Source organism: Bidens hawaiensis, unplaced genomic scaffold, assembly GCF_021521415.1.
Source record: "Bidens hawaiensis isolate Kalapana, Puna unplaced genomic scaffold, B.hawaiensis_p1.1 tig00010985_1, whole genome shotgun sequence".
Classification (NCBI taxonomy): domain Eukaryota; kingdom Viridiplantae; phylum Streptophyta; class Magnoliopsida; order Asterales; family Asteraceae; genus Bidens; species Bidens hawaiensis.
Genome location: NW_027491850.1, coordinates 211,250 through 349,058, shown reverse-complemented (window position 1 = coordinate 349,058; position 137,809 = coordinate 211,250). Strand labels below are relative to the sequence as shown.

Sequence of the window (137,809 nt, the reverse complement as noted above, 5' to 3'; positions counted from 1 at the left end):
AAATGCGAGACTAGAAATGCATGAACCACCATGACTATTCTAACACTATGAATTTATCATTTAAAACGTTCAAGATTCTCAAAAAAATCAAAGTAGGGAGTTGAAATTTTTACGATGAAGGTTCAATCAAAAGTCAATTTAATAATAAAAGTTAAATTAATTAATGGAAAATTTTTAATTTAAAAATAGAAATTAAATTTAGAGAATACATAATTTAGCTTAATAATAATAAACTTTTACAATAATCGAATTTTGATAATAAAGATTTATAAAGTGGAAAATAAGTTGTGAAAATCATCATGATATTGAGGAAAACAAAAGATAATAAAATATTTAGAGTTTAAAGTTGAGAATAAGGATTCAAATGTACTTAGAATTTTATAGTTTGAGGATATGGATACAAATAAGAAAACATAATTTAAACAATATTTTAACAGATATGACTTAGTATAAGATTTTTTGTTTGGCGTATTTTAGTTTTGTCGAGTTTGGCGGTCATTTGGTTAAACGGAATACAGCAGCAAAGTCTTCGTCGATTCTAGTAGTCGAACAGCAATCACGAGAAGCAGGTGAACGGCGTTGATTACGATGATTTTCTAGGGAAGACATTCTATGAGGACCAAGGATGAAATTTTAATGGAATGATGGGTAAGTTGTGGGAATGAGTTGATATGAAATAATGGGGATGCGTATGTATATGTATTAGTATCAGTGAAGACTCTAGGACGAGTCAAGAAGTAAAATAATATGTATGAGTTGGAAGCGTTCAAGTAAATAATGTTTTATAAGATTTTCCAAAATAAAATAACCAAGCATACCAAACGAGTTGACCTCCCATGAGCTTTCCATGGCAATTTGAATGGCCCAACTAAATAAACAACATAAAGTTTGTGAATTGGCCTCCCATGAGCATTCCATGGCATTTTGTTGGCCCAATTCAAATAACGAGAAATAAACAATTGAGTTGTTCAGTCCATGAGCGTGTACATAGCATTTAACTGACCCCAACTAATTAACGAATTATCGAATCAATGGAGTTGTTCGGACCATGAGCGTTACATGGCATTTAACCGACTCAACTAAATATCGAATCAACGAATCAAATATAAGTAGTTGGTGTATCTCGGGAACCACCCCGGACGATATGTTCCAACCCAAAAATCAAATCGAAAATTATTTAAGAAATGAATAGTTGGAGTGCCCATGAATTTCCATGGATTTTTCACACCAACTAAGCATTTTAAATAATTTAAAACAAAAATTATTTAAGAAATGAATAGTTGGAGTGCCCATGAATTTCCATGGATTTTTCACCCAACTAAGCATTTTAAATAATTTAAAACAAAAATTTGGAAGTATAACCGTTTAGCCGATTACGGGTACCACTTGAAGTTATGTGGTTGTACGAGATTTGTCATACTCCCACGCTTCAAGGTGAAAGAGCAAAACACGGGAATTCTTAAGGAATTTCCCACAATACAAGATAATCTACCAAAAATTAAGAGGATTTAAAAATATTTTGAAAGTTGAGGCATAACCTCGGAATTTGTGTGTGTGTGTGCAATAAATAAATAAGATACAATACGATGAAATAATTAATCTAAGTAAGCTATAAACAATTTATTAAATAGCACATAAGGCAGTTCAGATGAGCACGTATACGGTTCCTAACATATGTCTAGGACAATTTCTAACGACCTATCTTATAACCTTCGGCTCTGATACCAATCTGTCACACCCCAACCTAATGCGGAAATGCCGGGGCGTGATCCGATTGTTCACAGCTCAAAGATACTATCATAAACATAAATGACAATATCTAATTAATTATTTTGTTCAAATAACACACACAATAATCAAATACAACGAAACAATTCAAATAAATAAATACAATCATTTAAAATCAAGTTTGTCTTCAATATAACCCTAAGGTCTTTCTAAGTATCCATCCTTCAACTCAGGCAACCTGCATATACGTAGAAAATGGAGTTTTGTCAACAAATATGTTGAGTGAGTTTATCACCAATCTTTGACACAAAAAATAATGTTAATATAATAAATAAGCAAAACGTAATAAATGCAGTTATGAAATCAAACCATAAGCAAGTAAGTTGTCGACTAAACTATTGCCAAGCGAATCGAGCGCCGGTAAATCAACTATGAGCAAATAAATAGAGTAAGACCGTTGCTAAGCGAATCGGACAGTGGTCAATAGAATGAGAACCCTCTCCAAGGGGATATGTCAAACGATTGCATACAAAGACAAATAAGCACATAAGTAGATTTGATTAATCACACACAATTATACGTTTGCTATTTTTGATATATGTATATAGGGTTGATGGCTGGAAATCAGTAGTTATTAGGGTTTATATATGTGTTTTGATTAGATATAATAGGTTATAGCTTGTTTATGAAGTAGTTCGCTCGATTAGGAAACAAAATAAGCTATTTAATGAGAAAATCTAGTACAATAACTAACAAAATTTGGCTTGGACACCAAGAAAATGAAATTGGACCAGCTATAACATTTCTTGGAGTTTAAGTTTCGTTAATTTAATCGAAAATAGGAAAGAATTGGCAAATTTAGTCCCTGTAGTTTCCGAAAATGCGATTTTTAGCCGTTTATAAGCGATTTTAAAGGTTTCTAAGGGCTATTTGGCATAATTGAAATTTATGAAATTATAAATAAGTTAAACCAAGTTAAATACCAATAAATACAAGTTTTAAATAGTTCGAAAGATCCGAATTACATTCAAGAATCGATTTAAACATATACGAAAAACCGAAATGTTACATGTCGGTCCAGTAAACTCAGACATTGGTAAACCGAGCGTTGTCGGTCCTGGATGTTGGACGTTGAGTCTATGCGAATTGGGTCGGTTTTCATCACGCCCGTTATATTATCAACATTAAAATAAACAAAAGAAAAAACAAAATTGTCATTCGGCCAGCTTTCCTTATGTTCGTTCCAGTATCAAAACGAAAAAAAATAAAACAAAATTGTATGGACAAGTAAGGTGCTACCAAATGGCCCAATGGCGGCTTAGCTGGCACCAAAATTTAATTTATATATAACTAGAAAGATTCCCGGCGCGTTGCGCCGAGTTGATGTATTGACAGTCATACCCGTACAACTTATCAAATCGTGTAGTGCATCTACGAGTCGAGGTGAATTCAATCGGTGTCGGGTTACGAAGCTAGTAATAAACCCCACCCCCCCCCCCCTCCACCCGAAAAAAAATAAAAAATTTAACTTTGTTAACGCAAAAATCCAACAAATTAAAATAACAAAACAAAACATGCGTTGCGGTTAGGAACCGATAACACTTTGGTTGGTATCTAGTTACGAAGCCAAAAATAAAGCAAACCATAAATACGTCCACATCCAAATACAACAATTAACATATTTAAAATATATTAAAAATGTGGCAAACAAAAAAACACGAGCGTTGTAGTTACGAACTAATACGAATTCGTTAATTCTGGAATCGAGGGACAAAAAAAGTGATAAAAAAAACCTACACGTTGCATTTGCGAACTAACGCGAATTCAGTCGGAATCAAAGTTGTCAGCACTAAATCGTACACAGAGAACCATGTGTTGTGGTGGTGAACACACGAGTTCGGTTGGTATCGTGTTACAACACTAAAATTAAAGCAATAAGTTAATTCATCAACACCCAAAATACAACAAATTAAAATATTTACATAAAAAAGATCATGACAAAAACCAAAAATATATGCGCGTTGTGGCCGTGACCTGACGTGAATTCGTCTAGAATTGATGGACAAAAAAAACCCGCGGGAAAAAAAACCTTAGGTTGCGATCGCGAGCTGATGCAAATTTGGCAGGTACAATTTGACGTTATCAACGGTAAAAAAATCTCGTATTTTACGGCAGCGAACCGACACGAATTTAAAATCAAAAATCAAATAAAAAGACTAACAAACAACGTGAGACAACGTTTATGTCGCCAAACTTCTTAATTATTATATATAATAATAGATAATAGATAATGTTTTATTTTTTAAATAATCAAATACCTTTTTTTTCTTATAAAAACAAAAAAAAGGGTGAATTTGGCCTGATCCTATTTCAAATATTTTATAAATACACATTTTGTGTATATAAACTTTATTTCTACATCAAGTGAAAAGTGGAGAGCTTTCCATGTATGGGATCTAGTTGTTGATCGATCATATATAGGCCTTTAAACTCAAATTAAGGACCACTAGTGCCGTTTGGCTACTTCCCCTAATCATGCCATCTTCAATAAATTTTTCCCAAAAAAGCTACAACATCTTCTTTAACAATTAAATATTTTCATTTTGTTCAAATTTAGTGGTTTGTTTCAAACTTCCAACTATTGCTTATTATACCTTTTACATAAACAAGTATAAAGAAGTGCATTAAACCTTATAATAAGTACTACAAATAACAAAGTCATGATGATGACTGGTACAAAAACTTATACATATTCATAAAATTGCAAACTTTATTTGCTTTATAACTTAATAAATGTGTTTATTTTTTCTGTCAATAAATTATTAATAAAAAGTTTTTATATAATAGGCAAATATATATATATATATATATATATATATATATATATGTATAGAATAAAGTTAGATTGATTAACTCTAAGATGGCATGGTTAGTGAATTTTGTTCTCCCTTTTTTCCGGTATCATGCTACTTTTCATATAACCTAAACTATTTTTGCGGGAGTTAAATTGTGTTAGTTTATTGTGCTCTTTTACCATTTATAATTGTGTTTGACACCTTTATAATGGTAAAACAGTACAATTTTTGCTATAATTATAAAGCAACTTAGTTATATGGTAAAACATAATAATTATAAATGGTAAAAAGACGCAGTTTTCACTATAATATAAACACAACAATTACACGAAAACAACATAATAATGGGGAAAAAAACATACAAATATAAAAATTTAAAAAGTGTTTGATTTTATGATGTAATTTTTTTTAAATAATGTCATTCGAAAAAGTTATCTGCAATCCTTCTCGGCCAATCTAACTATTGAGGTTTTTCCCAAAAATATCTTTCATTCCATTGATTTGAAGGTTTCGTCCTTCTTAGCCAATCTATACCTTTTATTTGAACATCCCTTTTTCCCTTAGTAAAGTTGGGAGTTGTTAAAAATAATAAAGAAGTAAAATTAGGAGTCAAAATCAGTGCATGCTTATTATTACCCATATACATAAGACTCCCAACCTTATCGTAATATCTTGAGTCATTATAGATTCTTGTTAGAATAATCTGAATCCATGACGTACTCCATGATACAACGTTTCCATGTATCCTCCAAGCATCACGATTTCTAGGTTTATATTCGGTTCTTTTATGTTTGTTTCATTTTCTGGCCTAATTTTCATATTGCAGGCACGAGCCAGGCTCCATTTATTCTATTTCATTAGTTCATTACAACCAAACTTAACCGTCTAAATAAAAAAAAATTCTATACAATGGGTGTTAAAAGTTCGTGCTTAAGACGTACCCTTGCTTTAGGCGCCCATTGTGTCATTCATAAGTTTGTGAAACGATGATAGAACTAGGAACAATAACAGCCTCGCATCACAGTATGAAGAGAAGTAGCATGACAATATATGAACTTAGTTACCTTGTCACGACGTGCACACAACACACCATCTCCTCACTTAGTTACCGTCATATAATATTTTTAATTTGATATAATCTCAACTACTGATATCGCCTCACTTGAGGGAACGACACATACCGATCTAGTCCTGTTAATTTTAATCAAAACCAGAACCATAGGCCCATAGCCCGTCAAAGAACTTTAATTATCAATTTTGACAAAAATTGTAAAATTACCGAAACAAACTAAAAGTCCAAGTACATTAATAATAAGGGAAATTCTTAAAATGCCTCATTAATGAAGACAGATTCTATTTTTGTCCCCATAAATAAAAGTTTTTAGAAATGTTCTCTACAAACATGTTTTTGACGACGTGTTAGGCCTTAACGCGTCTTTCACGACATGTTAGCCTCTGATGTGCGTTCTTCACTGCCTGTTAGCCTCTAACACGTCTTTCATGACATGTTAGCCATATTGATTATTTTTTTAATATTACATTATTATAATTAATTTAATACATATTTGTCATTTCTTTTATAACTTGTAATATATAAATTTATATATAATTTTAAATATAACGTTGAGACGTGTTTATTTTTCTACATATTGTCATAAATTTATTCAAAACCAAGTGTCAAATTGATATCGAAATGTTCAATAAATGTTTAATAAAATTTGGCCGGTCTTGTTTTAAGTACAATTTATGAAAACACGTAGATAAAAACAATTAAGTCTCAACGGTATATTTGAAACTTTATAAAACTTTATGAATTACAAGTTATTAAAAAACCAAATATGAGTAAAGTTAATTATATTATAATAATGTAATATTAAAAAAAACAATTAATAGGGCTATCATGTCATGAAAGACGCATTAGAGGCTAACAGATTGTAAAAGGCGCGTTAAGGCCTAACACGTCATCAAAGACATATTTGTAGGAGATATTTCTGGAAATATTATTTAAGGGGACAAAAGTGGAGTCTCTCTCCATTAATGGAACATTTTGGGAATTTTCCCTTAATAAAAAGGAAAAATTCCCAAAATATCCCACTGACGGGGAGATACTCCATCTTTGTCTCCATAAATAAAAATTTCCAAAAATATCTCATACATACATGTTTTTGACGACGTGTTAGGCCTCAACGTGTCTTTCACGACATGTTAGCCTCCAATTCACGTCTTTCACGACATGTTAGCCTCTAGCGCGACTTTCTCAACAAGATTGCCCTATTAATTATTTTTTTAATATTACACTATTATATTAATTTTACAACATGTTAGCCTCTAACGCATCTTTCTCATGAAAGACGCGCGTTGGAGGCTAACGGGTTGTGAAAGACGTCGTTTGGTGGCCAAACAAGTCGTGTGTAACATCTTAGATTTTTCGTATTTGTATTCGTTTAAGTTTAAACCGATTCGGGAATGTAATTCGGATCTTTCGAACTATTTAAAACTTGTATTTATTGGTATTTAACTTGTTTTAACTTATTTTATAATTTCATAACTTTCAATTATGCCAAATAGCACTTAGAAACCTTTAAAATCACTTAAACGGCTAAAAATCGCATTTTCAAAAACTACCGGGACTAGTTTTGCCAATTCTTTCCTATTTTCGATTAAATTAACGAAACTTAAGCTCAAAGATATGTCAACTAATGTTATAAAACATTTCAATTTTGTTTTATTGTTGTCCAAACCGAAATCTTTAGGTTATTATACCCAATTTTGTCATTAATTGATTATTTTGTTTCCTAATTCATTTTTGGTATCTAAATCGTTTATTTTAGGCATAAATCGAGTAAATTAAGGTTCAAGAAAAGAAATATAACTAAAATACATGTCCATATACATAACTCCTTTATCAAGAATGAAATTTACTGATTATATTATTGATTTGGTCATTAAATGCTTATTCGGTTTCCTAAACGAGTAAATAACCATAATTAGTTTGTTTTAATGTTTCCTATATAAACAACCTTTATTTCTCCTGCCATAAACTTTACTCTAACCCTAAAGGAGACCCTCCAGCCTTCACCTACCTCAAACCTTCATTATCATCTTCGGTTTTACTTATTTGATTGAAGATACAAGTTGTTCGTTTGACTTTGCTTATAATTGGACCTTTGACTCATCATATCTCTTGATCCTTTCACTTTCCAGGTAAGTTGTAAACTGTAAAATAGTTCATACATATTCCCTAGTAAATAACCTTCAATCAATTCCGGAGATTGAAGGGTGTTGACTGGTCAATTGCTTTAAAACTCGTTAAAGGCAAAACAGCCAACAAGTTTGACTTTACGTTTTCTCATACTTCTGTTCGGATTCAATGTTCGGTCCAAAATACTTTTATTCTCATAACAAAATTTTAAGGCTACTAACCAAAACCCGACTTCCAACTCGCTTTTCGGATTCTGGTCAGTACCAACTCGCTTAAATCTTTAATTTAACATAATCGGAGTTCTAAACGTCCGTTTGGATTGATTCCAGCGGTAACGAGTTCGTTTTTACTCATATTACCATATCTCAAAGTTTCAGGTTCTGATTGTTTATCTCATTTGACGCATAGTGGATGACTCGCTTAACTTTAACTCGTTCATTTGTAATTGTTTCACTTGCCTTTATTCTAAGGTGAGTTTTATCATTCCCCTATTTTATTAAGTTTTCTAAACGTTTTGGGGACATATGCGTATCTCATATTATATATATATATATATATATATATATATATATATATATACGTATCAAAAATTAGTAAACGTGTAATTGTGTGTGATTGATCAAATATACTTGTTATGTGCTTACTTGCTTATGTGCGTATTCGTATTCGGAGAGGTCCAACATGTTCCCCTGTATAGGGTTCTCATTACTATTTACCTGCGCCCGATTCACATGGCAACGGTCTGATTATTACTTGCTCATGGTTGATTACCAACGCCTGACTCGCTTGGCAATGGTTAATTGACACTTTATTTGCTCACGGTTTGATTTACTTACCACATTTATTACGTTTTGCTTATTTCTTTTTTTATTATATTAACATTATTTTATTGCAAAAATTGGTGATAAACTCACTCAACATGTGTTGTTGACAAACTCTTTCATTTTCTACGCATATGCAGGTTGCCATTGAATTGAAGTTGAAGTATGGACACTTAAAAAGACCTTAGGGTTTTAATGAATACAATTATTATTTAAATCTTGATTTGATTATCTGTATTACATTATTTATTTATGTTTAGAATATTTGTGCAATGTATTTGAAAATAATTAACTTAATAGATATTGTCACATTTTATTTATGATAGTATCTTCGAGCTGTGAGCAATCGGATCACGCCCCGGCATTTCCGTCTTAGGTTGGGGTGTGACATCGTGAAAGATGAGTTGAGGCCTAACATGTCGTCAAAGACGTGTTTGTAGGGGACATTTGGAAACTTTTATTTATGAGGACAAAATTGAAATCTCTTTCCACTAATAAAACAATTTGGAAATTTCTCTAATAATAATAATCATCATACAAAGTAAAATATAACAATTGTACTTAAATATTAGTGGTTCCAATGTTTTCATTTATTAACATATCTAACTAATATATTAAAGCAACAAAATTTTGTCCATATGTCCTTCACCTAGGTTGTTTATATAGACTTACATGTCATCAACCTTCCATAAATCTAATTTCCAAATATTCACAATAAAATTTTAATCAATGATATTGACTTTTATATTTTTGTAACTTATTAATGTAATTATGATATTAATTATTCTAATTATTGTTAGAATTAAAAAACTTATTAAATATACTAGGTTTAAATTGTTCATCGTTTCTTCTTTAAAAGACACATGCTTCGTTCAAAAATCATAACGCTCCACATCGTTTGTAACCAGATTCTTCGCCTCATCTATAACCGGTTCTTCATGATTTGTCGGTTTCATAATCCAAACAACATCAAATATGCTCATCGTTTCCAATTATCAGGTATGATTTATATTTTAGTGTTTAATCGATTTTTATGAAGAACAACATCAAATTGATTCAATGTTATTGGATTTAGGGTTTAACTGCATGATTTTTTATACTAACGGTTAATAGATTTGATATTTAATCTATTCCTATTAATCGATTAATGTTTTAATCTATTTAGGGTTTAAAGGTATGATTTTTTTTAAAATTATCAGTTAATCGATATGATATTTAATATGTTTGTTACTTAAAATTATGTTTATATGTTATGATTTTTTGTTCCTAATACGCCTTTTTTCAAGTTTCACTAATATTAATTTATTTTTATGACCTATCAATTTAAAATTTGAAAATCTTATTATATATGGATAGGAACCTAATTATTATATCAATTAAAATATTAGTTTATTATATTTAACGCATTCCTTTATTTGGTATAATATTAGTCAAACAATAGTAATTGATTTAACAAGCATTTATCAATCAATATACACAAAAAAAATAAATCATAATTCATTTTAAAAATTTTTAATCTTTCATTTTATAGTAGCTGACTTTATTGAAATATGTTAAGTTTAAAAGTTTAAACACCTAATCAATTAACTTTATAAATTTAAAAACAAATGTTTATATCTTATATATTGTTTAAATGCTCTTTTAAAACTCTTAAATATTTGAAATAAATGTCTATTTTATGGTTTGACTAACTCATTAAGTTTTAAACGGTTTCACCATAAAATAAATATTTCTCAAAATAGAATGAAAACTTTTATTACTATTCATTCAAAATTATTTATAGAAATTATTAAAATCAAAATCTTTTGAAACAACTTATATATGCAATCTAACTAACAAAATATTTAATTTGTAACTAATTCAAATACAGGTTTCATTATTATTAATTTTGCAGTAATTTAGAATATAAATTGTTTGAATTTGTAACTAATTTGAGGTGTTGTATTAATAGGTTCATTTTACTGGTTTCAAATTGATTTGGATAACATAAATACCATTAAGGTATGCTTTCTTCAAGTATGTTTATGTAAAGTTTTTCTTTTTATTAATTAATTTTCTTATCACTAATTGTTTATTTTTTTTCTAATGTATCTGTGTTGAAATTTACACAATGTTTATTTTTGTTATATTTCAGTTATTGTGTATTAGGCATGACATTTTTTATATTGATTTAATTAGACGATTAACTTTCAATTAATATGTGTTTTTTATTCTCATGTTATAACTTATAAATATTTTTTAACTTTTTATTTATCTTTGTTAGCATTTGTATGGTTTTGTATTTGAATTAAAGTAACAATTTAATATCTCATAATTTATGTAAAGGTGTCCTTTTTTATATAAATATGACATTTGCATTTTACTAAATTTATAATATATACATATATATTACGTTTTAAATATGTTCTACCCGTGTGTAACACAGACACTATCCTAGTATATTATCAAAACTAAAATGATATGCGTTACTAGCTTTTCTTTTTTCTCTTTTTTTAGAATGACGACTTTATTTTTTATATTTAGACCATCGTATTTTCTAATTTAGAAAGTCATATTGTCTCACTCTGGTTATACTATGTTGTCTTAGCCGGGCTCACGCTGGCTTCAGAGTTGGGCTTGGGCGTTCCATTGGGAAACCATACTGTCGGCTGTCATTTGACAGTCGTTATGCCGTCACAAGAGCATAACTCTATGGCGTAACATACGGTGGGATGAAAACCCGAATGAGCTCGGGGTCCGAACTAACAACCTCGCAATGCCTAGCTCAAATCCTTCACTGTCAATATCCTCCCAAAGTGACACAAATATGGATCGAACTTGACTCTCCACTAGAGAACTCAAGCGTTTGTATCACTAGGCCACAAGCAGGGGATATATACGTTACTAGCTAGGCCAATAATATATATATATATATATATATGTATATATATATATACATATATATAGAGAGAGAGAGTGGATAGATATTTTGAGAACCTTTTTTAGTTTTAAGAACTTAACAATTTCATCCTTGACCACACATTTAATTAAATAGATTAGATTATGTGGTTGAGATAAAATGTGATTAAAAAATTAAAGTATGAGAGAGAATAAAGATCCATAGTGATTACACTAATTTAAACGATTGTTACACCTATGTAATAAGTCAACTTGGTGCGTAAAAAATCTGTAATTTTTTTGCGTACATGTATCTGCATATATTACGTATATATAAAAAAAATTCAAAAAAGAAGCTGTTACGTTGAGTTCTTAAAACTCAAGGTGGTTATCAAAAGAAATCTTCCATACATACATACATACATACATATATATATATATATAGGGGCGGTTAACGTACGCTAATACACTATCGCACATTACGTACGCGAGTATCCAGAACGTACAATTATACGCGATTAAATTTTTAAATACAATTATACATCACGATACGCCATTTATCAAAAGGGTATTTACGTTCAGAACGTCCAACTATACTCCCCAAATCTATTCTTCAATTCCCCCAAATCCTTGTTCTTCAAAATTCATCAATTGATTCATCGAGCGTCCATCCATATCTAATATAATTCAACCGTCGATCGGTATTAAACTAATTTGCAGGTCGATATCAAACTAATTGAGTTATATAACCCTAAAAATGTTCGTTACCTGCAAATAAAACCTCAAACCCTAATACGTTCTGCTAATACGTTCTTATTTACCTGCAAATCTATTAACGTTCTGCTAATACATTCTTATTTACCTACAATACGTTCTTATTTCTGCTAATACGTTCTTATTTGTGCATCTTTTTATGTATAGACATATTACATGGTTGATAGCAATGGCCAATTGTTGAACTTCTCAGGCTGTGGTAATTTCATCATCCACATTATTCTTGAGTGTTTAACAAAATATATCTATTGTGTTAGTTTCAAACTTTTATCTTATCCCCGTTTATTTTTATAACAATGAGTAGGTAACATGATGAATTGTAACCACCCTGTTGTCATGGATCTCATACTTGACAGCTTAAGGCATTGGTAAAAGTTTCTGTTTTCTTTTTTACTATTTGCTGCTTCTTGTTTATTAACTAATGAAGGGTATTAAACCTCAAACCCTAATACGTTCTGCTAATATGTTCTGCTAATATATTCTACTAATACGTTCAAATCTTAAACGTTCAATATCAAAAACCCATCATCCAGAACTCAAAAATTGATCGATTGAAGCTTCAAATTGATGATTAATTGAATCAATTTCAAAGATTAATCGATCAATTGGCTTCAATTTCAATTTGTTGATGTCGTCGGCGAGCGGAATGGCGCCGGCGTCAGCGATTAAAGGGCGGCTTTCGGGGTCGTTTTTGGAGATGAGGCAGAGCTTGTATAAGGATTGGGTGCTGGTTTGTTCGGAAACGGAGCTGAGTTTGCCGACAAGAGGATTAGTGTAATTGTGATTTTGGGTTTCTGAAAATCAACGGTTAGAGCTGTCGCATACGTAATGTACGATAAAGGATTATTGTATTTTATCCTTTATATATATATATATATGGGACATTTCAAATGAGTACCACTTTGAGTTTTAAGAACTCAGTGTAACGATTTTTTTTTTCAGATTTTTTTTACATGTGCATAATATATGTATGTTACATATACATAAAAAATTACAGAATTTTTTACGCACCGAGTCGACTTTTTACACATGTGTAACGGACGTAAAAGTTAGTGTAACCACTTACATCTTTATTCTCTCTCCCACTTTGATTTTTTTGTCAGATTTAATCTCAACCATATATTCCAATCCATTTAATTAAATGTGTGATCTGGAATGGAGTTCTTAAGTTCTTAAAACTCACCATGGTTCTCAAAAGATCCCTCCTCTATATATATTATATATATATATATATATTATTTAACTGCGAAAATCTTATGTTAAGTATGTGTATCACATGCTTGGAACTTATTGAAACTTGCAAATATAAATAAATGTTTATATATTTAAACATTGTTTAAATGTTAACGTAGTATGAACAGATGTTTTACATAAATCTTATATTTTGGTAATGAAATTGGAGCGATAACACGAAAGTCATAAGAATTATAAAATAGTGTTAAACCAATCAACGTACCTTTTGGTAGTATATTAATTTGTAGGTGTATAAGATTAGTATATGAAATAGTCGTTTAAAATAAGTCATCATAACTCTAAAACACATCAATTATCAATGGATCAATTATTAATGGGTCGAATCGGATTGAATCACAACTGACACACGCATTAGTAAAAGTCATTTGAAAAGCTGGAGTAGTTTGATAAGAGGTAAATGTGATAATTTCGTATTCTTGCAAAGAGCGATACGATTAAAATACAAAATTTAAGTTTTGAAATTCAAATATCTTTATATTTTCGCTATATAAAATGATTTGATTAAAAGTATCTATTTGTATTTTGATAGAACAATATCACTAATTAAAAGCAGACCGAAACAACTGGCCTAGACGGTTCAGCCGAGAACAACTAGAGTCATCGGTCCGATTACAGACAATTAAATCGGAGGGCAAAAAACGGGCTGGTGATTTATACATCAAAAGAACCGATCTTGAACAAGGGAAAATAAATAGCCCGACTGAAAACATTTTAAAAAATAAAAAGTTTTTTTAGTATTGAGTGGAGTGCCTATAATATCTGCTGACTCTACTTGATGAGATGAGAATAGGGGTGAGCTCGGTACCGTACCGGTACCGAAAATACCGATCCCGATAATCATAAATTCTTAGTAACGGTACCGAAATATTCAGTTCGATACCGGTACCGAGACGGTACCGGTATTGAAGGTAAAAATTCGGAAAATACCAGTACCGTACCGATTCCAAAACTCAAAACTTTGGTACCGATTCGATACCGACGGTACCGGTACCGAATTTGCTCATCCCTAGATGAAAAGTATTTAATTATAAAAAAATGTTTATTAGGTGGATTGATTATATAGCTATTGATCATTGTATATTTGTGGCATCTTATGTAGATATACTAGTATGATACTATATATTAAAGGAGAAACACTGCTACAGTGTTTCCTTTAATATATAGTGTAGTTTTGCACCTTAGTACTTGAATTTTAGATTGTTTTAATTTAGTCCTCTCAAGTTTTAAATTGTTTTAGTTTTGATCAATGGCATTTGTTTTTGCTAAACTTTGTTTACTTTTCACTTTAGTATCCCAAAGTTTTCATGGTTTTAGTATGTACCTTAACATGTGTTTTCCTTTCCATATAGTTTTTTGTTATTACTTATACATTTAAGTTATTGATTCTTTGGTAATCTTTAGCATACGATATTTTAAAAACTTTAGTATGCCGTTACGACATGCTCATATTTTTATATGTCATGCCGTTAAAACGAAGTTGTATTCGTAACAAGTTATGTAAGTTCCGATTAAAACGAAGTTTTTTTCGCAATAGAATATTTTTTTTGTATTGTAACCACATACCGAGTGTCGGTACCACATCAATGTCGTAATGAGCCGAACCGATACCAACCAAGTCCTTTTGATAGTTAGATAAACATTTATTTTGTTGTGCGGAAGTGATATTCGTTACGATGTGTTTGTGTATTCGCGTTTTAATATGCGAGTCTGTTGTCGAGTTTCCCGCGCAAAGCGCGTCAGGAACACTCTAGTTACATGTATTCACATAGGTTTAATAGGATACATAGGTAAAGGTAAAATATATATGCACTTAAGCTTCAAGTTCATGTTGGAACACGTCACGTTGTATTTAAATATAGTTAAGTCTCAACTTCAAACTTTTCAACAATTGTTACTTTTCTATTTTCGAACAAGGTTACATTATAAGATTCTTTCGATGCATGCAGATATTTTATAGAACGAAAATAAACCATAGCCATGGAAATGTAATGTATATATTCTTTGATTTTAAATTTTTCACAGATATATTTCAATTCTTAGACATTCTACACATGTTATGATTTATTGTCATGGAAGATCTACGGATCATGTCCAATGTGAGAAAGGCTATCATTGGTCAAAAACGTGATTTTGTTATTTATTAACACTGCACACAATACACAGTTTTTTGGTTATTTTAGTTAAACTTCAATCATTTGTATATATATGAAATAATGAGACCTAAACATTGTTTTTAGGCTCTCGGTTGTGGAGATACAAATAGCGTCATCCCTCTTGGTGGATGGGGTCCATTTCAAACCCACCAATCATATTCAAACACATTCACATTTATTTACTTTTTATTTTTCTTCTATTTATTTTAAATATTAATTAAACCAAGTTAACCCTCAACACGCTTGTTAAATTATAACTCTTCTTTCTACATGGAAGTGATATGACACGATAACTAGTTCTTACTAGTTATCCCACAAAACACGGCCTTTAAAGAAGAAGGAAAAAGGTATTTAAGCCGTGATTATTTTTTTGTGACACTTGTATTATTAATTTATTATAAAAATAAGACCTTGATCCTAGAAGATTTACGCAACAAATACCACCACGTGTTTGCATATGATCCGTCAGTTCACAATGCAAAAGATGCAACCCTTTGTTATATATGTACACGAACCTCTTTCCACTTCTCTTTCTAATTGCATCTCTCTCTCTCTCTCTTTCTCTCTCTCTGGAAAGAAATTAAGAACTGAAAGTATAGAATCAAGAAGCACTGAAATTTGGAAACAAAACAATGATGCACCTCAAGGAAACTGAGTTATGCCTTGGCTTGCCTGGCGGCGGTGAGGCGGATACTTTAAAGGTCACCGGGAAACGTGGGTACTCGGAGACTGTTGATCTTATGCTCAATCTTCAAACAAATGACCAGTCATCCTCTTCAACTGATCTCAAGGATAAGAAGTTGCAAACAGCTAAGAACAACAAAGATTTGATCAAACCACCAGCCAAGTAAGCTACTAGCTAGAAAAGTGGAATATATTATCCTCAAGAAAATTTCCAACCAATATTAATACGTGTGTATGGATATAAAACATCCATATTTACATATGTTTATACAGTCATTTGGTGAAAAGTGAAAACCCTTATGTTAATTTTTAGAATATTATATAGGTTGTTAGTTTTCTGAATTGAATTACTGGATACATACATACATAAACAAACGTATAAGGTCTCACTCATAACATAACAACGTCTAAAAAAGGTGAGCTAAAAGGTTAGGGAAGAATGAGATAAGCGCAAACATTTCCCGATCTTTAAACGATATAAATATACGTACATGTGAGTGAGTCAGTGAGTGAGCATCTATGCAAACCGGCTGAGATCAAATGAGCATGAATTATCTTTTAACATCATAACATGTATAATAAAATGATTGCCATAAACTCTAATTAGCTTATTAATTTTTTCCTTTTGATTTGGTGAATTAATATATAGGGCACAGGTGGTAGGATGGCCACCAGTGCGAAACTACCGCAAGAACGTGATGGCTCAAAAGAGCAACACTGAGGAAGTAACTGAGAAGGTGGTGGCAGCCACAGGTGGTAGCGGCAACGCGGCTGCTTTTGTGAAGGTTTCCATGGATGGAGCACCCTATCTTCGCAAGGTGGACCTCAAATTGTATAAGAGTTATCAACAATTGTCGGATGCTTTGGCCAAGATGTTTAGTTCTTTCACCATGGGTAAGTTTTAATTAGTTTGTTCATTATTACTTAATAATTAAATTTTATGATTAAATAATTGAAAACACTAATAAAAAAAGACAAAATTTTAATTGTTAAATATAATACATATATATATATAGGGGAGGGATATTTTGAAAACCATAGTGAGTTTTAAGAACTTAAGAACTTCAATTCTATGCCACACATTTAATTAAATAGATTGGAATATGTGGTTGAGATAAAATCTGGCAAAAAAGTCAAAGTAGAAGAGAGAATAAATATGTAAGTGGTTACACTAACTTTTACGTCCGTTACACATGTGTAAAAAGTCGACTCGGTGCGTAAAAAATTGTGTAATTTTTTACGTGTATGTAACTTACATATATTATGCATGTGTAAAAAAAATTCGAAAAAAAAATCGTTATACTGAGTTCTTAAAACTCAAAGGGGTTCTTAATTGAAATCTCCCCTACATATATATATATATATATAGGGTTAGGTTCAAATAAAAAGTTTGATTTTCCTAAGAAGGCTAGGAAATAAGGTATTTTAGTCTTAACACTTTAATATCAAAACCCACTTACTTTAATCTCAAAACCCACTTAAATTAATTTCAAAAACCCACTTATATAAAACCCACTTACATCTTTATTCATCTCCTACAACCACCACCACTCCACCACCCACCACCACCACAACTGTCACCCACCGCCACTACCTCGCCGGAAAAGTCTATGGAAATTTTGCCGGAAAATTTCACCGGAAAAGTCGTCGGAAAGTCACCTAAAAACAATCCCCGAGAAATTTCGCCGGAAAATCGCCGAAAAATTCAACGAAAAGTTTTCGGAAAAAAGTTATTGGAAAACGGGCGCCGAAAAAAACACAATGGAAAACACTATAAAAAACACAATTTAAAAAACACAATATAAAAAACACAATGGAAAAAAAACACTATGAAAAAAAACACAATAATAAAAATACAATTGTATGGCACAATGGAAAAAACACTATGAGAAAAAAAAAACACAATGATAAATACAATTGTATAACACAATTTTGTAAAACACAATACGTAAAAATCCCACTAATTTTTTTTATTTTTTATAAGACAATATGGTGCTCATATAAAAGATAAAAAGACACTCGTTATTATGTTGAATTTATTTTTCAATAAAAATGTCGTAAAAAAAAGTTATGGACGTTCTAAAATGATGGAGGAATTTGGCATATGCTTTGCATGTGAAAAGAGAAAGTCAACAAACGTGTTATTCCTTTTATGCCATTTCCCTTATTTTCACACATGATTTCCACCTAAACTAATCTCAACCTTTAATGTTTAAATCAATGGACAAGATTCCTTCCTACAAAAACTATACTTCCTATTATAACCTAACCCTATATATATATATAATTATCATTACATATACCACAACTTTACTTAGGTTAATATACAACAACCATTAAACGCATGTTAACATCATAGTACTATTATTGTTATTATTAGTACTATTATTATTATTGGGGAATGTTCATGTGCATTTTAATCTTAACATGAGAACGTAGGAAATAATACCAATTTATAGAAAAAATAAAAACGTAAGAAACAATACCAATCTACATAAACAATGATTTATAATAACAAAGAAAAAAACCTAAAAATTACAACAAAAGAATCAAAATCAAGAATTAAATAATAACAGCATATACCAACAAATACTTAAAACAACAAAAGAAAAAATCTAATAATAAAAATAAAATATAAATCAACGAATACTTATAACGTCTCATAATCGAAAATTAGCAAATACGAACAAAAAATAATATCAAACACCTATAAAAATAAACCTAATAATATCAGCAAATTGGTTCTCACTATTCTCATGTTAAGAATAAAATGTATTTGATCATGTTTCTATTATTATTATTATTTTAAAGGGCACATCATAGTACTAATTTAGGTTTTTTCTTGTTAAGAAATAATTATTTATATTTTAACTCTTTAATTCTTGCAATGTTCTATAAAAGGTCATAAAACATATATTACGTATTATAAGAAATAATTAATTACATTTTTACTCTTTAATTCTTAAAATTTTCTTCTTAAAATTTTCTATAAAAACGTCGTAAAACATATATTACGTATTATTCATAAATTATATGTATCTACAAAAGAATAACGAGAGTAACTATAAAGAAAAAACATAATCTAATATCTCCTAATTATAATAAAGATATAACTATAATTCATATTAAGAAAGAAAAAAATCACTAAAAAATACATTTTATCTAATCATAACTAACAAATACTATATCATGTTATGTTTCTAAAAAATTCTTGTTATTAACCTTGCAGGAGATTATGGATCTCAAGGGATGATAGATTTCATGAATGAGAGCAAACTGATGGATCTTTTGAACAGTTCTGAGTATATTCCAAGCTATGAAGATAAAGATGGTGACTGGATGCTTGTCGGGGACGTCCCATGGCAGTAAGTTCTTAAACCTAATAAAAAATTAGAGATCCAATTGACAAAACATTTTGATTCTCATCAATATTGACTTGTTTTTTTATCCAGAATGTTTGTTGATTCTTGCAAGCGACTTCGAATCATGAAGGGCTCGGATGCAATTGGACTAGGTAAGCAACTCCTACAAAATCATTTCTATCGTCTATTAATCTTATAATCAATGACCTCGTTGTATATCCATAGTCCCATACCTTGACTCGGCTAATTTCTGTTGGGATTATTAATATACATTGAATAGTTCTCTTTTCACTAATTAACTTGTGTGATCGAGTGAAAAATCATCCAACTAGTGTATACGATTTTTTGGAAAGCACACAATCACATAAGTTAATTAGTGAAAAGAAAACTATTCGGTGTATATCCATTCATTGCTATACTTGTCAAAACCTGAAAATTAAACGAAGTTAAATCCTAAAAAATTAGGGAGCATTAGATAGACGCCTAAACTTTCAACTTAATTATCTTTTTAATTGTGTAGTTAAGCTTACCCATGTTTACACAACTTGCGGGTGTAAACCCTAATATAGGAAAGATGTTAAATATTAACTGATGTAAAACTTACTCTTGGAAAATTTATTACAGCACCGAGAGCGATGGAAAAATGCAAGAACAGGTGCTAAACTCATATCGAAAGCAAACCCTAATGTTAAATCGTGTTCATGTCAACTTCAGTATATCAAAAACATGGATGGATGATCAAGCTGTTAATGTTTGAATGTGTTTGGATTTGTTTTTGGTTTTTGTTTATTTTAAGTAAAAAAAACTCAAGTTTTATAGTATGTAGAATTTGTGAAAAGGTGATTTGGGACATTTGTAATTGACAAAAACAATGAATCTCGTACTTGGTTGCCTCACAAAACATATCTGGAGTGTTTAAGTTGTTCATGTTTTCATAAATTGTTGTTCGTGTGGTCATAAATTGTGTTCTATGTTTTCTTAAATAATCGTTCATGTTGTCATAAATTGTAGTTTATTTTTCATATCAACCCCATTCTAGCATGTTGCATTTCTCTTTAATATTGGCAGATCTAATTTCATTTATGTATTTATTAATTTCTTCATTAAAAATGTAATTGAATAAAATTAATATTTAATTAATTGTATTTATTAATGAGGCATGGCTTAATAATTATAAGTAGCCATCCCCCAAGTGGTAGGGAGGGAACAATGGCATGTGCATGTTTATGGGGCAACTCATTTATGGCCAATTACCTTTTGTTTTTCTGTTTTTCATAAAAAAATGTACAATATACGGTTTGGCTTCTCTATATAAGTATTTCCTTTCAATCTAAAATATGTGTTTAAAATAGAACTTAAGAGAATTTGTTTTTTTAGAGAACATGTCACTGACATTTTATCTCCAAATTTAATGTATGTTCATACTTTTCACAAATGTGCTGGTGTACAAGCAAATCCATTTACATAGATTAAATCTTTTACGTAAAAATACAAAATGTAATACGTTATATCTAATACATTATATGTTGTTATTTTCTGTAAAATGGTTGCATATAAGATTATGCAAGCACTAGTACTTCACACGATAGAAATATCAATAGCAACGTCGTACCACCATTGCTCTCGCCTTCTACCTCAGCCTATGTTATTCTTGTGGCATCCCATACTGAACCCACACCCTGCAACCTAAGTGTTTAATCAATTAACTTAATGATTGATTAAATCCTTTATAACACTAATAATTATAGTGTTTAACATAAATTGTATAAATAACATATATATATATATATATAATTTCATCTAAAATAAAATTTGTAATTTACGTTGTCATACGTCAAAGGTGAACTCCACGTCCCTACAAAACATTGTAAAACGAAAGGTTTTGTAAATTTATATTTTGCATGTTGGTTTTAAATTTGAAATCTGATTTTAAGAAATATTTATTTGAATCTTGTAGGTAGTTTCAAATGCTGTAAAAAAAATTGAGAAATAATATATTTTGAGATTGGAAATCGTAAGTTCTGACTTTGTTGGAGGGAGGGAAATTGATTAGTATGTGATGGTGGTTAGAAGCACATGCATAGCCCAATATGTGTTGGCTTGGGGTTTCTTTAATAAACTAATTAATTTATGGGATCACTAACAACTAATCACTTTTATTTAAAAAGATTCACATGCCTAACCCAAATATATAAAAGAACCTTCGTGGTAATCTTCTCCCCCAATCACACACTCGAAATCATATTGATTCTTTCATCATTCAAAATTGATTTCAATCCTTCGTGCTCATCTTCTTCTTCGGGAAACCATACTGCCAACTGTCACTTGACAGCCGTTGTGCCATCACAAGAGCAAAACTTTCTGGCGTAACACACAATGGGACGAAAACCCGGGTGAGCTAAGGATTCGAACTGACAACTTTTGCACAAGGCCTAGCTCAAATCCATCATTGCCAATATCCACCCAAATAAGACAAAAGTGGAATTCAAACTTGAGTCTCCACTGAAAAACCCAAGTCTCTTACCACTATGCTACAAAACCCCTCAATATATAATAACAAAATTCTTATTTATTATGTATTATTATCTCTATCTCTTCTCTTACTATATACAAAGCACTAGTTAAGGATATATATAAAGCACTAAGGACCTCTTAAATTATAAAAGGTACCTCAATCATGCAAAAGATACATTATGAGATTCTAGGGGTAATTCTGTCTTTAGCCATATCAATTTACGTTAACTTCAACTTTGTTAAAAATAAGTTACAATTTTAGTCCTTCAATTTCAATTCATTTTTGTTAATTTATATAATAGTTACACTATTAACCCTTATTCTAAGCAAACTACCCCCACGACTTTTAAACAGCCATAACTTTTTCACACGTTAATATTTTTTTTTTTTTAAATTACACCATAAAAACAAGCATTTTATTCTGTTTAATTTAAGTATGGTATTGCTATAGTTTATTAATTTAAATAAAAACTAACACGTTACGTGATTACCAATTAGTATCAGCAAAAGGTCGGACAGACTCATGGGTCATAACGGATTAAGGTCAGAACAGGTCGACAAAAAAATGGTTAATTTGGTTCTCGGCTTCAAGTCAAAAGGCGCCGGGTCAAAACGAGCTTTGGGTTAAAATGATGTTGGGTCGAATGGGCTTTTGTGTCGGAACGGGATGGGTGAAAAAATGGTTTACTTGAAATTACTGTACATTTCTTTTTTGCTTCTTGATTTTCATCATCGATTACGCTCGTTCACGCATTAGTTATGCGGATAACATTGTTTGTGCGTACCAAATTGCTTGCGTGTAAGCGTTGTTTGACGCGCTTACCGACACCAGTTACGCGCCCGATGCCACGTTAAGCACATACTATCATCGGGATATGCACATACTGCTGCGATGAACGTACCGACACCGATAAGGTTCGTGCGTATCTCGCTGCATCGCGCGGGCACATGACTAGTATATAATAATTGAGAAGTTTGGCGACGTAATTAGTCCAAGTGACCTTACGTGGTTTGTCGGCGTTTTCATTTTTTTATCTATTTATTGTTTCTAATACGGAAAGCGCGGGTTTTTTATACCGAATTCACATCCGCTTACGCTTGCTACACATGGTTTTTTTTTTGCCGCAACTTTTTTTGTTTGTTGATTTCAGACGAATCTGCGTCAGTTTGCGACACAACATACATATATTTTTGGTTTTCGTCACGGTATTTTTTTATTTAAATACGTTAATTTAACACATGGTTTTCTTTGTACGATTTAGTGCCGACAACGTCAATTCCGACCGAATTCGCATTAGTTCGCAAGCGCAACACGTGAGCTATTCATCACGTTTTTTGTTCAGCAATTCTAGAATCAATGAACTCGTATCAATTCGCAACTGGAACGCGTGTGGTTGTTTTTTTTTGTTCACCAGATATTTTTATATTTTAGATATGTTAAATTTTTGTATTTATGTGTGGGAGAATTTATGTTTTGCCTTACTTTCGGCACCATAACCAGATACCAACCAAACTTTCGTAGGCTTTCAACCGCAATGCGCATTTATGTTATGCTAATTTGTTGTATTTGGGCGTTAACGACGTTTTTTTGGGGTTTGTTTCTGGTTTCGTAACCTGGGACTAATCGAATTCACCTCGACTCGCAGTCGCATCGCACGAGAAAGATTGTATTAGTATGGCTGTCAATAACATCAACCCGGCGCAACGCGTCGGGAATCTATCTAGTTATTAATAAGATATATTTAAAAGTACGATAAAGATGAAGGATATAGTCTTGGTTTCACATATGAACGAGGGTTAATATGAGCAATCGAGAAGTGTATGGGTGAACTGAATAAAGAGTTTAAAGACAAAAGAAAATAAATATCAAAGAATAAATTGAGTAGTTAATTTATTGACAAAATGACAACATACGTCCTTTATGTTTGGCCTGATTTTCATTAGCGTCCTTTAATGAAAGAAATAGCAACAGGCATACATCATGTTTCAAATTCCTTTTACATTACGTCCTTTGTCACTAACCCAGTTAATTTTTTTCGTTAAATATAGTCATGTGCAAGGCACACGAAGATAAATTTGTCTTTCTACCCTTTAAGAGACTATTTGTGTGGATTCCTTAAAGTTTGAGCTATATTGAAAATACTTATAAAAAATAAAAATTAATAAATATTTAAAATATATATACATATTTATCTCATATACTCTCTCTCTCACACTCTTTCCTCCCTCTCTCTCACACTCTCCTCAGGTTTCAATTCATCACCACCATCCACCACCACCATTAATCAACCGCCACGACCTAGCAACCACCGAAACCGCAACTACCACAGCCACCACCGAACTACAACCACAGACCTTATGCCGCTCCGGATACCACCATCAACCACCATAGACTCTCCACTATTCTCTCCCATTACCGGCCACCCAACACCGTCATCACAAACAAAATCGGAAAATCGAACAAGGCACAACAAAATCAGGGATCTGAAGATGCAAATATTGGGGATCTGAAGTAGATTGAGTACACCATTCTTCTTCTTCTTCACTCCCAACATCCCCTCGGTATCCGCACCATGTTCACCACACCCAACTCCGGCGACCAACAACCAGCTCCGATCGTTAACCCGTCGGAGCCTGAAGACCTGCCTGCAACACCCGACCCACTTCTCGGATTCGGGTCTTTTATCGACCCGAACACTGAAACAACAGCCGATACGGAGGAACTAGAGGAGGCGACCAAAACAGACTTAGACCCAGATCCTCTTTTGAAGACGTATGGTCGGCCGGCCGGCCGGCGTTAGGGAGGAGAGTGTGTGTGTGTGTGTGAGAGAGAGAGAGAGAGAGAGTGTGTGTATATGAGAGATAAATATATGTATACATATATAGAGGATGGTTCATGCAAGAAGTCATATTATAGCGAGAAGTTAATTACAACCTTAGATTTCTTTGATCAAAGGCTTACATTTAAGATGGCAATATTGTAATATTAAGATGTCTAGTTTTAATGTCTTCAAATGTAAATGGGTAAACTCGTCCTAAATGTGTAGCCTAAAAGAAGAAACAGACTTGTATTATTGAATTCCCCTTTTTAAACCATAAGCAACTCAACGTCATAATAAATTGAAGATTCAAGAACTTGCCTCAACATAAAAATCTGCATTACTTTATTGAAGTTTTAGTAGCACACTTACATAAACAAGATTGAAAGAAATCAATTTACGTGATTTCACAGTTCTACAACCTAAATTACATAATCAATTCTTTTTATTTTTTTATTTGGGTTTACTATTATGGATTTTTTTTATTCTAATCAATTCCTACAACCTTTGTTTACATTTTTATTACTTTAGTTTATTAGTTCCTCGGATAAGATTTAAATTTGTTTATGTATTGACTCCTACACTATTTATTATATATGCTTTTTGTAGGTTCACATTACTCCTACACTATTTATTATATATGCTTGGTGAGACCTTTCGAGACCTTTATCCATGAATTTGGGTCAAATGCGTGAGAAGCCTTCACTTACAAATAAAGTAATCTGATAGCTTGAGATAATGGTTGTTTTACATTTTTCGTTTTTTACTATTTATTTTTCGGATTTTAATTTTCTTTGTTGTAAGAAAGTTAATAATATACTTAGGGTTTGATGATGAAAGGGTTTCATAAATAAATGATATGTTATAACCCGTTTAAAAGCTATCTGGATTTGGTGGCCCATGACCCGCTTATGTTTTTTACTATAAAATATAAATAATATCTTTTTCTTTTTAATTTGGATATTAAATTTAGTATATTCCTATTTTATAGGATTTTCGTATCAAATAATTGGTAAGATTAATTTTTAATTTAATGAGATGTTATAACCCGTTTAAGAGCTATCTGGTTTTAGTAAGGCCCATACCCATGAATTTGGGTTAAATCAATGAGAGACCTCCATTTAAAAATCAAGAAATCCGGTGGCTTCCATAAAAAGGGGCAGCGACCACATCGCGACACGAATGATTTTTGGGTTTTCGTTTATATATATTATAGATATTAAATTTAATATTCATACAAATTAATATAGATTGCATGATACTTTAAACGAATTGTATTAATAATCATAATAAAAAAATTATGTTAAGCTACAAAATCATTGGTCTCAAAATAGTAAATATAATTCGTCTTAGCTAATTGTCTCAAGTTTAATAAAAATAACCCATTTTAGCTCGTTGACATTTGAGACCTTTAAAATTTGAATATGATCCAACTAAGAGTAAGACTGAACAAAAACCTAGCTCAAAGTATTTAAAAGTGTAGAAAATATTTATGTAATAATATGTATATTTTAGACTACATCAATTTCACTAGAAATTATAGGGACTAGATTTCAAAATATTTCAAAAAATAAAAAAAAAAATACCAAATTTTCTTCCTCCTTTCCACCGGCTGACACACACCCACCTAAACCCTTTTCTTGATATGCAATAAACGGAAATATTCAATGTTTGACCTTGTCAAATCGTTTACTAACCACAAACCGACACCCACCGACGGTTTGATTATGGAATTGATGTAATTTTGACAGCTATATCGACAAATTTATATCGCGGCTAAACGGACCTCAAAGCACTATAAATACACCACCAAAATGCAATTAATCTTTCTCACACACTATATACACCTTCACAATCCTAAACCCTAACCTAATTGCAATTTACAAAGCTGTCAAGATCAAGTTTGATATCAACCGAAAGCCCTAAATAGCTGTTAACCTTCAATTCGTAAACGTTTACGATAATTTTTTTGTGATTTTAATTCATTTTTAATCATCAAACGAAAACTCCAAATCAATTTAACCAAACATGGATCAAATTAAGCTAATTGAAAATCTAGGGTTTATGGGTTAAGGGTTGAACAACTATGTATGTATGTATGTATGTATGTATGTATGTATGTATGTGTGTGTGTATTTAATTTGTTGATATACTAACGAGTTAGACACCTGCCGTGATGGCAGGTGCATGGTTGGGTAAAACTTTGAACCAATTTTCCGCAATGGGCGAAAGCCTGACGTCGTCAAGTGTATCCATTCCAAATTTGATTCGGCCTGGGCGCCGGTTCGAACCCTTAGGCCCGGTTTCGTTTACTTTTTTGTTTTAATCATTTTATTTTACAATATAATATTATAAGAACCTTATTTTAACGAAACCGAACCCCAAACTCACATTTTTTATTGTCATGAACCTTCAATTTCTTGATTTATCTTTATATACATACATATATTTATATATAAACTCACTATATATTTTACATATAATAAATATGATACATATTTTCACACGTTTAATAAGCTGAACTAGCTTAGAGGTTCAAATAATTTTCCCGTTAATATATATACATATGTATAACATTTTTATCAATAATTAACATTTATGTCTTTCATCAAACACATGTATTGATAGATATTATATATAATTTTAGGATTAATTAATATTGGTTATTTATTATCAATATTATTTTACTTATAAATATGAATATAGATAAATATCATATAAGGGATTTCTCATTTTGTTTATCCAACATAAATACCAAAATAACAATATTAATACTAATAATAATAAATACATACTAGTATTAAATAAATAAATAATAAATATAATGATTTAAACCCTAAAAGACTCCAAATTTTTCAAACCAATCATAAACCACAATAATGGTGATCAAACTAATAATATCCCGTCAAATCTCAAATCCTTATATGTCTTGTTAATTTTTCGTTTATTAATTTATACTATCGTTAACAATTAGGGTGTTTTTGTTGACGTATCTCGATGAGCGCAATCATTGTCATCTTAACTTTTATCATTATCTCATCACTCATCCCACCCCTTAAGATAAGTAATTCGCACCCCCCTTTTTACTGTTTTACATTTTGGGGGAGTTATGCCTTCGCAAGTTAGATAAAATATCATTTTCACTACAATTTCTCTATTTGCGTAGATATGAAATTGCTCGATTAGTTTATACGCGTGAATTGTGACTATGTATTTATTCTGAGTTATGGTTGTTGGCATTTCATCCCCGTCCTTATCCTTATTTGTATGATCATACGCCACTGAAGTAACTCGACCCGTTGGGACGAGGGAAATGGCCTTTATATTAATGTTATGCTAGTTGTATTAGTTCATGTTTATCAAAAGGAATTGTCATTTTCAATTAGACATATGCAAAATTGTGATTACTTACTCAACTTTATGTTGACAAATCTATCTATTTTCACGCATGACACAGGTAGCTTTATGGGATGAAGAAAGTGTTGAAAGCTTAGATGATACCTTAGGTTGTATGACGATAAAGATGGATTTTGCTTTATTTTAAATATTTAATTATGATGTATTTCCATTAAGACAATATTTTGTTTTTGTGTACTTGAATGCTTTATGAAATAAATAATTTAGATATTGATGCGTGTAATTTACTTTACTGTCTTCTGAGCTATGATATAATTATGTTGCGCCCCGATATGTTCCGCCGTAGGTTGGGGTGTGACTCGCACCCCGTAATAGACGTTGCAATCAATCTATGAAGGTACATGTATAATACAATTTAATATAAAAAATAAAATAATATGATATGATATGATATGAGTACCACACAGGCTTGAAGTTCGTGATAGAGTGCTTCTCATTTTAAACCATTTTCGGGTCAGTTCGGATTATGTTTTGTCTAAAAAGGATCTATTCATATTGTGTTTTATTTTTAACGGGCCAATCCGGATTGTGATTTTTTGCAAATGGGTCAATTAAGATTGAGTTATATCTGAAACGGGTCAAATTTGTATTATGTTTTATCTCAAATGGGTCAATTTAGATTGTGATTCATCTCAAACGGGACAATTTTACTCTAAAGGATAGATAAACTTTATACTGTGAGTTGTGCGATTACTATTCAAAAGTATTATTAATTATTAATTACAAAAGGTTTTAATTTTCTGACTCGATCTATTTTGCCTTTTGTTCATCTTTGTACATGAAAAGTAATATTAACTATTAAAATGATTTCGTAGTTTCATTTTCATAGTTATCCCATGCCACATGTCCTCTCTTTACTCATCTTATCATCATGTTGACCCGTCATAGCTCAGTTTAAACTACATGTTATATAATCTAACAATATTATACTTTTATTATCAAATGCAGCATGTGTATTCTTTCGTGTTCGTTTATTTTAAATTTAAAATGAACAGCTCGTGAGCATAAACAAACGTAACGAGTATAATTAAACATAGATGAACGAAAACGAACAAATATAAAACATTAAGTAAATGATTAGTTTAATATTTCATTCAAATATGAACATAAACAAACATAAATAGATCAAAATAGGTTAAAGTATAACGTAAATAAACCCGGGTGACACGCATGCTAAAAGATAGTACACAAATAAATTTGTTGTCACTTAAACATTTGTAGTGGAACCACAACAAGAAGCAAAAAGACCGGACGAAAGTTATTATCAGATTGGACTAAATGACAAAGGTTAAATGAAGATTATTTGTGATTAAGTTTATTCATTTCAAATCGAATTCAGAGCCTTGTTCCTGGGTGATGACTCTGACACACAGTTTTATAGATAAGGTAATGTCAATAAATGTTTTGCACAAGATTGGACCTTAATCTTACTTCTTTCATTAACGGGCTAGTATGTGGATGAACTCATGAGCTACACACGGTAGGCCTATGAAAGACTACTAGATCGGAAATTCGGAACGACATCAAATAGCACGAGGGAGACAATCATTGATGAGAAACAGATTTAGGCTAAACATATAATCTTTCTTCGGTACCACCTCCACGATGACAATAATAAGGAACCATTGACAATGGAGGAACCTCAAAAACAGGCTTAACCACCAGAGGTTGTTTCTCCTCCCAAAAGCTCGCAATTCATTTCTGATCCGCGATTGCAAGAATCCAAGTCTAATAGCTAGTACAACTTTGTTTATTCCGTATTACCTCCTACATAAAACTATGGGAGAAAACATCACTCATACTGACATGTTAGAAGTGATGTTTTTCACATTCCATGTTTATAACATACTCCTGACATAGTAGAAAACATCAGTCGATTTCTAACAGATTATGAACACCACTAACTGTATCTTCTGACCACAAGTGAGTTAGCATGGACTAATATATTGAACGCAAATTGCTAAAAGAAAAAATAAAAGTTAACTTACAAAAAATTTTATTTATGTAAATAAAAAAAAGAAGCGGCTTAAAATAGATTATTACATACATGCTAAGTTTTCAATTTAGTCAATCATCAATGCTCTTGAATCAAACACAAGCACAGGCACTCGTCAGAAACAAAATGCGACCATATTTGATAAGTCTTTAACTTCGGGAATACGTGTTAATATGTTGACTTTTCGATTTTTTCTATCACAGCTTTCAAATCACGTTGACTTTCGATTCTACCCGGCTTCAAGACATGTTCTTTCCACATAGAGTCACTATGGATTAGCATTTTGTGGTCTGCGTAAAGCTCGTATATGGAATCAGCTTCATCACTGATTTCGCTTAATGCGTCCAAGCATTTGATTTGATCTGGATCAACTAGTAGATTGCTATTGCCGTCTTTAAACCCGATTAACTTCATTTCAAGCAAAAGATAAACAAAAGTAACAAATTAAATGATGAATACAACAAAAAGAAATTAGTGGTTATGCTTATTCACATAGTTTAAGAAAATAAATCACATATTTACACTATTATAATCATATCAACTGCATAGTTTTCGTTATGTTAAACAAAATTATCTAAAAAAATAATTTACATAACATATTTACTTTGTATATGATAATATCTAAAAGAATGCATATGGTGTATAAAATTGTATATATATAGAACTAATATGCTCGATTATTAATCTCAAGAGTTAGATTAAGCTCGGTATATAAAAATCAGATTCGGGCTTAGACTCGTTTAGTAAATGAGATCCAGTTGAAGCTTAAGCTCAAGACTGAACTTGTTTACCTTCTATGGTAGCATTTATAAGCGACTTTGAAGGGCTTATGCACGCCTCGACTCGTTTAAACACTTAATCTCGTGAGCATATATAAATAAACTAGTAAAATATGAACTTACCGTTGGAGGGGCTCTAATACCATTCGTGCAATAGAGCTTTGCATTGTCAACCAGACAACAATACTTTCTAAATGCATTTGCAAATCTCTTGTGTGATTTCAACTGTGAATTGACCCTCACTGCTCTTTTCACTGCTATAGCCCTCCTGCAAGGTTGTAAATAAAAAAATATTTAACTTAAATTTATTTTAAATACATTATGAAAATATGATCAATAACATTATACCTAATTCCTCTAGTAACTGCAAGAAAAGGGTCACAAACAACACCAACCAACTCAATTCTGTAAGGTTTCTTTGGTTTAACATCACCCTCCACCTTTTCCCAGTAATCTTCGGTGACGGTTCCATCTTCGGAGACCTTGTAGCCAACGCCCATTCGATACTGATGTTTATGAATAGTCCTCGCCATGGCAATTGTTTGTTCCACAAATGGTTCCCATGATAGTGTTCCATCCATGATCACGTCTCTCCCGTCATTTAACGCTGTTACTAATACAGAAGAAGCGGCGTCCGTAGATGTTTGATGCACCTATGGTCCATTCTTATAGTCAACGTTTTTTATATAACAACACAAGTTACTAAACTAGTCGTCTTACCAGTCCACTGATTGGACTGGTTATTGGCCCCTTGAGTTTATAGGCACGAAGAGAGAGATTGTACCAATTCAGCGGTTTGAAGCATATCATTGTGACGACCCCTTGAGTTGAGGGCTTGGTAAATCACATCTGTCTCCTTAAAAGCGTCGGCTTCCACCACCACCGCGTTTTCTGCAGCCCCCGACCAAAAAACGCTGCCATAATTTTGGTCGAAAATTAAATATGGGCTAAGAAAGCAATTATAATGGCTAAATACTTAACAGCATATAAACCAAACAAATATTTTACTCTTTAAGAATTTCTTTGAGTACAGTGCTCTTTCCAGCTCCCATTCCGCCACCCATGAAGAGAAGCACCGGGCTTCTGTCGCAAAGAGCGATGGGCCCCAGCACTTTTGTGAAGGCGTCACTGCTATTGCTCTTTTTAGGATTGGTAATTCCCATCACCTTCATTTCCTCCACCATTGTAGAGATTGCCCTGGTCACTTTTAAGTCCTTTGTAACTCTATCAAATCTTTGCTTTCTACATAAATTATGTAACAATCCAATTAATATAAACCATTTTGAACTACAAAAATTTTAGAAATTATTAGTAACGATTTATCTACAAGTATTTAAGTGAATATATGTGTTAACAAGTGAATGTGTTATAATAGTAATGATTCAATATAAAAGAGTACATACGACTTTCTTGTCGTGTTCATGCATTTAATAGATAAAAGAGCGTTCATTAACTATCAAAGTACATGTAATATTCATTTTCTTATATAACTGCAGTATGTGTATATATGCATTACTAAAGTTATTATTAGCATTCTTGGAACATAATAAATGAACTTCTATGTAACTCATGAATCGTTCGATCCACTTTCAGTTCGTTAGAACCCTATGAATCACCGCCTCTCTTCCTTTTTTTCACTATATATTTAAACACTAGGTGCAAATTCTTATACTCTTCTCGCGAATATTTACTAGCTAATAAAGTTACTTCTCACAAATTATTTGTTACATACTAATTATAAACAAACTAATTAATTAAAGAAATTTAAATGATGTGACAATGTGTTTGTTAAAAAGTGAAGTATCATTTACTCATTTTGATGTTAATTTTACAAAGAGCGATTGACACAAATCATCTTTTGTTATTAAATTTATATCACAACGTAGATAAAAGTAAACAAATCGAAACATCATATTCAATTAAAAAAATATTTAAAAATTATAAAAGAAAAACAAGTGTATATGTATATTAATAAAAATTGAAGAAAAAACTTTTAGAAAATATATTTACTCTTATTTGAAAGGTTGTGACAAACTGCCACCAATGATGTGGTGATTCATTGGCAACGCCTTTAAAGTTTAAACACCTCGGATTGGGATAGAAGTTTTGGGTTCAAGTACACCGACAAGGATTAAAGGAGAATTCACACATTAAAAAAATTAAAGGTTTATGCTAAAAGTACATGTCTTTCTTTTTATTTGTTGTTTCTACTTCAACTTGTCATATTTGTAATATATATTCTTCTTTTCATATTGAAAGACAAAAATATCTTTTTTAACTTCGTGTTTTCAAAGAAATGGTGCGATGAAAATTTAAAATAGGGGTATGCCTTACAATTAATAGTTTGTTTTAATGGCAAATGTGTATCGCTTACAATTAGATGGTTGTGAGTTTTAATCTCAATATAGTTATAAAGGTTGGGACTTACAATCAAATAGCTGTGCCTTTCGCGATTCAGTCACAAATCGGAGTCATGCTTACAAGTTACAACGGACTGAAATCAAACACACACGAGTGGTCGCGGCCAACCCTATTGAATACTGTTTTATATGGTCACATGGGTGGTCCTATAGAAAATCCTTTTTCTTGGTGTCTAAAATGTTTTTGATTAAAATTGATTTTTTTTCCTGTGTATACACTTGCATCAAGTAATTTAAATGGAGTACCTAACTATATATAACGAGAGCTGATTAATACTGATAATATTAACTGTGTAATTATAATCATAATCCATATCCCGTGAGTTTACCGGCACATTTTATAATTTTTAAATATATTAGGCTGTAAGGTATGGAAGCCATCATGCCGGTGAAAATGTTGATGTGGCAGGTGGCGCCGGCGGTAAACACCACCCCGCTCAAGTTGGCTCCGATGGCGGTGAAGTTCTGGATCTGATTTTACCGCTCAAACTGCTGCTGGCTTCTTTGCAAAGTAGGAAACGAATAATAATTGTTTATTCCATATAACCCTGCATGGGACCAATTCCAAAAGGGATAACCTCGTACCTCGAAATTCCGGCGACATTTTTATCATCTCCGACGAAATTCCGGCGACAAATATGACCTTCCAGATCTGCCCCGATGTATGAATAAGGGAACAAATACGAACTAAATAGATGTAAGAGCTTCAAAACATGGGTGTATTATTGAGGTCGCCGGTCGTTAGTCACGACGCCGGTGGAGGTCGCCGACGCCGGCGGTTGTGATAGGGAAAGTGGCTGACCAGGAAGAAAATGGGGTGTGGGAGTGGGAATGCTATATAAATGCATATATTTCTTTTTTTTTAAATCAAGTAATTTTTAAACCAAATAATTTTTCTTGTTATTTCTTATTTTTAGTTGTATAAAATTAATTTTAGTTATATTAAATTATTGTAACATAAATATTATTATTTTATTTTAAAAGTAAGGGAAATGGTGAATTGGTAACCATTTCCATAGTATTGTGAAAAATAGTAAAGTGGAGTGTGGTATGATGTGGCGCTGACGTGACATATAAAGTGAGAAGCAAAATGACATCCACACCTAGTAATCTTTATTAATAATTTTGCGTCCAAAATGAGTACTCCTAACTTTTTAAATGGATTTTGTCAAGGTCGTCCATTTTTAGTGATTCTATGCCAGCTTGTTGGGTGATTTATTCATAAAAAAGTACATGCTCATCTAACCTGAAACCACCGTGACATATACATAAAGGTTACGTCAAATTTCAACATAATATGAGAAGCCAATTAGCTTTAATCACTACATATGCTTAGTTAGCTTTAGGGCTTATACATAATATTTTGGATTGTAAACGAGTTAAATCAAGCTTGAATTTGGCAAAACTCGAACTTAATTGTTTCATTTAACTTAATATAGTTAGAGCAAATTAATTTGTGAGTAATGTAAGATAAGAGAAAAATAAAAGGATCACCTTGAACCGCTCAGGAACACGTTTTTAAGCCGATTCTCATCGGATCCATCACTTAGCACCTTTCAATAAAAAAAATTAAAATATAAGGAGTTTAAAATGAACATAGGTATGAATCAGTTTCCGTTAAGTTTAAGTGATTAAGTCACATATATTTTGTATTCTAATTCTAAATATAACATGTGAATGAGCAACAGGTCTTTGCTACAGATTTTATTTACTTATCTATAAATCATAGCAAAACATGTGAATGATCTTTTTCCTAGCAAATACCCGATTGAAGATGACATTATGTCATCAAAACTGACATCAAACAACAATTTAAACTGTACCTGATTGATCATAAGAGAAGCCTTGCTCCAATGAAATGCAAAATAGCCAAGAATGCAACTTTCAAGCTCTTCACCAAGCTTTTTACACAATTCTTCCACTTCTTTTTCATTCAAGAAATACACTTTAATCTCATCTTCAAAGTCAGCTTTCGAGCCTCTCGCATATTCCGTTACCAGTTTGCTGAATTCCGGACACTCATTGTCATCCTTAAATTCAAGTTGCCTTGCTGAAAATTCACAAATAATCAAATTATAGATATAATTATTATATATGACTATGGTTATATATTTATTTGTGATCTTCTTGTATTTAAAAGCTTACCAACATAATTAGAAAACGTTTCAGGCTTTCCAACGCTGTATCCGGTCGAATCTAGTCGTGGAACAACACTTTCGGGTTTCGCGGCTGCAAGGATGTCCCGATCTGCATAAAACTCATATGATGTGTAGGTCAAAGAGAGAAAACTAGAGAGAGAGAGAGAGAGAGAGAGGACCTATCTGCATAACTGGTTTGTTAAAAATGGACGGAAAATGGTGTTAAGAGAGGAGCTAGGAAGGAAGTAAGTTAATATATGAAGTGGCAAGACATCTTGTGTGGGTCTATTGTTTATAGAGTTAATTAAATGCATGTTGCTTGTGTGATAATATATCATATTGGGATTTTGGTTGCTAAGTTTCACCACCTACACTTCTAGTCTCCTCATAAAATGATGTTTGTAAAATCGTGTGAAAAGTCTATTTTACCCTTTAGTTTATAAAATCAGGAAAAAAGAAAGACCCAATTCTAAATCTAGTTTAAAAACAAATAGCACAACTGACTTTTACATTAACATCACAACCAAAAATTCCAGGTAATCTACCACTCAAATTCTAGCCAATCATGTTACGATTTGTGAAGGCTTTGAACTAGTTTTGGGTTTTGGGCTCAAATTGGTGACAAGAAGAACAATGACTTGGCCCGTTATTGTTTCTTGTTAATTAAGCCTTTAACCCTAGTTCATATCTTATAAATAACTCTGCTATGTAATTGTAATATTTGCACCTCAATCAATGATATAACCTAGTTGCAGCCCGTGGATGTAGGTCCCCACTGGGACCGAATCACGTAAAATTCTTGTGTCGTGTTTATCGTTTATATTTTCTAGTTTCTGCGTGTATAATCGTGTGTGTTGATTCGTGTGTTGTTCCGCTGCGCCGCTTTGTTCCTAACAAGTGGTATCAAAGCTTTGGCTCGTTGTTAACACACAGGAGTGCACGAACGATTAAGGTTAGATATCGTAGAGTTGATTTCTGGTTCATGTTCATCAGTGATCGACGGTTCAAGATTGGCGGCTGAGTTAGGGTTTTTGTTTTGGATCTGGTTAGTTATTCGGTTTTCGTATTCCCTTTTGGTTAATCGCCGCCGAGATATCATGATTTGTTTAATTGTTCGATCGTGGGTCTATGTTCAAGATTGAATATTTGGGCAAAAAATTAGGTTTCGGTTTGGTTGAAGTTGGCTATGGCTTTGATTTCTGAAGACAACCGTGAATAGCCTTTTTTTTCTTTCTTTCTTCGCTGGGGTTCAAATCTGGAAGCCATGTTCTTCTCTTGGAAATCGTTGATGCTTTTTGTTGTGATCGAAGTCAGTTAGCTATCTATCCGGTTTCTTGCGTTGGCTATCGATTGGAACTCTTGGAGATCAATTTGGGGTCTTGCTCTGTTACGGCTTGGGATTGGCCGGATTGGCTGAATATCGTAACAAGGTTGGCAAGTGCGCCCGTGTTTTGACTTTAACGGTATGGTGATCGGAAAAGTGTTGTTAAGAAGAAGAGTATGTTCTTAGGTTCGTGATTAACCACAAACTACGACAACACTAATTTGTTCCTTTCTTCATATTGGCTAGTAGCAAACCTAGAAAAACAAGATGAGAGTGATCACAAAGCATGAATATTGACAGATGAAACTGTCATCGCTATTACCCAATTTGATCATTTATGATCGATTTGTTGATCGCAATCCAACCCCCTTTCGACTTTTATCTCTTAATAATTAACTTCACCAAATATTCCCAGGTCCCAAATTGATTTCACATACTAGAAACTACTATCGCTTTTATTATAGGAGTTGCAAGCCATCCAATGAGCATTTTCATACTAGAAAAACGATTGTTGGCCATTAAAAAAATCCAATCATCACATAAGATATTCTCATTGAAAACACTCATTCGCTTTCTAAGGACGGGGACCAGTAACTCGATAGCCATACATTGATGACTCATCTAGAAAATATATTATTATTATTTTGTGCTCGATGGCAACGTTAGATTTAAATTCAAGTGCCGATTAAGACTCATAACGTGATATTATTTCCCATTATATAAGGGAAAATGAATTATACCATGCTTTGAAAAAAAAATCATAAAAAAGCAATATATTTTTTTAGTTTTCTAATAAAAGTCCCTTAATCCAACAACTGTTTATTAATGTCCCTTAACTTGTATAAATTGAATAATTGTGACTTAAAAAGAAGACCTGGAACCGTTAAGTAGGTCATCACGATTAAGACTCATCTATATAATTTTTTTTTTGGTTGTATATAAACATAATTATGATAAAATGATCCAATCACAACAGAGGCAGGTAAGCGAGCAACGAGCTACGCCGCTATCTAAATCTAGTTGCAAATGCTACTTCACTCATATAGGATATTCAACACCCATTCTTATAAAAAGTTTCTTTGAACTTATGATTTCGAACTCTCTGATTGAGAAAACCACGAAAGAATGCGGGTTTTATGATACTTTCCTTTAAAGAAATTGTAGTAGCTTGAAGGATTAAATATAAAAACACAATTAGTGTATTTTCATCAAAAATCATGAGTATATTTCAATAAAAATTGATTATTATGTAAGTTAAATATTGCTATTTGTTTATTAATTTAAGGAAAAAATGTTTTCCAGAATAGTACCAAAATGAATTAAAAATTATAAAGAGGTGACTTGGGTGATCTTAATAATTAAAAGAGGTGATTTGGGTGATCATAACAATTAAAATATTGTGGCTGTCTGGTAACGTGCATAGCCGTGGGCACGCTTGGGAAAAGTCAATAGTGATTTCTAACTAACAACAAACTAAGGTATATATAAAAATTAAAAAAAAATAAAAAAAACACCACCACGAACAAATATAATAAAAATAATAATAATAAGAATCAATGTTTTGCGGTCAAGAACTGACAGGAATTCAACAAGTATCGATGGTATAATAAAAATAATAACTATAAAAACAAAAAAGAAATTACTTAAAACAAAAAAATAAAAAAAAGGTGCATCAATCAGGTACAGGACCAATAGGCCTCCTGCAACACCAAATCACCAATTTTAAACTATAGTAATAATATTGTGTAAATTAACAAAGACTAACTTAGAAAAATTTGGTGAATACGGATAAAGTGGGATACTTCTTTTGGCTCACAAAGCCCCACCTTGATCATCTTGAATAATTTTTCTCCCTCAATAATGTCATCCATATTGATGAGTCCATTCAAAAGTGTACACAACAAATAAAGAATTGACGCTATCGTTTAAAAAAAAAAGTATACAAAACATCATCACATCACATACAACAACATGCTTAATGCAACTACCTAAGACAACGACTGTTTTTGATAGTGTGATGCACTTGACAACACCACTTGGTAACAACACTTGGTCTCAGCAACAAAAACACCTTGGGCAAAGATTTGCTTAAAAATATTAAAGAGTAATTTCTCATTTTGGTAACATCACACTATATAAAAAAGGGAGATTATCGACGACCATATTTGTCAAATTCATCAGTAATGGTGGTTACTAACAGAAAAGGTCGTTGGTCATTTGTTAGTGGGTTATCTCATTTGCGACGGATTAGCAACAACTTACAACTCATGTCTATGTTATACTCTTTTTTCTAGCAATGTCACCAATAAAACCTTGAAGCATACGCCATGTCTTGTGCGAGCTATTTCATTAAACAGTTTCAAAGCATCATCAACCTAACAACCTTAGTTATTTTTTCAAATCTTGACCAAGAAAGATTCGACTAGGTTTTATAATTCACAAATTTTGTGGAGAATGGAGCTACAAGTGTTTTATTAAACAATATAAAAGGTAAACTGTGCACAATGCTCTATTATGCGCGGGGATTGGGATCTCGGGCTAACTTGGACATGATGAACACAACCTTGCCATGTTTTTCATAAAAAGTTGTTTTCATTACTCGAACCCATAATCCCCAAGCTATATGACAGCAACCTTAATGTTGCTCCAAGACTTGCCCCTTGAACACCACGTCATTGGTTTGAACAATACCCAAAAGCTAATTTTAAACACGTGAAAGTATTTTTTGTTTTTTCTAAAAATGGTTCATAGTGAAAGTAGTTAGAAACTAGAATAAAATATTAACATCTAACACCTTTATTATTCATCATAAACATTGTTAACTCCGTCTCCAAGACAAACGGGGAGCTAAACATACATACATAACTCCATCTCTAACACAAAAGTGAACAAAACGTATAAATTTAACGTACACATTAGAGATCTCAACTCTGTTATGTGTTACAAATTTATATAGCTGGCAATTTTATTTTACATATTTAGATGTTTAAATTATATTATTTTTGTACATAGTCACAAATAAAATTATTTTTATATTTTATCAAATAACTGAATTTAAATAATCACAGCTATAAATAATTGGTCGATTGTAATTCGTACTTGTAATGTCATCAATTAAACTTCCAACTTTCACTCTTAGACCATGCGTAGTCAAACCTGAGCTTCCTTGGGTATTTTGCGCCAGTCAGCATTTCAACATTTTGTAAAAAGGGTGTGTAGTCAAAACTCTCCAGCAATCATTACACATTTATTACTTTGTAAATTCTATATAAATAAAAATATAAATTAAAAGGGAAAAAATATGATTGGTTGAAAGATTATAAAGGAGCACAACTTCCACCCTCAAAATGCCACCTAAAATACCGAGGGGCAATGTTCTCTAACATTTTAGACCTAAAACGCCACCCACAATTGGCCACTAAGTGTGGTCTTATTGTCATGGACGATATTGCTCTAATGGAAATTACCCAAAGAGGTATCTAAAATCTAAATGACGCCCCTCCCTCTAGATTTAATAAATATTTTACTATTAAAAAGCAGACAGATATATAATGTTATCTCAAATTTATTGTGATGTGATGTGATGTATTATGGGTTGAAATGTGAATAGGCCATACGATAACGGATAAGCTATATTATTTTTTTTGATGTTTGGTTATGATTTACCTCAATTTTTGTAATTTAAAATTGTTTTGATGCATAAAGTAAAGACGAGGAACAAAAACACGCTTTAGTCTTCTTCGGTTAGACTATGAGGTGTGGATCTCGTTTTGCTGCTCAATTGACGGCGACGAACACCGTCCCGGTGTTGTTGGTTGTAGTGGGAAATTCACTGATGAAATTGCCGCTCTCATCATGTCTCTCCTTTAAAGCTTCTTTTCTTTCAGATATATTTTGTAGCCTAAAGGGATTCATCTTGAATTGAAGGAGAGATGAACAGATAAGATGGGAAGTTTGGGGTTGAGGATGGTGGGTTTTTGTCTTTTTGGTAATATTATATATTTAATATATGTTTTATAATTTTATCTTTTTGAATTTTAATTATATTGATATTATTTAAGAAATAAAATATATTTACATGATATTTTGGTGACGTATACGTCAATTTTTATTTTTTTCATTTTATGTTATAAATAAAATATATTTACATGATTTTATTAGTTATAAATCAATGTTTTGTATTAGTTAGTTGGTAATGTTTTTACAAATTTTAGTTATATATATATTATTATTTAATTTGAAAAGAGAGGGAAGTGATAAATTGGTCAATTGGTAACCATTTCCATGATATTGTAAAACATAGCGAAATGTGATAGGATATGATGTGACGTTGACATGACACTAGAAAGTAGGAAGCAAAATGACATCTACACCTCATAGTCTTATTATCTGTATTAAAGAATACTAATCTATTAAGGTTTGAAACTACATGGAGCATCTTCTCTTTGAAACATGCAATATCAATTATCTTTTATTTGTATTATTGTTAAAAATTTGCATTAGTGTTATCACTCATAAATATATCTGTTCTAGTAATAGCTAGTCATTAGTCGCTTGGTGAGGTGAATATTAGGGATTCGGTTATTGCAAAACAGATACAAACACAAATAATATTGTAAGAGAAATAATAAACGAAGATGAACATGCGAGATTTACGTGGTTCGGTCGGCTGACCTACGTCCACGGGTTATGACGCTAGACTGGCGTGATCTAGTATAAGCAATAATCAGGTGTCCCAATCACTTAAAACTAGTTAGGGTAAGTAGGGTGTCAAACCACGAGGAGTATATGTGGTCAGTGCAACGTGTAATTAATTCCTAACATTATGAAGTAAGCAAATATGATTGTTGATCACTCTAGCAATGATTTGGTTTTAATATTAAGCAAGCAATTAATCAAAGTTTAAACAATTAACAAAAGCAAATCACACCCGAGGTTCAAGCATGTAACAAACATCAATCTCATGCTGTTTAACATATTAATAATCAATAACCGAATCAAGTTGATTAACTAGTTAAACCTTAGGCATCAACAATCGCTAACACACGACACTGGTTATCAAACGGTCCCTGCCAGTGTGACTCAACTAAGGGCAATTGTATGCTTCATCATATTTAACCTTGTAAGACCCTTAACGATTATATATATATATATATATATAGGGGATGGATCTTGCGAGAAGTGTTGTTATAACGAGAAGTGCGAGAAGTGAATCTCAGCTCTTAATTACAAAGATCTAGGGTCTAGGTTAGAAAATGGCAGTTTGGTAAATGATAGTAACTTGTAACCAGATATTATTTAGTTAAAAGGGCAAAGTAGTAATCTGTGTGTAGCTAGTTAGGGGGAACGGCTTATGGATCAATTATTGTTCCCGTGTATCACTCTTCCTGCTATAATGATTTCACGTATTACGATGAACAAATATATTATTGGAAATCCAGATGATACACTCAATCAATCCATTATTTCACCTACACACTCATCGAAGCGCGAAATCCTCTCAGCATATGAAACCGATGGACACAAAAATCCGGTGAATTCAACGCTGTTGATCACATTTGGTGTTCTATAAAACACAAATTGTCATGGCGTCTAGTGTACCGCGTTTGGTTTACAATCGATTTGGAGGTTTGGTGAATGCTAGTTGAATTGAACGACTCACGTGGTTTGGAAGGTATGTACAGCCGTTTTAGATGTAGATGTTGTGTTGGTTGTTTATTGTGTTTTTGATAAACGAACCCTAGAAAATGTCATATTAAAGTTTATTGTAGTAGCGAGATTGTGATTGTTTTCATCTGTTTTGCATTGTAATATGTGTAGCTTTGGGTGTGTCTATGTAGGATAGTGGGTTGGTATTGACGGTTTTGGAGTCTGTTTTCATATTATTATGGACAGGTTGTTGGACAGGATTGTATCAAAATAAAAGTAAGATGTAGTTTATATTAATATATAAAATGTGACATGTGTAGTTGCTGTGTTTGTTGGTTATTGTTTTTTAAGGTGGTTAACTGTGCGTTTTCAAGTTAGTAATGGAAGGGTGTTTAATTAGTTTAGATTTCGGTTTGTGTAGTTTATTTCATCAGCAACTGGTGCTGATAGTATTGTGTTTCGTGTTGGTCTTGTGATGCTATATGAACAATAAGTTTCTGACACGAGGTGGTTGGTATAAGGTTACACGGGTTGCGTAGTGTTGTTGATGTTAGTGTATGTGCATAGATGATGTTATTGTGTTAACGCCATGTGTCGATGTAGCTGGTTGTGTAGGTCTGATAGTAGTTAGTGATGGTGCATAGGATGTGCTGATGGTTGTATGGTGTTGTTATGTTTGTCGTCTTGTGATGTTGTACATATCGTTGTGTTGTGTATGTAAGGTTTAGTCATTGTCATACACCGGGTGCATTGAGTGGTAGATTGTGTAGGTGATAATAAAGGAGGTAGATGTTTAGTTGTTAGTGGTATGTTGTCTGGTGTAATATAGATGTGTTTATGTTGTGTATGCTGTGTATATAATTAGTTGGTGTATGCTGTGTATCTGATTAATTGGTGTATGTTGTGTACTCAAGTTGCTGGTAAAATCAGGTCTGCTGGTGTTGCAGATGTGTAGGTGTTTTTACGTGTAGTTCGGATTGTGGTAGATACTGACACTTGTTTATGTGGTGCAGGTCATAGCCGGATGGAACGTACTTTAGCGATGTCGACTAGTAAGTTATTGTTATTGTTGAATAAGTTTATCTGGTTGTTTATTTGTACATTGTAAACGACTTTTCAGTTTTGGGGTTTGGTTTAATAAAGTTTCGTTTATGTATTGTGTAGAGAGAAAAAGTGAAAGGATTGCCAAGAGAATTGGCTTTTATAGGTTTGTAAACGATAGTGCGAACCCGGTGGATGTTGACGCACAAGAAGGGAACAAGCATAAGAAAAAAGGTATGTGCTTGTGTTTAAACAATTTTTGTGGGGCAGTAACAAAAACAGGCATGAAGGTCGATAGTAAAGTATGTTGTGTTTTCTAATGCGTGTTTTGTGTGTGTAGCGTACCTCGAGAGCCCACATGAAACAGAGAAGGTACAGAAAGCACAGTAGTCACCGACTAAGAAGAAACATAGAGGTATGTATGATGTGTATGATAATCGTGTAGCAGAATTTTGGTAAAAGCATTTATTTATAGAGATAGGGATTAACGGTTGACAGCGGTTAATATAAATATAGGGGATGTAGCATACGGTGAGCAAGAGGGGAATAAGCTTAAGAAAAAAGGTATGTATTTGTTTTTAACACTTTTTTGGGGGGCTGAACAAAAAAAAGGCTGTTGTTACGTTCGTATCTATCAATGTTGAGATAGTCGATAGTATAGTATGTTACGTCTTCTAATCCGTGTTTGTGCATGTAGCGGACCTCGATAGCCTGGATGAAACTGAGAAGGTACATAAAGAATAGCAGTCAACGGTTGAGAAGAAATAAAGAGGTAAGTATGATTTGTATGATAATCATGAAGCATAATGTTGGTAGAAGCAGTTATTTATATAGGTTTTGATTTACGGTTGACAATGGTTGATATAAATGTCGGGGATGTAGCATACGGTGAACAAGGGGGAGTAAGCTTAAGAAAAAAAGTATGTGCTAGTTTTTAAACAGTTTTTGGGGGGCTGTAAAAGAAACGCTGTTAGTTTGGTAGCTATTGATGTTGTAGTATGTTACATTTTCTAATCTGTGTTTGTGCGTGTAGAGTACCTTGAGAGCATACATTCAACTAAGAAGGTGTAGAAAGGACAGATGTCACCGGCTAAGAAGAAACATAGAGGTAATTTTGTTTTGTATGATAATCTGTAAGCATTTTTATTGGTAGAGGTATCTAATTTTAGATATGTGGATTTACGGTTGACAACGGTGTTCATAAATGTAGGGAATGTATCATACGGTGAAGGTGGATATAGTGTCGTGGTCGGGTCATCGAGAGAACTAATGGATATTGATGATGACTTTGTGAAAGAGCAACCATATTGGTCGTCCATAATGCTGAGAGAGTCGTACCAAAACAAGAGAAGTTGAAACGGAAGACAAAGTATGATAAGTATGATGTTCCAAGCATAAGGACCAGATCGTCTCCACACTCGCTGTGTAGTGCAATGAAAAAACTTTCGAATGCACATTGGAAGTGTGTAAAGGATATGGGTTTTGGTAAGTTCATGTCGATGACTGTTGATGGTTTACCGTGTACAATATAAACTAAACAAAAATAGAAACACGATAATAAGTAAATTTAAACATATGGGCTGCATATTTCTCCTCTTCGGTTTTTGAAAGTTTGAAATCGAGTCATTACATCCTCGTCTTTTACTTTATCAAGCGTTTGACCACACAAGTTAAAACATTGTTCAAATACTCATCATAAATTCGATTGCACAAATTCATCTTGATAAGCTTCATTTTAGAAGAAAAAAAACAACTTTCAACGGTTGCATTTGTAACCGGTAAACCAACGCCACCTTCAATTTATATACGATAACAAAAAAAAGTTGCGTGTTTTCCGGTTCCACCATTACACAAGCAAGGTCACATATTCCACCTAATTTTGCACATTTATTATTTTCCTTAATTGTCATAAAAGGTCGTAAGATCACCAAAAATACACCTCTTTCTTCATTAGTAACGTCATTCGGATACATATAAGAAAATGTCACTATCTTAGATATGTCAAACTTAGAAAACAAATCACAAGGATTTAAGCCAGACTTTCCATCAAACTAGTTGAGACCTCCCTAAATCTATTGTCAAGCTCTTGAATTTGCATATCCTAAACCTTATTAAAAACTTCAACCTAAAATGATGTCGATTATTAATGATATTCTTACGATTTCTTTTTTTACCATAACTTTCGTCATATCTAACATCTTAATCTCATGTTTTTTTTTAAAAAAAAAGATGTCACTCTAGCCAACATCTTGTCAAGCCTGTTTTGTCTTTAGATTATTCAATGCTCGATTTGTCCTGCTTATCAAGTTAGACGCTTCTAACAAATCTTGTCTCTTTTTTTGAAGATGTTTTGATAGAACATTTGTGAGGCCTAAAGTATCGTCCAACAAGTGTATATAAAACACAAAATCAAGACTTTTAAAATATGATAGAATTCGTTGTTGCACACTCTCCATCTTCTTTAATGAAATCAAGTACCTCAACAACTTCCAGGAATAATTTTAACAAACTTATTATTGTTTTATGATGAGAGCCCCATTGTGTGTCTCCGGCTCATGCAAGGAAATCCTCTTGGTTTAATCTTTTTTCTATCTTAATTTCACCAAGGAGAATTTCTTTTTCCACTCTCTTCTTTTTGCCTCCAACATCATATCTTTTCTTTTGCAAGAAGCACCAATCGTATTAATAACTATGTCAAGTAATTCATAAAATTCTTTAACATCGGTGTGTTTTCTTGCAACAGCCACAGTTACTAACTGAAGTTCATGGCAAAGCAATGTATATAATTTGCTGATGGATTATCTCTCAACATCAAATCTTTTAATCCATTAAACTCTCCTCGCATGTTGCTTGCACCATCATAACCTTGACCCCTGACCTGTTTAAACAAAAATAAACTATAGGATACAATATAATCTTTATTAAGTTTATGTAATGAAAGTATGAAACGTATTACTTACTTGATCTATGCTCAACTGGTTATCTACTAATAAAGAAACGATGACTTCTTTAAGAGTTGAAGAGTATGTATTCTTCACATGAATCCAATTAACTCTCTTTAACAACTCCTACTTTATCAACATATCTCACAACTACTAGCTACTGCCATTTGTTCCTTTCAAGACATGTCACTAGACCAATGGCGGACATATAGTATGAGGAGGGGTAGCCTCCGCTACCCCTCAACGTCTTATTGGTAGTGTAAAAAAAAATTTTTTTGTCGGTTTTTCGTGTTTCATTACCCTCTGAACAAAAAATAACGTTACCCTTTAACAAAAATAAGCCCAATCAATTTAATAATTAAACAACAAATTGACAAAAGCCCAAGCCCAAAACAAAAAACCCAAATAATACAATAATTAAATAAAAAAAATAATAAAAGAAACAGACGCAGCCTGTAGGTTTTGTAGGAGCCAAACCAAAGCAGTTCAATCGCCAGTTCACCACTGTAGCGCCCGACCAGCCGACCCAGACGCCCAGACCAGGCGACCGCCGACCAGCCACCACCGCCACCAGTCCGCCGTTTGGCCCGTTCGCCACTCTGCCACCTCTCCATCTTTGATTCTTCTCGATAAGAACTATGATAATTAATAACTAAGATTTTTTATTGTAATTTGTAAACATTATATATATAGGGTTTATGTTTGGTCCGTTTGGAATTAATATTTGGAATTAATTATATATATTTATTGTATTTAGCTTTTAGTTTTATGTTTAAATTGGAATTGATATTAGGTTTTTGGTTCAAATTTTGTTTAGGGAACTTTGAGGAATTGAAGATGAGTAAACAATCTCTTATTAGCAACATTTTGAAACGTCAAAGAAAAGAAAACGATGACATCGGTTCCCCACCAAGTTTAAATATTCCAACTTCAAGTTCAAATACGGTTAATAATTTGCAAGAAAATGAAGATATCGGTCCAAGTTCAAATATTCCTTCAGCTTCAAGTCCTTCAATACGTTCGAAAATCAATTTGGATGATCTTCCTTCGAATCCCGGTGATAGACCACCTAAGCTAATAATCATCCTAATCAAATAGATGACATAAGAAGAGCATATCTTGTTAAAAAGGCTTTTCAATCACGAGGTCATGACTTTAAATGGACAAAATATTCTAGTGGCCGGAGACGTTTTAATGTCAAATGGTTTGATACATATGATTGGTTGGAGTATAGCACTAAACAAGAAAAAACATATTGCTTATGTTGTTACTTATTTAATGGACGTGTTGGTAATTAAGGTGGGAGAGAGGCTTTTGTTAGTGGAGGCTTTTGTAATTGGACTAAATCGGGTGCTTTAAAGGAACATGTTGGGGAAGTTAATAGTGCTCATAATAAAGCGATGCAAAAATGTGGTAATCTTTTGAACCAAAAGCGATCCTATGAGGCGAATGTCACTAAGCATAAATGAAGAAAAGATTGCAAATTGGTATCGATTATTGGGTTCTGTTCGTAGTTCTAGATTCTTGTTAGAAAATAGTTTATCATTTCGTGGTCATAATAAATCTGGAGACTCTTTTTCTAAAGGTCTTTTTCTTGCGGTTTTAAAGTTGATTTGTGAGAACAACCCGGATATTGGTAAGTATTGTTTAGGGAATGCCAAAAAGAATAATAAGTTAACAGCTCCATCAATACAGAAAGAGATTATCGATTGCTTTGCGAAAGAAGTAACCAAAAAGCTTTGTGAAGAAATTAAAGATGACGTGTTTGGGTTGTTAACCGATGAGTCTAGTGACGTGTCTCAAAAAGAATAAATGACCGTAGTTTTGAGATATGTTGATAAACGCGGGGTTGTTAAAGAGAGTTTAATTGGTGTTGCTCACGTAAATAATACATCTTTTGCAACTCTTAAAGAAGCCATCGTTTCTTTATTATCAAATAACCAGTTGAGCATTGATCAAGTAAGTAATTCGTTTAATACTTTTGTTACATAAACTTTAAATTGTGTATCCTATAGTTTATAATTGTTTACACAGGCCAGGGGTCAAGGTTATAATGATGCAAGCAACATGAGAGGAAAGTTTAATGGATTAAAAGCTTTGATTTTAAGAGATAATCCATCAGCACATTACATACATTGCTTTGCTCATCAACTTCAGTTAGTGATTGTGGCTGTTGCAAAATAACATACCGATGTTAAAGAATTTTATGAATCTCTTGGCATGGTTGTTAATACGGTTGTGCTTCTTGCAAAAGAAAAGATATGATGATGGAGTTAAAAAAAGAGAGAGTGGAAAATGAAATTCTTCTTGATGGGTCAAGGTTATAATGATGCAAGCAACATGAGAGGAAAGTTTAATGGATTAAAAGCTTTGATTTTAAGAGATAATCCATCAGCACATTACATACATTGCTTTGCTCATCAACTTCAGTTAGTGATTGTGGCTGTTGCAAAATAACATACCGGTGTTAAAGAATTTTATGAATCTCTTGGCATGGTTGTTAATACGGTTGTGCTTCTTGCAAAAGAAAAGATATGATGATGGAGTTAAAAAAAGAGAGAGTGGAAAATGAAATTCTTCTTGGTGAGATTAAAACAGGAAAAGGATTAAACCAAGAGGTTTCCCTTGTACGAGCCGGAGACACACGATGGGGTTCTCATCATAGAACAATCACAAGTTTGTTAAAATTATTCCCGGAAGTTGTTGAGGTACTTAAATTTATTAAAGTAGATGGAGAGAGCATGCAACAACGATCCAATGCGAAAGGTATTCTATCCTATTTTAAGAAACTTGAATTTGTGTTTTATATACACTTGTTGGATGAAATTTTAGGCCTCACAAATGCTCTAGCAAAACATCTTCAAAAAAAGAGTCAAGATTTGTTAGAAGCGGCTAAGTTGATAAGCGGGACAAATCGAGCATTGAATAATCTAAGACAAAACGGATTTGACAAGATGTTGGCAAAAGTGACATCTTTTTGTGGAAAAAACAAGATTAAGATGTTAGATATGGCGGAAAGTTATGGTAGTCAAAGAAACTAAAAGAATGCCCTTACTAATCGACATCATTTTGAGGTTGAAGTTTTTAATACGGTTTTGGATATGCAAATTCAAGAACTTGGAAATAGATTTAGTGAGGTCTCGACTAGTTTGTTAGAAAATATGTCGGGTTTAAATTCTTGTGATTCGTTTTCTAAGTTTGACATATTTAAGATAGTGGCTTTTTCAGAGATGTATCCGAACGATTTTACTAACGAAGAAAGAAGTTGTATTTCGAGTGATCTTACCACCTTTTATTACACTTTAAAGGAAGATGAGAAATTTGCAAATCTGGGTGGAATGGGTGATCTTGTTTGTGTAATGGTGAAAACCGGAAAACACACAACTTTTCCTTTGGTTTATCGAATATTGAAGCTAGCGTTGGTTTTACCGGTCGCAACTGCAACCGTTGAAAGATGTTTTTCTAAAATGAAGCTTATAAAGACGGATTTGCGCAATTGAATGGGTGATGAGTATTTGAACAATGCTTTAATTTGTGCGGTCGAAAGAGAGACGTTTGATAAAGTAAATGAAGAAGATGTAATGGCTCGATTTCAAGCGATTAAAAACCGAAGAGGAGAAATTTACAGCCCGTGTATTTAAATTTATTTGTTGTCGTTTTTTTTATATTTGTTTCGTTAGCATTGTATGAACTATGGGGAAAAAAAAATTTTGAGCGCTACCCCTAAGTTTCAAGTCTAGATCCGCCACTGCACTAGACTCATATGCTAACAACCCAAACACAGCATCTTTAATTTCTTCACAAAGCATTTCGGTTACTTCTTTTGCAAAGCACTCAATAATCTCTTTTTATATTGATGGAGCTGTCAACTTATTATTCTTTTTTGTATTCCCAAAACAGTACTTAGCAACATCCATGTTGTTCTCACAAATCAACTCGTTTTCTTCTTTATAAAAAGTTAAAAATTCTTTTAATTATATTACATGAGTAAAACTATTACGCATCATACTAGGAAAAACTCCTATTTGAATGGAAGCTCCTTTTAGATGAGTGAAACTTCCATCCAAATTATTCCACCAAATTATGCTACCACATTTATTTTTCTTATTGTGAGAATATATGTTTCACAAAAGAAAAAAAAGGCGAGTTAGTTTGGTTTGCATTTTCCTAGTACCGGCTTAGGTGCACGAACGAGACTAGGTTCGAGCCAACCCTAGTCCAAAGGCTCTATCCTCATGCCAAAGACCACGTGACCTTGGCAAAACAAGAACCATAATCCGACCTAAATTAAACCGAACCATGTACATAGACTTCATGTCAACATACGAAAGTATAAACATTTTACCATAAACACATATTCAAGAACCAAACTCCTACTTTCTTTTCTGACCATGAGACGTGCCCTTTGAAGTGCTGGTAATATGCATAGAAGTGTCTTCTTCATCTTCAGTATCACCATCATACGTCTCAGTTTTCTGACTCGATTCATCATCGTCATCATGTGATTTTGCATGATCTGATGACACCCGGTCTCTGAGCTCTCTCAGTTTTGCTTTCTTTGAGTTCAACACGCCAAGAAACTACAATATTTAAATATGGTTACAATTGCACAAGATAAGATCACAAGATCATAATGTTGATTTACTAATTACTAGCAGTTGTTAACATATAATTTCATTAACTTTGGAGCATATAAGAAATACCTTAGTATAAATTTTAGTTTCAAACTCTGCCTTCTCATTCTGGAACCTCTCACTTTGTTCTAGACACTCCTCAGCTTCTGCTTTTAGTTTATCATTGGACTTTGTTTTCATCACAACTTCCTCCTGTTTTGTTAACGAACATTAACAAGTAACAATAAAAGAAAAATAGCAAACTGTGTGTTATCTTACACTTAGGCGTATGTTAGCATCCATCAGGAAATCCAAGATTCCTGCGGTTACCTTCATACTATTTTCAGCTGGTTTAAATTTCCATCTCCACTCTAGCTTTGTACCTTCTTTTTCAAAAGTCCATGATAACTGCAAGGGATTTAGCATCACAAAAGTGAACTTAAAACAATGATTTTTTAAGTCCTTTCGAGGACAACGAGATCAAACTGATACAAGTATGGTATTAGCAGCGCTCAAAGTCTATGATTCTCCAAACCTATCAAATAATAAATAGAATTAGGGCTAGGGGCGCAAATGAGCTAAGCTGCTCGAGATCGAATTGATAAAAACCTCGAAACGTGCCGAGCTTTTCTGAGCTTGATCCGAGCCGCAGCGTCAAATAAAGCTTGTTTAGTTATCAAGCCCGAGCTCGAGCCTTGTATGGGAAGCTCATTAGGGTCGTCAAGCCTTAACAAGCCTTGTGTAATTTTAAGTTTTACCTTTAGACCTCCATGTATTAGTTTTCACACTACACAGCCGAGCTTTGACTCGTTTAAGGTTCTTCTCAATATACATAAAAACAATTAAAAACATATATAAATTGATTAAAACATAACAAACCAGCCGGGCTCGAGCCAAGCCCAAGCTTGAAGAAACAGCCACGAGCGGAGCTTGAGCTCAAGCTCTCGTAAGTCGAAACGAGCAGAGATCAAGCTCGGGATATGCTTGGCTCGTTTACACCTATTCTGAAGGTTTGTTTTGCAGTAATTATTTGTAAACAATCAATTAACTAGTTGATCAGAGCTTATATATTTCCAATTTATCTTAAAATTAAAGCATAATAATCAGTAAACATAAGAGTACCTACTCGTTTAAATCCGGATCCAGCATCAGCGAACCCGTAAACCGAACCGGGTTGTTGAAACCCTAGATACCGCTCCGACATATGGATGTAGTCGGATACGGGTTGATCCCAATTAGACGCTCTCTCTTTGACCTCCTCTTCTGACGCTGCAAACGAAAAAGACGGCGTTAGGGTTTAAAGGAACAATAAGTGATAATTGGATTGAAATGGTTGGTGAGTGAAACCGTTGCAGGTCCAAGCATTGAGACCATCGGTGACGGAGAGATGGAAGTGAGAAGGAAACCAGGTGCCTTTGATGAAGATTGGCTGGGGGGTTTGGAGTTTTAAGCAGGTGTGTTTGGTTGAATCCATGGCGGTTTGGTTTGTGCGTGTCTGGGAAGAGTCGTCAGGGTTTATTATTTATTTATATCCCGCCTAAACTCAAAAGAGGGTCAACTTTTTTGTGTTTAAATAATTCAAATTTGTCGATTGACGCCTGTTGGCGTTAAACACACCAGAGGGGCGGCAAGCAACGTTAATGGTGTTGACGGTATTAGTACAACAAACAAAGCGGCGTTAAAGGGGTGGTGGTATGGGAACGTGGCGGTGGCTTCGGCACGGATGCTGATTAACGTTGGTGGACCGGAAACCACATTATGTATTGTTGGTTTTAATTGTGATGCATCATACAATTCTAACTCACATAATATATCATATAGGTCAAGCATTTATGTGCACATGTATTATTCAATTCACGATACATATGCTTCCATTATCCGCATGGGCGAAGGATTACTTGTGGCCCCGGGGGTTCCCTCACCGGTCTTTTTGCACGCAGTGCAAGTGTACAAGAAAAATTTTATACGTACCGAGTCTCCATCCCCACATTGATTGTCCAGTTCTGTTGATTCCCTATGTAAAATTAGTTTTGTATTGAAGACGCCCATGTGTGTTGTTATTTTTACCTTATCGGCCTGCTATCCAACCTCTTTTTATTTATTAAACCGAGTGGTCACAGGTGTACCGATAAACATGGTTTATGATATCTTTTTAATTATTAAACTGAGATGTTTAGATTTGCTATAAAAAACGGAAGTTCATCTTTTATTTACAAAAATGAGTTATTACATGCAAGTGCCTTTATTTATCTCTCAAAGATCAAGGCTTGATCCTCCGCAGATTTCCTCATATACAATCCAGATTCATCAAACCTTACAAACCACTCAAAAGAATATGTTGTGATTTAATTATTATGTGTGTGCATGATTGAAATATGTGAAAACTACAGTCATGTCAGAAGAAATCAACTGGAACTAAAATCTCATATTATCATACAACATTACTAAAATCTTGTCTCTATTCGCTCCTGCTGATCAGCATTCCCTTCAGCTACCGCTGCTGGATGCGGATTTCTTAATCTCAGTTTTAATCTGCAAGGGAGAATGAAACTAATTACAATAATTTTTAGCATCAAACTGAAACCAAAAAAAAACAAACAAAAACCGACCTTGGTCTCATCCACTGCCTTCTTGACTTCAGTCTTACCATCAACTATTACATCCTGTGATGATAAAGAGAGTCAGACACAAATCACAAATCATATAAATCATCATCTTTATTCACAACCAACCTGTGATTTACAAGCAGTGACATCATGGGGTGTTCCACCAGCCTTCTTGACTCCAGTCTATGAGATATTAACATATTTGCACTTAGAAAAAAGTCAAAGAGTCAACTTAGTGATACCATGGAAAATAAGAAAGCAAGACTGACCTTATGTTGAGCATTCTTTTTCTTCACTATGTTTTCCTTAGCTTTTGAGTTATCATATTGCTCATTCAGTGTCAACACAACTTCAATCTAAAATCAATATCAAGCGCGTAAGATAACGTGGTTAGATATTTAAACAAAATTGAATGAAACCTGCAAACCTTGGCCTTCTGAATGTATTTGCCAGTTCTTTCATCCTTGTTTTTAATAGTTGAAATGGAGATCACTGTTTCAAAATACCAAAGCAAGTGATTCAGATTCAATGTTTGATGTAATTTGATAAACAAAGAAGTTATTATTCTTACAGTTCTGAGTTGCCATTCCATCTGACTTCAGAATCTCAGAGATTACAACAACAGTTGGTATGGCTGCATGTATTACATCAACAGAAGTCAGTTAAATCATGTTTATGAGTGTGCATTATGTTCTTGATGATTACTGTAAAAAGCTGCAGAAATATGTTGTTGAATCTAACCCCTTCCCAAGGCTCCAAGCTCCACATTGTTGTAACGGTTGACGTATCTCTGTCACCAATCAAATCAATTCAAGAACAATAACATTAAACAAATATCTAGAATCAATCTACCCTAAAGAATGTTGCGAAAGTGAAAACACACGCTATGACTTTAAGAACTAGTTAATATAAATCACACATAATTAGGTTATATTCATCCACATCATCAAGTTATTCATCCACAAGACTGAAATTCAATCTTCAGTCACACAGATCAATAGACAATAAAATTGCACATAAATTACAGCACAAATTACGGCACATAAATGATAAAAAAAAACAACATTACAGCATATAAATGATTAGAAACAATAAAGTTACATTATACGAATAATCAGAAACACAATTGCTGCATATAATTGATCAGAAACAACAAAATTATTTAAACAAGCAATCAGCATCCAGAAACACTCAGATTCAATGTTGAACATTTAATCGAAATCACACATCATTAAGAAATTTATCCATCAGACTGTAATTTCAATCGACAAGTACGAAAAGTTCACACGAATACACAAAATTTTAGTCTCACTTACGGTACTAAATCACTTACGGTTGCATCTCAACTCACAGTTTCACCTCTCTTCTTCTAAACGATTTCCGGCGAATACTCTAACTTTTCTGTCGAGCATTCTCCTGAAATCGTTCTTGTTTACATTCAAAACATGTCTTCTCATGATCTTGAAGTTACTGCTGAAGAGTCGGACGTGTATTCTGAGAACCCGACGTCCACTTCTGATAGGGACGATAAGAGTACTGCTAGCGAGTGCCAGTGTGCTCTTCCCGTCGACCAATATCAGTACATCGTCAGGAAGTTCATGCTCGAGCCTTTCGAGCCTGAGTTTCCTGAGCCACACCAGACGGTGTACGATGCCCCCAAGGGCAAAATAGGGGTGTATGCTGCATTCTTCATCTATGGGAATCTCAGGTTCCCATTGACGAAGTTTGTATACCGTGTTCTGGAGAGACACGGTGTGCACCTGACGGAGGTACACCCAATGGCAATCGCAAAGATCCGCCATTTTGAATGGGTGTGCCTCATTCTGGGCGTGGAGCCCCATGTCGACCGCCTGATGACCTTCTATTCCTGGAGGTGCATCCAGGGGTGGTATACCTTGGTCACTCGGATCAAGGGTTTGAAGATCTGCGCTACCGAGCGCAGTCTTCGGTCTTGGAAGCGGGAGTTCTTCTATATCTCCGCTCGCGTCGTCCCCATAGCGATGACGTTCAAGAACGGGAGAGCTCTCCCGAACCTTCACGCCTTCAACTACGAGGAGGCGGAATGGTTCTCCAAGATTTCCCGGGTCCAGTCTCCGGTTTACCGCTTTGCGGAGTCCGGGATGGTGATGCTCGGGATGAGCCGGGTGTGGAAAGATGCTGGGGCGGAGGCGCCACAGATCCCCATCGTCCTCGAATACGGTTTGAACTCTATCCCTTACGGTATGCTCCGTCTTCTTTGCTGACTTAAAGTTTTCTTCTAACTGTTTCTCTTTTATTTTCAGAGGGAAACGACCTACAGTCGCTCCTGCATCCGCGGGAAGCTGGTGGTCCCGCTCGGATGGGTACCCGTGCTCTTGATGAGAACGAGTTGCCCATCTTGGAGCAAACGGCGGATCGGTTTGTGGAGGTCTACCCGCCGGGCCACCCGATCATGAGCGCCACGCGGCCAGGTAAGGAGTTATTTAACCCTCGCCCTGTGAATGCTCAAACCTCTGCTGGAATTCCTCTAATTTTGTCATCTTCTGATGAGGAATCCGCAGATGGTCCTTTCTTCACGCGGAAGAAGAAGGCTGCTGGCGGGAATGGTAAGGCGAAGGTTGCCTCCACTGCCGATCATGGGAATCGGTCAGAGTCAGAGACCGAGAGTGAAGAGGTGGCGGGGAACCCTAGTGGTGATGAGACCACTGTTCCGGAGGTTGAGACAGCTGTCACCTCCGGGCAACCTAGTACAACGACGGTGACCGGCGTGAAGAGGCCGGCTCCATCGGGTTCGTCCCCGCCTATTCGCACCTTCAAGCTCAAGAGGACTCGTAAGTGTAAACTTTAACTTCATATCTTTCCGCCATTATATTTAACTATCTTGTCTTCACGCAGGCGTGGATGCAACTGCATTCCAAAGTGGTGCAGGGAGGAGTACCTCTGGACCCACGACGGTAGGTTTGGTCAACCTACCCGAGGCGATGACCCAGGCGGCTGCGCCTGTTTCAAGTGTTGGTTCAGTTGCTCATCCCGTTGAGGCAACTGTTCCAACTGTAACATCATCCCCGCCGGCTGTCAGCGCGATCTTCACGGAATCCTTCACTGAGCCGGTGGTGATATTTTCTGCGGGTTCTTCCGCAGCGGCGGCCACGGTTATGAGTTCACCTCCGATGGTCTCTACCGCAGTGGCTTCGACCGTGCCTCCGGCGCCGGCGACTACCTCGTCCCTGGCCGGTTCAGCAGGTATGTTCGGGGCTTCTAGCCAATCTTTGCCTTCTTCCCATCTGCCTGACCTCTTGGATGGATATCCGTTAGGTTCGGGTGATGGGTTTGGCGGCTACCGGCCTACTGTCGACCCTACAGGTGCGTAGGGTTATTTTGGCCTTTTTATATATATTTTTGTTTTTTATCATCTTTTCCTAACTGCTTTTTGTTTTTGCAGTGTCGGATTCGAATGAGGTGTTTGTTCCGCGGTGGAACATCCGCCGGGGAACCACCCTTCGGACGGCTGTGGATTGCGTCGAGTGGGCGCGCCACGCCGCCCCCAGTGGTGCACTGGGAGAAGCTATGTCGAGCTACCAAGAGGGTAGGCTGACAAACGAGCTTCGAATTCTCCTTGCCCGGATGCAGCCGCGCGTCGAGCTGCTTTGTCGTGAAAACGACAAGTTAAAGGCGGCTCGTATCCAAGAAGTAGCTCAGGCGCGGGCTATCCGGGAGGAGAACAGGAGACTCTCCGCCGTTGCTGCGGAGAAGGAGAAGGCCTTCAAGGCCCTCGAGGTTGAAGTTCAGGCCCGTCTCGAGGCCCGTTCCAAGGCTACCCAAGCTGTTAATGAACAGCTTCGGTTGGCTAAGGAAACTGCACGGAACGCAACTGAGAGGGCCACCAAGGCTGAAGCTGTTGCTGAGCCTCTACGCACTGAGAATGAGGAGCTCAAAGCCAAATTAGAGAGGCTCCAGCAGGCTCATGATGCCTTGGCCATGGAAGATGCCAAGAAGCTCCAAGAGATCTTGGACCAGAGGGGGGTGCTTGACCACACTGAGCGTAAGCTAAGGGGCGTCGAAGAGGCTGCAGCCAAAGATGTGTTGCTTGCCAACCTTACAAAGAACGAAGCCGAACGCGCCCGTAATGAAGCTCAAGCTGCCCTCCAGGAGGCTCTGGTTACCAAGGAATGGCTTCTACGAGAAGCGTTGTCGCAGGTATGCATAGCTTCATAATATCTTTACGCTTTTCTTTGTACTTAGAAAAGGTTTTGATACTTGTATTTTTGTTTTGTAGGTTGTGCATCGGGTCTTTACGGACACATCATATGACGATGCCATGAGCGCAGCCCTGAACGCTTCTCATGAGGATGGGGAAAAGGCTGGCTTCCTGCTCGGTCTAGGGTTCGTTGAGAAGGGCATCCCGCCTTCCAACTTCCCTTTATATGATGTGGATACTGAAGCTGTATATGACCAAGCAGTGAACCCGTATGCCGCCTTCCCGCACCCGGTGGTGGAGAAGGTGAACGAAGTTGCTGCTGCTGATGATGGGCTAACCATTCTCAAGACCTTCCTTGAACTGCCACAGCCAACTGATGGTGCGGGTACAAGTGGGTTTGGAGGGAGTGGTCCTGAAGCTTGAACCTTTAGATCCTTCCCACTGTTAGGATAGGTTTATATCTTTGTATAGATTTATATTCTTGTAGGCGGGTAGATACCCGGCCATTCTTGTAACAGTTGAATTTTTATGGAATATAAATCTTTTGTGCGGGTAGGACCGTCACTCTTGCTTTATAAACGTTATACGACTTGCTCATGCATATTATAGTTTAATTTGGCACTTGTTTTGCCGCATAAACAATATATGATTCGCTTGTGCATATTTTAGTTTAACTTAGTAATTTCTTAAGTACTTTGGATAAGTTAACCTATCAACGTGGCAGATAATAGGTTAAAGTTTTGCTTCCTCTTTCGTGATTGTGCGGGTAAGACCGTCACTTTCACTTAGTAGGATGACTAAACTTTACCTATATCTGACCTGCGTGGAGGTTTTCCTCATTCTTTCCTTAAGAGATTTTCTAAGTGTTCTGAATAAGTTAACCTTTCGACTCGCGGTTGTCAATAGGTTAATGTTCAGTTTCCTCTATCATGATTGTGCGGGTAAGACCGTCACTTGCATTTAGTAGGATGACCAAACTTTACCTATACCTGTCCTGCGTGAAGGTTTTCCTCATCTTTTCCTTAGAAATTCTTGCCGTTTTTTGTGTTTATGCGGGTTTTGCCGCCTTCCACACGCAACGACTTCTTTTCACACTTATTTATGCGGTGAATACCGGCATATCAGTGTTTTGGATAAGTTAACCGTTCGACGCGCGGTTGTCAATAGGTTAGTTCGGTTTCCTCTATCATGATTTGTGCGGGTAGGACCGGCACTTTCATTTAGTGGGATGACCCAACTTTACCTATAACTGACCTGCGTGAAGGTTGGCCGTTTTTTGTCTTTATGCGGGTTTTGCCGCCTTCCACACGCAACGACTTACTTCCCCACTTATGTATGCGGTGAAGACCGGCATATCAGTGTGGAAAGTTCGTAAGTATAAATGTAAGATTATCAGCGTCAATGTGATAAGGAGAATCATTTCCATTAGAAGTGGCTCTGGGCCCTTTCTTTACAAGTTTGGAATTGATCTACATGCAGACTGTGTAATTGAGCTCCCTTCCATGTTCTTGGGAGTGTCATCGAGCCTTTCGAGCCGATATGCACTTGGTTCGGAATCTCGTTGTTTCGCAGTATGTAGTCTCCGACATTGAAGCTGCAGTTTTATTCGTGTTTTCCCCAACTGGGGTTCTACACGCATTAGCCTGCTCAACGTTCATTACGCCACGAGGTGCGTGAGCGTCCCATCTCTGACAAATGCTTCGACGATGTCCTTCAAGTCTACGCATTCCTCGGTGTTGTGGCCTCTTGTCCTGTGGAAGTCACAGAATTTGCTCTGATCAGCGTTGTGACGCTCTCGGATTATTGGAGCCTTTGGCCATGGGAGTCTCTCGGTGTCGAATATCTCGGTGACGCTTTTGGTGAGTGGCGTCCATCTGGAGTTCCGGTTCGACGACTGCATGTTATCCTTTCCGCCTAACCGAGGGTGCGAGCCGGATGAGGTGTCAAAGTTTACCCTTGACTGCCAAATGCCTAGCTTCCTCTTTTTGTTTAGTCGGGCGGTAAGGACATTGTTTTCTCTTGTTTTCTGGGTGTAGAGGTTTGTGCTCTGGGGAAGATCTCTACCCAGTTGCCTTTCCGTTTCCACGAAGCGTTTAGCTGCTGTCATGATGGCATCCCATGTGGATGGCATGCCATCTTTACCTGTTAAGGTGCGGATGAGCTCTGGGTCCTTCGCGCCCTGGATGAAAGCAGCGCGAACAAGATCTTCGCTAATACTGCCCAGACTTAGCTTCTTTGAATTGAAGCGCGTGATGAAGTCTAGTAAAGACTCATCTTCCTCTCGGATGCAGTTGAGGATTGTCCATTGTTCTTCAGTGTACTTCCTTTGTTGACTGAAGTGTTGGCTGAACTTCTGTTGGAAGTCTGTCCAATCGTAGATGTGGTGGACCGGTAAACGGTCGAACCACGCTCTGGCTGCTCCAACCAGCGTCATCTGGAACATATAACACCACGTGGGTTCTGTCCAGTTGCTGACGGTTGCCCCCGCTATGAATCTGTTCAAATGATCGTCTGGGTCGGATATACCATCATAAGTGCCGATGTTGGGCATCTGCTTGGCACTCTTCGGGGCGATTGCTTCCGCAATGTCCCTTGCAAACTTGGACGTTCCCGCATTTGCAACAGTTGGTCTAAAAGCTTTGGAGAAGTCACGTGGGTTTCTACCCGCGTTTTTTGGTTTGAAAGTTTCTCCAAAATTCCTTCTCGGTTGGAAGTCCGTTTCCTTACGCTTCCCTTTCGCCCTATGGCGAGGGTTTGCGTCGGTGTCGGATTCCTCCGAATCATCGTCCAAGTACTCGCACTCATTGCTCATGTTGAGCTGTTGAGTGCTTCCGAATTCGTCAGCCTGTTGGAGTGAACGTAAGCGTTCATCCAACTCAGCTTGGAATTCCTTTTGACGTGCTTCCGCCCACGCTTTAACTTGATCAAGTGTTTGGTGGGGGAACCTCGTCTGTCGTCTTTCCGCCTGGGTATCAATGAATCCCAGGGGATGATTGTTTACTGCACTTGCCCCGGCTCGAGTGACCGGGGTAGTGTTCGTAAAATTTACTGCACTTGCCCCGGCTTGGGTAACCGGGGTAGTGTTCGTAAAACGTGTGTATTCGCCGGTGTTCCCCCCAGTAGCTGGGGTTATGGTTACCGGGGTTTCTTGGTTACTTCCTGGCCTGGGGACTGGAGTAACGTTAACCATCTTTCCAGAAGTTTTGAAAAAACTGAAAAAGAATAAGTTCTTGCTTTATGCACGGATGGCGCCAATGAAGAAACACTAATTGACCCCGGGCAGATTACGGATAATCTTGGGGTTAAATAGATGTTTCCCATGAGAGGTTATGTCCGGCAAAGATGGTTCTTCTGGTGACCTGCAAAACAGACACCGTGAGCTCGTCACTGAGAAGGGGGGGGGGGGTACCTCCTTGTGACCACCCTCCGGCGTGAGAATCAGACTAGATTGCTCTTAAATATAAGTGTATATTAAGAGATTGCTAGAGAAGATAAGATGTGATAAGGTAATGTAATGTGTCCATACCATTCCAAGGTGTTGGAGTATTTATAGCCGAATGTAGGTTTCCAAGAAGGTACAGCCGGCTGAATAGTGTTCCTGTTCTGCCAACTGTGGGCTACGCACATGCCATGCTGGTAGTTGGTGGGTAGACAGCGGCTGATAGTGACCAGGCCGGCTGTATACTATTCTTTTCCACCAACTGCAGGCTATGCACGTGCTACGACAGGTTGGTGAGTAGGCTGCGGCTAATAGTGACAGGGGTTGGTGAGTAGGCAGCGGCTGATAGTGACCAGGCCGGCTGTGTACTATTCCTTTGTCACAGTGAGCTGTCGCTGCTTTGGTCAGACCTTTTGTCCATACATCGTCAGGTACAGTACAAAAGGTCCTCCAGTAGCGTACGGACTGGCTCATTTGGGCGGGAGTATTCCCGGCTTGCTCACTCCTTCTTCAGGTGACATTACTGAATTATTTAAGAGTTAAGTGCCTTGTGCGTGTAGCCTTGCTGCGCAGGTAGCCTACCCTGATGGCTTGTATCCGCAGATGCGGGAACAGGCGGGGTACTTCACCATTGGGAGGCTTTTCCTGCGGGAACAGCTTGCGTACTGCGCGTAAGGACGTCACGTCTCTGAGCATGGTGGGTCCTGCGGATCCAGTTGGTTTCTGCGCAGACGTCCCTCTTCAAGGTGAGTCTTGCGAGTTTAGCCTTTGAGCAGACGTCCCTGTTGAAGGTGAGTCTTGCGGGTTCAACTGCGCAGACGTCCCTCTTTGAGGTGAGTCTTGCGGGTCCAACTGGGCTCTGTTGGGACCTACCTCTTCAGTTATAAACATTTTTCTAGCGTGAGAACATAGCAAACATTAAAGTAATATATTATGTTAACGCTAAAGTAACTATTAATACACTATATTTTGAACTAGAGTAATAGTGATAACTGATTAACTACGCTAGTTCATTTTTTTTTTTTGGTAGCTATTAGTTATTACACTATGACAAAATGAACTAGATAATTATTATTATTTTGATTCAAAATTATAGTATAACAATAATTATTCTAGTGTTGGCATAGTTAGTTTAATACTTCTGTACGGTTTACGTTAAAAGTTTTTGTATTGGATGATTGCACGAGTCCACAACTTTGGTCTAAGCTAAATTGGTGTCATTAATTCATTATGCCTTGATTGGTGTTCTTATATTTGAATCTTGATTTTGATTTTGATTTTCTTTATATTTTGTATCCCTATTTATGTTACGTTGCTTGATTTTATTTTACTTAGAATGATATTTTTTAATGACATCAGCTGTCCCTGAAGTTGTTATCATAATTAATACTATTATATATTATTTTATTGATAATAAAATAAGTATAAAATACAAAATTGTAAGAACGTGTGTGTGTGGTCATTTGTCGATTTCCTTTTATGGATTCTCTATTTGTGATAAGCGGATAAGTGAAGAAGTGACGGCGGGCCCTACTTGATTAATTGAGAAAGGGTCCACGAATTCAATAAAGGAAATAAATTTAAACGTTACGTTCCCACATAATTATTAGTTTAAATGGTTTTCTAAAGTAGACCCGATTGACAAGTAGGGGTGTTCTTCGGGTTTCGAGTTTTTCGGGTTTCAAAGTTTTAAACCTTAACCCGAAACCCAACCCAAATCTTTCACGGGTTTTTCAGGTTCGGGTTTTTTCGGGTTGGGTTAATCAGGCTTCGAGTATTCTAGAAAATGAAACAAAAACAAAAAAAATTAGTAAACTTCAATACTAAAATTTAAACAGCATATCCTTTTTTGCTCGTAACACAAATAATCAAATAATAACCCAACATAACTTAATAAAGTCATAAAATAATTCAAAAGAATAGTAAAACTAAGTAACTAACTCGAATCATAATCGTCTTCAATCAGACGCGAGGTTGTTCGATTATGGCTACTATTAGTAACAAACGGAAAACATAAATTAACAATAAACAATCGATAATAGTTGGAATGACAACAGTCGATTAGGCTCAGATTCTGATAACTTTAGTGACTAAGACTAAGCCTATTATACCTGAAAATATATTTAATCTAAAAACTAAAAGTTTATTCTGGTATTTCGGGTTGACCCGAAACTCATAAATCAAACCCGAGAACCAACCCGAAATACTTCGGTTCGGGTTCGGGTTAGTCTTTTCTCGGGTCAGGTTAGTTCGGGCTCGGGTACGGGTTTTTTCGGGTTGGGTTTCGGGTAAAAGTGACAGCCCTAATGACAAGTCCAATCGGGACCAGCCTCTTCACAACTCCGTCCGGATACATGTATTAGCCTCTTTATGGTTCAATGAATGATCGGTTCATTTTCATAGATTCATCAGACAACTAGATCAAGAATCGTCTATATAATCTTCCTAGTCAATATTATCTGAACTGGCCTGGTATAAGTTGCTACTTAACTAACGAATATAATCGATGATTAGGCAAGATTTTCGATATTTTTTTACCTTTTCTTTTCTATAGTGTTATATACTTATTAATTTATCACTTAGGAGTTAGGATGCAATTTTTGTTTATTCAAGTCTTAAATCCATAACAGAAGATAAATATATTTGATTAATGAGTGAAACATTGTTGATCAAAGAAGTTGTCTTCCATACACAGGTTTAGTTCGCATTCTCATATTAATCTAAAACTGAGTTCACTTACATATTTCAGGATTTCTTGTTCGATGTGTGAATGATACGCGAAGCAGATTTGGAGTTTGCTGTTAGTATTACTAACCAGTTGACTTGCATTAATACAGGTAGGGGTCACAATTTCCGACATGACACAAAAATAATAAGTTTTTAAGCTGTCATGTCTAACCATTTTAATATATGGGTGGGTGATGGTGTTGACCTGTTCAACCCGTCAACCCCCTCTATATGCAAGTGCAGGTGCAGGTGCAAATGCAAGTTCAAAGACAAATATGATGCAATTTGCGAGACCTGATGCATTAGCAGAGCTAGTTTGGTCTCCAAAAACAGGTTTAAGCATCAAATTTGCTGAAGAAAAACCCTGTTTTATGTGGGAAGTTGGTCCAACTGATATGAAGTCTGAAAACACTCAAAGTGAACAACACATTACATCACTAGCAACATGTTATGCCACCTGCGAAGGTACATATTCAATGTTAAAACACTTGAAAGTTAATGCAAAAAAAGTGATTTTGGATTAGAGATGGCAAAATGGGCCGGACCGTTTCACACATTTCATGTAAGGGTGTAAATGAGCCAAGTTGTTTGTGAACTGCTCGAGCTTAGCTTGATATAATCTTCAAATCGAGCCGAGCTTAAGAGAGATCGAGCCCAAGTTTGAGCCTAATAATAAGCTTGTTTAATAAATGAGCCCAAGTCCAAGCTTCACTCGAGCTTTAAATGGCTAGTGAGTCCACGAGCCTATTGTTTATATACATTTTTATTTAATATGTTAAATATATATTTTTATAAAAATTATAATTATATAAAAAATTGTGATAAAAATAACTAAAAATACATATTATGTCATATATAAAATATGATAAGTAAATATACGCAAAAAAAGTAACAAATGAGACGAGCCAAGCCCGAGCGCAGCTTGAGCTTGAAAAACCACTCACGAGCCAAGTTCAAGCTTAATAGTTAGGCCTCGAACCGAGCCGAGCTCGAGTTCGAGCTCTCATAAGTCATATGATCTGATCTCGGCTCGTTTTGTGCCCTAAATTTCATGTGTACATAAATGATAAACCAAATCGACCCGTTTTTAACATATTGGTTCATGCAGGTTCACCAAACCAAGGGGCAACAAATCAATTCTATGAACATTTACTACAGAATGAAATAATGGGCAGTGGTGACGGGTCAGGTTCCGAATGTAGGCAGCCTTTGAAAATTGAACCCATGATGCAATGCAGGCCCCATAACTATGTCAAACGGGCCAATGTCGAAACGGCTATTGTTAAAACGGAACACCAAGTCGAAAGCCATGGAAGCATGGAAAGTTGCAGAAGTGCTAATTTGTTGACTGGAAGGAAGAGGAAATGCGAGTTTGACCAACAACTGATTCTTGGAAGTAAACGAATCAAGAATCAAGTCGATGGTAGCTCGTTCATGAACTGGATTTCAAACACGGTTAAAGGATTTAAACACAAGCGTAATGTTTATGACCCATGGGCCGGTGTTTGTGATGGAACTAGTGGTTTTCATAATGTTTTTCAGTCTCTTTTCTCACCAGAAACTATTAAACAGTTTGAGAATAAGTCCATTGGAAGCTCAAGCTCAAAAGAAACAGTTTCAACCGAAAAATGCAGCCGTGAATCACTCGGTTATGTTAAGCATATAAGCCTTTATGAACAGGTAACGAAAGAAGCACCAAAAGATGTGTTTGACATCATACGGAAGCTTCAGTTATCACGTACTGATATTATCAAGTAAGAAAATCTTATATTTTCACATCATGATATCTTTTATGTTTATTATTAATTAATGTTGTGTTATGTTTTGCTAGATGGATGAATTCCCGATCGTCAGTTGAACATAACTTAGACGGGTTTTTTCTACGTGTACGGGTTGCAAACTGGGAAGAGGGAGCAGGGGGATCAAGATATTTTGTGGCTTGCATTACAGGATCACAAAACAAAACCGATTTGAAGCAATCTATTTGGGTCAAAGTTGGAGATGTTGAATGTCTTGTTCAATGCCAACATGTCTCAAACTGTGATTTTCTGGAGGTAAACTATCTTTTCCTGCAAATTCAATTTTTCAATTATCAAAAACATTAATTTTGACGCGAGTTTCATTTTGACAGGATGAACTCAGAGTATGGTGGGAAAAAACGTTAACAAATGGAAGGATTCCAGTTATGAAAGATTTGAAATTGAAGCTAGCAGAGAAAAGAACATTGGACATGTAGTTCATGATCTAAAACTTTATTTTCTTTAATCATAATATGCAAGAAATGTGTGTAATAATTTGTTTTCCAGAAGTTATGAATTTTCAATTGTTTAATCAACACTTCTAGTAATGATTTATGTTAAATAACTTAACTGAAATAGAAATATATGATCAAAACCAAAGTAATTATTCTTTTCATATATGTACACTTATCACTAATGAACATTTCTGTCAAAATATATGAATCAAAAAGCTACCAACATACAAAATAAACCTTATCAATTTTATCTTATTCTAATAAATATGTTCTGAATGTCTGATCCTTGACTTTATTTTCTCTTCTTGTGTCAATATCGATTTAATCATATTATTCATTTTCTGCATCTTTTTAATTCTTGGACAAAATTCTTACCTCAAGATCCTCACTTTCTGAGTTTCTGAGAAACCACATGCTATGAACAATATTTTCCCTGTTCTCTTAATCAATCCAGAAGCCTATTTCACTGGCTGCAATTTTGATTTCAATATCTCCTGAGGCACAAGTTTTATTAACAAATCACTAAAGTTAGAATCTTGTTCCTTTTCCGGAAGAGAATGAAGCAACAAGTAAAACGAAGATGCATCAACCGAAAAACCCCGTGCATCCATTTCTTTCAAATGTAACAACACATCTTCAAACTCTTTACACTTCACAATCCCTTGAAGAATAATATTATAAGTTACACTATTTGGAAAAACACCACTCTTCTCCATTTTCACAACAACGTCCTTCACTTCATCAATCAAACCCTCGTTACACAACCCGTTAATCATCGCATTGTATGTTACAACATTTGGCTGCAAACCTCGTGAACAAAGTTCACTAAAAAGATCCAAAGCAACACCAAGCTCCCCGTTTTTGCAGCAACCATCGATTAAATCATTGTATAATGCAACATTAGGATGCACACCATTGTTTATTATTATTCGAAACAAAGATAACGCCTCGTTAACCCTATGATTTTTACATAGTCCATCCAATAAAACGGAATAAGTTATGAAATTCGGAGTTATATTTACCGACTGCATATGTTCAAACAGTTTTAAAGCATCTATAGATCTCCCAACCTTAAACAATCCATACAACATCGTACTATAAGTTGAAACCGTTGGTTCCAACTTCCTGTTAGTTATCTCCTTCAACACTTTCATTGCCTCGTTAATATTTGATTTTTTGCAATGCCCGTTTATCAGACTGTTAAAAGTGATAACATTTGGCTCGATTTTCTTACTAATCATGGTATTGAAAACTTTCGTAGCTTCATTCATTTGACCTCGCAAACAATACCCATCTATCAGCGCACTATACATCACAACATCCGGTTTCTCACCTCGTTCAATCATCACCCTAACCACACTTTTCGCATCATCCACCAATCCATCTTTACAAAACGCATCCACAACAATATTAAACGTATGCACATCCGGACAAATCTTGCTTCTATCCATCTCCACAATCATTCCCTTAACATCCTCCCATCTACCCAACCCACACAACCCACAAATCAACGAATTATATGTAACAACACTCGGAAACACCCGTTTCTCAACCATTTCCGCCAGCAACTTCAACGCCTCGTCAACTCTCCGATCCTTAAACAAACTATCGATAATCACACTGTACACTTCCTTACTAGGCTTACACCCTCTCTCCTTCATAAACCTAAGCAACCGAATCGACATATCCGTATTCCCGCCCTTACAGAGCCCGTTCATCACCGTACCGTACGTAACCTCATTCGGTTCGCATATCCTAAGCATAATCAACTTCTTAAACAAAACCTCAGCCTCAACAACTCTATCTTCTAACACTAATCCTTTCAATAAGGTATTGTAAGTGGACACCAACGGTTCATGGCCTTGTTTGACTATGCAGCCGAAGACGGCGAAACCTAAGTCGATTCGGCGTAAATGCGAGGATTGCAATGTTCATCATACAGGCATCAGTTGAGATATTTAGTAAGTATAGTTTGCTGCTTACGGAGCATGCGGTGGAACTGAAACACGGCGTCTTCGAGCTTATTGGTGTGATTAATGGATGTTGTAGGAGTAGATTGGGGTCCATTGAATTATCAAACCCTAGAACAAAATTGAAGCCGGAGGAATTGGGTTAATCAATTTCAATGGGTTTACCCGGACAATGCATACGGTTATGATCCGGTTTGGGTTGGTTATCGGGTAACTCCGGTTTAACCCGAAGTTCACTCATCTCTACATGTGCATGAACCAGTTCCAGATCTTAAACTGATTTGGGTTAGAACTGGTGTGGTTCAGTTAACAAAGTCAAACTGGTTTGTGATCGGTTTTAGTTCTGGTTGAAACCGGTTTCTTGACTGATTTTTGATCGGTTCTTGACAGGTTTTTGGTTTTGTTAACCAGTTTTGGTAGGGAGAATCCCAAACAAGTTTTGAACCGACAGTTCCAAACCGGTTTCTATGATACAGTTCGGTTTTAGTTCAATTAACAAGTTTTCTTTAATCTCTATTCACCCCTACTGGGAATGAATAAGTGATACATGTGACTCCATAATTTTCCTTGGCACCAGTTTAAAATTTAACTAATTCACATGAGAAACATTTCAGATTATTAAAATTTTAAAAATACAAAACTTTTAAATTGTACTTAAGTAATTTTGAGACGTTTTTAGTTGAGTTTGAGATCATAAAAGAGGATACTCGGTATCATCGGGCACACATATGAACTTGAGAGCTAGACATAGGATGCAATTTTTCAATTAAATATGAGATAGGAAATGCCAAAATTTATTACAAATTCAACCCATTGTTGTGCCTGGTAGCTTAATTTTGTCAGGGCTTGATCCTTAATTTAAATGATCATTATAAAATGTCGTAATTTTTTCGAAGCCGAAAAGGATTGTTCTTGAAGTACTGTGAATGACGCTGACAATGCATGTCGTGTTGTGCTAAATGGTTTTAAACGACCTGACACATGTCACTAAACGTGCCATTTCTTTTTAAAGTACTAACACTAACATAATTAGATTACATGACATGTCACATTTTCTAATTGGTATAATTGAAAAGTTTGGTGTCATAAAAAAATTTTTCTAGGCTTTTGTAGATAAGATATATTTGTGGAAGAAAGTCATGAACTAACTATTTGGTAGCATGACATATCAGGATTTGGTTAAGTCAATTTGTAGTGGGAATGCTTGGTAGGGTTCGAATCCTCTTCTAGACATTCTATTGTTATGTTTTTTTACTTGGTAGGGTTTGAATCCTATGCTAAGACTAGGCATAATGATGAACTAATATGACGCTAGAATGATCACGTGTCTGCTAAATCATCGCCAAAACCACTACACAATATTGTAAATTGGTTGCTAAAGCAATTGACCGGCGTTAATTAGTGGCTTAAAATTAAACTTTTAAGTTGCAATATGGTGTGTTCAACATATAAAGAAAAGAGAGATTCGAATGCCACAACCTTTTATTAGTCTTTTTTATTATTATTAAATGTTCTAGTATCTTTTATTATTATTATTTTTTTAATTTCACATATCCTTTGTTTTCTTTTATAATTTCGAGTATCGTTATTTATTCATACATGCTCATAAATTTTATTTTACTAAAATGCTCTAGTATGTATTATGTGTGGTTTTATTATTTAAATTAGTATTTTTGTTGAATAAGAAAAAAATAAAGTAAATAAAGAAAGTTACTGAGTAATTATTGCAATTAGTTAAAACCACTACACTTGATTTAAAATAAACTTTAGTAAATATATTTTTGACTACATGTCATCAAGATGTCATTTTAACTAAATATTTAATTAAAACCACTACACATAGTCTAAGCATTCTATTTTTTTATTATTTTTTTACTTGGTAGGGTTTGAATCCTTTTCTTGACATTCTATTGCTGTTTTTTTTACTTGGTAGGGTTCGAATCCTCTTCTAGACATTCTATTGCTTTTTTTAATATTCTTCTAAAAATTCTAATGTTTTTTTAGTTATATTGCTAGGGTTGGTTGGAATCCTCCATTAAACAATCTAATATTTTTTATTATAAAATAAAGTGATAGAATTTAATGAAAGTTGAATGCGCACGACTCATGTATCGATTTGTTGTCAATAGTTAAAGTAAAATTTGTTGCACCTGTGTAAGCTAAATTCACAATATTTCAGAAGAATTGACAAATTCAGCCTTGCATAACGCGCCGGTGAAAAAACTGGTTTAGCACAATTAAAGGTAACTAATTCAACAACACGAATGGCATGACACAACACACTTAACATGATTAGATATAAGCAATTCAATTACGTAAATGACACGATATATTTAACACAACTATTGACACCATTCATCAAACTTTAGCTAAAATAAATAAAGTGTATTGGTTTTTATTAACTCCGACTATTATCTTTTCGTCGCTGTTGATCCGAAATAACGAATTGGCTGATAACGATCCCACCTTTTTTCATATTTGTTCCCAACGCCAATGGTCTGCGACTAATAGAAAGCTAACGCTATTAGTTACGGGTCGTCGAAAAAACGTTTTTGGCAAGGAAAACTCACATTTTTCCGAATAACTCAACATTTTCGTCACAATCATCTTTGTAACCTTAGATCGGTTAGTTATAGGTATTTAAGCATTTTAAATACTTGTTTTTTATTAGAGTACGACATCTACATAAAAAATGGCACCGTTGCTGGGGAATCAACGTATAAATTATCAGCTGTGAAGTCTGTGGGATGGTGAAACTGAGAGTACGGACAACAAAGATGACAAGATGGGCCCGAAGTTAGATTTTTAATTTTATTAAATTTAAACAAAAAAAGTAAAACGTTTTAGGGGGTGTTTGGGTGAGCTTTTAAAACTTGCTTATTTGCTTGTTTGTTTGTTGAAAAGCAAAATGTGTTTGGCAAAGCTATTCCAAAAACTTCAAATTGGAGCTTTTCAAAAGTTGCTTTTGCTTTTCAAAAAGCAAATAAGCAAAAAAACAAGTTTTAAAAGCTCACCCAAACACCCCCTTATCAAACTTATATTAAGAAAAAAATGTATAATAAAATCCATTTATTGACCATTTATATTGCAAAAATCTTGAAGAGGTAGGTCCCAGCAGAGCTCAGTTGGACCCTCAAGACTCACCTTGAAGAGGGACGTCTGCGCAAGGACCAACTGGTTCCGCAGGACCCACCATGCTCAGAGATGAAGACCTTACGCGCAGTACGCCAGCTGTTACCGCAGGGAAAGCCTCCCAATGGTGAAGTACCCCACCTGTCCCCGCAGCTGCGGATACAAGCCATCAGGGAAGGCTACCCGCACTAATAGCAAGGCTACACGCACAAGTCACTAACTCTCAATAATTCAGTCACCTGAAGGAATGAGCAAGGCGGGAATACTCCCGCCCAAATGAGCCAGTCCGTATGCTTCTGAAAGATCTTTTGTACTATACCTGCCAAGGTATGGACAAAATAGACAAGATCTGACCAAAGCAGCCCATGAACCAATCACAGGGTGACAGCTCACCCGACAAACAGTACGAGGAGCATGCTCTAGTACTGTTTGTCACTATTAGCCGCTGCCTACTCACCAACCCTTGTCGTGGCACGCACATAGCCTGCAGTTGGTGGAAAAGGAATAGTACACAGCCGGCCTGGTCACTATCAGCCGCTGCCTACCCACCAACCAGCATGGCACGTGCGTAGCCCGTAGTTGGTAGAACAGGAATATTATACAGCTGGCTGTACCTGCTTGGAAACCTACCTTCGGCTATAAATACTCCAACACCTTGGAACGGTATGATCATCTGGTATTTTACCTTCACTAGCTATTTCTCTCAATGTACACTTATATTCAGAGTAATCTAGTCTGATTCTCAAGCCGGAGGGTGGTCACAAGGAGGAACCCCCCCTTCTCAGTGACAAGCTCACGGTGTCTGTTTTGCAGGTCATCTGAAGAACATCCTTCTTTGACGGACCTAACCCTCGTGGGAAACATAACTTAACCCCCAGATTATCCGTAATCTGCCCGGGGTCGATTAGTGTTTCTTCATTGGCGCCATCCGTGCATAAAAGCTAGAACTAATTCTCAGTTTTTTCAAAATTTCTGAAGAAATGGTTAACGTTACTTCGGTCCCAAGGCCAGTAAGTGACCAGGAAACCCCGGTAACCACAACCCCAGCTACTGGGGGGAACACCGGCAGTTATTCAAATTTTACGAACACTACCCCGGTTACCCAAGCCGGGGCAAGTGCAGTAAACAATATTTCACTGGGGTTCACTGATGCCCAGTTGGAGAAACAGGCGAGGCTCCCTCGCCAAACACTCGATCAAGTTAAGGCGTGGGCCGAAGCACGTCAGAAAGAGTTCCAAGCTGAGTTGGATGAACGCTTGCGTTCACTCCAACAGGCTGACGAATTCGGAAATACTCGACAACAGCTCAACATGAACAGTGAGTGCGAGTACTCGGACGATGATCGGGAGGAATCCGACACCGACGCAAACCCTCGCCACAGGGCGAAAGGGAAGCGTAAGGAAACGGACTTCCAACTAAGAAGGAATTTTGGAGAAACCTTCAAACCAAGGAACGCGGGAGGAAACCCACGTACCTTCTCCAAAACCTTTAGACCAACTGCCGCAAATGCGGGAAAGTCCAAGTTTGCAAGGGACATTGCGGAAACAATCGCCCCGAGAAGTGCCAAACAGATGTCCAACATCGGCACTTATGATGGTCTATCCGACCCAGACGATCACTTGAACAGATTCATAGCGGGGGCAACCGTCAATAACTGGACGGAACCCACGTGGTGTTATATGTTCCAAATGACGCTGGTTGGAGCGGCCAGGGCGTGGTTTGATCGTTTACCGGTCCACCACATCTATGATTGGGCGGACTTTCAACAAAAGTTCAGCCAACACTTCAGTCAACAGAGGAAATATACTGAATAGCAGTGGACGATCCTTAACTGCGTGAGAGAGGAAGATGAATCTTTACTAGACTTCATCACTCGCTTCAACTCCAAAAAGCTGAGTCTGGGCGACATAAGTGAAGATCTTGTTCGCGCCGCTTTCATCCAGGGTGCCGAATACCCAGAGCTTATCCGCACGTTGACGGGTAAGGACGGCTTGCCATCCACATGGGATGCCATCATGACGGCGGCCAAGCGCTTTGCCGAGACGGAGAAGCAACTGGGTAGGGACCTTCCCCAGAGTACACATCTCTACAAGCAGAGGACCAGAGAAAACAATGTTCGGATCGCCCGACAGAACAAAAAGAGGAAGCTAGGTATTTGGCAGTCAAGGGTAAACTTTGACACCTCATCCAGCTCTCGCCCTCTTGTTGGCGGAAGGGATAACACGCACCCTTCAAGCCGAAAACACCGGTGGACGCCACTCACCAAAAGCGTCACGGAGATATTTGCCACCGAAAAACTCCCATGGCCAAAAGCTCCAATGATCCGGCAACGACCTAATGCGGATCAGAGCAAATTCTGTGACTTCCACGGGACAAAGGGTCACAGTACAGAGGAGTGTACATCCTTGAAGGATATTGTTGAAACATTCGTCAAGGATGGAAGACTTGCACACCTTGTGGCATCAATCAAGAATGGAGGAAGGAATGATAACCAGTATAAAGGCAATGGACGAAAGCCCGTTGACATCAGCATCCACATGGTTCATGGCAACATCAGAGGAAGAAAAAGACGAACGACAGAACCATGCGAATGGAAGGAAGCTGAGGTGCGCTTCCCGCGAGTGCCAGGAGGACCCAGCAAGGAAGGCCCTATCGTCATCAAAAGCCAGCTGGGGCATTACATAACTTCCCGCACTCTTGCTGACAACGGCGCCTCGTCAACGGTTATGTACAGGCAGTTCTTTGACAAGCTAGACGACGAAGACAAAGAACGCTTGGAAACGGTTTACGCCTCAATGGAAGGGTTCGACGGCAGCACAAACACCCCCCTGGGTATCCTATCTTTCCCCGTCATTCTCACGGACGGGAAATACTCCCGCACAGAAGACGTGGACTTCGTCGTAATGAGGAAGCCACATCACACATACGACATTCTCTTCGGGAGAGACGGGATGGCAAGATTCAACGCCGTGGTATCTTCAGTCCACGGCATGATGGGATGGCCAACTGCTGAAGGTGTAGCGATGATCACCGGTATCCCCCAGGTATGCATCGCATCCGTCTCATCTAAACCCAAGCCAAAGATGGCTAAACCAACCATCACCGAACCAGAAAAATGGGCCCTCAATGGCAAATACCCTGACCAGGCTGTTACAATTGGCCCAACAATCGCTGATCCTACACGCACCTTACTCAAACGCTTACTACAGAGAAACGCTGACATCTTCGCGTGGACACCAGCTGACATGACTGGTGTACCTCGAAGTAAAGCAGAGCATAAGCTCAAGTGTGACCCGGCTTTTACGCCAGTCATACAAAAGCGCAGAGTAATGGGGGCGGAACAGGCTAACGCGTGTAGAACCCAAGTCAAGGAACTCCTTGACGCGGGCATCGTACGCGTTAGTAGATATCAAACATGGGTTGCAAATCCCGTTATGGTACCGAAGGCTAACAAACAATGGCGCATGTGTATAGATTTCAAAGATTTAAACAAAGCATGCCCCAAAGATTGTTACCCGTTACCCGAAATTGACCTCAAAGTGGATTCATTAGCACCGTTTCGCCTTAAATGCTTCCTTGACGCATATAAGGGGTACCATCAAATCCACATGGCCGTAGATGATCAGGACAAAACCGCATTTCGGACGCCCGATGGCACATTTTGTTATCAAATGATGCCATTCGGACTTAAGAATGCAGGGTCCACATACCAACGCCTGATGGACAAAGAGTTTCATGCCCAAATTGGGAGAAACTTGGAAGTCTACATGGATGATTTGGTCATCAAAAGCCCTGAGCCAGAAGCGATGTTGAAAGACATCGAAGAAACTTTCAACACGCTCAGAAAGATAAACATGAAGCTCAACCCGAGCAAGTGTTCCTTTGGGATGGAAGAAGGGAAGTTCTTGGGAGTCATTGTTACTAAAGATGGCTTCAGAGCGAACCCTGAAAAGGTCGAAACCATTATAAAAATGGAATCACCTACTACCATCAAGCAAGCTCAGACACTGAATGGACGCCTAGTCGCACTTAACCGCTTTTTGTCAAACCATGCGGATAGGTCGTTCCCATTCGTGTCAACATTGAGAAACTGTTTAAAGAAAACGCACTTCCGCTGGACACCAGAAGCGGAAGCAGCTTTTCAGGAAATTCGGTCATGCTTGATCGAACTCCCAACGCTCACAGCACCAGAAGCGGGGGAGGAATTAATCATATACCTTTCTGCCACAGATAGAGCAACCGGGGCAGTCCTGCTAGTAGAGCGGAAAGGTATCCAAATGCCTATTTACTATGTTAGCCGTGTCCTAACAGACGTAGAAACCCGGTACTCCACCTTGGAAAAATTAGTCTTAGCACTTGTACAAGCTTCACGCAGACTGAGACGATATTTCCAGGGTCACCCAATCACCATTCTCACCAACTTCAAACTCGCAAACGTTCTAGGCAAACCCCAATTATCGGGACGTCTAGCCAAATGGGCAATTGAGTTGGGGGAATATGCGATAAAGTACAAGCCAAGACCAGCTATGAAAGGCCAGGTCCTGGCCGACTTTATTGCAGAAGTCCCCGCTTCGCGGGAGAAAGAGTGCCAGGAGGAGGCTCAACCCTCCCCAGCACAGGACATCAATGATGTCTGGTGACTCTACACTGATGGAGCAGCCAGCAACGAGGGTTCAGGCGCAGGGTTGAAATTAACCAACCCAGCAGGCCAAGAATACACTTACGCTATTCGACTGGACTTTCCAAGTACGAATAACGAAGCCGAGTACGAAGCATTCTTGGCAGGGCTGAGAATTGCGCGTAAAATGGGAGTGAAAAACTTGGAAGCCCACGTAGATTCCATGTTAGTAGCCAATCAGATAAACGGAACGTACACGGCCGTGAACGACACAATGGCCCTGTACCTCGCACAAGCAAAAACACTTATGCGCGATTTTAATGACTGTAAAGTCATACACGTCAAGCGTAGCGAAAACAAATCTGCGGATGCGTTAAGCAAGCTTGCATCATTAGCCTTCACCCATTTGGGAAAGGACATCCGCATTGAACTCCTTGAAGCACCATCAGTCCCGCACAAGGAAATTTGTGTCATCCAAACCGGTACAGAAACGTGGATGACACCAATAATAAATTACCTTGCAGCGGGTATACTACCAGAGTAAAAAACACAGGCAAGAAAAATACGTTGTAAAGCATTAAACTATCAACTCATTGATGACATCCTTTACAGACGTAACTTTCTTGGCCCACTCTTAAGATGCGTGGACAACCAAGATGCTGACTACCTCCTAAGGGAAGTACACGAAGGCATCTGTGGAGTACACGCAGGTCCACGCGCTGTTGTAGCTAAGCTAAACAACGCGGGATACTTTTGGCCGGGGATGCATAGGGATGCGCTGGCATACATCAGAAAGTGTAGGTCTTGCCAGCTCTACGCACCCAACACGCATCGCCCAAAGAATGAACTTGTTCCAGTCACCTCTTCATGGCCATTTCAGAAGTGGGCCATCGATGTGACAGGCCCATTTCCTACAGCAGCAGGAAACGTTCAGTTCCTAGTGGTAGCCATCGACTACTTCACCAAGTGGATAGAAGCAAAACCCTTAGCCCAAACAACCGCAAAACATATTAAAAAATTTATTTGGGAATTTATTATTTGTCGTTTTGGACTTCCACAGACTTTGGTGAGTGATAACGGCACCAACTTTGCTGACAAGAAGCTACAAAAGTGGTTATAAGAACTTCAAATCACCCACACCTTTACCTCAGTGGCACACCCGCAAGGTAACGGTGAGGTGGAAAGAGCAAATAAAAGCATCGTCGAAGGCATAAAGAAAAGACTCCTGGAACACAGATCCGGCTGGGTAGACGAAGTTCCACACGTCCTTTGGGCAAACAGAACGCTGAAAAAGGCCAGTACGGGAGAAACCCCGTTCAGCCTCACTTATGGCACTGAAGCCATGGTCCCAGTCGAAATTGGTTTACCCTCACCAAGGGTCTTGATTCAGCCAGAAGACAATGATGCGGAAAGGCGGTTAGACCTTATGCTAACCGAGGAGCGCAGAGACTTAGCCGCAGCGCGTGAAGAAAACTACAAGCGACAAATGCAGAAGTACTACAACACGTGGGTAAAACTCTACAACTTCAATGTAGGAGACTACATATTGCGTAACAACGAGGCTTCAAACCAAGAGCGCCCGGGAAAACTGGCACCGGTCTGGGAAGGACCATACATTATCAAAGAAGTTCTGGGAAAAGGCGCATACCGGCTCGAAAGGCTCGATGGCACTCCTATCCCAAAAACATGGAACGGAGCTCAATTACGCAAATGTTACATGTAGATCAATTCCAAACTTGTAAAGAAAAGGCCTAGAGCCACTTCTAATGGAAATGATTCTCCTTTCACATTGTGTTGATAGCCTTACTTTTATACTTATGAACTTCCCACGCTGATATGCCGGTATTCACCGCATAAATATGGGAAGAAGTAAGTCGTTGCGTATGGAAGGCGGCAAAATCCGCATAAACACATAAAACGGTAAAAATTTATAAGGAAAACCTTCACGCAGGTCAGCTATAGGTGAAGTTTAGTCATCCCAATAAATGAAAGTGACGGTCCTACCCGCACAATCATGCTAAAGGAAACTGAACATTAACCTATTGGCAACCGCGCGTCGAAAGGTTAACTTATTTAAAACACTTAGAAAATTTCAAAGGAAAAGATGAGGAACACTTCCACGCAGGTCAGATATAGGTAAAGTTTAGCCATCCTACTAAGTGCAAGTGACGGTCTTATCCGCACAATCACGAAAGAGGAAGCAAAACTTTAACTTATTATCTGCCACGTTGAAAAGTTAACTTATCTAAGTACTAAAGAAATTGCTAAGTTAAATCAAAATATGCGTGAAATAAACAAGGCAAGGCATTAGCAAATAATCTTTATTCCATCGAAATTCAAATATTACAAAGATTGCTAGGTACATACCCGCATACAAAAGAAGCTATACAAAAATAAAAATCTACTCTAATGGTGGAAAGGGATCTAAAGGATCAAGCTTCAGGACCACTTCCACTTGGACCCGCACCATCAGTAGAGTGTGGCGCTTCAAGGAAAGCTTTAAGGATAGCTAGCCCATCATCAGCAGCAGCAATCTCGTTCACCTTCTCCACCACCGGATGCGGGAAGGCAGCATACTGATTCACTGCTTGGTCATACGCAGCTTCGGTATCCACATTGTAAAGAGGGAAGTTGGAAGGCGGGATGCCTTGTTCAACAAACCCTAGACCAAGCAGGAAGCCAGCCTTTTCCCCATCCTCATGAGAAGCGTTGAGGGCTGCGCTCATCGCATCGTCATATGATGTGTTCGTGAACACCCGATGCACAATCTACAAAACAGAAGTTTGTCAAACTCAAGAGTAACGAAAAGCGTAAAGAAGTTAGAAGTTAGGAAGCTGCGCATACCTGCGACAACGCTTCTCGAAGAAGCCATTTCTTGGCAACCAGAGCCTCCTGGAGGGCAGCTTGAGCTTCATTACGGGCGCGTTCGGCTTCGTTCTTTGTGAGGTTGGCAAGCAACACATCTTTGGCTGCAGCCTCTTTGACGCCCTTTAGCTTACGCTTAGTGTGGTCAAGCACCCCCCTCTGGTCCAAGATCTCTTGGAGCTTCTTGGTATCTTCCATGGCCAAGGCATCATGAGCCTGCTGGAGCCTCTCTAATTTGGCTTTAAGTTCCTCATTTTCGATGCGTAGAGGCTCAGCAACAGCTTCAGCCTTGGTGGCCCTCTCGGTTGCGTTCCATGCAGTTTCCTTGGCCAGCCGAAGCTGTTCGTTAACAGCTTGGGCAGCCTTGGAACGGGCCTCCAGACGAGCCTGAACGTCAACCTCAAGGGCCTTGAAGGCCTTCTCCTTTTCCGCAGCAACGGCGGCAAGCTTCGCATTCTCCTCCCGGATAGCCCGCGCCTGAGCCACTTCAAGGCTACGCGTCGTCTTTAACTTGTCGTTTTCACGACAAAGTAGCTCGACGCGCGGCTGCATCCGGGCGAGAAGGATTCGGAGCTCGTTGGACAGCCTACCTTCCTGGTAGCTGGCCATGGCCTCCCCCAGCGCACCGCTTGGGGCGGCGTGACGCGCCCATTCGACGCACTCCTCAGCAGTCCGGAGGGTAGTTCCTCGGCGGATCTTCCACCGAGGAGCGTACACCTCATTAGAATCACGAACTGCAATAAAACAAAAAACTGTTAAGAGAAAGAAATGATGAAAGGGATATAGGCCAAAATAACCCTACACACCTGTAGGGTCGACAACAGGCCGATAGCCACCAAACCCATCACCTGGACCTAAGGGATATCCATCCAAAAGGTCAAGGAGACGGGAAGGAGGCAAGGATTGGCTAGACGCCCCAACCCCAAACGTACCTGAAGGACTGGCCATAGTCGCAGGCGCCGGAGGAGGCATGGTGGAGGCTGCCGCGGTGGAAACCAACGGAGGTGAACTCACCGGAGGTGAACTCACAACCGTGGCCGCGGCTGCGGAAGAACCCGCAACAGAAATCACCGCCGGCTCAGTGATGGATTCTGTGAAAATGGCACTGACAGCCGGCGGGGATAAGGTTACAGCTGGAACAGTTGGCTCAACGGGATGAGCAACTGAACCAGTACTGCAAGCAGGCGTAGCCGCCTGGGTCATCGCCTCGGGTAGGTTGACCAAACCTACCTTCATGGGTCCAGAGCTGCTCCCTCCCGCTCCACTTTGGAATGCCGTAGCATCCACGCCTGCACGAAGACAAGATATATAAGTATAATAGCGGAAAGATATGAAGTTAAAGTTATGAACACTTACGGGTCTTTTTGAGCCTGAAGGTGCGAACAGGCGGGGACGAACCCAATGGAGCCGGCCTCTTCGTACCGCTTACCATCGTCGTCCTGGGCTGCTCGGAGGTGACAGCCGTTTCAACCTCCGGAGCAGTAGTCTCAACACCACCTGGGTTCCCCGCCGCCTCTTCACTCTCGGTCTCTGACTCAGACCGGTTCACCGGGTCGGCGGTGGAGGCTACCTTCGCCTTGCCCTTCCCGCCAGCAGCATTCTTCTTCCGCGCAAGAAAAGGACCATCTGCGGATTCCTCATCAGAAGATGACAAGATTAGAGGAATTCCGGCAGAGGTTTCAGCATTCAGAGGGCGAGGGTTAAATAGTCTTTTACCTGGCCGCGTGGCGCTCAGTATTTCGTGGCCTGGCGGGTAGGCCGATCCGCAGTCTGATCAAGGATGGGCAACTCGTTCTCGTCAAGAGCGCGAGTACCCAACCGAGCAGGACCGTCAGCTTCCCGCGGATGCAGGAGGGACTGCAAGTCATTTCCCTCTGAAATAAAAAGAAAAAACAGTTAGAAAAAACCTTAAATCAACAAAGAAGACGGAGCATACCGTAAGGGATAAAATTCAAACCGTATTCAAGTACGATGGGAATCTGTGGTGCATCCGCCCCAGCATCCTTCCACACCCTACTCATACCGAGCATCACCATCCCGGACTCCGGAAAGCGGTAAACCGGAGTCTGGATCCGGGAAATCTTGGAGAACCATTCCGCCTCCTGGTAGTTGGAGGCGTGAAGGTTGGGGAGAGCTCTCCCGTTCTTAAATGTCATCGCTATAGGGACGACATGGGCAGAGATGTAAAAGAACTCCCGCTTCCAAGACCGAAGACTGCGCTCGGTAGCGCCGATCTTCAAACCCTTGATCCGGGTGACCAGGGTGTACCAGCCTTGGATGCACCTTCAGGAGTAAAAGGTCATCAGGCGGTCGACGTGGGGATCCACGCCAAGAATGAGGCACACCCACTCAAAATGGCGGATCTTGGCGATCGCCATTGGGTGTACCTCCGTCAGGTGCACACCGTGTCTATCCAGAACACGGTATACAAACTTTGTCAATGGGAACCTAAGATTCCCATAGACGAAGAATGCGGCATATACCCCTATTTTGCCCTTGGGGGCATCGTACACCGTCTGGTGTGGCTCCGGAAACTCAGGCTCGAACAGCTCGAGCATGAACTTCCGGACGATGTACCGGTAGAGCTCGATGGGAATAGCACACTGGCATTCGCCAGCAGTGCTCTTATCGTCCTTATCGGACGTAGACGTCGGGTTCTCGACATACAAGTCAGACTCCTCGACGATAGCTTCTGGATCATGAGTAGACGACATGTTTTGGAGGTAAAGAACGATTTCAGAAAGAATATTCACCGGAAATCGCTTAGAAGGAGAAGATAGAAGTGAAAGTGTGGATTACAAAGGACCCTCTCCCCCTTTATATACTCATCGCAATGAATGCGATGAATTTAATGCGGAGGAGAGAGAAAAGAGCTGGTGCAATGAAACTATGACACGTGGAAAAAGCAAGCTGGCAACAGCTGTTGACGGGACGCCCGCCGTAAAATCCGCACCCACGCGCCCAAAAAATCGCGCCCACGCGCCTGAAAAAGCGCCTGGAATGACCATGTACTGTCACGTCGCCATAACTTCCTGCACGTCCTGACACTGTCAGAAGAAACCGTCGGACGACGTTTCAACAATTTGGACTGTTCTTATCCTTTCACCAACTCTTCGAATTTCAAAAAGATTCAAAAATATTCAAAAATATGAGGGAATATACCCCCCTTACCTGGGCAACCAAGTAACTATAAGACAGGTGCGGGTACAGTGTCAAGGCAAAACCCTTCACATACTTAGCACCCGCAGGGAATGGACGCCAAGAATACCTTGGAAGTAAGATAACTATAAGACGAGTGCGGGTACAGTGTCAAGGCGAAACCCTTCACATACTTAGCACTCGCAGGGAATTGAAACCAAGAAGGATCTTCTGGGCCATGCTTGCGGAAAGGGAAATAACATCCCCGCATAGCGGGAACGTTGAGAACTAGATTGTTTGAAGCTCCAGGATGGAATTGGTTCTTTAACATAATTGATCACTATGTTTAAAACTACCAAAACCTCGTGGAGAATCTACACAAGTGAAACTCAACGCTCCTGACTTGCGAGGAGGTTACACACCTACCTGCATCATACCCAAAGATCAAGCAGAAAAGTCGGGAATTTCTGCACGTGACATTAGGGAAACCGCGGGAAGAATCCCCACGGACAACTTTAAAACTATATCCTTTTCAAAACCCCTTGCTTAAGTCCAAAGTTCACCTCAATTATTAACAATTCATGAGAAGAACATTGGACTGGGGGGACTTGAAGAGGTAGGTCCCAGCAGAGCCCAATTGGACTCGCAAGACTCACCTTGAAGAGGGACGTCTGCGCAAGGACCAACTGGTTCCGCAGGACCCACCATGCTCAGAGATGAAGACCTTACGCGCAGTACGCCAGCTGTTACCGCAGGGAAAGCCTCCCAATGGTGAAGTACCCCGCCTGTCCCCGTAGCTGCGGATACAAGCCATCAGGGAAGGCTACCCGCACTAATAGCAAGGCTACACGCACAAGGCACTAACTCTCAATAATTCAGTCACCTGAAGGAATGAGCAAGGCGGGAATACTCCCACCCAAATGAGCCAGTCCGTATGCTTCTGGAAGATCTTTTGTACTATACCTGCCAAGGTATGGACAAAATAGACAAGATCTGACCAAAGCAGCCCATGAACCAATCACAGGGTGACAACTCACCGACAAACAGTACGAGGAGCATGCTCTAGTACTGTTTGTCACTATTAGCCGCTGCCTACTCACCAACCCTTGTCGTGGCACGCACATAGCCTGCAGTTGGTGGAAAAGGAATAGTACACAGCCGGCCTGGTCACTATCAGCCGCTGCCTACCCACCAACCAGCATGGCACGTGCGTAGCCCGTAGTTGGTAGAACAGGAATATTATACAGCTGGCTGTACCTGCTTGGAAACCTACATTCGGCTATAAATACTCCAACACCTTGGAACGGTATGATCATCTGGTATTTTACCTTCACTAGCTATTTCTCTCAATATACACTTATATTCAGAGTAATCTAGTCTGATTCTCACGCCGGAGGGTGGTCACAAGGAGGAACCCCCCCTTCTCAGTGACGAGCTCACGGTGTCTGTTTTGCAGGTCATCTGAAGAACATCCTTCTTTGCCGGACCTAACCCTCGTGGGAAACATTACTTAACCCCCAGATTATCCGTAATCTGCCCGGGGTCGATTAGTGTTTCTTCAAATCTCTATACAAGATTTTACATGGTATCTTTTTCCTTTTTTGAGGATGATATTTTGGTCGTTTTCCTAATATATTTAAATTTAATCATACATTTTAACTTTATTAACCAATAAATTGAAAAGAAAAAAAAACAGAGAATTAAGTTTTCAGCTACAAAAACAACACAAACATTAATGATCGGTAAACACAACCTACAATTATAATTTAGTAACGGTTTAGATGTTATCATGTTATCACAATTTTAGTTCAATTACCGATTGCATATATAGTTTATATTAGGGTCCAGCTTATTTCTCGATAGGGTCTACGAAAGCCCACGTATTCTCAGGGATGGCCCTGGTTGAACTTATTTTAGGAAAAAATGTATAATAAAATCCCTTTATTGAGTATTTATATTGCAAATATCTCTATAACAAAGTATTTATTTCGGTTTTCACAATGACGTTTTGGTTGTTTTGCTAATATATCTAATCAAACAATTAACATTTATTTTTATTTTTTTGGAACGACCAACTAAGTAACGTCGGGTACTCTTTATGCAACCTATAATTATAATAATTTAGTAATTATAAACTTACCAAAACTAAAAGTAAGTTTTATAAAAACGAAAGGGTCATTTATGTAAATCAAAACAGTTTCATTTAATCAATAAAAGCACAATAAATAATTACTTTCCCAAATAAAAAAAATAGAGCCGTTAGCCAAATCTCCAACGGCTACTTCATCCCCAATATTCATATACACAATAAATCCCCAAATCAAATCCCACACTTCAAACCCCTACTTTCCAATTCCAATTTCCAGATTCCAATTCCAGTTCCAATTCCAATTCCATTCACCATGAACGACCTCCTCACTAAATCCTTCACCAGCTACGTCGATCTCAAGAAAGCCACCATGAAAGACCGAGATCTCGAATCCGGTCCCGACACCCACCCCCACCTCCAGATGCAACCCGTCGATCACCGCCTCACTGACTTCCTCCACGAAGCCGAGCTAGTCAAGCAGGAGATGCACTCCATCCGTGAAACCCTAACCCAACTTGAATCCGCCAACCAGGAGTCCAAATCCCTCCACAACCCCGACGCGTTAAAGGCCAACCGGCGTTTAATTAATAACAACATTGTTAGTGTGTTGAAGAAGGCGAAGACGATTAAGGCCCGGCTTGAGGAGATGGATAGGGCGAATGCGGAGAGCAGGCGATTGTCCGGGTGTAAATTGGGGACGCCCGTGGACCGGACTAGGACTGCGGTGGCGAATGGGCTGAGGAAGAAGCTGAAGGAGCTGATGATGGACTTTCAGGAGCTGAGGCAGAGGATGATGAGCGAGTATAAGGAGACGGTTGGCCGAAGGTATTTTACGGTCACCGGAGAAGAGGCGAATGAGGAAGTGATTGAGAAGATTATTCATAGTGGGACTGATGGTCAGGGTGGTGAGGAGTTTATGTCAAGGGCAATTCAGGTATACAAATTGTTACTTTGTGTGAAACTTTTGTATAGATTTACCGTCTCGTGTGGTGATTGCCTGGTTTCAAACTGACTAAATTGAAAATCGAACAGGTTTTCGGTTTGGTTTTTGCTCAAAAACGAATTGGGTTTCGGGTTTACAGAAATTTGAACATGGGTCATGGGTCAAACCAAATATTAGATTATGGTTATTTGAGTGTGTTTATTTAACCAAATCCAGCTACAGTTTTAACCAAATTTATCCACATCAGCTGATAATAACAAATAATGGCATAGAAATTTTAAAAAATAATTATAATAATTCTTTTCTTCTGCTTATTTAGTTTAAGCCGAAAGCTGGACCGGATTGAAATCAGACCGAGTTATATATCAGTGGGTCGAAACTAAGTTGGTTTTGTTGTTAAAGCCAATTAAATGAAAGCTGAACCTGAACCGGATTGAAATCAAAACGAATTGTATATCGGATTTCAGAAACATGAATTCGGGTTGAAATAAACGCATATTAGGTCAGCCGAATAAACAAAATATTAAGTAATGGTTATTTAAGCTTTGTTATTTACCTAAATTCAATTACAGTTTTGATCAAAAACTGAATTCAAATTGGTTTTCGGTTTAATGCTGAACTTCCTGAATTCACTTCAGTTAGATTTTCGGTCAACCGAAAACAATGCCACCAAAAAACCAAAAACCGAACCAATGAACATTCCATTCGTGTTGGACACTTATCATTGTGTTAAATTTGCAGGAGCATGGAAGGGGAAAGGTGTTGGAGACAGTGGTGGAGATACAAGACCGCCACGATGCAGCCAAGGAGATCGAGACGAGCCTTCTCGAGCTCCACCAAGTGTTCCTGGACATGGCGGTGATGGTTGAGGCTCAGGGCGAGAAGATGGATGATATCGAGCATCATGTGATGAATGCGGCTCAATACGTGAATGATGGGACAAAGAACCTGAAGACCGCGAAAGGGTACCAAAGGCAAAGCAGAAAGTGTATGTGTTTGGGGATCATACTTTTGTTGATCATCATCCTCGTGATCGTCATCCCAATCGTCACCAGTGTTACCAAATCTTGAGGATACTGTGTGTCCTGTTTTTATTTATTCTTTTGTCGAGAGTGGTTAATGTGTTTCTTGAATATTGAAAGTTAGATCTTAAAATCTACTATTTGAGTGCTATTGTTTTGAATTGTGTGATTAGTTTGTGTGACTTAAGTTTAGATATGGCAACGGGTTGGGTTTGGGGTCCATAACCCATTGGGTATATCATAGGAACTAGAAATACATATACCGCATATACTTCAAATAAACGAGGTTGATAGGAACTAGAAATATAATCATGTATCTATCGTATATACCTAAAAGAAAATCATGTCGGGATATGGTAACCGGTTGGGGTAATTTCATTTACGGTAAAATCTACATCAACTACCTGCTGACTGTAAAACCGTCCCAAATGTTTCAGGTTTCATTGGGTTCGGGTTTATTGCGATCACGATATTTGACTATGACTCTAAAACAATAAGACATTTGAGCGAGGAAGTTCTGATGGAGTCTTTTCGTATCAGCTTTAAGTTGCGAGGAATTTATTTGGGCTCGAGCCCAATATTGGGTAAACACATGTTTTCGGCCCGGTAGCGTTATTATCTCTAATATTAAAAGAACACAAAATAAAATAGTTCGGATATTGAACTGAAAATGAACTGCAACACGGACATACATGATCTGAAATTATAATAACATAGAATCAAAAACCTTTGGATATTGGACACACTACCCTTTAAGCGGATACAAAGAACAAGTTTATACAGAAAGAATCATAAAGTTACTAAGATAGAATCAAACCCTAGGATATAAGATAAACAAGGCACAAAAGTCATTGCCTAAACAAATACACGATCTGAAAAAAAAAATTACTTGTCATTAGTGCCAATATTGGCATATTGGCGGCGATGAAACAACTAACGGATTAGTCCTTCTACTTTAGTTTAGGCATTATTTTTGATTTTTTTTATTGATTTTTTTTTTTCAAAAAAGAATTAAGAAATACTCATGGTAACCATTCAAGCCGACGAAATTAGTAATATTATCCGTGAACGTATACTTCTCTAGTAACCTAGAGAAGTATGTGTGTGTCCAATGAGACAGGACTCATCGAAATCAAGTTCAGCCTAAGTAAATACTTTATCCGTGTCCACTTTAATAATTTGTCTAAATTGAACATCGAGTATATTTGATAGTATCCTCCAAGCAGTATTTAATAACAAACTTCTTGTTTTAAAATTACTCAAATAATACTTTGCAAATTATATACTATGCAATTGACTCTTAGGTATATATTTTTTGACCGACAAACTCACACACTCATAATAAATCAACACCACTTGCTCAATGCTCACAATGGATCCTTGACCCTTACCACTTGTGAGATACAAATACACAGTTTTAACACCTTGATATAATTGGGTGGCAAGCCATTTGGTAACTCTAGGTAAGAGAAACGGTCAAATACATTGTTTTAATTAGGCTAAGGGGTGTGGGGGCTCTAATGGGGGCTCTAGTGGGGGCTCCAGCCAATAATATTATGACGTGTGGCAGAGAGAGAAACTGGATAAGGGGGGTGTTGGAGCCCCCGTTGGAGCCCCTGGCCCTTGTGTGGAGGGGCTCCAGCAGGGGCTCCAGCGAATTTTTTTTTTATTTTTTTATAAGTATATTCAAACAACGTATTATTAAAAAAACCTATAAATTATTAAAAAAACACACATTTTTTTTAAAATTCAAATTACAAAAAAAAACATACTAAAAATTAAACAAACAATAATACTTAATAATAACACTAATCTAATACAAGATCATCGGGTCGCCTCGCCCACAAATGTTCAACCAACTCATGTCGAAGATCCCCGTGTATCTCACGGCTCTTGATATTTGCTATGTTATGAAGTCTTTGTTGATCACTGATTGTGGACGGTTGTGGCGGAATGTCACATTGGTAATTTTGGCAGATAGCTTTGCCCTCGTCTTCTAACGTCATGTTGTGTAGGATCAGACACGTGTAGACGACGTCCGTTATCCTCTCCCGAGTCCGATAACGTATCGGGTTCGCCAGAACATAATATTGTTTTTTATAGCTCCAAAAGCTCTTTCAATATCTTTTCTAGCAGACTCTTGCTTCTTCGTAAAATACTTCCGTTTGTCGGCGATTGGATCTGTAAAAGCTTGAACTAACAAAGCCCATTCGTTGTAAATACCATCGACCAGATAGTACCCGTACTTGAAGAGTTCTCCATTTGCAACAAAAGATTGAGGTGGTTCAACCCCGTCGATAAGGTCGTTGATCAAATGTGACTGATCGATAACATTAAGGTCGTTATTTGACCCAGCAACACCAAAAAAAGCATGCCAAAACCAAAGATCCTGTGACACCGCCGCCTCAAGTATAAGGGTCGGCCCTTCATGATCACCACGGTGGAACTGACCTCGCCAGGCCGTTGGACACATAGCCCATCCAACATGCGTACAATCGATGCTACCTAGCATCCCAGGAAAACCATGTTTTTCTGCGTGCACCTCATATATGCGTTGGATGTCATACATTGTAGGTTTACGCAGATATCTCCGAGCGTAAGTCGATATGACTCCTACGTATATAAAATAATCTATAAACATATAATATATATTACAAAATGTAATAAATATTTAATAAAAAGTAAAATTAATGTTTTTTACCTTGGCAGAAAAAATGAAGGGATTCACGTGCAACCCTTTTCGACATCTGTAAATACTCATCCAAAGCGTCCGACGAGATGCCGTACGCTAATTGACGGATATCAGCCGTGCATTTTTGAAGAGGGGTAAAACCGGGGAGACCCCTAGCATCCTCCTTTTGTTGAAAAAAGGGATACCATGCCTCTAAATCACTTGCTATACGCATGAACAATTGTCTGCTCATTCGGAAACGAGTTCGAAAATCCGACTCCTCATATACCGGTTGAGGGCTAAAATAATGCCTAATCAAAGTATCGTTAGCACCCGATCGATCACGATCACGAGGTGGTGCTCTAACCCTCGGGAGTCGAGGTTGATGGGCTTCATTTTGCAAGAGATCGACCACGGTTGCGGTCAAAACTCCCCCTACATGAAGAAGCAAATCATCCTCTTCGGAGGAGTCGGAATCAGACGAGTACGACGACATTATTTTTTAAAAAAAAGTTGGGAAGATGGGTTGATTTTGGGTTTTATTTTGAAGTTGTGGTGATTGATATGGGTGAAATGGGGTATTTTATAGATGAAATGGGGTATTATTTAGGTAAAAAATATATATATTTTTTTAATTTAACCGTGTCCCAACGGCTATTTCTCCATTCCCAACGTCCATTTTCTCTCTCTTCTCCCGCGACCAGGCTCACGCCTGCCTAGATTTCCGCGCTCGCGCCCCGCTCGCGCCCCGGTGGTGTGGGGTTAGCGCCCCGGTTAGCGCCCCACACCCCTCAGCCTTAGTATTAACCAAGTCATTTATTAGTTCCATCAACTAGTGATTAACCTGGGCGGTCACAAGATTCAACTAGTCGGCATGATTCGGCTGGCCACCTTTCTTTAATGATAAAATATATATAGAATCCGAGTGTGTTAACTTAATAAAACTTTGAGATAATAATAATAATAATAATAATAATAATAATAATAATAATAATAATAATAATAATAATAATAATAATAATAATCTTTGAATATCCTCAACAAAAAATGTAATATATTAGTGCCTATGATTTAAATTGACTCTCTAAAAAAATGTAATATATTACTCGTTTTTTTAAATTAAAAGAAAGTAAATATGTAAAAAGTTACAATCATTAGAAAATTGGCGTGTTAAAAATGGGCTTCATATGATGAAATAAATTAGGGTCTGACAATTGGCGATTTCTCGTCCTTTACATAAAGCACCTTGACTCCGACACTTCGAAACTTATACTTGCTTTAAGTTGGAAAATTTTTAAACATTTATAAAAAATAAATGCGAAGATTATGATTATCCAATGGCCAAGTACCGTATTATACCTGTCAAATACCACGAGTAATATTTTTCCACTTATCAAACAATATTTGTTATATATAATAGTACATTGACGAGTATAAATGACCAAAAATGGCAAGTCGACAATTAATAAAAACTTGTACAAACAAATAAATAAAATGGCATATTATGAAGAAGCATCTCATTATCTTTGCCTATAAATTCTGAACCAAGATTTCCTACTTCATATCAAAACTTAAAGCAATTCCAAAGCGATTCAAAAGCAATACCAAATGGCTAGCAGTTGCAGAAAAGGTGAGATTTATTCTTTATCGTGTTCATATAACTTAAAATCATATATTGAGAGGTCGCTAGATACTTTATTTTATCATTTTTTTAATTCTTTTGAAATGTAGTTAAGGGGAAGAAATCATGGCCCGAGCTAGTCGGGGAGCATGGTGAAGCAGCAGCAGCTATAATCGAGCACGAAAATGAAAAGGTGGATGCAATCCTTGTGGCGGACGGAAGTTTTGTGAGCACCGATATCCGATGTGACAGGGTTAGGATTTTCGTTAATGGTGACGGGATTGTTAAAAGGGTACCTAGAGTTGGTTAATCTCCCTTTATTAGTTTTTCTCGTTGTTTGTTTTATGTGTTACCAAATTTCTGTATTTTTTGTTGTTGTTGCAAGTTTCCGCTTTCTTGTGTAACTGAAATGTTGTTGTGTACTTCGTGAAATCAAATGTTGTTTATCGTGGATCAATCGTGTTCGATCTTAGATTATCAAAAGTTAATTACATTTCAATTAAAAGGAATGTTCAAGTAATATATATATCTATATTTTGACCGTAGACAACAATTTTGGAATAACATTTCAAATTAAACATCTTTAATGTGATGTCAAAGAGTAATTTGCCATTTGATGTTTTTACATTCCAAACACGTCACAAATTTTGAGTGGAATGAATTCTAATTCATTTAGCGAACGACCATTTTAAATTTTAACATAAAGTAATCAACTAAATTAAGATATATAACATAATATATCAATTCTCGTAACTTAGTTTTATTTGTTATTATGGCAGCTCATGGCATTAGTGGTTGACCTATTGGTCTAGTGGTATGGTGTCCCCCTTATAAAAGTAATATGATAGGTTTAAATCTTTGTAAATGCAAGATTTGAAGGATTTTAAAGTGAAAAAATTTGCCGTTAATAATAAAAAAAAGGTGATGGCATTAGACTATTAGAGGGACCAAAACCGGGGGGGGGGGGGGGGGGGGGGGGGTATAGACTACTTTCATGAATCTAAGCAAACTTATGCACCATAAATGAATGTAACTCAAAATTTTAACAAACAATATGCACCATAAGTGAAACTAGAAAAAGAAAAAAAAAGAAAGAAAACTAACAATTGAAGCACTAATAGTGGATTTTGAAAAAAAAAAATCACTCTTAATTAGCATGAATTTAAATTTAAATACCAATCGTACAAGGGAAACACGTATTTGGGAACAAGCTTTGTCCCGCCAATTTGATACGAATCGAATCGTTAATCAAATGATCCAAAGAAATTAGAAGAGAACTTGATAGAAATATAGAGAGATATTAGACTAAATCATTTTCTTCATTCATACCAATAACACATAAGAACTAGTGACTTATATAGCCAAAATACATAACCGACCCACTACTTAATAAACGACCCACTACTTAATAAACAACCTACTAACCACACAATTAATCGACTACTAATTTAATCAAAAGAAAATACATGGAACCAAAACTACTAGAACCCTACTTTATGTTCATGTGCATGGACGTGACACACATCACAATTCTATTTTTCTAAATGACTTCTAAGTATCATTATATAAATTGTTATCTTAGTTGCTGATTTAAGTTCGGTATAATTATCAATTATTGTTATGTAGTAATGTTAATTAGACCCTACCGCTCGCTTTACTATATATGAGCGGGATTATATTGGGGGTGCTTGTTTATTTAATAATAAATATTAAATTGCATTTGACAAGTGATTTTGTCCTATCTCTGTTGTATAGTTCGGTTGGTTAAGGGGACGTAAGACTTAAAAAATAACTTGAATTTTAGTAATTTAATTTTAACAAAAAAAGGTACGATTTTCTTATAAAAATAATATATGACGAGAAAATGTACTGTTATAAAGTGATGTCTTAATCATATATATATATATATATATAGGGTAAGAATCCTAAGAGAACTATTAACAAATTGAGAACTTGAGAACCATTTTGGATCACTAAAAAAACCTTTAAAAAAAATATTTAAAAAATTATAAAACAAAAAAACGAAAATTTTAAAAAAGTAAAAAAACCAAAATTATTATATTTTAATCCGGTTTCATTAAAAAAAACCGATTTTTTTTTCTTTTTAATTCGTATTATACCTATAAACATATGTATATTTTCATTTAATCTCTAGTTACTTAATATACACATATGTACATTATCACTTACCTTAAATTATACATTGTGTATAGGAAAAAACATGTGTGTACATATTATACATATATGTATAATAAAAAAACTGATTTTTTTTTCTTTTTAATTCATATTATACCTATATACATATGTATACTTTCATTTAATCTCTAGTTACGTAATGTACGCATATGTACATAGGGGTGTTCAAGAAATCCGCAATCCGAAAAAAACCGAAATCCGAACCGAAACCAAAACCCGAATAATCCGATCCGAATTCTTATTCGGATCGGATTCGGATATGGATTTCAAAAAGTTCCAGATAGTTCGGATTATTCGGATATCCGAATAATCCGAATATATAACATGTTATTAGTGTATATAGCCAAGTCTATTAACATTTACACTAACTTTATAACCGTAACTTCATTATTCATTCAATCAACCTAACACACCATAGACAAAAATGTGGTCGCTATACTCTCTAACATTACCTAACTTCCTTGTTCTTGTAGTGTTTTATTTTTATTTTCTAGTTTGTATGTTTATTTAATAAAGCATAAGTTTGTATATATGCTATACGGATTATTCGGATAATTTCGAATTATCCGAATCCGATCCGAATCCATCCGAATTCAATTCGGATCGGATAGGAGTGTCCCAAATTCGGATCGGATCGGATTTCGGATAGGGTTCCAAAATTTTCAAATCCGAACAATCCGAACAATCCGAACCGAATAAACCGAATAACCCATTATCCGATCCGATGAACACCCCTATATGTACATTATCATTTACCTTAAATTATACATATGTGTATAGGAAAAAAACACGTGTGTACATATATGTACATATTATACATATATGTATAATTTAGCTAAACCGAGAATTTTTTTTCACGTTTTTTTTTCTTTTAGAAACCGTGATGATAAATAAGAACTTTGGTTTTTTTAGTTTTTTTAATTTTTAGTTTTATGATTTTTTTTTTTATTTTTGGGTTTTTTTGTGGTCCAAAATGATTCTTACAGTTCTCAATTCCCAAATAGTTCTCACATAATCGTGATCCTATTCTAACCTAACTCTATATATATATATAGAGAGTTAGGTTAGAATAAAAACCCACTTGAGTTGTGAAAACTTTAGAAACTCATTCTCAACCACATGTTTTTAATTAAAGATTAAATTTTATGGTTCACAATTAAAGTTAATAAAAAATGTAAAAGTTAATTTATATTTTCTCTCTCCTGAAAACATATATAAAAATTAGTAAAAAATATAAAAAAATAGCAAAATATTTTTTTTATGTTTTTGATGTTTTGTATTAAATGTAACAACATATATTACATGTAACAAAAAAAAAACGATGTTACATAGGATTTTCACGGGTTTTCACAACTCAAGTGGGTTTTCATTCTATATATATATATATATATATATATATATAAACGAAACATTTAAAAGTTTTCTGGTTGCTCCATACATAATCTCAAGCCACCAGATTGCTTTATTTGTAAATAAAGTCTTTTCATGTATTTGACTCAAATTCACAGGTATGGTCTCACCAAACCCTGATGGTTCTTAAACGAATTATATAATCATTAAATTAAAAATTAATCTTACCAAATATTGATATGAAAACCCTATAAATAGGGATATACTAAAAATTAATATTCGGTTATTTAAAAAAATATTATTTATAATTAAGAAACAATTTTATACTAAAAAACATGCGGGTCATAGATCTCACAAAACCAGATAGCTTTTAAACAGATTATAATATCTTATTTATTTGTGAAAGTCTTTTATCATCAAACCTTAAGTATACAATTAACTTATAATAAATAAAATTAAAATCTAAAAAAAATATATAACATTATAAAGGAAAAATATAAAACAAGTCCTATAATATAGGAGATAAAAACTAGTAAACTATAAAGTGAAGAAGAACAAATAAGGTTACTAGCTAGATTCATATAAGAAAATGATAAAAGACAAATTGAAAAACAACAATTTTATCTTGACTAGAGTTATAAGGATTTTTAGTAATCACATTTAGTTTTTAGGTGACGTCTAGTATATAAATTACTAGGTTAGGTACCCGTGTAGTACATGGGTTGAATAATTTAAATTATATAAAATCATATTTCTACAATGACATAAGTGGCAATTTTAAAGTGGTTCAACCTTGTTATTTTTTGTTTTAACTTTAATATATTAATACTAAACATAAGGATCCAATCACAATAGATAAGTATGTAACACGCAACAAAAGGATCAACTTTGTTAATGATTCTCAAATAACATGAAGACTCGTATCCAATTTTAAAGTTGAAAAAAGATCTCTTTCCTCAAAGTCAAACTAAAAACGAAACACTAATTGAGTTTAGACATAACATCCCAGTTCAAGAGAAAAATCTTAAAAACGATAATTACAAAATATGTCAATGGCCCATCTCGTTTATCAGCTCGTACTTGATTTGTTAGATAAACAAAAAATTGACTTTTGAGTCCTAGCTTGCGTTCTCAATCAAAATGTTGATGCTCATTTTGTTACTAATCCAACAATGTCATAATTTTAATTGTAACATACTTCAAACTGTTCGGTTTTGTTACCCACTTTGTATAAAATACATGAAAATTTATCAACAGTTTCAAAGTAATAAGTTTGAACTTACAAAAGTCAAAGTGCACCATTCAAGTTTAGCATTACACTTCAAATATTATAAAATTAAATAGAAACCAGAGAAACACCATGCACATCATACACCCTAAAAAAGAAGAAAAGTTAGTCTCTAAACACAACAGTCATACTCATATCTAGGGGTTCTCTATCAGCTAATCCCATGGTCAACATATTTTGAGTGCCCCAGATTGCCAACCATCAAATGCTACTTGTATATAAATAAGTAAACATGATAAAAAAAATACTGCCAAATCATTATTTTGACCTGTCATATAACATCTTGAGACCAACAAACTGTATGTCAAAATATTATTTTCCTGTAAAAACAAAAAACAGATTGCAAAACATAGAATTAGATTCAATGAATTAATCAAACGTAAGCTTTTGAGACCAAGAAACTGTATACCTCTTTTTCTGCTATTGAGCTTGGGTTTCTCGTCTACTTAATCTATAACATGACCAAAAAATTTAAAGTAAAAAATAAACCCAAAAGAATTTCTTTTTAATTATAATATTTAACCTATTGTATAAGTTAAAAACAATAACTAAACTGAAAAACAAAAGGTTATATTGAACTCAACACAAAAATAAGATAATCAAGAGTTGTTTTCTTTACCTCAAGGGCTGCTAGCATTAGCAATAAACCTTTGCAAAACCAAAGCGAAGAACATGCATACAATTTAAATCAAGCTTTAAAAAAAATATTTTAAGTAAATAACATAATAGTTAATTAATACTAATATAATATCACCGTAGAATTTATCTAAAAAAACATAAACCCATATTGATATGAAAACCCTATAAAATAAGGATATACTAAAAATTAATATCCGGTTATTTAAAAAAAATATTATTTATAATTAAGAAACAATTTTATACTAAAAACACGCGGGTCATAGATCTCACAAAACCAGATAGCTTTTAAACAGATTATAATATCTCATTTATTTGTGAAAGTCTTTTATCATCAAACCTTAAGTATACAATTAACTTATAATAAATAAAATTAAAATCTAAAAAAATATATAACATTATAAAAGAAAAATATAAAACAAGTCCTGTATAGGAGATAAAAGCTAGTAAACTATAAAGTAAAGAAGAACAAATAAAGGTTACTAGCTAGATTCATATAAGAAAGTAATAAAAGACAAATTGAAAAACAACAATTTTATCTTGACTAGAGTTATAAGGATTTTTAGTAATCACATTTAGTTTTTAGGTGACGTCTAGTATATAAATTATTAGTTGTTAGATTCACCTCTTCTAGAAAAACATTCTAACCTGAAAGTTACTTCGATAATCATTATATCGTCATATTCAATAAACCCATCAATAGCAAAGCTATGGTAGGGTTTGAGGATGATAAAATGTAGACAACATTACCTCTATCTCGTAAAAATAGAAATGCTGCTTTCGGTGAGACTCCATACTCGATAGTAGTTTTGCATCAACAGGACATAAGACACATAACACTTAACCATCAGGACACCGACTGATTGGTGCATGTACTCTTGTCTTTCTGTTATCAACGTCTCCCCACATGATTCATGATTAACTTTATGCCACTTTTAACGACTAATTTGACAAAATTAGTACAATAACATCAAAGTTAATGCCATTTCACCCCCCCCTCTCAGGGCCCACACATATATACATTAATTCGATAAGATATAAACTTCTCGATAGCACATTCTGCTTTGCTTTGATCATTCTACGTAACAAGCTATATCACAAACGGATTCATCCACTTAATATCTTTGACGTACTTGAATCCACTTGATATCTATGACTTTGACATTAACGAGAACCAATTTAAGAAGCAACACGAATAGTAACCTATTTGGGCCCTTTTAGTCTACATTCGTCGTATACAACTGATATTGAAAGTCAAATATGTTAGTCGTGCTTAGCAGCCGCATGCATGGAACTATTATTTATATTTTATATATAAATTAAAAAAAGTTAGGCGTACCTAAACTAATTCAAGTCATCATTCATATCCATCATTATAAAAAAAAGTTTAAGGCAAAAGAAAATTTTGCCCTATAAATAACTCTTCTACATACACTTCGGAACCAAACACTGAACACACATCCAAATCACAAAGGAGATGGCCTCAGTATGTGAAGAAGTCCAGCAAGGTAAATATATGCTTCCATTATTTAATAATTATATATTTTTTCTATCAATTTATAATAAAATTATCGCTACATAATGTTTTTCCAATTATAGGCGGAGTATACTAACTATTCAATATTAATGAAAATTCAACACATAACTAGGAGCATTCTCAATCCGTTTCCTAAAATTATGTGAGCGGGATTTGCAAATTATATGATATGGTTATAGGTGTTTGTGAGTAGGGGAGAGAGAAAATTTATATGAGAAAGTTAAATTTAGAAATTCACTGTAGATACTGCATAATTTTTTAATATTTTCATAAAGAAGTTATGAGTGAAAAAGAGAGAAAATATGATGATAAAAGTATAAAAAATATTATTTAATTAAATAGGAGAGAGAAAATACAGTGTTTTTTATTGTAGTTATCTATCTATAATATATATAAACGAAACCCCTAAAATCCTATGTGTCGCGATGTGGTTGTTTCTTTCTTTTATGGAAGCCACCAGATTGTTTGATTTTTAAATTGAGGCCTCTCATTGATTTAATCCAAATTTATGGGTATGAGTCTTACCAAAACCAGATAGATTAAAAACTAATATTATTTGATATGAAAAAATCCTATAAAATAGTGATATATTAAAATTTAATATCCAATTTAAAAAGAAAAAGATATTATTTATAATTAATAAACAATTTTATAGTAAAAAACATAAGCAGGTCATGGGTCACCATATCCAGATAGCTTTTAAACGGGTTATAACATATCATATATTTATGAAACCCTTTCATCATCAAACCCTAAGTATGTTATTAATTTTCTTACAATAAAGAAAATTAAAATTCAAAAAATAAGTATTAAAAAACGAAAAATATAAAACAACCATTCTCTCAAGCCATCAGATTGCTTTATTTGTAAATGAAGGCTTCTTACGCATTTGACCCGAATTCATGGGTAAAAGTCTCACCAAACCCAGATAGCTCTTAAATGGGTTATAACATCTCATTATATTAAAAAAATAATCTCATCAAATATTTGATATGAAAATCCTATAAAATAGGAATATACTAAAAATTAATATCCTATTTTATTTAAAAAAAAAGATATTATTTATAATTAAGAAACAATTTTATAATAAATAAAATAAATGGGTAATGGGTATCACCAAACCCAGATAGCTTTTAAACCGGATTATAACATATCATTTATTTGTGAGACCATTTCATCATCAAAACTCAAGTATATTAATTATTAACTTTTTACAATAAATAAAATTAAAATCCAAATATACATATATAAATATTAAAAACGAATAATGTAAAACAACCCCCGTAATACGGGGGATAAAATCTAGTAATATATATAAACGAAAACCCAAAAATCCTATGTGTCGCAATGTGATCGCTCCCCCCTTTTATGGAAGCCACTAGATTTCTTGATTTTTAAATTGAGGCCTCTCATTGATTTAACCCAAATTCATGGGTATGGGTCTTACCAAAACCAGATAGCTCTTAAACGGGTTATAACATCTCATTAAATTAAAAATTAATCTTACCAATTATTTGATTTGAAAATCCTACAAAATATGAATACACTAAAATTTAATACCCAATTTAAAAAGAAAAAGATATTATTTATAATTAATAAACAATTTTATAGTAAAAAACATAAGCGGGTCATGGGTCACCAAATCCGGATAACTTTTAAACGGGTTATAACATATCATTTATTTATGAAACCCTTTCAACATCAAACCCTAAGTATGTTATTAATTTTCTTACAATAAAGAAAATTAAAATCCAAAAAATAAGTATTAAAAAACGAAAAATATAAAACAACCATTCTCTCAAGCAATCAGATTGCTTTATTTGTAAATGAAGGCTTCTTACGCATTTGACCCGAATTTATGGGTAAAGGTCTCACCAAACCCAGATAGCTTTTAAATGGGTTATAACATCTCATTATATTAAAAAATAATCTCATCAAATATTTGATATGAAAATCCTATAAAATAGGAATATACTAAAAATTAATATCCTATTTTATTTAAAAAAAAGATATTATTTATAATTAAGAAACAATTTTATAATAAATAAAATAAATGGGTAATGAGTATCACCAAACCCAGATAGCTTTTAAATCGGATTATAACAGATCATTTATTGTGAAACCATTTCATCATCAAACCTCAAGTATATTAATTATTAACTTTCTTACAATAAATAAAACTAAAATCCAAATATATATATATATATATATATATATATATATATATATATATATATATAATATTTAAAACGAATAATGTAAAACAACGCCCGTAATACGGTGGATAAAATCTAGTATGATATATATGGATATATGGTAGGAAACGGGCTGGGAATGCTCTAATATGAAAGTTAGAAACCGCCTTATGAATCACATTAAAATATAAATAATTAAGTATAAGACCATATGCTGTTCTCACACTTTCATACTTGGTTATGTATTTGACTGTATATATACACTCATTTTGACCCGTAAACCTTTGTGCATATATTGGAAGTTGGATCGCATCATGTGATTGATTAAAATTTATGAAAAAATAAAGCCGGATTTATAAATGTATTCTACAGGTAAAACTTCATGGCCAGAGCTTGTCGGAGAAGAAGGAGAATGCGCTGTAAAGATAATAGAAAAGGAAAACTCGAAAGTTAATGCACAAACTATTCTGGAAGGAACCATCATCATTGAGATATATATTTGCAATAGAGTTCTTGTATGGGTAAACGAAAAAGGGATTGTTGTGAGTACCCCAATCGTTGGCTAGTAAAAAAGGTTACATGATTTATACTTTGTATTATATATAATAAGGCATTTCTACTTGGCAAATAAAGTATACTTGTAACGCTATTAAAGGTTTTTCTTCTTTGTAATATCTATGTTATAAAAACTTTCAAAGGTCATCATAGTATAAATATTCAAATAATTTATTAAAGGTACACACGTCACATATTCCTATTGTTTTGATGGTATCTTACGTAACTATAATGTCCTTCGACTTCATCTTCTTCATGGATCACGTGATCTCAACTCGAATATATGTGAATATATGGAATCAACAAAGAGATGAAACGTCACAACCAAAAAAATCATACTAAAACTAACATATAACACACTTAACTAGATGCCTATTACCTAGATCAATGAGAAGGAAGAACCTAGAAACCTGATTTCCAACCAAATCAATCCAAAAGCACTCATATAAAACCCAGATTTCAAACCAAAATCAAACATCTATCTTTTAACACGATAACATGAAAAGGAGTTTTATTAGGAGACATTTTAAATTTCTAAAGCAAAAGGTAAAATGCTATTCTTGTTGTGTAGAAACGTAAACAATTAAACTTCTAATTACTATGTTAATAAATTTTAGGAACTAAATAATAAAACCAGATTACGTGATTAGTGAAATTGTAGGGACTGTTCGGTCGTTCCCTAAAAATTGAATTAATGTTAAGTTTGTAACTCTACTTAAACTAAGGTTACTGTGAAATTTACCGTTAATTTAATTGATAATTCCACGTTTCATTCTCAACATATATATTCTCAAGCAAAAATTTCGGGTTCGTTCTATTAGACTATTATTATTGAATTAATTTATTATAGCTTATAATGAAATGATCTATGCATGGTTATGGAGAGATAGTGGTGATCGAACTGCCTTGTATTGAATAATTAGACTAAAAACTAAGTGTTATGGGCGTCACACACGTGACGCCAAATCCATATGCCATCCCCATAACTAAGGAATACCGCTATCCACCATTTGAACCAAAGGTTGATGGGTGCCAAATCTATGTTCAACCCCTTGGGTGTGCTAGTGCATTGACAAGCAAAATGGCTTAAGGTGGTAGACCACAATCAAATCCTACCAATGAAAATCATTCATTCATACATTTACAAAAACCAAAATGATTATAAACTTAGTTGACAAACCCTCCTTCAATACACAAGTTTGACGCATTAGTTACTTAACGCTTCATTGAATGGATGAGCGTCATTAAAAAAAATAATGATAAATAAACAATGCGGTGTCCACTATCCTTTACCAATGACCCCACACACAAAAATTCCTTTTTAATTTTTTTATATTTATTTTATTTAGTTAAACAACAACGCGTTCATTAAATGATTAGCTAGTTAAAGCCCACTGCTTATTTGACATGAAGTCAACACTTTTTAGTTAAATAATAACACAATTTAGGGTATGTTTAGTAATGGAATGAACAAGAAATGAAATAGATCATTACCATTTCATTGTCATGTTTGGTTAACATATAGGAATGAGATTAATCATCACTTTATATTATTTTATTTAAATACTAAACTAAACACACGTACTATTTTCATCAATTAATAAAGGAGAAATAACATAATAATGATATAATATTATAAATAAAATTATAATTATAATAATAATATAATAATAGTAGTAATAGTTATATACTTATATTATAATAGAAAGGTAACACCGATAACAAATGGTAATTATAATAATGATAATAATTATATTGTAATAGAGAAAAAATAATATTAATAACAACATTATTATTATTATTATTATTGATGACTTTTTTCATTCCATTCCTTAAAAGAAATGAAAAAATAACACCATCTCTCAAGTAATAAAAAAATTATAAATGGAAGGAATTACATTACTTTGAAATGATTCATTTAATTGATAAATGATAACCAAACATGTTTAATTTCATTATTTTAAAATAATCCATTGCATTCCAACCTTCATTCCTTCCTACCAAACACTATCTTAATGATATGTTGTTATTGTTATTGTTATTGTTATTGTTATTGATTTCTTCATATTTTTTCTTGTTTTATTTCATGTATGTTTGACATTAATTTCTATATTTTATTTATAAAGTTTAAACCCCATCCATCTGAGACAGAAAAATACACGCAATTTAAAACACGTATCTATAGTCAAAAAGGTTAGGTTTTTTATTTGCTCAACCTGATGCCGGCTTTTTTTTTTCTTTTTTTTATATCTACAAAGAAATATTATGTATGTGGTATTATGAATACCATATTATCGATTCTTTTTATTCAATATATAGAGAAAGGTTAAAATACAAATAGAGATGAAAATAAAGTGTGAAAAGAATTTATAATATGAAAAAATTCCTAAAAAGTTTAAGAGAATAATAAAAGAAAAGAAGTTATTGAGGTGATTATCTATACGACGTGGTGGACTATTTGGAGAGCTTGAAATGAGATTATTTTTGGTCAACCCAATGGAGGTCGTGTACAGAGTACCCGGCGTTACTTAGTTAATCGTTCCAAAAATAAAAAATAAAAAATTAAACATTTTCTCTTTTTGGAAAGTTTAGATGGCATTTTCAAATGCATAACCAAAAAAAGAATAGGTCTGGTCAATCTTGCTGTGTCATCATCCTGAGCCAAATAATAAGTCATTACCAAACATTAAATAATTATTTAAAAAGTCAAAAATCAACCAAACTATTTTGCGTATAAATAGTGTGATCAATTCCTACAAACTTCAACACCAAATACAATAATACATCACCCTTAAAACGACTTAAAGGAAGCATTGCAGCATGGCAACAACATGTGAACAAGTTGAGCAAGGTATATATATTATTCGATTCATATATTTCTCTCTCTCTATATGTGTAGAGGCCTTTCTTCAATGAAGAGGACGACTCTATCAAGCATGGATCCAACATGTGTATTTTAGACGTGCGTGTATACATATGTATAATTAACCAACATATGTACATGATTGCACAATGTTATAATTACCTTGTTACTACACAAGTACTATAGTTACGTGACGTATAATAGCTATCAATGTTTTTCTTAAGTCGTTCCTTAAAAAAAGAGTTGCTATATACAAAGTTACAAACTAAAAATAATATAATTCTTGATTCTAGGGTATAATTTTTTATAGAATAATGAAGTGATAAAAGTTTACAAAAATTGATGAAACTAGAAAAATTAGAGGCTTTTTTTACATGTTTAGCCATTTTTAATCATTCGTTACGTACAATATTGTCTCTATATCAATCTTAGTGATTGAAAAAACATGATAAAAAAAACCAGAACTACTTCACACACTTTCTACATGGATTAGTACATTGTGTGTGTATATAAGAACGAAGGAATGTTTGTAACTTTGCTTGTGTATGCATGCAACATGCGTGCATATTCAAAAAATGCATTGAAAATTGAGCCGTAATGCATATCATTGAGTCTGGTATATAAGTTGTATTATAATTCGCGTGTTTGTAGGCAAAACATCATGGCCAGAGCTTGTTGGGGAGCCTGGACAGTCTGCAGCCAACACTATAGAGAATGAAAACCGATTGGTTGACGCACAAATAATCTTAGAAGGAACCATCATCCCTCTCATTTATATCTGTGATAGGGTTCTTGTTTGGGTTAACAATAACGGAATTGTTGTTCGCACCCCCACGATCGGATAACAAAGCCAAGTTTACACATGTGGTTGCATATTGTTGTGATTTGGAGGTTTATTATATGTGTATTTGTGTTTGAAGATTCATCTGTTACATTATTATAGAATAAAGTTGTGACTATTTCATCTCTAGTTATCTAAGGTTACTTGAACTATTGTATTACGTGCATATAAACAATAAATGTCTTTTCTTCCTAATCTCTAGATCTTCATATGGCCATTTGTGTTCAATTTCCAAATCTAAAAGAACTTATTTAGTTGTAAGCTTTTAATGTTCTTACAAAAATATAAGATATATATTTATATCGATTTCAAAATTTTCAAACTATTATTTGAAGAATGAAAAATTGAAAATTATAACGTTGAAGTTAAGAATAGTCAAAATGAACAAACAAAATCGCACCAAACAAGAAGGTTTGGAAATTTTGCACACTAAAATTGAATGGCAATACGTGAAACCAAACCAAACTTGCTCAACTATTTAATTAAGCTTAAACCTCCGGTTTAAAAATTAACTACATTTCTGCAAGGAATTTTCACTTGAAGTGTTGTAGTTTGAGATTGGGCCACGGGACAACTTGTTATTAGCACATTTGCTTTTTTTATTTATTTATTTAAACATTTTACGTCTTTACCTTTAAACTTTAATATAGACGTTTTTACCTTTAAACTTTAGTAGAGACTAGAGTTATAACACCACCCCGAATTTTAATAATTTTTTTTCTATAAACAGTTTACAATTCCACCCTAAAACTTTTACAAAGTTATCAGACGCTCCCTGAACTTTAATAATTATTCGTTTTAAACGGTTTACGTTTCTTCCCCTAAAGTTTATGAGTTAACAGTTATAGCAAAGTTTTTTTCTTTTTTCACGAAATATTTTTTCTTATACTTTTTATACGTTTAACTTTTTTACTTTAATACTTTTTATTTAAACTATTACACTTATCGCTAACTTTTAACTCTAGACATGTGTTAGGTAATCGTGTGACTTGCTAATTTTTACCATCGTTTGGGTTACAACCTACATGTTCTATATTAATATATCAAGACACCGGGTAATAGTGATGAGATCGGTATCATACCGGTGCCGGTACAACTGGCGGATCTAGAACCAAATGTCAAGGGTAACGCTAAATTTTTTTTTTAATCGTATTTCATACAATGTAAACTAAACAAAAATAGAATCACGATAATAAATAAATTTAAACACATGGGCCGCATATTTCTTCCCTTCGTTTTTTGAAAGCTTGAAATCGAGTCATCATATCCTCTTCTTTTACTTTATCAAGCGTTTCTCTTTCGATCGCACAAATTAAAACATTGTTTAAATACTCATCACCCATTCGATTGCGCAATTCCGTCTTGATAAGCTTCATTTTAGAAAAACATCTTTCAATGGTTGCGGTTGCAACCGGTAAAACCAACGCTAGCTTCAATATACGATAAACCAAAGGAAGAGTGGTGTGTTTTCCGATTTCCACCATTACACGAGCAAGGTCACACACTACCCAATTTTGAAAATTTATCATCTTCCTTTAAAGTGTGATAAAAGATCGTAAGATCACCCAAAATACACCCCTCTTTTTCATTACTAAAGTAATTCGGATACTTATCAGAAAATCCCACTATCTTCGATATGTCAAACTTAGAAAATGAATCAAAAGGATTTAAACCGGACATATTTTCTATCAAACTAGTTGAGACCTCACTAAATCTATTTTCAAGTTCTTGAATTTGCATATCCAAATGGTATTAAAAACTTAAACCTCAAAATGATGTCGATTAGTAATGATATTCTTTCGGTTCCGTTGATTACCATAACTATTGATCGACTCTTTTGTTATTTCTTATTATTGAAACCAAAATTGAATGTTAACCTTAAGGGCACGTTCGTTTCACAGAATGGAATGAAATTGGAATTTTTATAGGATTTGGAATTGGAATTGGATTTGGAATATGAACACTCAAGGAATTGAAATCAATTTTCATTCTTGATGTGTCCGTTTGATAAATGAATTGGAATCGAGTTTTTTTTACGAGGATAACATCGGAAACATTTTAGTTTTTTTAGATTTTTTGTTTTTTATTTATATTTTGCATTATGATTTTCTTATTATTTCTTTTTTGAATTTTTTAGGGGTTTTCTATAATATCAAAAACCCCTCAAAAAAATATTCAAAAATAATAATAAAAAATTCATAAATCAAAATATAAATCGAAAACAAAAAATGTAAAAAAAAACTAAAATGTTTTATTCTTTGTTCTTGTAAATAAAAAAAAAACTCGAGAAAAGATTTCAACGAATTCACTTGAAATCCTTTACATTTTGGAAGGATTTAGAATACCTTTATTTAAAGGAATTTGAAGGAATTGAATTTCAATTCCAATTCCTTGACAACCGAACAAATCAAAATGGAAATAAGATTCCAATTTCAACAAAATGAGCATACCATGTCATGAGATTTTAATTCAAATTCCTTTAAATTACCATGAATTCTGTGAAAACGCGCCCTAAGAAAATAAATAAAAAATGTTACACTCATGGGAAATTGGTGTGTTCTAAATGGGGCTTCATATGAATATATGATGAAATTACGGTCCGATAATTGGTGAAACACGCATCCGTATAAGCGGCTCTTGATGCCATTGTTGGGTTTTAACAAGATTATCAAAGTGATAAAATCCCTATTTTTACCAAAAGCGCAGCGGAAATAAGATTTAAATCTTGTTAATTTGATATGTATAAAACAAATTTTACACATGCAAAACCCAAGCCCGGATCCAAATAAGAAATACATACTATCAAACACATGCATGTCACTAAAAGTACATGCATGTTAAAGCCACCTTTCAAATCCAAGGAAGAGGAAGGAGATGATGATGAAGAAGGCAAGAACTTGAATATGAAGCTTCTCAAGCTAGCATACCCCAAGCTTTCCAACAAACACCACTTGTAGCTATGATTTGGCAACACTTGTATCTTCTCCTTGGTTCCTTTTTCCTTGGCTGTCCAAAGAGAGGAAGAGAAGAATGGGTGTAGAGGATATTTCCTCTAGTGTACTTGTTCTTACTCTTGGCCCTTCAAGAGAAGAAGAGAGTAGTAGAGAGAGTTTTTCTCAAGCATTCTTGTGTTGAATGTGTGTTATCTTAGAGAGAAAATTAAAGGAAGAAAGATCATAAGTCTTTCAAAGTGGCACCACCCAAGTCCACCAATCCATACCATTGTACGTCTCCACTATCTCAAAATAATAATAAAATAATGAAGAGTACAAGAGGGGGGGGGGGCCCTTTCTTTCTCATTTTTATTATTATTGTTATTTTTTTATAACTTTCTTTTATGTTATAAAACATATAGGTGACATGCTTGGTAATTTGGTTTACATATTTTTATTTAACCAACTTAAATAACACTATGTAAAGTTCTCTCAAATATAAATCATCCATATGATTTATTTACTACACAAGTACATTGTATTTAGAAACCCCTTTCTAAATAACTCAAGTGTTAATATTTATTTGTAATGATCATATCATATATAAACAAATATTATTGGTGTTTGTCTAGCTTGTTATTGGGTATGACCCGACTTGGATCATGACGTACTAGCCACATCAATAAAAATATGTGTCTTGGGCATAACGAGTCCAACATTTATGACATTAAATATGTATGTCATTAAAAAATTTTCATATTTTTAAAAATTTATGACACTTATTTTTGTGTGTCATCGATTCACTGTCATAATTTAAATATAAAAAAACATTGTAAGAAAATGTGCGTCATGTTCGGTTTGGTTGTCATCTTAGAATTAATCCAAATAAAAAACTTAACCCGCCCATTAATACTTCTCTAAAAAAATTAGTATACTCTCGATCGGTAAGATTTCTCAAAATTTCCGTCTAACAATCTGCTCGTAATCAGTATAGTTACTCAAAATTGCCTTATCTGCTTATAATATGTTCTTTGCAGTCAATTGACGGATTATTTGCAGTCGATTCAAGCATTATTTGCAAGTGTTCTTTATTTTCAGTCGATTGAAGGTATATACGCGCTCAATTTGCATAATCTGTTAATAATATTTAGCTGCTATGGTTTTGGAACCTTTATGTTCTGCTGTTAATATATGTTGGCTAATTAATTGATGATGTGGCCGGCATATATCCTACTCAGCTTTCTGTTAGTTTGTTAAGTAATTGTTAGTTAGTACCATTTCGTTTTGTTAGTTAGTACTATATGCATGGTGGCTAAATAACTTTGATATCTGTATATAAAAGTTAGGTCCTGCAACAATTAATATAATTTTTCAATTCGATAACAAATCTGCAAAATTATAATACACAGGTTTTTAGGTTCGGTTATGCTCCATCTCTCCATCAATTGGAGCCACAACCGAAACATCTGACCTCCAGATTTTGATAGATCTATCGCTCCAACACATATGATCACAGAGGAAATAGATGACGTTTTTGGAGTTAGATCTACGTATTCGGCCATTAAAGGTGGAGCTGAGTGGTGGAGGAAGAAAATGCATCGGCTATTAAGGCTGCTAAGATTTAATCTCGGTTTATTCAAAATCATCAAAACAATAACGAATTCCATCTCAACTCTTCAGTTTTATTTTTTTTGTTCATCGATTGATCTGTGTTTACATATTTTAGTTACACAAAAGAAGACCTATAAATCAATGAAAACTGATTGAGTCTAATCTAGAGTTCATGACCGCTTGGAAGTATCAAAAACTGGCGTTTGAGCACAATCTCAATAGTAAACGGAGGCTGACGTGGTAGATTTGGATCACATAAAATCAAACTGGAGGCCGACAAGAGAGATACTGAATCTCTGGTCTGTAACTTGCCTCCTTGGCTTTCAATTTTCGGGTTTTGACGTTAATTTTTGTTAGGTTTTAAATGCCCATCTTGTTTCACAGTCTCTGATTTCTGCAGTTTCACCATTCGCACAGGATACTTGATGTCACACCCCGACTCAGGGCCTAGGTGTGTGGCTATCAGTTGGTACCTGTTTTGTAAATATATCAGAGTAGCGGGTTCATTTTAGCGGAAGTCTTTAAATATATTAAAATATTAATTTACATTATCAAAATAACTCGGGAATTAAATACCCGAGTTTCAGTTTTTACAAAAACAGTGATATTAATATAACAAGGATTTATAATATCAAAATCGAGTCATCCATAGCGATATTCTAATGACTCCAATCCTTGTATACCATCTATTGTCTTTTAGTTACCTGCAAGGGTGGGAAAAACACGTCAGCTATATGCTGGTGAAACGTTAACTCGATAAAACTGTTTATAACATTCGTTAAATACAAACATAGTTTTCTGTTTCACAAACTTAGCAGGAATGCCTGTCATTCCCTGGATTTGTACCACTGCCCTACACACACAATTCAAAGGTTCCCCGAGTACATAGCCCCTGTTCGGAGACAACCTTCCCCTAGGCTATGTAACCCTGTTGGAGAACTGGTTATGACTGACTTGGTTTTGTATGCCAATTATCAGTTATGTATGGATCCAGACACATGTGTATTCGGTCCGAGTTGCTTTTTTATTATCTATTTTGTATTATAACGATTTTAGAGACAATAATCTCATGCAAACATTTATCAGACTCTTTGTAATAAACAACCTGTCTATTACAAGAGTAAAAATCAGTTCAGACCATAAAAGATTAACGTGTTCACCTTGTATTATCAGTTGGTAATATCAGACTCCTTAGCTTCAGTATGCTATTAACCTGTATATCATAATAGGTATGCATAAGTACCTAATCGGTAATATTCAGCAAACTTTAAGTCTATTTCAGTTCAGCAGACTCAAGGTCTGATCAGCAGATTCTTAGATCTGATTCATTTCAGAAGACTCGAAGTCTGATCAGCAGACTCTTAGGTTTGACCTAACCTTAGTAGAGTTATAGCCGTTTTATGAAAATACTTTGTATTTACATATGACGTTTGGAATAGCATGCTTTGGCCTAATAAAGAATATCACGTTGGCAAACTTCTCCAGGTAAGCAAACGGGTCCCGCGGTTAATTGGGATTTGTACGAATTGCTTTCCTTAGGCAAGAAGAGTCTACTAATGATATCCCCCTTCCAGTTACTACGTGCCCGTCAAAATAATAGTTTTGGTAACATTACTTCACATGGAAGTAACGTCTTATTTTGTAAATCATTAGTTAGAAAACATTTACAATTTAACGACCATAATCATAACTAGGTTCTAATAACTATATAGCAAAGTAACTTAATCATAATCCTACCTTAAACAGCTAGTCGGGACTAAGAACTAGGAAAATCCGCACAGTTCGGCTTGTGCTTCGTTCACAAGATCAGCAACTCGTTTAACAGCGTAACAACACCCCGTTTCTTCGCGAAAACAGCCCTCAGAAACCCCGGAATTCGCTGGCACGCTTCCCTAGGCTAACTATGTGAGAATTGGTGTGAAATGGGATGAATGGGGCTGAACCCGTAGCTGCCTATTTATAGCCTCGACTTATGCATCTTCGCGATACGCGAAGATGCACGCTATGGCGGTTCGCGATACGCGAAGTTGCATGTACGGCGCCGCAATTTTGCATGTCAATCTCGTGCTGCCACGTGTCGACACGTCACTGGATAAGCTTTGAATCGTGTGCCAACATCTTCGCTATACGCGAAGTTGCTTCGGCCTTCATCTTCGCGATACGCGAAGATGCATGATGTTTAAATTTTCATTTTTAGTCCCTCTACTTCCAAATTTGACATTTTTATCCCTTTAACTTTCAAATTTGGCACTTTTAGCCCCAAAATTAGATCGTGTATTTTCACGATGTTACACTTGAAGGAGCTCAATTGTCTACGGTACATTTTGTTGGAATTTCATATGCCCGAGACACATATTTATATTAATGTGGCTAACTGTGTTTGATCCAAGTCGGGTCATACCCAATAACAAGCTAGACAACACCAAATGTATTCTTTTAATGATTTGATCATTTAAACGAATACCGAACACTACATGTTTAGAAAATTGGTTTTCTAAACAAACACACTTGAGGATTTAAATAAATTATCTGGATAATTTGTTTATATAAATTAATTATTTAATTGGTTAAATAATTATATAAATGTATGAACATTTTATAAAAATGAGTTTTATAAAATGAATGGAGATGTTTTAAATGGTTAAAATAAAACAAAAAAAAAAAAATAATAATAATAAGTATAACCGGCCACCCCATGTGGGTGGGGGTTTTTGGTCCAATTAAATTGCATGCTTCCTTTGCATGTTAGGTGATCTTGTTTTAAAAACTCTCCATACAAATTACATGCATTTGGTCCTACTCTTGGCATCTTTTTCAAGTGTTTTCAAGCTTCAAAATCTCTCTCTCTCTCTCCAAAAACTCACGGCAGCAGCAGCATGTTTTAGGAGAGCTTTGTGAGCTTGTTTTGTGTTCATAAATCCTAGCAAAGCAACTTGGTGTTGTCACAAATAGCTTGGGGTATCACACTCTTGAGGTCTTCTTCTTTGGAGGCTTGTCATTCATCCACCATCCCCTTAAACAACTCACTTGTTCTTCTAAAGGTAGAAGAAGGTACAATTTACATTTTGTGAGCATCTTGTTCTTGTAATTTTGATCCTTGGCTTCGGGTTTTAGTTTTAACATAATGGTATGTTCATTAACAAGTTTTAAAATCTAAGCTTCCGTTGCGTTTTCATGTTAAAATGGTTAACTTGAAACTTTGATAACCTTGTATAAAACCCAACAATGGCATCAAGAGCCGGTTACAAGGACTTATGCTTCTTTTGTATTCATAAATTTCGGATTGTTTTTTCATGGGTGAAAAAGGGGTCCGAAAATTTGGTGGATTTTACCCCTCATGGTTTTGTAAGATCTTGACATGCATGGAAAGATCTTAGGAAACCATTTAACATTTGGATGTTGAAATATCAAAATTGTAAATTTTGGGGGGGGGGGGGGTGGCCGTAGCCTCTTGGGGGGGGGGCACCTTTTGTCTTTGTGATATTTTGGGCATTGGTTGCTTAGGTTGCATGCTTAGAACATTTGGTATGTTTGATTGTGTCATAACCGAAACCTAGACCTTGGATGTGTTGATTGTTGTTTGTGTATGTTGATTATGTTTATTATTCAATATGGTTGTAATAATTCATAATCTTAGGCTTGTGTAATTTATTTATTCATAAATTGGTATGTAATAAATAGATTAGTTGCATTTTCCTTTTTTTAGAAAAATATGTATTAGGATACATTTTGTAAAAATTGAAGATGCAAGAATTGGTGTATTTGGGCCTTGGACCGAAATTTTGGGCTTGTTGGGCCTCACCGGCCCATCATGGGATTCAAGCCCATTAGGCCCATAAATTTCACTCTTGGGCCCAAGAAGACTTTTGGAAGTTTGGAGCCCATTAACAAGCCCAACAAGAACACAACAACTTGGAAAGGATACTTGAAGCATTTGGATGCAAGGTCAAGTGGGAGTCAACATTCCATCCTTGTGTCATGTTTTGTCCCTTAGGTGTGACTTATGACCTATACTTGTTTCGGCTAACAAGTATGGTCAAATTTAGCGGTTTTCGGTTATGACTATATTTTGCATGTGTATGCTTGGTTGTTTGTTTTACTTAATGTAATGTGTGGTTGATAGATATTAGGATATCCAAACCGTCACATAGGAACGACAACAAGCATAAAACGGGTTCTAATATATATTTGGTAATATCGCGTCAATTAGTTTAATTAAATGGGTTTATTAAAACTAAGCGATCACTCACCTATAATAAAATTGGTTTTATTATAACTAGAACCTTGAAAATTGGTTTTCAAAATCGCCATATTTCTAAATGCATGTTAGGATATGGCATAATGTTTTTCAACTAGAATATTTGAAAAATTTAAAATCCCTTTTTTTCATAATTACCAAAGAAACAAGTCTAACACCATCCTTTTGTATGACACTTAACGTATTAGGAAACTTTTAATGGGATAAAGGTCACCTAACCATTTTGAGCAAACTAATATACTTAGGGTAATATTAACATATTTGTGGGATAAAGGTCACCTAACCACTTGTATGTTAATCTTACATGTTTATACAAGTAGGACGACTTGAATTAGAAACCATGTGATAAAGGTCACCTAAGCATGGGATCTAATGGTGTTGATGGGATAAACATGCCAACACGAAATAAGGATTTCGAATGGTCCCATACCTCTAGAAGTTGCAAAGGGTTGCAATTGTCAAGATTGACTACCTTGTTAAATCAAATAACGGGATAAAGGTCACCTAACCGAAATTTGATTTATCATTGGATTCTAGAATTTAATTATTATTTTAAAATTTGGAATAAAAGGGTATTAATAATTAAATTGTTTATAATACTAAAATAAAACTTTGTTAAATTTTGTAGATGGCCGCTAACAATGCAAACACCTCTACCCATAACACCCGTAACCTATCCTTAAGAACCATCCTTGAAAAGGATCGTCTAAACCATAATAACTTTATGGATTGGTATCGCAACTTGAGAATAGTTCTCAAACAAGAAGAGATATCATATGTCTTAGACGATCCCATTCCCGACGAGCCTAACGTGGAAGATGAAGAGGCGTATAACAATTGGGTCAAGTACACCAAAGATTCGGTGCAAGCCTCTTGCCTCATGTTAGGGACTATGATTCCCGAAATCCAAAAGGATTTCGAGCATCATGGGGCATACGACATGATAACTCAATTGAAGGAAATGTTCCTTCAACAAGCTAGAGCGGAACGTTTCGAAACGGTTCGAGCGTTTCATGCATGTCGTATGGAGGAAACCCAAAGCGTCTCATCTTATGTCCTAAAGATGAAAAGCTACATCGAAAAGCTTCGTAGGTTGAATTGTCCCGTGTCTAATGAGTTGGATACGGATTTGATCCTCAACTCTTTGACCAAAAGGTTTGAAACCTTTGTCATGAATTATAACATGAATGGGTGGGACAAAAGCATTGGTGAGCTTCACGCAATGCTAAGAACGGCCGAAGCGGGAATGGGTAAAAGGGTTTTACCCGTTCTAACAATCAATGAAGGAAAAAGGGGACATAACTCCAACCCCAAAGCAAGTGTTGCTAAGGGCAAGGGCCACGTCCAAGGAAAGGGAAAGAGGAAAGCCATCACGCCCATCAAACCGAAGGAAAAGAAGCAAAAGGTTGCGGCGCAAGATCCATGCTTTGAGTGTGGAGAGATAGGTCATTGGAAAAGGAATTGTCCGACCTATCTCAATGCGTTAAAAGATAAGAGGGATGCGGGGCATACCTCAGGTATTATCTTTACTATACATATTGAACTAAATGTTATTTCTTCAAATACATGGGTACTTGATACCGGATGTGGAACTCACATTTGCAATTTGTTGCAGGGGTTCAAAAGAAGTAAACAACTCAACAAAGGGGACATTAGTCTCTTTATGGGCAATGGAGCAAGAGTTGAAGTCCAAGCCCAAGGAGACTACTTGTTAAAGCTTCCTAGTGGTTTGGAAGTAATTTTGAAGAATGTTTTGTATGCTCCTAAGTTAAGGAGAAACATTATTTCCGTGTCTCTTTTAAAACAATGTGGCTTTGATCTTAAGTTTATTGATTATGATATTCATGTTTTGATGAATGGCATATTTTATTTTAAAGCTATACCCATAAATGGTATATATGAAATAGATCAAATTGGTGCGTCACATAGTAGTTCAATGTACAATGTCAACACCAAGAAACTCAAGAAGGACTTGGGTGATTCCTATCTTTGGCATTGTCGCCTTGGACATATAAGCAAGAATCGCATGCAAACTCTTCGCAAGAATGGTATTCTAGAAACAAATGAGTATGATTCATTTGATGTATGTGAATCTTGTTTACAAGGCAAAATGACAAAGCAACCCTTTAATAAAACTTTTGAAAGGTCAAAAGAATTATTGGGTATCATACATTCGGATGTATGTGGTCCTTTTAGACCAATGACTAGGAATGGTGAAAGATACTTCATTACCTTTATTGACGATTATAGTCGATATGGTTATGTGTACTTATTGAAACACAAAGATGAAGCTTTTGAAATGTTCAAAGACTTCAAAACTGAAGTAGAAAGACAACTCAAGACCACAATCAAAGTACTTCGTAGTGATAGAGGAGGTGAATACCTAAGTGGTGTTTTTCAAGATCATCTTAAGAGTTGTGGAATTATTTCACAACTTACTCCACCTGGAACACCACAACATAATGGTGTGTCTGAAAGGAGAAATCGTACCCTATTAGATATGGTTCGATCGATGATGGCTAGAAGCACTTTACCTCTATCATTTTGGGGCTATGCTTTACTTTCCGCTGTTCGCATATTGAATATGGCTCCAACCAAGAAAGTGGAGAAGACACCTTTTGAAATATGGCATGGAAAGGCTCCATCGCTATCATTCTTAAGAGTTTGGGGTTGTGAAGCTTATGTAAAGCAATACACCCCAAACAAATTAGAAGTCCGATCCACTAAGTGTATCTTTATAGGTTATCCTAAAGATGATTTAGGATATTACTTTTACGATCCTAGTGAGCAAAATGTTATTATTGCTCGAAAGGGTAAGTTCTTGGAAACTAAGTTCCTTAAGGAAGGAACTAATAGTAGAACAGTGAAACTTGATGAGGATCAAGAACCACAAGATGATACACAATTGGTTGATACTAGCACTCAACAAGAGGTTGTTGAAAGTGATCAAGTGGTTGATCAAAACACACAAAACGTTCGCAGATCTGGTAGAGTTAGCAATCCACCTGAAAGATATGGATTTTTTGTAGAAGGTTGCTACGTGGTAGATTCGGATGAACCAACCACATACCGTGATGCAATGTCCAAGAATGATTGTGACAAATGGCTTGAAGCCATGAACGTTGAGATGCAATCCATGTATGACAACCAAGTTTGGGAATTGGTTGAACTACCACTCAACTCCAAAGCTGTTGGAAGTAAGTGGGTTTTCAAAAGAAAAACTGATATGCATGGAAACTTGGATACTTATAAAGCAAGACTTGTAGCTAAGGGTTTCACTCAAACTCAAGGGGTTGATTATGATGAAACTTTTTCGCCTGTGGCAATGCTAAAGTCTATTAGGATATTATTTGCCATAGCTGCACATTATGATTATGAAATTTGGCAAATGGATGTCAAGACCGCTTTCCTAAATGGATATCTTGAGGAAGATGTCTATATGGTTCAGCCTGAAGGTTTTGTCGATCCAAAACATCCTAATAAAGTATGCAAGTTAAAGAAATCAATCTATGGATTGAAACAAGCATCTAGAACTTGGAATCATCGTTTTGATGAAGAAATCAAAAGTTTTGGGTTCATCAAAAACGCTGATGAGGCTTGTGTGTATAAGAAAGCTAGTGGGAGTATAATTACCTTCTTAGTATTGTATGTCGATGACATTCTACTATTTGGAAATGACATTCCAACCATGGAAAGCGTTAAGGCTTGGCTTGGAAGTAGATTTTCCATCAAGGATCTTGGTGAAGCTGCCTATATTTTGGGAATAAAGATCTATAGGGATAGGTCAAGGCGCTTGATAGGTTTGAACCAAAGTACATACATTGATAAGATCTTGAAAAGGTTCAAGATGGAAAACTCCAAGAAAGGTTTTGTACCTATTCAAAGAGGGACCATATTGAGTTTAGCTCAATGTCCAAGCTCAAAGGATGAGCAAGAGATGATGAAACAAATCCCATATGCTTCTGCTATAGGATCCATTATGTATGCGATGATATGTACTAGACCGGATGTGTCATGCGCTTTGAGCATGACAAGCAGATACCAACAGAATCCAGGAAACAGTCATTGGATGGCTGTTAAGAACATATTGAAATACCTTAGGAGAACTAAGGATATGTTTCTGATATATGGATCTGGTGAGGAGGAACTCGCTATAAAAGGTTACAAGGATGCGAGCTTCCAAACTGATCGAGATGATTCTCGATCACAGTCTGGGTATGTGTTCACTCTTAATGGAGGAGCTGTCTCTTGGAAGAGCTCAAAACAGGAAGTGGTAGCATTGTCCACTACAGAATCAGAATACATCGCCGCTTCATTGGCAGCTCAGGAAGCTGCATGGTTGAAGAAATTCATTACTGATCTAGGGGTGGTCTCTACCATTCAAGACCCCCTAGAAATCTTTTGTGACAACGAGGGTGCGATTGCACAAATCAAGGAACCTCGCTCGCACCAAAAGACAAGGCACATAGAGCGGAGATTCAACTACATAAGGGATGAAGTTGAAAAAGGAAAGATATGTATTCGCAAAGTTGGAACTGATCAAAATCTTGCGGATCCATTCACAAAGCTCCTAGAAAGACCGAAACATGAGCGTCATGCGAGTGGCTTAGGACTTCGATATTCTAGTAATTGGATTTGATCTATTTTGTATTTACGTTTAAAAGACTTTTGTAATTTAACTCTTTTATATGATTATGGAATCTTGAGTTAAATTCTAATTTTGCATGTTTTAATCCATGAATAAGTTAACTTATTCTAAAAGTCCGTAGTCGATCACATTTGTGGGAACAAATATGAAGCAAGACTATTATGAACTAGGATTGGTGGATATTCATAAGGAATGAATATGGAGCATAGGTTTGCTGCCAAGGTTCATAGATATTTGTGGGATACAAATATTGGACCGACCCGCTCTCAATATTACTACATGGAGTCGATGGACCTGATCATTAGTAATTTTGAGTAAAGGAGAATTTCATATTATCCTTAGACCTGAGATGTATACTGGGCCTTGATTTTCACCAAGTATTACACTTTGACTCTCCCCTTCGCTATTCGTAAAAGATGGTACATAAGGATGAGCTCGGGTGAAGTATAAAGTGATAGTGAGAGGCGTATACAGTCAAGATGGAATTTGTTCCTCTTATGTGTTGAGAGTTTAGATGTCTAAGGCCTGATAAAGTTGAATTGTAAAGAGAATGATCACCTATGTCTCCTAGATTCAACATGACATCTAGTAACAAAGGGATATAATGATAGATTCACCTAAATCATATCAAGTAAGGAACTTGAAGGGATGATGTTATTGAATGGCACTTCGTCAAACACATTAAGGGTGGTGAACCGTTGTTAGGCGGTATTCAGCACTTGCATTAATTTTCTATGTATCTCGTGCAAGTGGGAGATTGTTGGAATTTCATATGCCCGAGACACATATTTATATTAATGTGGCTAACTGTGTTTGATCCAAGTCGGGTCATACCCAATAACAAGCTAGACAACACCAAATGTATTCTTTTAATGATTTGATCATTTAAACGAATACCGAACACTACATGTTTAGAAAATTGGTTTTCTAAACAAACACACTTGAGGATTTAAATAAATTATCTGGATAATTTGTTTATATAAATTAATTATTTAATTGGTTAAATAATTATATAAATGTATGAACATTTTATAAAAATGAGTTTTATAAAATGAATGGAGATGTTTTAAATGGTTAAAACAAAACAAAAAAAAAAAAATAATAATAATAAGTATAACCGGCCACCCCATGTGGGTGGGGGTTTTTGGTCCAATTAAATTGCATGCTTCCTTTGCATGTTAGGTGATCTTGTTTTAAAAACTCTCCATACAAATTACATGCATTTGGTCCTACTCTTGGCATCTTTTTCAAGTGTTTTCAAGCTTCAAAATCTCTCTCTCTCTCTCCAAAAACTCACGGCAGCAGCAGCATGTTTTAGGAGAGCTTTGTGAGCTTGTTTTGTGTTCATAAATCCTAGCAAAGCAACTTGGTGTTGTCACAAATAGCTTGGGGTATCACACTCTTGAGGTCTTCTTCTTTGGAGGCTTGTCATTCATCCACCATCCCCTTAAACAACTCACTTGTTCTTCTAAAGGTAGAAGAAGGTACAATTTACATTTTGTGAGCATCTTGTTCTTGTAATTTTGATCCTTGGCTTCGGGTTTTAGTTTTAACATAATGGTATGTTCATTAACAAGTTTTAAAATCTAAGCTTCCGTTGCGTTTTCATGTTAAAATGGTTAACTTGAAACTTTGATAACCTTGTATAAAACCCAACACATTTCCTGCCTATTCGCTTAACCGTTTACAGGATATGAGTTCTGATTGACTGTTTTCTTCTTGTCTTCTAATGTCACTGCAATTTAGATGGCCTTGCAAATCATTTAGATATTTAAGTTTCAACTTGCACCAGCAGTTACATGATTTGTAACTTACATAAGATCTGTTAGTGTTTGTGTGTTTCGCCCTAGCCTTTATTTTCTGAAGCAAAATGCAGATACTTGGTGCTTCTTTTGAAGTCCAAACTGTTTATTGACCGGAAATTATTAGTTATAAAGGCGTGCACCGTGTTCGTGTTGCATAAGTTATCAGTGGCTTAAAATTTTGATTTTCTTTTATAGCAAATGTTGGTGTATAAGTCAAAGATTGATGGGAAATTTCAAATTAGCATCATCCTATTACAATGGGTTATTTTAATATATATGATAAAAACAAATGCAAATTCACATCTATCTCTCCAGGTGTGGTTTTATACCAGCTTTTAGGTTGGTGACTAAAGTATATTAACCTTAAAAGATAGGTATATAGGTAAAATAGGAAAACTTGAGTACAACGTGCTTTTGAATTAATTGATGCAATAACTAGGCTTGTGCAACGGGTCGGGTCAGGCGGGTTGGGTTATGGGTCAGAAAAGGTTTGAATGAAAATGAGTCGATTCAGAAAAGGGTTATTTTGGTTCGGGTAAGGCCGAAAAAAGGGGTTCAAGTGGGAAAGGGTTTTGGGTCAAAAAGTGTTGGTTTAGAAAATGGTATAAACATACTAAAACACTTATGAGAACATATTTAACCCTTAACATTTACATGGCCACCAGCACTCTATTGTCACTTTCTGAAAACATTTTCCCTATACAGATAATTACACAAACATTATTTGCTTTGTCTCATAATACTCCATATGATTGCATAAACATTATTTTCTTTGTCTCACAATGTTTCATTGGACAACCAACTGCTTTCTAACATAAACCATGCTTTCTAACATAAACCATAAACAACCGATGCAGCATAAATAACATGTAGCTGCTACTTTTGTTAATCAACATCTAAACCCCGCCGCATCGCGGCGGTTAGCCCACTAGTTTTGATATTAATTTGTGGTGTTGTTTTGGATTAGGCTTGTATCTTTATATTTTTATTATAAAGAAAAATTTCTCCACCGACAGTGACTTGGAATCGCTCTTCGATCCGCCGCATCAATGTGTTTTGGTACGCTCGCATCTTTATATTTTTTATTATTTGCAGAACAAATATATTGGTACGCCCTACATATTAAATGAAGTTTTTTTTAGGAGTTGAAAGACCCAATTGCTCATTTAAATAACTCTATTTATATTATTTTCTTGCAGGTTGATTTTCATAAGGGTTAACACACAAATTTTCACATAGAATGATGAGGAAGGGCAATTAGCTAATTAAGGGTCAATAGGGTTTGATTTTGTTTATTTTGTTGTGGAATCTAATCCTAAAGTGTATTCTTTATCTTTGTAAAATTTGACTAAGAATGATTATTAATTTATTAAATATATTGTTTTTCTATTTATGCATTTTATTTGTGTTGTGAGAATTTAGTTGTCATTAATGTCGAGTAATTACTAAAATTACAAAAAATAATAATAAATAAATAATATATTTATTATATATGCATAAATATATTTTTTAAAAACACCTAAAACCATGACACACATAAACGCATGTCATATATATATGTCGTAATTGCTAGTCATGAAAGAGTGTCATGAATGCTTGTCATAAAACATGACACGCAGGTGCACGTCATATTCATTTTATGACTGGGCTATCACTGACACGCATTTGTGGATTGCGTGTCATTAAAGGTGTTTTTTTCTAGTAGTGTGAATGCAATCCTTGTGGTGGATGGAAGTTTTGTGAGCACCGATATCCGATGTGACAAGGTTAGGGTTTTTGTTAACGGTGACGGGATTGTTAAAAAGGTTCCTAGAGTTGGTTAATCTCGCTTTCTTGTATAATTGAAATGTTGTTGTGTGCTTCGTGAAATCAAATGTTGTTTATCGTGGATTAGTCGTGTTCTATTTTAAATTGTCAAAAAGTTCACATTTTAATTAAAAGGAATGCACAAGTAAAAGATGTATATGTATTTTGACGGTACACAACAATTTAACAATTTTGGAATCCATTTCAAATTAAACATCTTTATGTGACATTTAACTAGTCGTGTTTGCGGTCGCCAATTAGTTAAACCTCACATGGACCTAATGCGATACAAACTTGATAATTGTTTCAAAGGCACTCAGACCAAAAACAAGAATTAAGTATTTACGCTTGCGTTATTAACACGATATGCTTAACTTGACATATTTTCTTTTGCATATTAATTACAAGTTTTAAATACAAATTTAAAGCAAGGAACATAAATATATGCTTATAAAATAATTATGCTTAAACTAAAAATGTTTATGGTATGAAATGCTTCAATAGAGATTCCCTTTGAATTGGGTTAAGTATACAATGTGCCTAACAGGGTATGAAGCCTATATAAATATGAAGTAATGCTTGTTAATATAAACTAGATATTAGAGAGGCAAGGGTGAGATACCAAGAACTTAAGAACTCAAGTGTGAGAACTCAAGAACACTCACGAACTCAAGAGAGAACTAGAGAGAAGATATAAGAAAGATGTTTTCATTTCTTTCAAGGGATGGTTTACAAATGAGGGGAAGCCTTCCTTTTATAGGCAAGGAAATGCTACCTAACCTCATACAAAGACACAAGGCCCATACCTATTGAATAAGGGCCATACTTTATGACATAAGCCATGACATCACATGGATTAATCCTAACTAACCACTTTAAGAGTGATTAGGCTCAAACAACACACTTAATACACAATTAAGAAAATATTATACAAGACACAACATTATTATTTTCTTCTTCCAAAAGACTACTTCCATCTTGAATCTGGATGAGATGGATCATCTTCATATGGGTTGTGCTAGTCTTCTCTGGGATCATATTATTCCGTTGGGTCTAGGTTTGATGTTGGGGAACGGACTCTGTTGCTTGGTTCTTGATAAAACTTTTCATCTTCTAGCTCTTCGTATTCTTCCTCATTGAGTGCAACAATGTGGGTGTGGATATATTCAAAATGTTTTCTTTTCCACAACTTTATGTAAGGATGATCAATACCCCAGATTTTAAAAATTTTCTCTGATGTTAGGGCTTAGTTTCCTTACATCCACTCCATTTGCATGTCCTAGACATTCTCTTAGTTTCATCCACTCGTCTGGGAAATTCTTTCTGAACCCTATGGATGCTGGATTTATGTTATAAGAACTGTGAAGGAAGGTACACGGCGAATGGTAGATGACTGCTTGATCCCTGTTGATTGTTGATACTGGTATGAAATTTCCCGGCCTCCTGAAATACCATACACTGTATTTGAGGCGGGAGTTGGTTACGTAACCAATCCATTGGTGGATTGGTAAGAACCATTGGAGGAGGGTAAGGGTATGTTTCTTTTCTGCTGGTACATCTCCAAATTGACAATTTAGCAAGTATAAGTGGAGATCCTCATTGTCAAAAGATATGGCGATGTAGAATGATTCAAACAAGTACCAAAAGAAACATAGGGCTTCTTTGGGGAGGTTAAGCAAGTTCTCAAAGTAAAAGACGTTTAGGAAAGGATAATATGGGTGGAACTTTATCCCTTCTAAAACTGTTGCATGATTTTTCAGTAGGATTGTAGTGAACGTCTTGTAATTTAGCTTAGATCTTTCTTTGAATGTTAGATCTGCAATTACTTCAACGATTTCCTCTGGTACGTCTTTCTTCCTGAACTCTTCTTGGATTTATTTCTTGTCTGTGGTGGTGGAGGAGCTGGCTTCGGCCATCATGTAGATGGTGGGTAAGAATTGGTTATGCTGTTGGTTGTGCTGATCCTTTTCGGGTCTTTGGTATTTATAGACTCGTGGCCATAGTTGCATATCTTTCTTGAGAATATTATTTTCTTTACTGATGTGGACAACTGTAAAGGAATACTGAGAGAACCAGCTAGCCCATTATAGCAACTGTTCATTTGGAAGGGCTTCTTTCTTGGATTGTAACAACTGTTCTTCTGAAAAAGACGACATATCTAATTCGATCAAAAAGCTTTGACCATTGAGGTGAATATGGAACTCTTCTAATCCTTTTTTGACTGTCAAAATATTCTTTATCGTGGAGTGATAACTTTTTTCTGACATTTCAAACGTGCCAGTCTTGTATCCATATCTTTTCCTGACACCTTTGTCATCTTCTGCAAGTAGAGCTACAGCCCAATACTCATTACTAGCTTCAGACTGAAGTATTCTTTTGTCAGTTTGCGTTGGCATCTTTAAAGTTGGCATCTTATCAACTGACTCTTGTTTCTCTTTTCTTTTTCCAGCCTGTGCTTGCTTTTCAGGCCACTTGATTAGATTCTCATTTGCTATGGGGGATCGGGATACTGTTTGTTTTGATAATGCTGTCAGGGAAATGGGGACATGGTGTTCTTCCTGGTTGTCCTTGTGATGGGAAGAGTATGGGTTTTCATGGAGATTAGGGGTTGTGATGTATGAGTTAATATGGTTTTTCCACTTAATACCACTGTAACAAAAAAAGCTCATTTCTGGTAGCTGGAAAATAATATCTCATCCAAGTAAAAGGTCTCTACCATGGAGGCTAGATCCCAGAAACTGATGTCTGATAACGCACTTGGGAAATAGTCGAATGTATATTGGCTTGCTGATTTTGTCAATGGAGAATGTCTGGCCATTGGCAATTATAAAAAATTGTTTGTGGGGGCGCCAATAACTGGGGGGTAGAATACTTGGATTTAGGACTGATCTGTGTGAACCAGAATCCAATAATGCAATTATTGGGATAGGGTTTGTGTACTGGTTGAGCAATAGATCAAACTTGACTAGAGGTTCTGGAGTCATAGGACTTGAATGCAACCTTCTAGCTTTTGCCATAAACATTGAGCGAACGTCACTGTTTTGGCTGTCTGTATCTGAATCGTCCGCTTCTGTTTCATCATCCGAATAGCATATCGAACATATTGCTTTGTCTTCTGGTTCATCATCAAGTGAGTACAGTGACTCTAAGTCCAAGATATCGACTCTTTCTATCTGGTTTATTGTCTGGAGTAAGGCCTGAGTTTTCTTCTCACTTTTGCAATTCCTTGCAAAATGGTCTTTCTGATTGCAAATGTAGCACCTGTCTGTGCTTTTTCCTCTAAAGGACTTCTTCCTTAGAAACTTCCATTTTTATTCGAAAATCTTCTTCTCGATGAATAATGCTTGTTGTGTTTCTTGGGGAAGTGGGATTTTTTTGAACAGCTACAAGACGACTCATCTTTGCACTTGATCTTTAGATGACTATCGTTGCATGCTGAGCCAAGTCGACTGCTCGTCTTTTCATAATCACTTAGGAATCTTTTCTGATTACAAAGCTTGGCTAGAGCGTTTGTAATGAGCTGATATAGCTCTCCTAGTGATGCTTGTGCGCATGTCACGTTCCTGCTTTCCAGAGTTCTGAATGCTTCGTTACAAAGGGATTCTGGAAAAGACTGTAGGAAGATCTGCTTGAGATTCGCGTCGTCTACGCCATTAAGACAGTAAAACCGTTATGACATACGGTTATAATGTCTCTCGAGATCTTTTGGATGGAACGAACAACACTTCATTTTTAAGAATTCATCACGTGCGTGAACCTTATGATCAAGGGGATTCCCAATGAATTCGTTATGTATCACATGGATGAGTTCTTCTGGTGATCAGAGCTGTTGAAGCTGTATCTGTCTGTATTCACCAAGACTTAGGTACCAGTCTCTAAGTCTTCCTTGGCACCTGGCCAATAATCTTTTAATGATGACATCAATTTCGTAGTATTGTAATTCGGCTGCACACCACGTATGCATTTCTACAATTCTTTCATGCCACTGTGACGGGGGAATGTCATCAAAGGTGAACTTTATGTTGGAGTCCGATCTTGGGATGTTTGGTTTGTTAAGGGTATCTATCTGTGAAGCTGCATCTTCGACATCTGAATCGATATCATTTCTGACTGTGGTTTCTTGTTCATTCATGAACAAGTGCTCGAATGCTTCCTTGGGTTGGGTATTTCCTCATCCCCTGTCTTGTCAGATTCATCGTCTGAGTTAACAGCCATGTTGGAGGCAATACATGGCAGGGCTCATGGAGAGTCTTTTGTGGCTAGCTTGTGTAGCAGGGTGGTGATGGGGTCTTCTTTCGGGATCGGAAGATCCAATGGAGCACTAGATGACGCCATCTTCATGTTGTCATCATGGGTGTGCTTTCTGAATGTTTCTTTGGCTTTTGATGATGAAGGGTTGCTGGAAGAGGTACCCATGGTTTTGGGTGGGGATTTTCTTTGTGTCCTACTTCTTTGGTTAGACCATAGGCTTAGTGATGGTGAGGATTGTGAGAATGGAGCCTTGGCTAAAGGTTGTGGGTCAAAGCTAGGTCTTGCAAACGGGGAGGTTGGTAATCTCCATGGATCATCAACCATTGTTGAGACCTTTTGCTGTTGTCTTTCAAGGTCTGCTAGTTGAGCCTTGAGAAACTTCATCTCTGACTCCTTATGGGAGAGAGTCATTGATGTCTGCATTGCAGGAGTGTTTCTAACCATTTCCATTAGCTCTTGGTGGAGGTTTAGAATCTTTGTTTTAACTTCATAGATGATGTTTTCTATACCCTGAAGTCTGTTGACCAGGACTTCTTGGGTTCTGCTGAAGTTGTCCTGTTGAGCTATGATGGTTGTGAGAACTTTATTCTGGGCAACAGCATTTTCACTTTGCTAGTTTAAAGTCGCTTCTGCTGCAGTGGTGGGGTTTGAGGGACCACTTGGTGTCATGATGGAAGAGTTTTGTATCTTCCATGAGTGTTTGGCTTTCTGGTCAGGTTTCTCAAACGGGGTTAATGGTGGGAATTCTGCTTGGTAATCTGATGATGAGGTGGATGGGGTGATTACAAAACATCTTTCCAGATTGCTAGGAGGCATGCTTTGTGGAGGTGATGGTTTGCAGGGTCCTGGTTTTGAATTTGGCTTCTGCGTTGAGCTACCATAAAGGACATAGTAGTCAAACTTGCCTGATGGTTCACCTAGTAGACTAACGTTGGGGTCTCCATCTTCATACCTTTTTTTTAGCGAGCGTTGTGAGTTCTTCTTCTTCTTTGGTTTGTCTTCGTCATACTCAACTCTGAAAGCTTATTCTACGTAGGATGGACAGTTGCATACACCATAACAAACGTGTTCGGTGTGTTGAGTTGGTGTTGGTGGTGGTATGGTTCACATCATGTTTATTGTTGGGAATATGTTTCTTCGTTCTTGGCTTGAGAACTTTATCTCAACCATTCCATCTTAATGCTTGACAAACTCTGGGGTTGTGGTTATCTGCACAGGGGTTTGGTGGATTTGTTCGTAATTTGTTATCCATTTTTCTGGTAACAGTTTTATCAACTCTTCTCTGGATAACTGTTTTGGAAAGTATTTACTTGTGGGGTTCCACCAATTTGGATCTGGGCCTTTAGGGCTGTGAGTAGAGATGGGTCATTTATGGGCAAGTTGAAGTTTGGGTAGAAGGTGACAAACACAGTGCCTGCGTTCAGGGTGGTTTGTATAGTACCTATACAAGCATGTTGGTATTCAACAAATCTTGTATCAACAAGGGCTATACGGGAGAACGCCGGTAAGCCTTTTCTTCCGTGAAAGGTAAGGGCTAATCGGATTGCACCAAAGTGGATGTGTGTGTAACCTTGGGCTTGGCAGATTCTGGGTAGATCTGACGGTGGGGAAAGGGTTACAAGGTGTTCGGAGGTGGTGGCTGGGAGTTGATGTGAATCAAACTTGGAGGTTTGGACAAATTCTTTTACATGGGTGCACGATTGGTAGAACCAATTAATTTTTTGACTTTTTTGGATAATGAATTTGAAAGTTTAGAAAAAACATTATAAGGATTTACTAAAGGCATACTAGTAATAGGTATTTTAGAATCATCAGAAATATATGATATTTCATATAGTTGATCTATTTTGGATGCTGATGACTGACGTAGGGTAGAACTGGAACGGGACAGTGTTTGGCCGGACATAACTGGATATCGGACTGTCTTCAACACTATTTAGCCTTCACACCGTGAAATGAGACTTCACTGAGACCTCTTGTCGACTTACCACTCTACTGCAGGTTCTTTTAGACTTCTAATAGGGATCTTGGACGGAACAGTACCAGTCGTTCTTTTAGACCTTAACTATCGGTTGGTTTTTTGATGTGAGAGATCCGTTCAAAGGCGGCAGACACAGAGCATACTAATCCGAACCTTTAGTATTGGAGAACAGGAGCCGAAGGTATGGCTCCTGTTCCCTTCAGCTCCTGTTCTGACCAAACACATAGAAGACCTAAAACACCAAATCATCAAAACCTCTTGTGCTTTAAACCAACTGAGTTTTTGACCAAACACAACTCACCCTTGTGGCTTAATCCTTCATTTTTTGTGTCCTTACCATTTAAACAAAATGAAGACATAAACCCAACAAAAGCAAGCCACCCAGGAATGAATCCAGACCATTACAAGCTTGCAACCAAAGAATGCTCAGAACTGGCCAAACAAGGTTTGATAGAACCTACAAAATCTCAATGGGCTTGTGAGGCCTTTTACGTAAATAAAAGAAGTGAACAAGTTCGCGGAAAATTAAGGCTAGTAATCAATTATCAGCCTTTAAATCACTCTTTAGCAGATGACAAGTTCCCACTGCCTCAGAAAAAATCAATGTTTCAGTCCTTAATTGACGCAAGAGTTCTGTCAAAATTTGATCTTAAAGCTGGTTTCTGGCAACTGGGAATCAAACCGGAGGATAGACCAAAAACTGCATTCTGCATCCCAGATCACCACTACCAATGGAATGTGATGCCTTTCGGATTAAAAATTGCACCGTCCTTTTTTCAGAAAGCAATGGTGACGATATTTGAACCTATCTTGAGCAATATGCTGATATACATTGATGATATATTATTGTTCTCCAAAGATGAAGAGTCCCATATAAAGCTGCTCAAAAAATTCCACTCAATTGTTCAACAATATGGGATAATGCTGTCAGAAAAGAAGATGGAAATTGGTGTCACAGAAATCGATTTCCTTGGGATGAAAATTGCCAATGGAAAGTTCAAACATCAACCCCACGTGGCCCAAGAACTCAGGCGTTTTCCTGACAAGATGACGTCACAAAAAGAAATTCAACAGTTTCTTGGCCTAGTTAATTATATGGCCAAATCTCTGCCAAGGCTGTCAAGTCAAACAGTACACCTGTTCCCAATGTTAAAAAAGAATCCCCCACTATGGACTGAAAAACAAACACAGGTTGTAAAAGAGTAAAGAAGCTGGCAGATGTGATGCCACCTTTAAAAATTCCCACGCCAACGGACAAGAGAATCCTTCAGACAGACGCTAGTGATGAATACTGGGCGGCTGTCCTAATTGCAGAAGATGATAAAGGAGTCAGATCGATATGTGGATATAAAAGCGGCACATTTAGTGTGCCAGAAAAACATTATCACTCCACTTACAAAGAAATCTTGGCGGTCAAAAGAGGAATCGAAAAATTCCAGTTCCATCTAATCGGCCATAGCTTTTTCATTGGAATGGACATGTCATCATTTCCCAAAATGCTACAGTTCAAGAAAAAAGCTCTCCCAGAGGCACAGTTACCGAGATGGGCAAATTGGTTTTCGTAGTATTCCTTCACTGTTAAACATATCAAAGGAAAGAATAATATCCTTGCGGATTTTCTGTCAAGACCAAAAGCCTATAAATACCAAGGGTCCAACAGGGTTAGGCATCACCAAATACTACCCACAATTCTCACAATGGCTCATATCAAAAATCAAAAATCCCTAGGCCAACCCTCAAATCCAAAGCCAATTCCAACCGAAATCATGGAAGTTGTTAACACTCACAACCTGGTGGAACCATCCAGTCTCAACTACAAAAACTTAATGTCAATCATCCTGAAAAAAAAGAAGAAAAGTTCTCAAAAGGGGAAAAGTTTCACCCACATTTGCCTTTTCTTCATGTCTTCCATTTAAGCGATCCATCTACCTTAACAAAAGAAATGCTATGTTTTTTCTGGTGCCTGTTTGAAACATTCACTATAGCAGTTTCTTTCAATACCTCGAAGCTGGCCTCGTACTTCCTCGAATTAGGAGAGTTACCTGAAGATCAGAAGTATACTCAAAAGATGTTAGAATGGTTCCTCCCTACTGAGAAATGGATACAAATTATCGATTCCTCACCAAGAAAGTATCTAATTACCCGCTTCAAGAAACCTAATCCACATCCAGGCCAAGAAAGGGCCTACAAGGTCCCCCAGCCACATTCATACATTTTTGGATGGACATGAATCCAACAAGTTGGTTTTTCATAGCAAATTTTTATGAAGATTGGTTGCAGATTCGAAGAGAAATGGCCCTAATAAAAAATGTTGATCCTAACACTTGAGTTCTTAAGTTCTTTCTTAAGTTTGGTGTTTAAGGACAGTTTGGTTCATGAAATTTGTTTGAATTTGTATCACCTCCAGTAAAAAAAGTGTTCAATTGGTTCGTTCCTTCATAATCCATCAACAAAAGAATTCAATTGTCTAAATAGTTTAAATTCCAAAATAATTCATGAAATTTACCTTAAATGGCCAAAAACATTCTATCGATTTCTTTGATGCCATTCTACCGATGTGGTTTCATAATTGTCGCCAACACTATAGATTTAAAACTCTGGCATTATCTCACGACACCACCTCCACCACCATGCCTTTGTTGATGCTTGATAATCCCAATTCCAAACAAAATTACTAGTGTGACAATCATGTCTTGATGAAAACCTTACCCATCGAAAGATTTAATGTGACGTCAAAGAGTAATTTTGTCATTGATGTTTTTACTTTCCAAACACTTCATAAATTTTGAGTGGAATGAATTTCATTAGCAAACGAAGTTTTTAAATTTAAGAAAAAGTAATCCAACTATTAAGATATGACACAATACTTGAATTTCTTGAAACTTGGTTTTATGGCAAGTGATGGCATTAGAGGGTTGCATTATTATAGACGACTTTCATAAATCTAAACAATACGTTATGCGTAACAAGTGAAACTAACAAAAATTTTTTGAACAATTGAAGAAAGCACTAACTAATGGATTTTAAATAAAGGTTTATTGGATTTTAATAATCTCTATTGACTGGTATTGATCAATAATAATTCATATTCATTTTATCACTACCAGCGGTCCCAATTTTAAAAAAGTTGGCTGTCAATGGTCCCCCGTTTAAAAGGACTTAACGGCGTTATATTTTTTTCCGAACTTCAAACTAATATTTTAGGGATTTTGATCGGAAGGAGGATACAAGTTGATTGATGTAAAACTTAGTTTGAAACAGTGCTCCAAATCGCCGAAACAATGTTTCAATTCGGGTGTTTGAACTTCCAATTAACAAAAATCAAGTCGTTTGAATCACCGTTTCGAGCTAAGTTTTACATCAATCGACTCGTATCCTTCTTCCAATCAAAAGCCCTAAAAATTAGTTTGAAATTCGGGAAAAAAGTATAACGCCGTTAAGTTCTTTTTAACGGAGGACCATTGGCGACTAACTTTTTTAAATTTGGGACAACTAGTGGTGATAAATAATAAAGATTATTCTTAGCCAATGCACTCCAAATGATGAATCCAAATACCAATAGGTCGACGAACCACGAGTTTAGGAAGAACCTTTGTCAAGCCAGTTCTATATCTGTAAATGACCTTAAGTTTTATGCATGTTAGCCATAATCATATTAATCGATAAATATTTATTCTAGGCTTGATTATCAATCCTTGTTATTAGTTATATCATCAATCCATAACTTTAATTTTAGTAATATAACAAAAAAGTATGATTTTCTTAAAAAGAATTAATTCATTTACATGATCGATGAGTCTAACTTAGTAACTTAAAACACATACATGATTAAAAAGCTGGTATAAAGTAAAAAAAGGACAAATAATGATTACTTGATTCATATACAAAAATGGTGCAAGACCCTGAACCAACAACATTTTATCTTAACTGAAGCTTAAGGATTTTAAAAACCTTTATTTGATAAAGGTATCGTGAGGTGTTATTTTTGTAGTTATCACATTTAATTTCGTAGGTGACGTATATTATATAACTTATTAGTTGTTAGATTCATCTCTCTTGTAAAGGAATCAATTCTAACCTAAAAGTTAATTCAATAATAAATACTCCGTAAATCGTAATAAGTGAGGCTTTTTATCAGGGTCGACTCAAAGAATATGGAGATCTAAATCGAAATAAGATTTTGAAGTCTTTTAATGACAATTGTTAAGAAAAAAAATGAAAAATACCTCCTTAGTACAGGTTTTGAAGTCATGGCTTATACTTTAATAACCAAACCTATCACCACACCAATACATTACTTTAAATTTACTTTATCCATTACTAGGCGGGTGCCCACGCGATGCGACGGCTGTCCGAACGCAAACCCTGCGAATCACATAACAATTAAGAGTGTTCATGGTTCAGTTTAAAGCATTTAAACCTTTTAAACCGGTCATCAGTTTGGTTTCACGATTTTGGTTTTTTTTTTTTACTTTCACTCGGTTGGTTGGTTACAAAATTTTCAAATTGTAGCTAAAGGTTTGGTTCACAGCTTATGCTGAAACCGGCCATACGAAATCAAAAAAACTTAAATGTTTGTATGCATTTTAATCTCTTTTATTATTTAGTATTTGATAAGTTTTGTTATATATATTGGATTGGATATATTTGAAATATAATTGAACAAAGTCTTTTTTAATACAAGTAAAAATGACTATTACAACTTTAAATTAATCTAAGTCTAGTATGATTTTTTATAACCTTCGTTCTTGTTATAATTTCGCATCCTAGGTGTTCCATTAATCTTTACCATTTATGCTGCTAAAATTATAATTTTTCCTATTTTGTTATATATAAGAGAGTTGGTAACGATTCGGTTTCAATTTTCAATGATTCAATTTTGGTTTGGAGGACGAAATATCGATACTAATGGTTGAGCTCACAAGTTTAACTTACAAACCATCAAAAACCGGCATCGAGCACCCTTACGTAGCTTATAATTTTTTTAAAAATTGAAAAAATTATAACATATCATACTTAAACTAAAGAGAATAAAATGCTCGATTTTATGGTGCACTTTTTTTTACAAAAATATTAGCGTACGAAAAAAATTATGGTTGTTTAAAAATCGTGGTGGGAAGTTAGTTTAAGATTAAAATTAAAAACATAATATGGTTAAAGTTGAGGGAGCAAACTTGTAAGTTAGATGAATTGTGTTTAAAAGACAAGTGGACCCCTTCTTACACATGTACTTTATGTATTAGCATTTGTAAAACTTTTAAAATCAAGTATCTTAATTTTCCATTGTCTCATGTATTATATATTTATATATACTGTAGATAGTTAAGATATAATTGAACAAAGTCTTTTTTAATACAAGTAAAAATGACTATTACAACTTTAAATTAATCTAAGTCTAGTATGATTTTTTATAACCTTCGTTCTTGTTATAATTTCGCATCCTAGGTGTTCCATTAATCTTTACCATTTATGCTGCTAAAATTATAATTTTTCCTATTTTGTTATATATAAGAGAGTTGGTAACGATTCGGTTTCAATTTTCAATGATTCAATTTTGGTTTGGAGGACGAAATATCGATACTAATGGTTGAGCTCACAAGTTTAACTTACAAACCATCAAAAACCGGCATCGAGCACCCTTACGTAGCTTATAATTTTTTTAAAAATTGAAAAAATTATAACATATCATACTTAAACTAAAGAGAATAAAATGCTCGATTTTATGGTGCACTTTTTTTTACAAAAATATTAGCGTACGAAAAAAATTATGGTTGTTTAAAAATCGTGGTGGGAAGTTAGTTTAAGATTAAAATTAAAAACATAATATGGTTAAAGTTGAGGGAGCAAACTTGTAAGTTAGATGAATTGTGTTTAAAAGACAAGTGGACCCCTTCTTACACATGTACTTTATGTATTAGCATTTGTAAAACTTTTAAAATCAAGTATCTTAATTTTCCATTGTCTCATGTATTATATATTTATATATACTGTAGATAGTTAAGATATAATTGAACAAAGTCTTTTTTAATACAAGTAAAAATGACTATTACAACTTTAAATTAATCTAAGTCTAGTATGATTTTTTATAACCTTCGTTCTTGTTATAATTTCGCATCCTAGGTGTTCCATTAATCTTTACCATTTATGCTGCTAAAATTATAATTTTTCCTATTTTGTTATATATAAGAGAGTTGGTAACGATTCGGTTTCAATTTTCAATGATTCAATTTTGGTTTGGAGGACGAAATATCGATACTAATGGTTGAGCTCACAAGTTTAACTTACAAACCATCAAAAACCGGCATCGAGCACCCTTACGTAGCTTATAATTTTTTTAAAAATTGAAAAAATTATAACATATCATACTTAAACTAAAGAGAATAAAATGCTCGATTTTATGGTGCACTTTTTTTTACAAAAATATTAGCGTACGAAAAAAATTATGGTTGTTTAAAAATCGTGGTGGGAAGTTAGTTTAAGATTAAAATTAAAAACATAATATGGTTAAAGTTGAGGGAGCAAACTTGTAAGTTAGATGAATTGTGTTTAAAAGACAAGTGGACCCCTTCTTACACATGTACTTTATGTATTAGCATTTGTAAAACTTTTAAAATCAAGTATCTTAATTTTCCATTGTCTCATGTATTATATATTTATATATACTGTAGATAGTTAAGATATAATTGAACAAAGTCTTTTTTAATACAAGTAAAAATGACTATTACAACTTTAAATTAATCTAAGTCTAGTATGATTTTTTATAACCTTCGTTCTTGTTATAATTTCGCATCCTAGGTGTTCCATTAATCTTTACCATTTATGCTGCTAAAATTATAATTTTTCCTATTTTGTTATATATAAGAGAGTTGGTAACGATTCGGTTTCAATTTTCAATGATTCAATTTTGGTTTGGAGGACGAAATATCGATACTAATGGTTGAGCTCACAAGTTTAACTTACAAACCATCAAAAACCGGCATCGAGCACCCTTACGTAGCTTATAATTTTTTTAAAAATTGAAAAAATTATAACATATCATACTTAAACTAAAGAGAATAAAATGCTCGATTTTATGGTGCACTTTTTTTTACAAAAATATTAGCGTACGAAAAAAATTATGGTTGTTTAAAAATCGTGGTGGGAAGTTAGTTTAAGATTAAAATTAAAAACATAATATGGTTAAAGTTGAGGGAGCAAACTTGTAAGTTAGATGAATTGTGTTTAAAAGACAAGTGGACCCCTTCTTACACATGTACTTTATGTATTAGCATTTGTAAAACTTTTAAAATCAAGTATCTTAATTTTCCATTGTCTCATGTATTATATATTTATATATACTGTAGATAGTTAAGATATAATTGAACAAAGTCTTTTTTAATACAAGTAAAAATGACTATTACAACTTTAAATTAATCTAAGTCTAGTATGATTTTTTATAACCTTCGTTCTTGTTATAATTTCGCATCCTAGGTGTTCCATTAATCTTTACCATTTATGCTGCTAAAATTATAATTTTTCCTATTTTGTTATATATAAGAGAGTTGGTAACGATTCGGTTTCAATTTTCAATGATTCAATTTTGGTTTGGAGGACGAAATATCGATACTAATGGTTGAGCTCACAAGTTTAACTTACAAACCATCAAAAACCGGCATCGAGCACCCTTACGTAGCTTATAATTTTTTTAAAAATTGAAAAAATTATAACATATCATACTTAAACTAAAGAGAATAAAATGCTCGATTTTATGGTGCACTTTTTTTTACAAAAATATTAGCGTACGAAAAAAATTATGGTTGTTTAAAAATCGTGGTGGGAAGTTAGTTTAAGATTAAAATTAAAAACATAATATGGTTAAAGTTGAGGGAGCAAACTTGTAAGTTAGATGAATTGTGTTTAAAAGACAAGTGGACCCCTTCTTACACATGTACTTTATGTATTAGCATTTGTAAAACTTTTAAAATCAAGTATCTTAATTTTCCATTGTCTCATGTATTATATATTTATATATACTGTAGATAGTTAAGATATAATTGAACAAAGTCTTTTTTAATACAAGTAAAAATGACTATTACAACTTTAAATTAATCTAAGTCTAGTATGATTTTTTATAACCTTCGTTCTTGTTATAATTTCGCATCCTAGGTGTTCCATTAATCTTTACCATTTATGCTGCTAAAATTATAATTTTTCCTATTTTGTTATATATAAGAGAGTTGGTAACGATTCGGTTTCAATTTTCAATGATTCAATTTTGGTTTGGAGGACGAAATATCGATACTAATGGTTGAGCTCACAAGTTTAACTTACAAACCATCAAAAACCGGCATCGAGCACCCTTACGTAGCTTATAATTTTTTTAAAAATTGAAAAAATTATAACATATCATACTTAAACTAAAGAGAATAAAATGCTCGATTTTATGGTGCACTTTTTTTTACAAAAATATTAGCGTACGAAAAAAATTATGGTTGTTTAAAAATCGTGGTGGGAAGTTAGTTTAAGATTAAAATTAAAAACATAATATGGTTAAAGTTGAGGGAGCAAACTTGTAAGTTAGATGAATTGTGTTTAAAAGACAAGTGGACCCCTTCTTACACATGTACTTTATGTATTAGCATTTGTAAAACTTTTAAAATCAAGTATCTTAATTTTCCATTGTCTCATGTATTATATATTTATATATACTGTAGATAGTTAAGATATAATTGAACAAAGTCTTTTTTAATACAAGTAAAAATGACTATTACAACTTTAAATTAATCTAAGTCTAGTATGATTTTTTATAACCTTCGTTCTTGTTATAATTTCGCATCCTAGGTGTTCCATTAATCTTTACCATTTATGCTGCTAAAATTATAATTTTTCCTATTTTGTTATATATAAGAGAGTTGGTAACGATTCGGTTTCAATTTTCAATGATTCAATTTTGGTTTGGAGGACGAAATATCGATACTAATGGTTGAGCTCACAAGTTTAACTTACAAACCATCAAAAACCGGCATCGAGCACCCTTACGTAGCTTATAATTTTTTTAAAAATTGAAAAAATTATAACATATCATACTTAAACTAAAGAGAATAAAATGCTCGATTTTATGGTGCACTTTTTTTTACAAAAATATTAGCGTACGAAAAAAATTATGGTTGTTTAAAAATCGTGGTGGGAAGTTAGTTTAAGATTAAAATTAAAAACATAATATGGTTAAAGTTGAGGGAGCAAACTTGTAAGTTAGATGAATTGTGTTTAAAAGACAAGTGGACCCCTTCTTACACATGTACTTTATGTATTAGCATTTGTAAAACTTTTAAAATCAAGTATCTTAATTTTCCATTGTCTCATGTATTATATATTTATATATACTGTAGATAGTTAAGATATAATTGAACAAAGTCTTTTTTAATACAAGTAAAAATGACTATTACAACTTTAAATTAATCTAAGTCTAGTATGATTTTTTATAACCTTCGTTCTTGTTATAATTTCGCATCCTAGGTGTTCCATTAATCTTTACCATTTATGCTGCTAAAATTATAATTTTTCCTATTTTGTTATATATAAGAGAGTTGGTAACGATTCGGTTTCAATTTTCAATGATTCAATTTTGGTTTGGAGGACGAAATATCGATACTAATGGTTGAGCTCACAAGTTTAACTTACAAACCATCAAAAACCGGCATCGAGCACCCTTACGTAGCTTATAATTTTTTTAAAAATTGAAAAAATTATAACATATCATACTTAAACTAAAGAGAATAAAATGCTCGATTTTATGGTGCACTTTTTTTTACAAAAATATTAGCGTACGAAAAAAATTATGGTTGTTTAAAAATCGTGGTGGGAAGTTAGTTTAAGATTAAAATTAAAAACATAATATGGTTAAAGTTGAGGGAGCAAACTTGTAAGTTAGATGAATTGTGTTTAAAAGACAAGTGGACCCCTTCTTACACATGTACTTTATGTATTAGCATTTGTAAAACTTTTAAAATCAAGTATCTTAATTTTCCATTGTCTCATGTATTATATATTTATATATACTGTAGATAGTTAAGATATAATTGAACAAAGTCTTTTTTAATACAAGTAAAAATGACTATTACAACTTTAAATTAATCTAAGTCTAGTATGATTTTTTATAACCTTCGTTCTTGTTATAATTTCGCATCCTAGGTGTTCCATTAATCTTTACCATTTATGCTGCTAAAATTATAATTTTTCCTATTTTGTTATATATAAGAGAGTTGGTAACGATTCGGTTTCAATTTTCAATGATTCAATTTTGGTTTGGAGGACGAAATATCGATACTAATGGTTGAGCTCACAAGTTTAACTTACAAACCATCAAAAACCGGCATCGAGCACCCTTACGTAGCTTATAATTTTTTTAAAAATTGAAAAAATTATAACATATCATACTTAAA

General features: G+C 35.4%; 8 protein-coding genes and 1 pseudogene across 8 annotated transcripts; 5 read left to right on the top strand and 4 right to left on the bottom strand.

The window, feature by feature from the left end:
* Positions 1–16,224: 16,224 nt before the first annotated feature.
* LOC143536914 (auxin-responsive protein IAA7-like) lies at positions 16,225–20,611 on the top strand. Its single transcript, XM_077030796.1, has 5 exons — positions 16,225–16,511; positions 16,998–17,242; positions 19,578–19,713; positions 19,801–19,862; positions 20,335–20,611. The coding sequence occupies exons 1-5, from the start codon at positions 16,297–16,299 to the stop codon at positions 20,370–20,372; spliced, it is 696 nt and encodes a 231-aa protein (XP_076886911.1). The 5' UTR covers positions 16,225–16,296; the 3' UTR covers positions 20,373–20,611.
* Positions 20,612–30,508: 9,897 nt separating this feature from the next.
* LOC143536913 (calmodulin calcium-dependent NAD kinase-like) lies at positions 30,509–36,011 on the bottom strand. Its single transcript, XM_077030795.1, has 9 exons — positions 35,973–36,011; positions 35,801–35,902; positions 35,479–35,705; positions 35,150–35,208; positions 32,244–32,477; positions 32,020–32,149; positions 31,584–31,888; positions 31,359–31,503; positions 30,509–30,864 (listed from the first exon to the last, which is right to left on the bottom strand). Exons 1-9 carry the CDS (start codon positions 35,980–35,982, stop codon positions 30,625–30,627), a joined length of 1,452 nt encoding a protein of 483 aa, XP_076886910.1. The 5' UTR covers positions 35,983–36,011; the 3' UTR covers positions 30,509–30,624.
* A 12,178-nt stretch (positions 36,012–48,189) lies between these two features.
* On the top strand, positions 48,190–48,561 carry LOC143536928 (uncharacterized). Its single transcript, XM_077030808.1, has one exon. It carries the CDS (start codon positions 48,190–48,192, stop codon positions 48,559–48,561), a length of 372 nt encoding a protein of 123 aa, XP_076886923.1.
* Positions 48,562–49,044: 483 nt separating this feature from the next.
* LOC143536927 (uncharacterized) lies at positions 49,045–49,790 on the top strand. Its single transcript, XM_077030807.1, has 3 exons — positions 49,045–49,178; positions 49,277–49,515; positions 49,582–49,790. Exons 1-3 carry the CDS (start codon positions 49,045–49,047, stop codon positions 49,788–49,790), a joined length of 582 nt encoding a protein of 193 aa, XP_076886922.1.
* Positions 49,791–50,789: 999 nt separating this feature from the next.
* Positions 50,790–52,851, bottom strand: LOC143536912 (DNA repair protein XRCC4-like). The gene is made up of 5 exons (XM_077030794.1): positions 52,710–52,851; positions 52,489–52,631; positions 51,642–51,770; positions 51,453–51,575; positions 50,790–51,329 (listed from the first exon to the last, which is right to left on the bottom strand). Exons 1-5 carry the CDS (start codon positions 52,834–52,836, stop codon positions 51,123–51,125), a joined length of 729 nt encoding a protein of 242 aa, XP_076886909.1. The 5' UTR covers positions 52,837–52,851; the 3' UTR covers positions 50,790–51,122.
* A 998-nt stretch (positions 52,852–53,849) lies between these two features.
* On the bottom strand, positions 53,850–61,335 carry LOC143536926 (uncharacterized). Its single transcript, XM_077030806.1, has 8 exons — positions 61,285–61,335; positions 54,710–54,758; positions 54,540–54,602; positions 54,396–54,460; positions 54,238–54,324; positions 54,095–54,151; positions 53,972–54,025; positions 53,850–53,894 (listed from the first exon to the last, which is right to left on the bottom strand). The coding sequence occupies exons 1-8, from the start codon at positions 61,333–61,335 to the stop codon at positions 53,850–53,852; spliced, it is 471 nt and encodes a 156-aa protein (XP_076886921.1).
* A 3,027-nt stretch (positions 61,336–64,362) lies between these two features.
* LOC143536910 (uncharacterized) lies at positions 64,363–66,637 on the top strand. The gene is made up of 5 exons (XM_077030793.1): positions 64,363–64,421; positions 64,555–64,776; positions 65,420–66,065; positions 66,143–66,365; positions 66,443–66,637. Exons 2-5 carry the CDS (start codon positions 64,587–64,589, stop codon positions 66,545–66,547), a joined length of 1,164 nt encoding a protein of 387 aa, XP_076886908.1. The 5' UTR covers positions 64,363–64,421; positions 64,555–64,586; the 3' UTR covers positions 66,548–66,637.
* Positions 66,638–67,023: 386 nt separating this feature from the next.
* LOC143536925 (uncharacterized) lies at positions 67,024–68,632 on the bottom strand (annotated as a pseudogene).
* Positions 68,633–84,688: 16,056 nt separating this feature from the next.
* LOC143536909 (syntaxin-related protein KNOLLE-like) lies at positions 84,689–86,391 on the top strand. Its single transcript, XM_077030792.1, has 2 exons — positions 84,689–85,311; positions 86,062–86,391. Exons 1-2 carry the CDS (start codon positions 84,691–84,693, stop codon positions 86,389–86,391), a joined length of 951 nt encoding a protein of 316 aa, XP_076886907.1. The 5' UTR covers positions 84,689–84,690.
* The last annotated feature ends 51,418 nt before the right edge of the window (positions 86,392–137,809 follow it).

What these genes read in the sequence shown, in the direction of transcription:
- LOC143536914 (XM_077030796.1), top strand. Translation starts at nt 16,297, where the DNA reads ATGATGCACCTCAAGGAAACTGAGTTATGCCTTGGCTTGCCTGGCGGC. An exon ending in TTGATCAAACCACCAGCCAA is followed by an intron (nt 16,512 to 16,997) that starts GTAAGCTACTAG and finishes ATTAATATATAG; the next exon opens with GGCACAGGTGGTAGGATGGC. An exon ending in GTCGGGGACGTCCCATGGCA is followed by an intron (nt 19,714 to 19,800) that starts GTAAGTTCTTAA and finishes TTTTTTATCCAG; the next exon opens with AATGTTTGTTGATTCTTGCA.
- LOC143536913 (XM_077030795.1), bottom strand. An exon ending in AACGTTTTCTAATTATGTTG is followed by an intron (nt 35,706 to 35,800) that starts GTAAGCTTTTAA and finishes GTGAATTTTCAG; the next exon opens with CAAGGCAACTTGAATTTAAG. An exon ending in CTTCTCTTATGATCAATCAG is followed by an intron (nt 35,209 to 35,478) that starts GTACAGTTTAAA and finishes TTTTATTGAAAG; the next exon opens with GTGCTAAGTGATGGATCCGA.
- LOC143536928 (XM_077030808.1), top strand. Translation starts at nt 48,190, where the DNA reads ATGAGGCGAATGTCACTAAGCATAAATGAAGAAAAGATTGCAAATTGG.
- LOC143536927 (XM_077030807.1), top strand. Translation starts at nt 49,045, where the DNA reads ATGAAATTCTTCTTGATGGGTCAAGGTTATAATGATGCAAGCAACATG. An exon ending in TGCTTTGCTCATCAACTTCA is followed by an intron (nt 49,179 to 49,276) that starts GTTAGTGATTGT and finishes TTCTTGCAAAAG; the next exon opens with AAAAGATATGATGATGGAGT. An exon ending in ACAACGATCCAATGCGAAAG is followed by an intron (nt 49,516 to 49,581) that starts GTATTCTATCCT and finishes ATGAAATTTTAG; the next exon opens with GCCTCACAAATGCTCTAGCA.
- LOC143536912 (XM_077030794.1), bottom strand. Translation starts at nt 52,836, where the DNA reads ATGGATTCAACCAAACACACCTGCTTAAAACTCCAAACCCCCCAGCCA. An exon ending in ATGCTAACATACGCCTAAGT is followed by an intron (nt 51,576 to 51,641) that starts GTAAGATAACAC and finishes TTAACAAAACAG; the next exon opens with GAGGAAGTTGTGATGAAAAC. An exon ending in AAACTAAAATTTATACTAAG is followed by an intron (nt 51,330 to 51,452) that starts GTATTTCTTATA and finishes TAAATATTGTAG; the next exon opens with TTTCTTGGCGTGTTGAACTC.
- LOC143536926 (XM_077030806.1), bottom strand. Translation starts at nt 61,335, where the DNA reads ATGGTTAACGTTACTCCAGTCCCCAGGCCAGGAAGTAACCAAGAAACC. An exon ending in GAAGTAACCAAGAAACCCCG is followed by an intron (nt 54,759 to 61,284) that starts GTAACCATAACC and finishes GATTGGTGACAG; the next exon opens with AGATACGTCAACCGTTACAA. An exon ending in GCTTGGAGCCTTGGGAAGGG is followed by an intron (nt 54,603 to 54,709) that starts GTTAGATTCAAC and finishes TAATACATGCAG; the next exon opens with CCATACCAACTGTTGTTGTA.
- LOC143536910 (XM_077030793.1), top strand. Translation starts at nt 64,587, where the DNA reads ATGATGCAATTTGCGAGACCTGATGCATTAGCAGAGCTAGTTTGGTCT. An exon ending in TCACGTACTGATATTATCAA is followed by an intron (nt 66,066 to 66,142) that starts GTAAGAAAATCT and finishes ATGTTTTGCTAG; the next exon opens with ATGGATGAATTCCCGATCGT. An exon ending in CAAACTGTGATTTTCTGGAG is followed by an intron (nt 66,366 to 66,442) that starts GTAAACTATCTT and finishes TCATTTTGACAG; the next exon opens with GATGAACTCAGAGTATGGTG.
- LOC143536909 (XM_077030792.1), top strand. Translation starts at nt 84,691, where the DNA reads ATGAACGACCTCCTCACTAAATCCTTCACCAGCTACGTCGATCTCAAG. An exon ending in TTATGTCAAGGGCAATTCAG is followed by an intron (nt 85,312 to 86,061) that starts GTATACAAATTG and finishes TTAAATTTGCAG; the next exon opens with GAGCATGGAAGGGGAAAGGT.